The 144,179-nt window shown below is 41.2% G+C and overlaps 3 protein-coding genes across 4 annotated transcripts; 2 read left to right on the forward strand and 1 right to left on the reverse strand.

Annotated features, from left to right (window-relative positions):
• The first annotated feature begins 9,469 nt into the window (after positions 1-9,469).
• RHOQ (ras homolog family member Q) lies at positions 9,470-56,363 on the forward strand. The gene is made up of 5 exons (XM_003926747.4): positions 9,470-10,168; positions 10,733-10,791; positions 43,497-43,661; positions 43,966-44,061; positions 47,950-56,363. The coding sequence occupies exons 1-5, from the start codon at positions 10,027-10,029 to the stop codon at positions 48,103-48,105; spliced, it is 618 nt and encodes a 205-aa protein (XP_003926796.1). The 5' UTR covers positions 9,470-10,026; the 3' UTR covers positions 48,106-56,363.
• Positions 48,296-82,711, reverse strand: PIGF (phosphatidylinositol glycan anchor biosynthesis class F). Of its 2 annotated transcripts, none has more exons than XM_010337454.2 (6): positions 82,603-82,711; positions 81,371-81,619; positions 80,144-80,235; positions 78,758-78,874; positions 59,605-59,713; positions 48,296-48,602 (listed from the first exon to the last, which is right to left on the reverse strand). In XM_010337454.2, the coding sequence occupies exons 2-6, from the start codon at positions 81,596-81,598 to the stop codon at positions 48,489-48,491; spliced, it is 660 nt and encodes a 219-aa protein (XP_010335756.1). In that variant the 5' UTR covers positions 81,599-81,619; positions 82,603-82,711; the 3' UTR covers positions 48,296-48,488. The 2 variants fall into 2 exon arrangements, with proteins under 2 accessions (XP_010335756.1, XP_010335757.1); XM_010337455.2 differs by having other exon boundaries at positions 82,591-82,704.
• Positions 82,712-82,846: 135 nt separating this feature from the next.
• On the forward strand, positions 82,847-94,889 carry CRIPT (CXXC repeat containing interactor of PDZ3 domain). The gene is made up of 5 exons (XM_003926748.4): positions 82,847-82,971; positions 84,434-84,499; positions 85,251-85,305; positions 87,373-87,476; positions 87,822-94,889. The coding sequence occupies exons 1-5, from the start codon at positions 82,956-82,958 to the stop codon at positions 87,884-87,886; spliced, it is 306 nt and encodes a 101-aa protein (XP_003926797.1). The 5' UTR covers positions 82,847-82,955; the 3' UTR covers positions 87,887-94,889.
• The last annotated feature ends 49,290 nt before the right edge of the window (positions 94,890-144,179 follow it).

The following is a 144,179-nucleotide window of genomic DNA, read 5'->3' on the forward strand; positions in this document are numbered from 1 at the left end:
AAAGACATACCCAGGACTGGGTAATATATAAAGGAAAGAGGTTTAATTGACTCACAGTTCAGCATGGCTGGGGAGGCCTTACAATCATGGTGGAAAGCGGAGGGGAAGCAAGACACGTCTTAACACGGTAGCAGGCAAGAGAGAGTTCCTGCAGGGGAACTCCCGTTTGTAAAACCATCAGATCTCGTGAGACTTGTTCACGATCACAAGGCCAGCACAGGCAAGACCGGAGCCCGTGCTTCAATTACTTCCTACCAGGCCCCTCCCATGGCACGTGGAAATTACAGGGCCTACAATTTAAGATTAGATTTGGGTGGGGACACAGCCAAACAATATGACCTGGCTTTTTTTTTTTTTTTTCTTGGTTGGTGGATACATTATTTGAAATTGAGGTGAATATTTCAGTAGCGTTTACTACATTCACAAGGTTGCACAACCATTGTCTCTATCTAGTTTCAAAGCACTTTTATCACTCCAAAAAGAAACCTTGTATTCACTAAGCAGCTGTTCCTCTTTTTCCCTTCACACTCTACCACCCCCAGACTATAGCAATCACAAATCTACATTCTGTCTTTGACTTTACCTGTTTTGGATATTTCATGTAAATGGAAACATACAGCATATGACATTTTGTGTCTGGCTACTTTCACTTAGCACAACATTTTTGAGGTCCATCCACATTGTAGCATGTATCAGTAATTCATTACTTTGTATGGCTTAATAATATTCCACTGTATCAATATACCACAATTTATCCATTCATCCATTGATAGACATTTGAGCTGTCTTCATCGCTTGGCTACTGGGAATAGTGCCACTGTGAACATGGTATGCACATGTATTTATCTGAGTACCTGTTTTCAATTATTTTGGATATATACCTAGCAGTAGAATTGCTGGGTCAATTGTAATTCTATAATTAACTTTTTCAAGAACCTTCAAACTGTTTTCCAGAGGTTGAACCATTTTACATTCCCACCAGCCATGTACAGGGTTCCAATTTCTTCACATCTTCACCAACACTTGTTTTCCTTCCCCATCCCTAATTATAGCCTTCCTACTGGATGTGAAGGGCTACCTCACTGAGGTTTTTATTTACATTTACCCAATGATTAATTACTAATGATGTTGAATACCTTTTCATGTGCTTGTTGGTGATTTGTGTGTTGTTTGGAGAAATGTCTGTTAAAGTTTTCTGCCCATTTAAAAAAATTAACTACTTGTCATTTTATTGTTGAGTGGCAAGAGAACTTTATACATTCTGGATGCTAGAGTCTTATGAGCTATTTGATTTGTAAGTATTTTCTCTCATTCTGTATGCTGTCTTTTCACTTTCTTGATAATGTCCTCTGATGCAGAAAAGTTTTGTAATTTTCATGAAGTCCAGTTTTGTTTTTGTTTTTGTTGTTATGCTTTTGACATCATATCCAAGAAACTATTGATCTATCCCTATGTTTTCTTCTAAAAGTTTATGGTTTTAGCTCATATCTTTCCGTTGTCAATTCATTTTGAGTAAATGTTTGTATATGTTGAGAGGGAAGGATCCAGATTCATTCTTTTGCATGTGGATATCTAGTTTGTCTCATCACCATTTATTGAAGAGACTACTCTTTTCCTAAGACAACTGAATGGTCTTGGTACCCTCCTGACTTTCTTTTTGATTTTTTTTGGTGGGGGGGGGTATTCCATTTTATCTTTACTGTTGGCTTATTAGCAATACCTCTTTGCTTTATTTATGTATTTATTTAAAGTGATTGCTCTAGGTTTTACAACATGGAGGTTGCAGTGAGCTGAGATTGTCCCACTGTACTCCAGCCTGGGTGACAGAGGGAGACTCCATCTCAAAAAAGAAAAGAAAAGAGAAGAAGGGAGGGATGGAGTGAGGGAGAAAGGAAGAGAGAAAAAAAAAGGTGCGTCTAGTACCAGATACTTGGGTATGGTAGAGGTGGAAATCTCTACTCTGTACGTGAAGCACACCAATAAAGTGATCTCTTCTCCAACTCCTTCTCAGGAGCCTGGATTTCAAGCAACAGAAGCTGTTTGTGGCTGATTAAACAGAAAAGAAATCTTAAAAGGATCACAGGTAGGTCACAGGATTGTAGAAAGATTAGAGAAGCTGCGAAAGATAGAAACACACGACTCAGGAACTACTTGGATGAGAAAATCACTTTTGATACCATTGCTGTCACCAAACTCTAGACAACACATGTGTACAGTTGTCACATCTGAACCAGGAACTCAATTATACCACAGCCAACACCACTGCCTGCCCTGATGTGCCACTTCCTGGGTCAGGAACTGAATTGTGAACCCACCACTAAAGCTGCAGCCTCCAGACACAGTGTGCCCTGTATTTAACTCCAGCTGCACTAGCTTTTAAGTCTGACAAGGAAAGCAAGAATCTGTAATTTCCAGCTCCTAGAAGGAAGGGATATTCTTTTCTTCCCACCAAGGCTCACAAAGAAGAAGATTTTTCAAACTCAAAATGTGGTTCTGATGTCCAGTGGCCAAATCATCCACTGTGGAGGAACAACTCTTGGTACTGAAACATAAAATAAAATCATTAATTTCATGTTTGGAGGAGGGGTCTGTGATCTAGCCTCCTTTGGAGCCCATGAGAGGGGACCACTCCTAAATCATATGAGTATTCCATACCAGCAACCTCTAAGGAAGTGTCCTTTCCTATAGTTCAGCGATGAGTGGTGATGCCATCAGTCATAATGACCAGTCTCTTGACCTTAGGTTGTAGCAGAAAACATTCAGAAATGAAAATGGCAAAACATTTAAGGGTGCTTGAGCTGAATTTTCACAGGCTGATCCATTCTTCTGAGTTTCTGGCATGTAATGAACTAGAAAATGAGATCTCTATATATTCTAACTGGGAATGAAAACCAGGCAAGCCAATCCTATTGGATTTATTCATCAACCTGATCATTAGGAACCAGTGACCTTTAAGAAATTGCTGTGGTGTTTAAGTCATTAATACCTTAGCTCAGAATATTGTGCAGTGTACCTATACCCAAGCGCTAAGAGAAGAGGGTGCCAATAGGAGGTTTTAGTCACAGGGAGAAAAATAGGGATAGGGATAGGAATAGGTAGGGCATGTGGCAGGATGCTGTAGGGAAGGCCAGTAGGTGCCCAGGGGAGTGAAGAGGCTGCAGTTTGAGGATTCTGGGCCTTGTGGTGGGAAGAAGCATATTAGAATAGCAGGGCAGCACCTGTGTCAAAGAACGACCGTCATTTTCTCTCCTTACCAGTGACTTCTAAGAAGATGGTTCAGAGAGGGAGAAGAATGCACAGAAGCCAAGAAGTAGGGATTCAGAGTCAGCATGGACTCTGGTTGACAAGCCACCTGAAATTTGGAACAAATCACAGATTTGATTTGGAGCCTTCTCACCTTCCTCTCCTCTTAATATTTGCTTCATATTTGCTTGCTTTTGCTTCTCTCCTAAACTCCTTCTTTTTTTTTTTTTTTTTTTTTTTTTTGAGACAGAGTCTTGCTTTGGCACCAGGCTGGAGTGCAGTGACACCATCTCGGCTCACTGCAACCTCTACCTCCCGTGTTCAAGTGATTCTCCTGCCTCAGCCTCCTGAGTAGTAGAATTACAGGCACCTACCACCCTGCCTGGCTAATTTTGTATTTTTAGTGGAGACAGGGTTTCACCATGTTGGCCAGGCTGGTCTCGAACTCCTGACCTTATGTGATCCACCTGCCTCTGCCTCCCAAAGTGCTGGGATTACAGGTGTAAGCTGCTGTGCCTGGCCTCTCCTAAAATTCTTTATTTCAAGTGTAGCCAGGGGAAGGCCTAGGAACTGAGACCCATAAGCAACAATGCAGATGTGATGGATATTGCTGGTTGCCTCCCCAGCATGTATTCTCCCAAACTCCATTGTGCAGAAATGATAGAACCTGGGTAGGTGTGAAGCCCCAGCTCCTGTGGGGGCAGGGCTGATAGGCGCAATTATGATAGTCCCAACTCCTTGTCACAGGGATAGTTTTAGGGATGGACAGTAACCAGACCTAAGGCAACAGCCACCTGACAGTTTCCTACCCACCATGATTGGTTCAGGGATGAACTAAGTTGAGCTAATCAGAGTAAGTCCAAGACTTTGTTCAATGAGTGAATCAGGAGAAGCTCTTTCTCATTTTGGGAAACATGGTATATGTATAGTGATGCCTGGACTTGGTTCAACCATTTGCTTCCAGGAAAGAAGGTATGTTAAGTAGAAATTTGACCCATTGAGAAGAAGAAAAACTGAGAGATGTTCCGGAGGGGAAAAAAAAAAAAAGAGATCTGATCAATTCATGCCTGAAGTTTGGGCTAATTCTGGACTTTTCCATAACAGAAGTCCATACACTTCCCTCGCTGCTGAAGCTGGTTTGGGTCAACTTTTCTATGACTTGAAACCTAAAGCATCCTAGCCACAACACCAAATGATCCCCTGGAGTCCATTTTTCCGTTTCCTAAGCAGACATGAGGGAGCACACAAAATGATGCAAATGAATGTGTCTTAGAACATACTGTCCTCTGGAGTTCTAATCTAAGCTTGATTTAGGCAGTCAGTTGCGTGGTTAGGAAACCATCGGAGACGGAAAGGCTTAAAAAGTGAGGAAGAAGTCCAAAGAAGAAGTGGGAAGACAACAACAGAGGACATGAACAAGAAAAAAAGAGAGAAGGTACATGAAATCATAATGTAGATGCCTCAGAGTTATTGTAGAAACCTTGTTCTCTCCCACCTCCTCTGTCATCCCCACACTACTACCAAGCCCCATGGATGCCATCATCCAAATCTCTCTGAAACCCACTACTTCCTCTTCACGTTCACTGCCATGCTTGGGTCAGACTGTTGTGATCTGTCTCCTCCTGGCTCTTTCCACCTTCACCCTTATCCTTTCCAAATCCATTTTCTATGAGTCCCAGAGTGACCTTCTCAAAAATAGGTCCAAGCTTGTCATTTTTCTTCTCAAAAACTTTTGATACCTTGTCAAAGTGAAACATGGCAAATGCATGAGCTTTGAAGGCAGATGATTTTGAATCCTAACTCTGCCACTTAACCAGCCATGTGATTTGGGGCTAGCTTAATTTCGTCACCTATCTGAACTATAGTGATAATATTGTCATAGGATTCCTTTGGTTACCAGTTACAGAAAACTAACTCCTACTCACTGGACAAAAAAGGGGAAGATTTATTAACTTGACTGACCAACGGGAGAATAGTTGTGCAACAGGATCACCAGGATTATGCATGTCAGTAACACAGATGGCCCTTTTCTTTCTGCTCCTTTTTTTTTTTTTTTTTTTTGAGACTGAGTCTCTGTCACCCAGGCTGGAGTAGAGTGGTGTGACCTCAGCTTACTGCAACCTCCACCTCCTAGGTTCAAGCAATTCTCCTGCCTCAGCCTTCCGAGTAGCTGGGACTACAGGCATATGCCACCGTTCCCAGATAATTTTTGTGTTTTTAGTAGAGATGGGGTTTCACCATATTGGCCAGGCTGGTCTCAAACTCCTGACCTTGTGATTCACCTGCCTCAGCCTCCCAAAGTGCTGGGATTACAGGCATAAAGCCCTTTTGACAGGGGAGTAGTGGTAGTAGTGGTAGTGGTGTTCTCTCTCCATCTTTGCTTCTCTCTGCACTTCAGCAACATTTCCTTGGATTGGCTACCTTGTGAATGGCTGAAACATGAATGGCCTACAGCTTCCAGGCTCACATTGCCCAGTTCAATTAGCAAAGGAGGAGAAACTCCTGCTTTGAATCCCAAATTCCAGATTCTCAGGCAAGGCTTGGTGGCTCATACATATAATCCCAGCTTCTTGGGAGGCTGAGATGAGAGGATCACTTGAGCCTGGGAGGTTGAGGCTAAGTGAGCCAAGATTGCACCTCTGCATTCCAGCCTGGGCATGAATGAGACTCTGCCTCAGAAGAAAAAAAAAAAAGCTCAGCAGGAAACAGTTCTGATTGTCTCATCTTGAATCAGGTGTCCACCTAGGGCTAATCAACAGCTACTAGGAGCAGGATGTATAAGAAGATGGCCGCTTCCATTCAAACCACACTATTATAGAGATTACATTATAAAAATATTTAGCAGAAGCAAATGGCGCTGTTCTGGATAGACAAACTAATAGACACTCTCTACGAAGTTTACATGGTTATTTGGGGGATGAAATAAGATGTCCTGTATCAATGAGCATCAAATACCCGGGACCATAACTGGATACAGTATAGGGCAAAGGTTCTGCAAATTCATGTTTATTCCCTTTAATACATCCTCACTTCCAGTGCCACTGCTCGCCTTCATCTTTTGCTTCATAGAAAAAGCTTCCCCTCTGAGTGACTACACCCCTGTGGGCACAGGGTTTGACAAACAGAAGTCACATTTGTGATAAGAAAAAAGTGCCCCTTCTTGCAATGAACACAGCCTTGAGCTGGGGCCATGCCTTTGTAGTAGGCGTGTGGGCCGGATTTCTTCCTAGTGGCCCTGTTGGCCCTGGCCTTTGGCCTTTGTACAGTGCAGACTGCCCAGCCCATGCCAGACCCTGCATTCTTCTTCATATGGCTTTCAGAAGCCCATGGACTGCCTGCATTATATGGTTCCCAATTAAATACAAACCAGTTCCCCAGCACCACTAATCATGCACTCTGTCCACCTTACATGCCTCGCCATTCCCAGGAGGTTGTGTGCTGTTCCTTCTTGCTTTGATGCAGGGCTCTTGGCCTTTCCCAGGCATTCTCGCCTTACTCCTATTAGACTCTTAAGCTCCAGGCCAATGACATTGCTTCTGCAAATCCTTCCTCAGCACAGCCAGAGCTATGTACTAACTGCCTCCTCTGCACCTCCAGAAGCCTATTCTCTATTCTCTAGCACAGCATTGCTCACACTACAGAGTGCTTACCTGTTTGCTAAGTTCCTTGAATGCTTCAGCTACAAGTGACTGTGGCTTTCTTTGTCCCCTGCCCAGGAATAAATTCTGACATCTAATAGACCTCAATAAATGCTTTTAATTGAAATACGGAACAAAGTAAGTAGGGGAGGAAGGAGGGAGTAGAGGAAAAAGAGTATGAGAAGGTTAATTAGAAATTTCACAGTTCTCAGCCAGGTGCAGTGGCTCACGCCTGTACCTGTAAACCCAGCACTTTGAGAGGCTGAGGCAGGCGGATCACTTTGAGCTCAGAAGTTCGAGACTAGCCTGGGCAACATGGTGAAACCCTGATCCACAAAAAAACCCAAAAATTAGCCAGGCATGGTGGCACATCCCTGTAATCCCAGCTACTCAGAGGCTGAAGCTGGAGAATTGCTTGAACCAGGGAGGCGGAGGTTTCAGTGAGCCGAGATCACACCATTGCACTACAACCTGAGTGACAGAGTGAGACCCTGTCTCAAAAAAAAGAAAAAGAAAAAGAAAAAGAAAGAAAGAAATTGCACTGTTCTCACACTGACCAACATTTGCACGAACAGAAGGAGAGCCGCAGGCAGACAGCCTATGGGACACTTGGAAACAGAGTGCTTTCTGTCTCCAATCCCTGAAATTTGAAAGCTTTTTCTTTAAACTTTTTTTTTTTTAAACCCCTTGGACATTATCTTCTTTGCCCATGGGAAATTAAGATTTCTGCTGAGGTCTGATTGGTGCTTCCAGCTAAGGCATTCATGGTCTAACAGAGGGGCATTCTGGATAGTCCTCCTCCCCACCCCACATACACACCAAGAGGGATCAGCCCCAGAGCTCTAAGTATTCCTGGCAGTCAGTTTTGGCATCTCCATGGGCCAACAGAATGAGGTCACTGTCACCAATGAAGTCACCACTGCATGATTCATCGGACATCAGTTTCCCACTTGGAGTGCTATGACATTCCCAGAGCTTCTCCTACTCTTAGTTCTCACTTATAGATGAGAAAACGGAGGCCCAGAGAAGGGAAGTGACATGTTCAAGGTAACACTGCTAACCAGGGTCAGAGCAGGGACTAAACTCAGCCCTCCTGGCTGAGTGCTCTCTTGCTCAAGCTCCTCTGGTAGCCCCTCCTTTCAGAATACGAGTCCCTGTAAATGCTGCCTGAACAAATGGTCCTGCAAGCGAAGAATGGGACAGGTCCTGCTCTCTCTCCCTCTAAGAGGAAGTGGCAGAGACAGGTCTTGAACCAGAAATTGACCTTAAGGCACTGTACTGCCTTCTTCAAACTGTTATTTAGCACATACAACATATCTCCCAGATTCACTGCATCTAAAGCAGCTAGCAATGTGCATACCTTTTTGCTGACACACAGGGCCAAAGGGTGGGGCCCGGGAGATGCTCAGTGAGAATCTGCAAGGAACTTTCAGGGATTTGCGAAGCCTTCCTGGGAGAATGGAAATCAGATTCGGAGTTTGAGAGGTCAGACCTCTTGGAAAGTAACAAATGGGAATACAACAGTGAACATTTCCCCAAGTGTGCTCCAAGTCCTTGAGTACTGGGAACAGTGGAAGCCTTTGGGACAACCGCTTCTCCTTCCTAGGTCTCAGTTTTCTTCCCTACGACCTAAGGGTGATGGTCCAGTTGACCTCTGTTTTGCCTCTCAACGCTGCCTTTTTCTAATGCTGTGAATCGATGAAAGGAAGCGATTTATCTCTAGTCAGCAAGTAGAGGGGTGGGGTGGGCTGTCAGCGTAGAGTGCACCCCGCCCCAGTGCCCCATGTTCAATGCTGCACTCTTGGCCAGTGAACGGGATCTGGCCAGACTGGTGTTCAAGCCTTGCCACCCAAAAGGCAGGGGTTGCCGCCTCGAGCATAGGCCAAGTTTCAGAGCAGAAGGGTGTATCAACTCCCCGGATATATTACAACGGAATACCTTCGAGGGACACTGGGGACCGAAAGGGGACCTCGGAGAATGTCGCCTCCAGGGGGAGCCCAGGTACATTTGCCGGGTCCAGAGCCAACTAGGTATTCCTTTTCCGGTTGGGGTGTGTGTGTGTGTGTGTGTGTGTGGGCGGGTGGGGGGCGTGCTTCAGTGGCTCAACACGCTGTACCTCCCTTAGTCACCGGCTTCATAGTAAATGATTCAAGCTCGTGCTAAGGAAGGCGTGGGGTGGTGGTGAGGGGGAACTAGGCAATAAGCCAGGGTCCCTGCTTTCCAGCTCAGGGACTGCCACCACCCTGCGCGCCTTAAATTTTTTTTTTTTAATCCTTGTGATCTCTCTTTCTTCCTGATTTCTAGTTCCGTTGTGCACTTAGAGGCCAAGACGATGGCTCTGGCCTTCTGGGTGAAGGTGAAATACAGATATATAATTTGGCATGACTATTGCGTCATCGTGGAAGTCGTCGTGGTTCCCCGAGAGGCCTCCACGTCTTCTCCCAGCATCGGGGCCTTTGGACGCTTCTGGGCGCTGCGGGCACTTGCGCGAGGAGCCCTCGGCTCCCCCAGCGCGGCTGCCTCCTCCCCTCCTCGCCTCCTCCCCGCCTCTCCTCCTCTTCTCCTCCTCTCCGCGGTCCTCGACTCCTCCTCCTCCTGCGCGCCCTTCCGCGCGGCCCTTGCGCGGAGGCTCGGGTGCGCCGGCGGGGCTGCGCGGCGGCGGGCGGGGGCGCGGGGCGGGGGCCGCGCTAGGGGAGGTGCCTGGGCCCGCCCTCCTCCGGGGCGCCGCGGGAGGGGCCCGGGCCGGCGCGGGGCGGGGAGAGCCGCCTGGCCCCTCCCCTCCGCCGCCCTCCCCAAAGTTGCCGTCTCCCCCGGGGCCGGCCGGTCTTATGATCCGGCGGATCCTCCTGGGGAGGCCGGGCCGGGGAGAGGGCGCGGGCGCCGAGTGGCGGGGGCAGCGGGCGGGAGCGGCGACCGGGGCCGGGGCGGGGATCCGGGCGGCGACCGCGGCGGCGGCGGCAGCGCCCCGGGCCCGCCGCCCCCTCCCCTCCGGCGAGGGGAGCAGCCGCTGCATGGGGCCGGGGGGGCGGCCCTGCGGCGCGGAGCGGCGGCGACGGCGGCGGACCCCCCAGGCGGGCTGGGGCTGAGCCCGGGGCCGGGGCGGGGGCCCCGGGGGGACCATGCCGGGAGGCCGGCCGGCCGCAGCATGGCTCACGGGCCCGGCGCACTGATGCTGAAGTGCGTGGTGGTCGGCGACGGGGCGGTGGGCAAGACGTGCCTACTCATGAGCTATGCCAACGACGCCTTCCCGGAGGAGTACGTGCCCACCGTCTTCGACCACTACGCAGGTAAGCCGCGGAACTGCTGACTAAGGGGCCGCTCCCCGGGCCGGGAACTTTGGAGCAACTTTGGCGGAGCCCCCTCGCTGCCTCCCCCGAGCGCGCTCCTCTCCCCTCCCCCGCCGCGCCCTCTGCCAGGCAGCCGACCCCACCCCCAAGGCTTCGCTCCTGACACCCCCTCGCCCGCGGATCCACCCCCTCTCCCACTCGCCCACCACGCGGCCCCTGCTCCGCGCACTTCCCACCCCTTGGCGCCCCCGGCCGACCTCCTTGACCTTCCCACAGCCCCTTTCCTACTGCCCCACGGCCCCGGGGAAACATTCGAGGGGACCGGGCGAAACGTGGCTACTGGACTTGGGAGAAGGGGGCGGAGGGCTGGGGACCACTTTACAGCCCGGCCCCTTACCGCTTCACAGTGAGCGGGGCTCAATGGAAAAGGGGGTGACATCTCGCGGGGAGCACCCCCACTTCCCTAGCTGGGTTGGGAGAGGAGGGTCCGGGTGGGGAGCGAAATTACCCCGGAGCCCAGGTCATTGTGAGCTTCTCTCCCCGCCCCCACTTCTGTCCTTGCAGTCAGCGTCACCGTGGGGGGCAAGCAGTACCTCCTTGGACTCTACGACACAGCCGGACAGGTGAGTGTCTTGGCTTCTGGCCAACGCCCCCCTCCTATTCCCCACTTCTTTGTGGCTGCGAAGGGCCTCTGGAAACCGGGGTGTCTAGGTGGGAGGGTGTGTCTGCGGGGGGGCTGCCTTTGGATTAGGTCTTTATTTCTTGTATCAAGTAAGCAAATTAGGAAAACAAACAAAACAGACCCAGATCAGCCCACCCATGTGAACCCCTGGGCTGTGAAAGTTTTTGCCTGTGTGGGTCGTTCAGTGTGGCGCCTGGTGTGTGGGTCCCAACTCCTGTTGCAAAGTGGCAGCAACCAATCATGAAGCGCCCTTATTTTTAGTTGCAGATGACCAGGTCTCCCCCCCACAGCCTCTGTCTGGTCCCTCATTGGTGAGTGGTCTGCCTGCCCAAGGAGCCTGATTGGTGGGAAATGGCATCATCTAATATGATGGGAAGGCATTTGGTCCTGGTTATGTTTATTACAACATCATTGCACTCTGGGACTCCAGTCCCTGAAAACGTAATTTGTGGTATTACCAAAGGACCACAGGGAAAAAAAGAAAAGAAACAACAACCATCCAGCCACTCCCTGGGGTGGGGAGGAAGGGTTAGGAGTTCAGTGTGAATCTTGGAGGAGGAGGGGTTCCCCCCAGCCTCCCTTCAGAAGGGCCAGGTGACTCTGTCTGGATTTTCTTTGGGAGAGATTAATTGTGCAGAAGGAAAATGCACACTTCGGCCTGCAGCCTCTGGCCAGGGTTTGCAAATCAGAGGTGGTCAGGCTGTGCTTCTGAAGGACTAATGTCTTCTGTCTCCCTGTCCCAACCTCAGCTTCTTCCCAAACTCACTTTTGTTCTGAGGCTAAGATGATTGTGTGTGATGAATTTTGTAGAATTCAGCACTGTGATTAGAGTTGGAAGACTCTGGCCGAAGTTTCCACATGCCATACAGACTCAAGTCCTTGAGAACATAAGAGCAGCCGAAAGCCTTAGAGAGTATCTTTGGGGGAAGTCCAGCAGTAGAATTTCCTTATCTGCAACATGGGGTTTAAAAACATAAGATGATCCCCTTGTGCAGATATTGTATGCCAAATGTTTAGCATTGAACCTGGCACACGCTAGGTGCTCAATAAAGGGAGTGCTGTTCTGTAAAGCTTGTCTAGATTTGGGTTTCAGAATTGTGATTAGAGTTTGGGTTGGATTCTGAAACATGCCTTGCTGAGGGGAGTGCCTTGATGTGACCTCTGGTTCTAAACCGTTAGAGGAACGTCTGAAGATAGAGAACTGCTGGTATTTAAGGTGCCTGAGGCCACCCGCTTTCACCACAATGGGCCCAGTCAGTATGACCAGTTCTCAGCTCTCCCGGGCCCCCTTTGGTTGCCTGCCCTGTAGTCGTTATTCCTTCTTCCTTCATCAGAGGACGTGGAGGCAAGAGGCAGAGCTTGCTCAATCAACTAAGACTGACTTTTAAGTCCTATCATTGCTAAACAAGAGGTAGAGCTCATTGGATGGAAAGAGGAAGGTTTTAAAAAAGTGCCTCTAATTTGAACTTCTCACTACGTTCCTTTCTCTTATCTCCTTTACTTGTCATCATAATTTTTGACCACACTTTCTGTTCAACAGGATGTGTGTAGTCAGAGCTGTTCTGAGCACATTTAAACCCTACTAGTATTTACTGAGTTTTTTCGTACCTATCAGGCCACGTGCAAATATTAAATTATTTAGTCTATAAAACAAACCCATGAGATAGGTGGTATTCCATTTTTACAGTGAGGAAACAGGCTCAGAGAAGCTAAGCTGGTTGCCTAAGGTCACACAGCTACTGAGAGGTGTTGCTAGGATTGGGATGAGGGTCTGAAGCTGCTCCAATTTGAAGTAGTTAGACACACAGGACACCATGGGGATGCTGAGGTGCCGCAGGGCTTATTAGATTGTTTGCACGTCCATAGATGTGGTACCTGTAATCTTCACAGCCATTCTCTGAGTAGGTGTCGAATGGCACCTCTACAGAGGAGAGAACTTAGATCAAGAGAGTCACTTGAAATTGACCCCACTTACAAAACCAGGGCTTTCCATATATGGCCGTAATTACTCTTTCCAGTGGAGGATCATAAGATATAGGCCAAACAGGATAAACATATTAGTGAGACTCAAATACTACTGTTTTCACCCAGTGGTGAGACACCTACTCTGTTGGCCAAGATGTGTGTTAGCCCCCTTGGTGTTTCTCACAGTGTCTAGACTTTTGTTCCTGCATCAAAGTTAGTGATATTTCATCTCTCAGCATTTGAGGGTTTATTACTAATAAGCAACTTTAACAATGATGAGACCAAACGGCAAGTGCCTGCTGTGTACCTGGTGCTATGTTCCGGTCCTTTTGCACCTGGGGAGTGCAAAGGAATGAATTTGAAATGGGGATCTACCATGGCTGATGTTAGCATAGGTAGAAATGTCTGTCTCAGCTCTGTTCATATGTGTTATGTAGGAGATTTCTACATTGTACTTGGTCCTTAAGACCTCAGGCTTCTAGGACTCAGTATCAGATTCATCTTGCAGTAATGATAATAATAAATAAACATATAAATAAAAAATTAAGGATTTATAGATATATATATCCATCATACATACACACATATATGCAAGTCCTTAAGCCTAGTGGGCAACAGAAAATGGTCCATGGGCTTTGGAACAAAACAGGCTTGGGCTCAGATTTCCACCTTAGCTAATCATGTGATTCTAGCTGAATTATTTACCTTTGTGATCTAGTAAAAATGTGTATAATTAGAATCTTCATTGCAAGGTCATAGGTTGGCTTAAACTCTTTAGCATATTTAAAAGCAGCTGACCCTTTGTGCTTAGTGGGTGTGTGAAAAATAGCACAGGAAATTATTGTATTCCAGTGTGGGCAGTTTTGTAGGGAGAAGGGTTTACAGAATGGAAGAGAATAGTGTATTCCATTCTAGTGGAATTTTCTAGACAAAAATTCCACTAGAATGCCAGATCCTAGAACCTTTCCAACAGAGGTGTGGAGCAGCTTTGTGCTCTCTAATTTGCATAGTCCCCGTTATGGGATCCGTGGTTCCAAGCCCAGTGATCCCTGCCGTAAATGCCCTGTTGTATCAGATGGTTTTCAGTCTTAACTAGAGCCCGCATTCCCATTGATGGAAGAGAAGTAGCTTACAGTTCTGTGCAGAGTTTGAGAAACAAATAGGGTATGTAGGCTTCTGCTGGTTCTGCTTTCAGAGAGTTAAGATGGAATGAGGCAGCTGATGGCACTAGAGGTCAGTTGCCTTCTCTCCAAAATGTTCACTCATGCATATGGGCATTCATTGTGTTTGAATAACAGCCGAAGTGCCTCCGTCAGGTTGGAACCTCTAGTCTACTTGCTCACTTATGGTCCCTGCCTTAACCTCAGTCAAGTTCGAAGCCATGGGATCATTTGCCTGATTTACATATTAGGGAATCTACCAGTCAACGGGTGATTGTTGTAGATGACCTTTGACCTTTTAGAGCAGGGTGCTTTCCACTTGACCTCTGCTGCTATTAGCAGCCAGAGAGAATGAGGCGAGAGAGTGTATTGGACTTAAGTCCCAATCGTGTGCCCTGCCTGGGGATGTCCCAGCACACTCATAGCATCACTGCCAAAGGGAAGGCCTCCCCTCTGTTGGCCAAGCCTACGGGTGGTCCAGGAGCAGCTGTGACATTTTGACTGCCAAGCATTTTGGAGTGGAAGTTGACTGAGGCATCTTCCTTCTCACTAGGGGCCTTGTGTGTGTGTTGGGAGTGAGGGGTTGGCTTCCTGCCTGGGCCTCTGTGGAGCTTCTCCTTTCTTGCCTGGCCCTTGGGACTCAGTGTAGGCTCTGCAGCAACCCTGCTGTCTGCTCAGGGAGGGACTGGAGAGATGGGATTTTCCCTCCTGCCACTGCACTGTTTGGAGCGAGGGGAAGTGGGAAGAGCTCGCCCTCTCTGTCCAGACAGGCCAGTGGGGAGCTGCCTGGCAAGCTGCTCTCTAGCTGTAGGCTCCAGGCTGATCTCTTAATCCTTGGCAGGAAGGCAGAACTTGATACCCTGGAGAGGGAAGGACTAGAGCCCAGTTTATTCAGGTCCCAGAATATCCGCACTCAGAGGAGGATGTGTGTTAGGGGTGGGTTTGGGATCCCTAAAGTTCCAGATTTAGCCACTGTCTCAGTGTGGAAGTCCATTTATGTGCTTTGAGATGTATTGTTTCTGTGTCTATTAACTTCAACACACAACTTCAGAGATGCGTCCATGAGAGCTATAAATACCTTTTACTCTGGTGTCCCTGGTGTTGCTTTCTCAGTGACAAGTGAGATTTGTTTTACACTTGACATGACCCAGCAGCTGTGGCTGCCCTGCACGCCCTCTGCGTGTCCACAAGGCACTTCTCCTGCAGAAGGGAATCTCCACCAGCAGGCTTGGCATGCCCCACCTTCTGATTTCAGCAGAAGGGCCTGGCACAATGAGAAAGGGGAAGGAGAAAGGGCCATGGGATTTCCACTCACCAGGTTCCTCCTACTTCCCGGGAGGGCATCCTCACAACACCCTTCAAGGCAGACTTCTCCCAGATGAGGAAATTGGGAACAAGTGGGCTTCTGGGAACCAGACAGAGATGTGAGTAGGAAAAAGGTTTTCCTACTTTGGAGAAGGCCTGCAGGGCACATTAGTAGGGTTTAGGAAATGCCCACTCACAACACCAGGCTCTGGGTTCTGGCAGCTGGGTGAGCAGAGCCTGGGAGGAGCCCCAGGATTCCTTGCAGGCATCAGCTGCAACAGGTGAGATGCTGGCACTGAGCATCCTGGTTTCCCTTAGTAACCTACTGTAGATATGTCATCTGTGCATTTTGCTAACCTTTTTAGAAGCTATTTATATCTCCAGCCTGCACCGCATCACACGGGAATGCTGGTTTCCTCCTCTGCGTTGGGAAGGTGGATAGCCTTTGTTGACTCCAAAGCCTTTGCTGTTTCCGAATGGCCTGTGTTCCCCCTCTTGGGACTCTGATGTGGCTTTGAGTTATGCCAGCTTAGACTATGGGCTGGCAGGCAGGGACCTTAGGGTGGGGGCAGTCCCCCACCAGCTCTGATTTTCTCTGATTATGCCTCAGCTCTGCCCCATCCCTGTCCTGGACCTTTGATCTGTTTGGTGTCTCCACTTCCATCATGATTCTCCTGAGATTTGGTGACATTTCTGTGCTTTGAATGAAAACTTCCCCACAGGTATCCAAGGCATGAGTGTTACAGGTGTGCTGAGATGCCAAGCTCTCATCTCTGGGGGGCCGGGGGAGTGACAGCCTAAGGGGGCTGAGCTTATATTGTTAGTTGCTGTGGGTGCTGTGATGTGAAAAAGGTGGGAAGCATTGCTTTAAGCCCCTCAGCAGCACAGGCTTCATGGAGAATTGGGCTTTTGCGGTTTTGTTGTGGAATTTGGGGTTGCAAAGATGAGATCTAATGGTATCAGAAGAAAGCAAACAAAGCAGCTCTCCACGGGGGTGTCAGTTTCCAGTAAGGGCACATGTATTGGCAGCTGTGGGTGCTATAGAGGCCTCAGACAAAACAGCAGTGCACAGGAGGAGAGGGACGCGGTTACAAAGAAACAAGACGGAAGACCACACGTGGCTCTGAAAAATTAAAATTCCTGACTCTCAGCTGAATTTCCTTTCTCTCTGACAGGCTTGGCTTTGCCCTAATTTGGCACACTTGGGTCAGAGAGCAGCTTTCCTTCCCCTCAGCAATTTGCTGTTCCTCTTTTAGCTTCTGGCCACAGCTGCTTTGCGTGTGTGGAGGCCAAGCCGTCCGAGCTCTCAGGGGTCCCCTGGCTCCCTGGGTAGAACCCTCTCGGGCCCACTGCCTGCCAGGGGCTCTTGAATGCGTTCTTGCTCTCTTCAAAAACAGTGTCTTTCTCTCCTGTGTTGCAGTGCTCAGCCTGGTGCGTGGTGCCTGGTAGGCATGCAACAAATACTTCTTAAAATAAGGTGATTGTTGGCCACGCAGGGTGGCACATGTCTGTCTGTAATCTCAGTACTTTGGGAGGCCGAGGTGGGAGGATCGTTTGAGGTCGCGTGTTCAAGATCAGCCTAGACAACACAGCAAGGCCCCCACCTCTACTAAAATTTTTTTTAATAATTAGCCAGATATGGTGGTAGTCCTCTGTAGTCCCAGCTACTCAGGAGACTGAGGCAGGAGGATCACTTGAACACAGGAATTCAAAGCTGCAGTGAGCTATGATACAAGGCTCCATTGCACTCCAGCCCAGGTGACAGAGCGAGACTGTATTTATTTAACAAAAAAAAAGAATTGATTCTCATTTGACTATTAGCTTGCTTCTGCTAAAAGGTTAACTAATGACTAGTCACAGCTGCTAAATAATAGCATCAGCACAACCCACCCCTTTCCCAGGAAAGCTTCGATAATATGGTAGAAGTCTCCAAGATTCAAAGGAGAAAAAGGCATGTAGGTATGGGGCAGACCACCAATTTTGTCTTTACACAGGCTCAGGGTCCTCAGTGATCACCAGTGGGGCTGTCCCCCAACACTCTCAGACTCCAGCCTTTGCATATTTCCTGAGACCTCTTGTTCCCAGATCCCCTGAGGAGGAGACAAGTTGGCAGTGGAAAGTGTGGGTTTTGGAGTCTCCAGATGAACATTGAATCCTGGCTCTACCTCTCTGTAGCTGTGAGACCATCAGCCAGCGTGTTCCTCTCTTCTGTGTGAAATGTGGAGATAATTTATAGCCTGCAGCATAGCTGTAAGGAGTAGAGATGACCTATGTAGTTAGCCTGTAGGGCCTGGTGCTGAGAGTGCGGGCCCAGGCCAGCTTTGGGGGCTCCACACTGGCTCAATTCAGTTGGTGTTGATTCATTGCCTGATGTGTGTTCCCACCTTCCACGAGAGAAGGCGAGGCATCAGGCCACAGACAGGTCCACTGCACAACTGGGAAAGTTCATTATGTGAAATTGAGTGCTGCAGGGTCCCACACAGGAAGAGGTGGTGGGGAGGAGCTTTTTGGAAGATCTAGGCTTGCAGGAAGAGATGGGGACCAGTGGAGTACTGGTTGTCAGGGTGGACCCCCACATTGGACTGTCAGGGCCCAACTTCAGCTCTGCCACTTCGCAGCAAGGGGCTTGGCCTTTGGAAACCTGGAGATTGTGATAGTACCTGCTTGTGGGGTTGTTAGATAAGTTGCAGCTTCCCAGCTCCCAGATAAAGGATTTCCTCAGCCCTCAGGGCAGCTGGGCAGGACCTGGGACAAGCTGGGGCTCAGGTTGTCATAGCTTGAGCAGCGTCACCTCAGGCATGCAGCGGTGGCTCCCCCGCCCCACCCAATGTATGCTGAACACATCATCTCATTTTCTGTATGTGCCGTGAAGTGAAGATTTGGGAAGCATTGACTTAAATGAGTTCCAGCAGGCAGAGGGGTATGGAGAGCTCATATTCTGGGTGGGAAGAACAGTGGAGGGAGGAATGGCAGAGGGGGTGACCCCAATGCATCTTTTTATGGACCCCAGATCCCTGCTATCAGTGTCAACATGTGGAGCAGGGTTGATAACTGAATTACGGAGTATTTCACCTGGTGACTGACAAGTTGGTAATTAAAGAGCTATTAATCTGGTGCTGTGTTGCTTGTTGATTTTAATAGAAAGAAAAGAAAGTGGGGGAAGAGGTCTTTATTGCTGTCACTGTTCCTTTTTGAGTGAATGGTGGGAGCACTGAAGCAGCTGCTTCTCCAGATCCCTAGATTTTCCTGTTCTACCGAGGCTCAGGGTAGACTGAGGGAATTCAGAGTGGCACACTCATCACCAAATGACATTTTTACAGCACATAAAGCGTGCTGCATCTGGTGCCGCCTTGAGCTCTCTTACCTGCTCTGTGAATAGAGGAAGCCAGTCTTATTTTGCAGGTTTTGGGTGGTTAAATGACTCTCTCCAGGCCACACAGTTGGTAAAAGGCAAAGCCAAGATCGCCAGGCAGGCTGTCCAGCTTTAAGCCCTGGGTTTTTGATGTTAAGTTACTCTCCCTAATCATCTGGCCCATGTTCAATGCCTCCTTTCTATCATGTGCACTCCATTGTTCAGTGTTTCATGTAAAAGGTACATTGCAAGGGTATCGCTTTTCTAGATAGGAGTTGGTGGGACATCGTGTATAGATGGAACATGTAAGGGCCACTGCTAAAACGGCTCCTATAAAAACTTCTGCCCCGGCCAGGCGCGGTGGCTCACGCCTGTAATCCCAGCACTTTGGGAGGCCGAGGCGGGTGGATCACAAGGTCAAGAGACCGAGACCATCTTGGTCAACATGGTGAAACCCCGTCTCTACTAAAAATACAAAAAAAAATAGCTGGGCATGGTGGTGCGTGCCTGTAATCCCAGCTACTTAGGAGGCTGAGGCAGGAGAATTGCCTGAACCCAGGAGGCAGAGGTTGCAGTGAGCCGAGATTGCGCCATTGCACTCCAACCTGGGTAAAAGAGTGAAACTCCGTCTCAAAAAAAAAAAAAAAAAAACAAAAACTTCTGCCCCATGTGACGTTAAGGGTGTTTGTCAGTTTGTCCCTAAACTACCATGCTTCTCAAAAAGGAGCATGCCTGAGCTGGTGTTGGTGGCCCCATTGCTGATGCATGTGTGGAAGAAGCTCATGACATTTGCCTGAAGCTGTAGCCCTTTCCCAGGAGAGAGGAACAGGGAAATGCTGTCTGGGGGGCTGCCAGGCAGGCCAGCTTTAGCCTGCAAATGACAGGTGTCGTTTCTGTCCCATGGGGGCTACCTCAGGCCTTTCTTTTCTCTCTTCAAGGGTTTCTCTGTTCAGAGGAAGCGTACCTCTTCAAATCTGCCCCTCTTTCATCTGAATATTCTCTGAATATGGCACAAAAGTTTCTCTGCCACCTGCTGCTCAGATTGTTTGCTTTCTTGGGCCATCCCATTGCCACCACCTCTACATGGGCTTCCAAATCCTGCCCGGCTGCTTCCTGTGGTGGCTGGCAAGCCTAGAAGAGAGCGTTCATGGAGTCAGTCAGCATACATTTCCTGAGCACCAGATCTGGGCCAGGGGCAGATGTTGCAAGACCGTCAGGCACAGGCCTGGCCCCAGGAGGCACAGTGTTTTGAAGGGTGGGTCAATCATGAGTAATGGGAGGGAGCGGGGCCTGTTTTTTGGGAGCACAGAAGAGGAAGGCCTGTCCATCCAAGGAGGTGAAATGCTAGTAAGAGTTCAGTTGAGTCAGGTTTGCATGAAACTGTATTTTAGCTGGAGAAAGTGCTCAGTTTGGATTCTTACATGTAGTAGATGCTGAGATCGTGCCACTGCACTCTCAAAAAAAAAAAAAAGTTAGAAAAAACATGACACTATTTGATGGCACAACAAAGTGACTATAGTCAATAATAGTGCAATTATCTATTTAAAAATAACTGGTAAAGGTAAAGCTTTGAATGGTGGCACTGGTTCTCAAAGTGTGGTCCTCAAACCAACATGCATTGCCTGGGAACTTGTTAGACATCCAGATTCTTAGGCTCTACCCCAAATCTCCTGAATGAAAAACTCTAAGAAACCTGTTTTATAAAAGCCCTCAGATGATTCTGATGCAGGCTAAAATATCAGAGCCACTGAATTAATGCCTGTGCACTTCTGTACCTGCTCATAACAAGTCATCTCCACTCCCCCAACCCCCAGCCCTCCCTACCGCATGCACTCCTGTCTTAAACACTGTCCCTGGAGTGCAGGGAACATGAGTTATTTTATTTTTTATTTTTTCAATTTTTAAAAAAACATCGTGGGCATATAGTAGGTGCTTACATTTGTCAGGCACATGAGATGTTTTGATACAGGCATGCAATGTGAAATAAGCACAATGTGAAATAAGCTGGAGAATGGGGTATCCATCCCCTCAAGCAGTTATCCTTCGTGCTACAAACAATCCAGTTACACTCTTGGAATTATTTTTAAATGTACAATTGCATTATTATTGACTATAGTCACCCTATTGTGCCATCAAATAGTGTCATTTGTTTTAACTTTTTTTTTTTTTTTTTGAGATAGAGTCTCACTCTGACGCCCAGGCTGGAGTGCAATGGCGTGATCTCAGCTCACTGCAACCTCCGCCTCTTGGGTTCAAGTGATTCTCCTGCCTCAGCCTCCAGAGGAGCTGGGACTACAGGTTCCTGCTACCATACCCGGCTAATTTTTGTATTTTTTAGTAGAGATGGGGATTCACCATATTGGCCAGACTAGTCTCCAACTCCTGACCTTGTGATCTGCCTGCCTCAGCCTCCGAAAGAGCTGGGATTACAGGCATGAGCCACCACTCCTGGCTCTAACTATTTTTTTGTACCCATTAACCATCTCCACCTCCCCCCACCCCAGCCTCCCAGTACTCTTTCCAGCCTGTGGTACCATTCCTTCTCCTCCCTATGTCCACGAGTTCAATTGTTTTGATTTTTAAGATCCTACAAATAAGTGAGAACATGTGAGGTTTGTCTTTCTGTGCCTGGCTTGTTTCACTTAACATAATGATCTCCAGTTCTATCCATGTTGTTGCCAATGATGGAATCTCATTTTTTTTTTAAATTTATAAACCCCCAGCCCCACCAAACACACCCCATATACCCTCATTTCTAGTTCTTTGCACATGGTTGAGATTCTCCGTAGTTATTGGAATGAACTGAACGCTGCAGCCATGGGTGCTGCCTACCCAGGTCACCTGGTGGAGGTGAACCACAGTGCTAGCAGAAGACAAAAAAACAGAAGCAGAATTTTGTGGGCTACCTTGGCTCCATTAGTGTGCTGTGTGGCCCAGGACTGTGTGCTCAGTGGGCTCTGTGGGCATTCCTCGATGAGGCCTAAATGCCAAGCCATTTCTCTCCCACACATTAAGTGGCTCGATAGACGGGACTCCTGGACAGGGCTCTGTTCATTGTGGCTGAGGTTAGCACTCCTCTGGTTGGTGACAGACCCTGTCCCTGAGAAGGATGGCAGCTCGGTTTGTGCTAAATTCATTCCAAAGTATCAGATGGGGGATGACGTCCTTTTTGTGTTAACACTCCCCAAGCGGGTCACAAGGAGTGGCTGGAGGGAGAGGAAGGGCTGTATTACTCAAACACCCATCTTGCCAGTAATTACTTTTTTCTTGGCTGACCTCTACTTTCTCTGCAGGTGTCCTCTCCTTCCTTTTTTCTCCTGCCCCACTCTTTTACATTTTTTCTTTCTTTCTTTTTTTTCAATTTCATTCCAATCTAGAAAAAACATCCTCTTTCAAATGGCATAATGGTTGGGACTATAAATGAGTTGGCTCAAAGTGTGCCCCCTCTAGGAGCTGCCACTGAGAGAGCATTTAATCTGTAGCGTCCGGTTCAATTAAAGTTTCATTTAATCCAGCTTACTTTTCACAGGGTTGAATTCCCCAGTGAGCTGGTTCAGGGATCCTGCTGATTACCTGGAGGTGTTTCCAGTAGCCTCCTTGGCCCTGAAGGAACGGGGAAGGGACTGGATGTGAGGAGGGACAAAGCACGGAGATGGGGGCCCTGCTTCCTTCGGACAGGGACTTTGTTGAACAGGTGAGAGCTCTGGGGAAAGTGAGCAGTCCTTCTGAGGCTGAGACACTCTGTGACCTCCTCACCTCTGACTCGGGCCCTCTTGAGTTCAAGTTCCTCCTTAGAATTTCCGCTAAGTGAGTTGTCTCCAGGCTGCACTCTAGCATTTGGTTTTCTTCATGTGTAAATCTTTGCTCCCCATGCAGATTATAAACTCTTCCCTGTCCTGTCCCTGCTGGACTTCATGTAGCACATAGCACTTCGCACAAGTGTTGGGTGCCCCAGTAGGAACTAGGTGTGTGTTAAATTTAGGGGAGTCTGGTGGCAAGATTATTATGGAAAGAACCTTTCCCATGACTTTATATCATCTCCATATTTATCAACTTTCTTATCAGCTCATTTGAGAGGGGGTTTTATGAGTGGCTTTAAAGCAGGTTATAGGTGGTTATTTTAATGCATTGGCCATTTAAGCAAAGTGGGACTCATTTCTTGACTCACAGAGCTCGTTAGCAGACAGGCTGCCAGTTCTGTTTGGATGAAATATTGGCCATGAGCACGTACTGTTCTCCAGCAAGTCTAGACATGTAGGAGTCCTTCACTGGGCTTTATGTCATGTGTGCTTCTGGAGTGGCCTGTGGGTGGCCCTCTGTGACAAGGAGGGGGACATGGGGAAGATGCTAACCTGCTTACTTGAGTCTTGATCGGAAGGGAGACCCGAATGCCTCCTGTTGTCTGAACAAGGTAGCATGGAAGTATCAGCATCTAGGCAAGCTGGTGGTAAGAAGAAAGTAATTACTCAGAGAAATTACTGTTGTATCAAACTGCTTGATATGTATGTTTCCTTCTCTTTCCTTTTATTTTATGAGACATAATTCAGAGAGCATTTTCATCACCCCAGAAGGAAACCCCATACCCACCAGCAGTCACTCCCCATTCCTCCTTCCCCATCCCCTGACAACCACTAATCAGCTTTCTGTGTCTATGGACTTGTCTGTTCTGGACATTTCATACTAATGGAATCCTGCAATGTTTGCCCTTTTGTATCTGTCTTCTTTCACTTAGCATAACGTTTTCACGCATGTCATAGAACCTATCAATATTCCATTCCTTTTGATGGTTCAGTGATCCTTCTCTTTCCTTTTTATCTCTTTTTGTCAGTCGTTCTTTCATGGCCATTCTCTCCCAGGCTCTGGGAACTGTTTTCAGGGTTTCAAGGGAGAAAGTGAAGTTCTGCTGGTTGTGCACTTGTGGTGCTGGCTTCGCCCCTGCCTCAGGTAGAGGCAAGGGCTGATGTCTTCCCTACCCTTCCAATATTCTTTTTCTTAAAAAAAAATTATTTATTTTTTTGTTCCTCTTAATGCTTGGTTCTGGACCTTCCAATGTTCTTGTTTTCTCTATGCCTCTGTTAATAGTCTCTCCCACCCCAACCATACCCTAACAGCTTTATTTATCAAATATATGAGTATCCTTTAAACATAAGAGTGAGGTGAAGAACACAAAATTCCATCAGATTGTGTTCTTCCCCCATAGAAATTTACAGTCCAGTTGGAAGAGAAGATGAATAGAGCCTGCCAGAATGCAAGTAGAAAATGGAACATGCATATAAATCATGAAATGTGGGTGAGGAGTATTATAAAGGTGGCCAACTGCCTGGCTGTTTGACCTGAGCCTCCCAGATAGGCAAGGTTTCTATGGAGCTGTTTAGATTCAGAAACAATTTTATTGGGGCTTTCAAGGATCATCAGCTACATGGGTCTGATTTATGTTAACTCGTAAGAGATCAGAGTCTAAATGAGATTGCCAAAGAGTTAATCTACCATATACCCGCCATGGAAAAATGGACAAGACATAAACCAATAGCTCACAAGAGAAGAAAAACAAATAGCCAATGAAAACACACTCTGTTAAGACATGTGAATAAAACCTTTGTTTTTCCAACCTATTAAGTTGAAAAGGAGACAGAAAAGTAAATACTCTCTACCCCATTTTTGGGAATGAAAACTGAAACAACCAGTTTGGAGGTTAATTTCCAGACTTTTAAATTTGCAACGATCTGATTTTGTGAACTTATGCCTAGAAAACATTCAATGTACCCAGAGATTTACATAAAATGATATTCTTCACAGTGTTATTTATAATAGCGATAAATTATAAATACATCGATGCATAGTAAAAAGGGACTTGCTAACTCACAGAATGATTTATATTGGAATAATCACAGCCATTAAAAACTGCCTTCAACAAATATTTAAAGAAACGTGAAAAGGCTAATGATGTGTTAAGTGTGAAAAAACAGGAATCAAAACCATACATACATGTATGGTATGATTAAAACTTTAAAGAAAATGCACATGTATAATATGCAGAGGCAAAATCAGAACAAAATACTGAAAATGTTAAAGTGATTGGTTCTAGGTGGTGATAATGAATAATTTTAGAATTTTACTTCTTTATATTTTACTGTGCTTCACAATTAAAAAAAAGTCATTTTATTTTTATCAAAGTTATATATTCACATGATTTAAAGAGTTAGCAGTTCTAGATGGAGTTATTACGTAGAAATAAAATATTCTTCTCCTACAGAAAAGACATTTCCCACTACCCTGAGACAACCACTTTCAACTCTGCTGTTTATTTTGGTAACAAATATTCTCTATTGACTTTACACGATGACTAATGAGGCTTTAGCTCCCTTTTACACATATCTTCCACTTCCCATCCACCTTTCTCCAGGAGCTATATTGTAATTTAAGTTTGACCACTGATCAGTGTTTATATTTTAATGCCTAGTCACAGCTGAGCCATGTAGTGTACTATGATTATATTTTTTTTCTTCTATCACTTTTTGTTTCTCAAGTGAACAGTTTATCTTGTTTCTTCCCTTACTTGCTTTTCACTGTATATCTCGGCTATTTCATGTGAAACTCACCCTCCCATGCAATCAGACATACCAAGTATTCTGTCGGTTTCTTCTTTTGGAGCCATCCTTCCTGAGCCTTTTAACCTGTAGCTGGGCTGGTGCAGCTTCCCTGCTGCACAGCAGTTATCCTGGGATTTTCCTTTCTGTTTATTATGTTTACTATCTCTTGTATTGGATCTCTGTTTACAGGATCTCAGGTCTTACTGGTTTATTTCCTCATTTTGATGGAATGTATATTTTATTAGTTTTCTGAGAAAAGAGTCATTGTAGGCAACTTTTTTTTTGGATACCTAGTATGTTTGAAAATGTTTTTATTTCCTTCATACCTGATTGATACTTTGAAAATAGATTGTATTTTTTTTTCCCTTTGGAATTTTTAAGGCATTGTTCCATTGTCTTTCAGCTTCTATTTAAGTTGTTTAGAAGTCCCATGCCAACCTGATCCCTGATCCATTGTCAAGAACTCATTTTTCCTCTCTGAAACTTAGGATCTGCCATTTTAACCTCCTGGAATTTCGCAATCGTAGACTTTGAGATAGGGCCTGGCTGGCTCCTCACAATCTGGAAACTCGTATCTTTCAGTTCTAACAAACGTTTTTGGATTATTTCTTTCATTTCTTTAGTTTCAGTCAGTCTCTTCTGTTACCCTGGAACTTCCACTATTTAGATGCTGGAGTTGCTGGAATGATCCTCTAATTTTTTTGTATTTCCTTTCTCTCTGTCTTTTTTCTTTATTCAGGGAAGAAATAGAAACTTCCTCAAGTTTATCATCTACCCCTTCTATTCTGTTTTTGAAATGTGATTCTATTTTTAATTTTAAAGTGCCTTTTCCTGTTCTCCATATGTTCTTCTTTTTTTTTTTTTTCTACTTTTCCAAAGTGGTTTGGGATTTTTGTTTTTTTTTTTTGAGATGGAGTCTTGCTGTGTTGCCCAGACTGGAGTGCAGTGGCACGATCTTGGCTCACTGCAGCCTCCACCTCATGAGCAAGTGATTCTCTTGCCTCAGCCTCCCAAGTAGCTGGAACTACAGAAACATGCCACCATGCCTGACTAATTTTTGTATTTTTAGTAAAAACAGGGTTTCACTGTGATGGCCAGACTGGTCTTGAACTCCTGACCACGTGTTCTGCCCACCTCCACCTCCCAAACTGCTGGGATTATGGGCATGAGCCGTTGCGCCTGGCCTTGGTTTTTTGCTTTTTTTTTTTTTGAGGCAGGGTCTCACTCCATTGTCCAGGCTGGAGTGTAGTGGTATGATCTCAGCTCACTGCAACCTTCCAGGTTCAAGTGATTCTCCCACCTCAGCCTCCTTTAGTAGCTGGAACTACAGGCACATGCCACCACTTGTGGCTGATTTTTTTTTTTTTGTTGTTATAGAGGAAGTTTTGCCATGTTGTCCAAGTGGGTCTTGAACTCCTGTGCTCAAGTGATCCACCTGCCTTGGCCTCTCAAAGTGTTGGAATTATAGCCATGGTCCACTGCACCTGGCTAGTTTGTTTTTTGATGGGATATCATCTCTAATTTCTGAGGATATTAATGATAGTATTTCAAAGTTTTTGTCTCTCTGTACAGTCTCTCATTTTGATCTCCATCTTTCATGGTAGTTCCTCAAATGTCTAGTCATGTGTTTACAAGAGAGATAGTGAGCACGTGAGAAACCGTGTGTGGGCAGGGCTGGTTAATTCTGAGCTTCCCTGTAGGCCAGGGTTTCTCAGCTTCAGCACTGTTGACACTAGGGGCTGGATGTTTGTTGTGGGGAGCTGTCTTGTGCACTGTAGGGTGTTTAGCAGCATCCCCAGCCTCTTCCCACTAGATGCCAGCAGCCCTCCTCTGTTGATGGCAATCAATCAGAAATATCTCCAGATATTGCCAGATGTTCCCTTGGGGCAACACCTGTCCTCACTCACCACCCCCAGTTGAGAACCACAGTTGTAGGGTGATCTGTTGGGGCCTTTCCATTGGGGAACCTGTAGTGTTAGCAGGTGGTGGTCTTCCCTCTTGGGCTAGTCATATAAACCAGGAAAGAATCTTCTACTCTTCTGCCTGAGGGATTCATCCTGGGAGGCCAGTGAAAGAATCAGGGTGTTGGGGGAGGGTCTCAGTTTTCTTTTTTTTCTTTTTTTTTTTTTTTTTTTTTTGAGACGGAGTTTCGCTCTCGTTACCCAGGCTGGAGTGCAATGGCACGATCTCGGCTCACCGCAACCTCCGCCTCCTGGGCTCAGGCAATTCTCCTGCCTCAGCCTCCTGAGTAGCTGGGATTACAGGCACGTGCCACCATGCCCAGCTAGTTTTTTGTATTTTTAGTAGAGATGGGGTTTCACCATGTTGACCAGGATGGTCTCGATCTCTCGACCTCGTGATCCACCCGCCTCGGCCTCCCAAAGTGCTGGGATTACAGGCTTGAGCCACCGCGCCGGGCCCATGGGTCTCAGTTTTCTTTGTGGCCTTGTGTACTCCAACTGGGCCTTGTGTCTCCCATTTGGGGAGCCCTCTGCCTTTCACCAGGGTTGGGGAGCGTTTACCATGGTAGGGAAGGGGATACGGTATTAAAAAGCAAACTCGTTCCACTCTCTTTCTTGTGACTCCGCCTTCAGTCCAGCTCCAGAAGCAGGTGCTCCTCCAGTTCCCATACCGTAAGACCCTTAGGGAGTCCTGTTGTGCGTCAGGTGTTTCCTACCTGGCCCGTCATTGCTGGCTTGGAATTTGGCTCCCTAGGCCTGTTAAGTCAGTTCCACTTGTTTTTTCGCCTTTTAGCTTCTAAATCTTGTTGCTGTTATTTCTTTTCCTATTTTTTTTTTTTTGTCCTTGTGGCTTTATGTTTTTTAAAACAATTACTGAACATGTTAGGGGATTTTGGAGAGGTCAAAGATAAATGCATATGTTCACTTGGCTGGGATTTAACTGAAGTCTTCTCTTTTTTTATAGTTAGAAACATAAATATGCAGAACAAAGTTATAGTGGTGGATGTTCTGTTCAGTGCCAGCCTCCTGATGAATTCATAAAGGGGTCGCTTGGCATACAGGCTTTGGAGCAAATCAAGTTCGATTTCTGGGAGGTTTCTGTTTCATCTGGCTCCTGGGGCCACGTGATGGCGTTTTCCTTCCATATGAGAGCATGGCTTTTTAGTGGCCAGGGTCTGTTGTGTCCACCAGCTCCAGCAGCCAGTATCTTACTGTTGGACAGAGGTGGATGGACACGAATATTCTCATTATGCAATTTCTATTTTGCTAGACTCTATGTAGAGTCTGTATAGACCATGACTTTTCCGTTAACATATTTTTGAGATAGGCCAAAACATACTCTGTTAGATTACAGCTTTCTTTAGTTACATTGCAGTCACCTTGATTAGATTTGGGTGTTTTCAAGTGTCTCAGTCATCTGAATATAAACCATATTACAGATGACTAATAACTATTACAAATTGATTTTCATTACTTAATCCTCAAAACGTGGCCCTATCTCAAATGAGTAGAGTGTCCTACTGTATCTAATGTATTATTATAGATATATTAGATATATAGACGTATGTACAGGTATGTATGTGTGCATGTTTATATGTGTGTGTGTATATATATATGTATATACACATGTGTATATATACCTTTGATATATGTGTGTGTGTGTGTGTCTATATATGTGTGTATATATACATATGTTTACATACCTTTGATACAGGTATCAAAGACATTGGCCAGGCAGGAAAGAGCACTTCCAGCTCTGGGGACGCCTGGGGGATGGTCTGGACATGGGGGATGAGAATGTATGTGTGTGTGTGTGTGTATGTGTGTGTGTGTGTGTGTGTTGCTAGATTGTCTGAACTTCTTGGAACACAGAGGATGCTAGCATAGACACGTGCACAGTGAGTCTATGTACAGCGAGCCACTGCAACCTGCCTGCTGTGTGCAAAACGGGCGAGAGGACTCCATGGCCACATCAAAGCCCACGTGCGTCTCCACTCTTTTCCCTTCCCAGGTATCACTAGCCATTGGTTTTTTTGAAAAACACATTTGAGATATATTAGTTTGGCTATTTTCTCCATCTTTTAGCAAAATACCTGACTTTAGTCCTTGCCTGCCATGTAAACATATGCACTTATTTAAACCAGCAAAATTTCTCAGCGTGTGTGTTCTGAAGTTAATTTCACACTCAGTTCTCATTTTCTTCTTATTTATTACTTTGCCCCAAATCTGCTGAAATTGAATGGAAAAAGAATACTTGGATGTGGTTATAAATTAGTAGCCAGTACACGTGTTAAGTGTTTTCATGCCTTAGCTCATTTCTGTTCCCAGCATTTAAGAGGAGGCTCCATTAGTAGGCCATTTTACAGATAAAAGAAACGGAAAAGGTCCGAAACTTACCCAGGGCCACACAGCTAGAAAGCTTGACTCAGACTCAGGAGGTCTGTGTCTGAAACCCCATGATAGACTACCTTTGTTGAAACAAAGAGGGGGTGTGTGGGAGAGGGTCCTAAACTCGTTGTTAGGAGAATTGTGTTCCTGCTTCACTCCTACCCAACTCTCCGTGTGACTTTGGACAGGTGGTGAGCTTCTTGGAGCCTGTTTCCTTATCAGTGAGGTGGCAGCTGCCCTGTCTCGCAGGCTAATGGTGAAGGGCCAGAGGGTAGCCTGGCTGCTGTGAAAGCATGAGCAGGCACTCTTCTGGGCTGTGGAGTTACATAGGCTGTAGTGATGTGGTGAGGCTACTTGTTTTGTTATAGACCTGGAAAAGCCCCATGGGGAACTGTCTGTAGTATAAAAGGGCTAGAGCTGGTGGGAAGAAGAAAAAGGGAAGTAATACAGAATAGGCAGTGGGAGGGGAGGCCTCAAACCCACAGAAGGAGGATAAGCTCTGCTCAGTGGTGATGAATGCACACTGCGAAGAGTTGATGTGTTGGTCTCCTGGGACTTCTTGCAGGGTAATTCTGCAGCACTTCTCTGAATTTTCAAAAAAATCTAGGTGAGTGTGTATGTGTACATACGCATGCACTTGTGTGTGGGTACCTGCAAGGCAAGATCATACCTTTGCACACTTGTGGACCTGTGTGTATTTCTTCTCTTTTTTCTCTTTTTCTTTCTTTCTTTTTTTTTTTGGAGACAGAGTCTTGCTCTGTCATCCAGGCTGGAGTACAGTGGTACGATTTCGGCACACTGCAACCTCCGCCTCCCGGATTCCTGGGTGTGGGCATGCCACCATGCCCAGCTAATTTTTGTGTTTTTAGTAGAGATGGGGTTTCACCCTATTGGGCAGGCTGATCTCGAACTCCAGACCTCATGATTCCCCCGCCATCACCTCCCCAAGTGCTGGGATTACAGTCATGAGCCACCACACCCTGCCTTTTTTTCTCTTTCTCATAATAGAGACAGGGTCTCCTTATGTTGCCCAGGCTGGTCTCAAACTTTTGGGCTCAAAGGATCCTCCTACCTTGGCCTCCCAAAGTGCTAGTATAGGCGTGAGCCACCATGCCCAGCCCCTGTGTATATATATATTTTTTTAATTGAGGTGAAATTCATACAACATAAATTTAAGCATTTTTAAGTATATAATCAGGCTGGGTGCAGTAGCTCATGCCTATAATCCTAGCACTTTGAGAGGCCAAGGTGGGAAGATTAATTGAGCTCAGGAGTTCAAGACCAGCCTGGGCAACATAGTGAGACCCCTATCTCTACAAAAAATAAAACATTGGCCAGATGTGGTGATGTGTCATGTACCTGTAGTCCCAGCTACTTGGAAGACTGAGGCAGGAAGATTGCTTAAGCCCAGGAGTTTGAGGCTGTAGTGAGCTATGATCACACCACTGCACTCCAGTCTAGGTGACAGAGCAAGATCCTGTCTCCTGCCTCTAAAAGAAAATTCAAAAAACAAAGTATACAATCCAGTGGCATTTAGTATATTCACAGTGTTGTACAACCACCACCTCTGCCCGTTCCAAAACATTTTCGTCTCCCCCTCAGAAATCGTGTGTGTTTTTGAAAGGGCCTGTTCTGTGCAAGTGTGTTTGTGAGGACATCCTGATTTTATCTGCTAGCAAGCCGACCTCGTCCTCAGATGGCAGATTGCACCGTATGTGTTTGTTTGGCCAGCAGAGCGGGGCTCAAGTATTCACATTCCACATGGGTTTGTTGGGCATGGCTTAACTCCTGCATGCACTCTGGCTGCCTCATCTGGACATGGAGGAAAGCAGCACCGCAGCCTTCATCTGAGTGTAGTTACCGGGGTCTTCTCTTTGCTGCTTGGCTGCTTGTCGCCTTCATCTATTAAAAGGATGTGTGACTGTGTATGTCAACAGGAGATGTCAGCCTCTGTAGGCCAAGTGTTTAAAAGGGTGAGAGGGGTTCTCTGGTGGAAGTGTTGGACCTGGGATGTCTGTACACCTCCCTCTCCAGAGCTAGTCCTGGGGATAAGTAAGTGCAGGTTCTGGGACTGAGCTGTCACAGACTCTGGTGGTGATAACAGAAAGCACAGCAATGGCCTATGTAGAGGGGGCTCTGAATAATCTCCACGAGCTGCAGAGATAGGGCCAGTGAGTGACAGATCGTTTTACACTGTAGGGAAGAGGAGGTGGGGAGCAGCTGCAGGAGGAGAAGGTCGGGCAGGAGCTACCTTGGAAAAGCCAGTGAATACTTTGGTCTGATTGGACAACCCAGGTCATGTGCCCACCAAGACCCAGTGACTTAGTGGGAGGGGCAGGAATGGGGAATGAAACTCAGTGATTGGCTGAATCAAACCAGGGACTCTAGATTTAGCTAAGTATGGGGCCAGGGTCCCCAGGGGCATGTGTCGAGTGGAGAAGGGGTGGTGGGTCCTGAAGTGAATCAGGGTTTTGGAAAGAAGGAGGAAGAAGGAGAAGAATGCTGGATAGACAGTCAACTGCATCCTCTATACCTAGATAAAACAAATGTCAAGACAATGCAGAAAAAGTTGTGGTGAAAAGCAGCAGCAGAAATGCATAAAGCATCACTCAGTCTAAGATTCCCCTATTAAGAACTGACATTATTCAGAGAGGTGGGTTGGACCCATTGGTGTGTCACAGAAAAATGGCCCTGCTCACAGGAGACAGTTTGATTTCTGGCTGAAAGTGACGTCAGCAGCCTGAGAAATTAACCTGTTACTGGAGAGAATTCAGGTGTTTGATCCACAGGCTTTGTAGCTGGTGAAGGAGGTGCGGCTAGCACTGTGCAAGCTCTCTGCACCGTGACCGCAGCTGACCTTTCTCACTTCACTTTCCCATGAGCTACCCTCATTCATACAGCAGGAATGTAATAAGCTGCTACCACAAGCCAGGCCTTGAACAATAGTCCCCTGCCCTCAGGGAGTCCTGGGGAAGACGCACATCAGAAAAGAGGCAATTGTATTAACAGTGTAAAAAATCGGATGACAGGAGAAGCTCCTAGTGCTACAGAAGTGTGGAGCATGGAGTGCTTAAGCTGAATTGGGGGTTCAGAGAAGATCTGCTGGACGAAGTAATTCCCAGACTCAAGCCTAGAAGACTCGCAGGAGCTCCCAGGTGAAGAAATACGGAGAGAGAGAAGGAACAGTGAGACTGGCTGAGCAGGTGACTGCTTTGGTGTGTGTGTTTGTGTTAGGGGTTGATCCTGGTAGCCTAGTTGAGTGACGATACCTTTTAGTGAGATGGTGGAGACAGGAGGAGTTGCAGTTTTGACTGGGAAGAAATGAATTTAGTTCAGAAATGTCGAACTTGAGATGCTTTGGTTTAGCTAAAAGGAGGTATGTACTAATACAAGCTAGTTCTGAAACTCAGAGGCAGAGAGCTCCTCTGGCCACCTGCTTGACATCTCAAGCTTAACACGTCCCAAACTGTCCTCTCGAGTTCTCTCCCTATGGTGCTTTACCACCCTCAGTATTCCTCATCTCTCTAAAAGAAGCCTTTCATCCAACCTGCATAAGCCAGAAACGGAATCCTTTAGCTCCACGTCTAGCTTATCACCCCAGCCTGAGTCTACTTCCAGAATACATCTAGAGTCCACCATTTCTCTAGTTGTCAACTGCTACCCCTTAGTCTAAGCCTCCGTCTTCTCTCAGTTGAATTACTGTAATAACCTCTCCCCTTACACTCCTGCCTGCCTCCCATTCATTCTCCTTGAAGTAGCCTGAATTGTCTTTTTCAAATTTTGTGATTTTTGCAGGGAGGGGCTTACCTTTTAATGACTTTCCATTGCAGATGGGCTCTTGTGGTCCAAGCTGGCTCCCTCTCCAGCCCTGCCTGTCACCCTGGCCTTTCCTGTGGTCTTCAGTATGTCAGGGCTTTTCTGCCTTGGGACTTTTATGTATACTGTCTTGTGTCTGGTTCCCTAAGCAGCCCCTCAGGTCTCAGGTTCCATGTCACCCCTGCAGAGAGGTCTTTCTTGCCTACCTACACTGAAACTCGTCTTCCTGGTTATTCTCTCTCCCAGAACCTGGCTCTTTTCCTTCATAGCGCCTGCCCCAATTTGCATTTATAGTCATTTTTGTTCCAATTTGTTAAATGCCTGACTTGACACCTCAATTTTATTAGACCCATCTCCCATTTTTATAACAAATATTTCCTTTTTACTTATCCTCAAATGAAATCTATAGATAATATAACCTCCCTATACATGTAATTTTAAATCAGTATAACATCCTGGCAGTGATATAAAGGAGAAATAAAAGGAAAGTAATTAATCATAAAATTATTTATTTCAGTGTTAAATTCCTAAACTCCCAGGGCTGAATATTCCAGAAATCATAATGAAATAATCAGGCCTGCACTTATTAGGGTAAAATGACCATGAATGCAACAGCTGTAAATATTAGCTGACACACTTGTGTTTTATTGGTAATTTAGATACTAAGAGCAATATTGCTAGTGGCATGTGATTTTCTGTGATGATAAGTAACTCCTGTGATGTTTCTTTTTTTTCTTATTTATTTCTTTTTTTTTTTCTCTGAGACAGGATCTTACTCTATCACCCAGGCTGGAGTGCAGTGGTATGATCTCAGCCCACTGCAACTTCAGTCTCCCAGGCTCAAGTGATCCTCCCACCTCAGTCTCCCCAGTAGCTTAGGACTGTAGGCACACACCACCACACCTGGCTCATTTTTGTATTTTTGTATAGATGGGGTTTTGCCATATTACCCACACTGGTCTTGAACTCCTGGACTCAAGCAGTCCACCTGTCTCAGCCTCCCAGAGTGCTGTGGTTATAGGCATGAGCCACTGCGCCCAGCCTCCTGTGATGTTTCAAACAAGATAAAGTCTTTCTCCTTCAATGTGGACTGAAATTACCTTCTAGAAAATTCATTAAAGTCTGAGAGTCATGGTGCATGTCTGTAATCCCAAGATTTTAGGGGGCTGACGCAGGATAATTGCTTGAGCCCAGGAGTTTGATACTAGCCCAGGCAAAGAGCAAGACCCCTGTCTCTACAAAATAAAACAAAATAAATAAAAATTTTCTGACTAGCTTGGCATGGTGGCACACGCCTGTAGTATCAACTACTCGGGATGCTGAGGTGGAAGCTATAGCCCAGGAGGTCAAGGCTGTAGCAATCTTTGATCACACCCGTGCACTCCAGCCTGGGTGACAGCCTGAAACCCTGCTCAAAAAAAAAAAAAGAAAAAAAAATGTTTTAAAAATACATTGAAGTTATTCCCTAAAACTTTATTTTTTATATATGCAGTAGGGTCGGGTCCTAGATTCATGCAATTATAAAAGGTGCTTCATGGTGAGCAGTTCTATGTACCCTCAAAGGCCGAGAGAGCTGAGAGACTGAAGAAGGAGGCTGACAAATCCAGTTTCTCAGAAAGAAATATTTCACAGAGACTTAGAAACAGATGTTAGGAATGATGTGTAGGTAGGCCAAGAGATGGTGGAGTCTCACAACCAACCTCCAGAAAGTATCTTTTATATAGCAGGCCTTGAGGGTAAGACACAGGAAGTTCATCATGTCTCAGACTTCCTTTAGAAACTCATGACTACTGGGGAGGTTATGAGGGCTTCTCTATGCTCTGGAACACCTTGAATTGTAGGCGTCAAAGATTAGTCATCGTGGCATTTTTACTTAAAGATGGCATCACTCTTGCTATGCAACAGGCTGTTTTCCCACGAGAGTTTTTTTCAGATTTATGAATGTCTAGCAGTTCACTCACCAGTTATGCGGGGCCGGGGGCTGGTTTCCCTCACACAGGTCATGTAGCACCATGGCTCCCACCCTGGTGGCAGAGTTTCCCCACTTATTTTGACAATTGAAAGCACCTCCCAAATGTCTAAAATGCCCCCCAGACATAGGGTGGTACTGCCCTAGCTCACAGCCCTGTGCGCAGGCGGCTCCTCTGCTGTACTCTGCGCGGCAGGAGGGCAGAATCTGTGCTGTGTTTACTCCTCTCTACACAGTGCTCAGCATCTACTTGCCAGATATTTGTGGAGTGAAGGAGTGAATATTTTATCAGTATGAAGTTTGTGCCAAAAAGTTAGGAAAGGAGTATGCCACATGGAAATGTGGCCAGACATTTACCTTCTTTCTACATGCTTTAGCCCAGCTGACCTCTGTTTTAGTGAAAGAGACTTGTAATTATAGCTCCAGACAATATGGAATTTCAGCCCTAAATCCTTTACAACTGGGGAAGTCACCTCACCATGCACAGAAGAAATAGCACTGGCTCCAAAGTTGTGGTTTGTCTTTTTTTGGAAAGTCAGGCTTGTCTGCCGAAGAGCTCAAAACACTTGACCAACTCTCTCATTTATCTTAACATGTGTATGCTATATTTACTCTCCCTTCACAGATGGGGAAATGAAGCTTGCCTGAGGACCATATTTAGCTACGTCTTGATCCTCTGCCGTGGGGTGGTCAGCTTAGATAACATGGAATCCTAAAACTTGATTTTTATCCAGTAGTGTGAACCTCCTCCCACATTAAATCTGCTACTAGGGCTGCTCACAAGGATAAAGAGTGTTAGTTTGAGCGTTTTTCATCATGTGACGTGGCGATCTCCTAGTTCAGTGCCCTGCTTTTGGAGATGAGAAAGCGCCAGTTCATCACAACAGTGAGATAATGACAAGGCCAGTGCTCTAGCTGGTTTCTTTCTGCTCCACCAGATGTCAATTTTTCTCTCCTTTTCCTCCAGCTCACCTAAACAGGAGTTACGATCAGTCAGGTGGCCAAAAGGAAGGCAGCAATGGAAAAGAAGCCCAAGCTCTGGTTCCCTAGCTCCTAAATAAGTGGTAAATTAATTAGGAGGCTAACTTCTTATAAAGCAAAATATACCAAGATGACAGTATCTAAAAGTAAGAAGCTAAACCTTTAATTTCAAGAATTCTTTTACTAAGTGCTAATTCTTTTACTAAGGCCAGTGACATGTAAATATCATTTCACAACTGAACTGAAAATTTAAAAAGAAAAGAAAACACCACATTTGCAAAGTTTTTGAAAAACAGTGACCTCTTAGAAGTTTATAGCACCTAAAAGAAACTTTTTTCTTTCTCAAGTTTTCTTTAGTCCAAGAGTGCTGGAAGGTCGTAGGAGGTGGTAGGCAAATTCAGTAAACTCATCAGTGATGAGTTTGGAACCAAACTTACCAAAATGTTTTCAAAAGGGACCCAACCCAGCTTCCTTGAAAAACAGAGTTATTTTTAAGGAGGTAAAAACCGATGCTTTCATTTCACAAAGTTAAATATAAAACGAACTCAAAAGTGACAAAATGACAACACAACAGAAATGAGATTTCGTGGACTGCGGTGGCCAAGCATCACCAGAGATACATTGTGACATAGAAGTTAGATGATGACCAAACAGCGTTCATTCTCGGAAGCTGGCTTCATGACACGTGTCCCCTGGGCTTCTGTGTAGCACCCATTGTAGGGTGGAGGGTTTGGAGAACCACGCCTGATGCCTGTGTGGGCTTTTCACTAGAAACAGATGTTGTGGATGAAGATTACCACCCTGTGCCTTGGGAGTGACAGAGAGTTGCTACCACATGTATCACAAAGCTGCCACTTTTCAGGGATATTCTTACTTAGTTGTCATAGCTTTCTCTCTCTTCAAGTAGTCAGAAGCTGTTTTAGATTTTGGAAGGCTGGGGCTTATCTGTTACCCCTCATTCTAGCTGGTTTCTCATTCTAGGAGAACTCTAGTTTTTGGTAAATGATTATTTCCTACATCAAAGTGCTATCCTGCATTATTTGGGATTGTAATATATTCCTATAGTTTTTATGGTCTTCAAAGCATTTGTCACTGACAGTCTCCCATTTACAGACAGAGAAACTAAGACCTTAAGGAATGCGGGACTGGACCAAAGTCCCATTGCTAGCACGTTGGCCGTGTTTAAGTTCTCGCCACTCTGTAAGGACCAACTCAAGTGCCTCTTCTGAGAAGTCGTCTTAGTGTCCCCTCATTACTACTTTTTATATTTACCACATTCTAACTTGAAATACCACATTCACATACAGCTTGTCTGCCTTACTGTGAACTTCCTAAGAGCGAAACTCATTATGCGTTTGTGTGTATCTCCTCACCTATCAGAATTGTTCTTCTTGGGCGCTAACCCTATGCATGTTCCCACACCCGCCTGCAGTTTCCTCTTTGAGGCTGTGGCTTTGGGACCTGCAAGGCACTCGAGGGCTGCACAGGCACCCTGCGGGTACTACTGCTCATTTGAAGGCATTGCCTTATTTTTAACATACAGATACTTAATGAGAGAGCTTTGTAAATGTTTACAAGGTGTTTTACAAATAGATGTTATCTGAATTTCATCCTTCCGTCCTTTCTTAATTGCAGTTAGCACTGTTCAGCTCTAAATCCTTTGCAAAAGTATAAGCTTCAGCTTATACTTTTGTCCCTCCCATTGTTGTGTATGACTGTCTTTTTATATGTTTATATCTTGAATTTTCAACTTGCTTGAATTCGGCAAGCTCCAGAGGGCTGTAGTCTTAATAACTTTGCTGATTGCTTTTAAATAACACAGGATAGCATACCAGCTAACAAAGCATGACACAGGATAAATTGTCCAATGTGGGTGGTTTTATTGAAAATGTGCTTTAGATATGTGTTTAAAAATAGACGTACATATCCTAAAAACATGTGTTTTTAAACAGAGACCACTAAGGTAGGAGGGAACACCCAGGTCCCCATGAAGGGGACAAGGAACGGTACAGAGGGGCTCATGGGCACTCCTGGCTGAGCTGCACACAAAGGGATCTTCAGCTGATGGCCACTGGCTATGTTTCTCTGTGGCATCAGAAGATCTTTTGTTTCCTCTCAGAGCACATTTCTTCAGTTTTTTGTTGCAGATTTTTGTCGGATGGTGGTGTGTGATTTTTCTTTCTTTCTTTCTTTTTTTTTTTTTTTTTGAGACAGAGTCTCACTCTGTCACCCAGGCATGTTCATGGCTCACTGCAGGCTCAGCCTCTTCACCTGCAGATCCTCCCACTTCAGACTTCTGAGTAGCTGGGACGACAGGCTCATGCCACCATGCTCAGCTAATTTTTGTATTTTTAGTAGAGACAGGGTTTCACCACATTGGCAAGGCTGGTCTTGAACTCCTGGACTCAAGCAATCTGCCTACCTTGGCCTCCCAAAATGCTGGGATTGCAGGTGTGAGCCACTGCACCTGGCCGCGTGTGGTATTTTTAAAGGTTAAGTTTGTCATTATCTCTTATCAAGGACTCTTCAATAAGGGAGAGCCTTATCACTAAGCTACCAGAACACACTTAAAAACTTGATGCTTCTGGTACTTAGCCAAGTGGTAAAAAGCTAGAGTCTGCCCTGCAGACTCCAAGAGCCATATTGACTGAACTCACCAGCTTTTTTATTGTTTTGATGTTGAGCAATTGTCTTTAATACACTTTTCTCTACTCCTGAGAATGTTCTAGTTACCATGCTGAAATGTTTAAATACCTACATTTTAAAATTAGAACTAAAATATAATTGGTTTGTTAATTAGGAGGACACTGGAGAGTTGGTGGTGAGAAGTTCTGACTTTGATAAGTTGATCTTTTAAAAGTAAGAGCAGTTGCTCTACATTTGATTTTGTATTCTCAAATTTAAAATACATAGCTCAAGATGAAAGATTCTGCACACTTCGACTCATTCACTCCCAAAGCCCACATTTCATATTAAAATCACTCAGGATACTGTGTGGTAGATATAAACCATTTTAGATAGTGCAGGGTACAGTATGCACAGGGGATAATTTATTTTCTAAATTTGCCATCTATTATTAGACTTCTAATTACTCAGCTGGCTAGAGGCAGAAAGGTCTCATTCTTGTACTAACTGCCAATTTTGTTTTTTTTTTTTTTTTTTTTGAGACAAAGTCTAGCTCTGTCGCCCAGGCTGGAGTATAGTGACACAATCTCTACTCACAGCAACCACCACCTCCTGGGTTCAAGTGATTCTCCTGCCTTAGCCTCCCGAATAGCTGGGATTACAGGCACGTGCCACCATGCCCAGCTAATTTTGTATTTTCAGTAGAGATGGGGTTTCACCGTACTGGCCAGGCTGGTCTTGAACTCCTGACCTCAGGTGATCCACCCGCCTCAGCTTCCCAAAGTACTGGAATTACAGGCGTGAACCACTGCGCCTGGCCACTAACTGCCAGTTATTTAGCTCGAAATGACAGGCAGAAGGAGTTCATTTTAGATAGTTTGGACTTAAGAAGTAACATTTCTTTTCAAGAAGGTCTAAACATACGTGTTTTGTTTTTTTTTTTAATAACCCCAGTTCTTCTCATTTTAATTATTCAAACAAAATCTGCAATTTAAGAACTATTTAGAAATGATTGGTCTAATTGCCCTCCTTTGTGCCCACATGTCTCTCCCAAAGGAAAGTCAGGATTCACTGTGGTTATAAAAGGAATCTGTACAATATATTTACCTTCTGTAAAATATTTGGATTAATACTGTCAAGCATCTCTAGAGAACACAGCATTCAATTAGTTTTATTTCTTGTCATCTCCCACTAGAGAAAGAGCACACACTTCTGTTTCCCTGAGGAGGTAAACTTGCTTGAAAAGTAAAACTTCCATGAAAATCTCTCATTTGGCTTTCTTAAATATAAATCTTTGTTGCATTTTAAATGTCTTAAGGCTAAGTGACTAATTAGCAGTAATAATGTATCATTCTCTATTACTCATCTGAAAATTGTACTGTCTCAAGATACCTGAGTTTTGTGTGTTTTGATGCCAGTCGTAGAAAATTTTATTTCTTACTAAAAGAGTTTCTTCGCTGTGGTTGGAGGGAGCTGCAAAGCTAGGGCGAGTGTGGGCCTCATGGGACCCTGCGTGGATTTGCAGAGTAAGAGAATCAGTTTCCCGCGGGATAAAGGATTTATGTTTAAGCATTGAGAGAGTTCTTTGATGTGCCAGGTGCTATGTGGAGTGCTTTAGTTGCATTATTTCATTTATTCTTCATAATCCTGTGGGACAGTATCCCCATTCCTATTTCTGTGAAAATTGGAAATCTAAATATGGATGAGGAGTGCTTTTTAATGAGAACACCCCATTTCCCGGCCATGCCAACTGCAGGTTGGCTCAGAAGTGTGGAGTTGCTGGGTGGGATGCTAAGATGAAATACTGTTTCTTTTTTTTTCATTTATGGACTTGCAGTTTGAAACAGGCAGTAGGGCACAGAAAGTACATATAAGGCACCCGATTGTACTGTTTAACATAAGCTGATTTTAAAAACGTTGTGTTTCCAAGAGTAGTCTTCCTCTAGTAACTGTCTGGGGTGTGACGTGTTTCATAACCACCCTACTTGATTTCTTCATTATGAATTTCTTAACACCAGAGCACTACTTTAGTTAAAGCCATTTAGAGGCTTCCACTTAAAAAAATAGAAGTTGCTAAAGATTGAGGGTGGCATTTCCCCTTGTGTCCTATGATAGCCAACACCTGAGAAAGCTTTTAATGCCCGCAGCTGCAGATTATAGGTGTGCCCTTCAAAGGCATCACAGAAAAACAAAAGGGTCACCCACCGGTCAAGTGTTTGAGTCAAGCGGGCTTGAGCTGAAAATTTTATTAAGAAAAATGTCAGAAAATTGCACGAAAGGAAAATTGTTCCATGAGGGAAATACGACTGCTGAAACTCCCAAGTGGAAGATGATGTTTTTAATATTCCCTTAGTTCCACATTTGTGTAGTTCTGTAGTGAAGTGAGTCGTTTAAGAGGGGAGGTGGCCCAGGCTAAAAATAGTTTCTTTGAAACCAGATGAGAGTCTAGCTGTGCCAAAAATGGAATCTGGACTCTGTTCACTCTCGAGAATGTAAATAAGTAGAATTTTGTGTCACATAAAATAGTCTATGCAAAAAAGGATACTCACTGCCTTTTGTGATAGACTAAAATAACCATCAGGAGTGTAGCCGCTCTGTGGACTTGAAGCCACAGCGTAAGATGATACGGGAGTCGAACGTATTCTGATTTAGAAAGATGTCCAAGACCAAGGAAGCGCAGAACAGCAAGTGCTGCATGATGAATTCACTGTATGTGCAGAGGGAGGAATGTGTACAGTGACTGGTGTATTCATGCAGAGAAAAAGAACTGGAAGAATCAATACGAAAATATTAGGTAGAGGGAATGGAAATTGGAGCGTCAAGGAGGATTTTAGTGGGTTTACTATATATGTTTCTCTTTAAATTTTTATACACACACACAATTACTAAAACGATAGAAACAAGGAAAGCAAAGCTTGAAGGTGTCAGTGAAACTGTATAGTGATCAAGAGTATAGACTCTGGAGTAAAACTGCCAGGACTAGAATCTCAGCTCCTTAACTTACTGGCCTTACATTGTTATACAAGTAATTTAACTTCTGTGCTTCAGTTTACTCAAATGAAAGTCAGGATTAAGGGTACTTGTGTCCTATTGTTGTTACAAGGATTAAATAAGTAATCCATGAGAAAGCATATAGACTACTGCCTGACACGTAATATTCAGTGTGTATTAGTTGTTATAAATTATAATACTTAGGTAACATCTAGCTATATTCAATTCTTTGTGCACGGCAAAAGAAACAGTCATTAGAGTGAATCGGCAACCAACAGAATGGGAAAAATTTTTTGCAGTCTACCCATCTGACAAAGGGCTGATATCCAGAATTTACAAAGAACTAAAACAGATTTACAGGAAAAAAACAAACAAGCCCATTCAAAAGTGGGTGAAGGATATGAACAGACACTTTACTGAAGAAGACATACATGAGGCCAACAAACATATGAAAAAATGCTCATCATCACTGGTCATTAGAGAAATGCAAATCAAAACTACATTGAGATACCATCTCACGCCAGTCAGAATGGATCATTAAAAAATCTGGAGACAGATGCTGGAGAGGATGTGGAGAAACAGGAACACTTTTACACTGTTGGTGGGAGTGTAAATTAGTTCAACCATTGTGGAAGACAGTGTGGTGATTCCTCAAGGACCTAGAAATAGAAATTCCATTTGACCCAGCCATCCCGTTACTGGGTATATATCCAAAGGATTATAAATCGTTCTACTATAAGGACACATGCACACGAATGTTCATTGCAGCACTGTTTACAATAGCAAAGACCTAGAACCAACCCAAATGCCCATCGATGATAGACTGGACAGGGAAAATGTGGCACATATACCCCATGGAATATTATGCAGCCATCAAAAACAATGAGTTTGTGTCCTTTGTAGGGAAATGGATGAACCTGGAAACCATCATTCTCAGCAAACTGACACAAGAACAGAAAATGAAACACCACATGTTCTCACTCATAGGCGGGTGTTGAACAATGAGAACACATGGACACAGGGAGGGGAACATCACACTCTGGGGTCTGTTGCGGGGGAAATAGGGAAGGGACAGCGAGGGTTGGGGAGTTAGGGAGAGAGAGGATGGAGAGAAATGCCAGACATAGGTGAAGTGGAGGAAGGCAGCAAATCACGCTGCCATGTGTGTACATATGCAACGATCTTGCATGTTCTTCACATGTACCCCCAAACCTAAAATGCAATAAAAAAAAAGAAAAAAAATGTTTTTAGTGACAGCGTCAGTGATCACAATGTATTTTTCTGAAGTTTTCATTGTCATTGCTAATGATATTTTCATTGTTAACAATATCGTCATTTTTTTTTTTTTTTTACCTCTCGGGTATTCAGAACTTCACAAGGAAGAAGAACAAAAACAGAGTTATCTGATTTTATGTAGAGTGCCATACATTCCACTAGTGGAGTACTCCTGAATTTGCCTCTTTGTTCGCGTAATCTAATGTACATATTATTAGTTAAACTATAGAAATGTCAACACATAATGAGGCTTTTCTTCATTCTTTAGGAAGACTATGACCGTCTGAGGCCTTTATCTTACCCAATGACCGACGTCTTCCTTATATGCTTCTCGGTGGTAAATCCAGCCTCATTTCAAAATGTGAAAGAGGAGTGGGTACCAGAACTTAAGGAATACGCACCAAATGTACCCTTTTTATTAATAGGAACTCAGGTATGTCTGATTTGATTTTCTGCATTTTACAGTAAGCTCTTTGCCTATATTAAGGATTGCTCTCAAACGGCCCCAAGGTTGAGCAAATGATGTAAGTGTTTAATCTGAGCTGCTAGTTAATGAGTTCTATCATATTTTTGGAAAAAATTGTTCCAAAAGAAAACAATTGTATTCCTGGTTTTTAAAAATTAAGTTCTTTTGTTTAATCTTTTTTTAGTATGTGGGGATTAAGTGGGATTACATGCTTTGATTTTTCTTTAAAGATTTGTAATATTTTGGGACATTATTGACCTTTCTTAATTAGATTGATCTCCGAGATGACCCCAAAACTTTAGCAAGACTGAATGATATGAAAGAAAAACCTATATGTGTGGAACAAGGACAGAAACTAGCAAAAGAGGTAATGGAACACTTAGAGAATTTAAGCATGAACGTAAAAGAAGCTAAGATAACAATAGAAGCTAACATTTATTGTGCATTTACTGTATGCCAGGCACTGTGCTGAGTGCTTTACATGCATTATCTCATTTAATCCTTGCATGAACTCAGTGAGGTAGGTCTGTTTCCCCGTTACACACAAGAGAGAGTGGAGTCTTGGAGATGTCAGATAATTAGCCCAAGACCCTGCAGGTAGTAAATGGCAGAGCTGGGTTTCAATCCAAAGCCTGACTCCAGGGTACAGGCTCTTACACCTGTGCTGCATTGCCAACGATATTTTCCTAAAAAGTCACATATAGAAGAAAGCATCAGAAATACGTGTCACTACTGTCAGCCCTTCTTCGTTACTTACCCATGTGCAGTGTGCCAAATCGGCTGTCTTGACTCACTGAATTAGGTCGTGGAGCCACATAGGATGGCAGTTTAAATTTGTGGTTAAAACCAAAAAATGATGACTAGGTTTTAAAAGAAATGTATTGAAATTTCTCCAATTTTTTTTTATGAAAAAAGAATAGAAAGTATTAAAATTCTAAAAAGACATATGACTGTGGTAGCTTATCTTCCTTCTTGCCCCAATGCTAGGTTTACTTTTATCCCTTTTTTCCCATTTGGCCTTAACATTATTGGATTCTGTTTTTTAAATGTTGTGATTGCAGTATGACTTTTGTGGAAACAGAAACTATATATGGTCTTTTAAAATGTACTATCAGGAAGCAAAAGAAAGCAAGAAGACTTTCTGGAGGACAGTTTTTCTTAAAGCAAAAGATAAATGGCTTCATGCATTCAATTTTGTGATCTTAGGGACAGAAGGAATTTCTAAATGTCATAAAGACAAAAGTCATAAATGAAAATAATTAATGATTTAATTGCATAAAAACTTAATACCACATCAGATGGCAGAAATAAAATGAAAGTCATATAACCTGAGATGGATGACAGAAAAATGGGTTAACATCCTTAGTATACAGGAACCCCTTGCATACGAATTAATCAGAAGACACAGATCCCAATAGAAAAATGGACTAACAATGAAAAATTCACCCCAAAGTGCAGATTGCCATTGAAGATAGGAAATATGTTCATACTTTATTAGTAGTCAAATATAAGCTCAATTTGAACCTATAAAATTGGCAAAAAATGAGAAATTAATTATAATACCCCCTGTTCCAAGGGTATAGTAAATCGGACACTCTGTTGTACTATTGGTCATTGAATCAAAATATTCTTGACAATATGCAAAATCCTTAAAATCAGGGATAGTTTTGATCAAGCAATTCCATATGTAAGAATTTATCCTAAGCAAATCATTAGGATGTTGGTCAAAGGGTACAGTGTTTAGTTAGACAGGATGAATATGTTTTTTTGAGATATACTGCATAGCATGGTAACTACAGTTAATGATGGTGGTGCTGGGTACAGTGGCTCACACCTGTAATCCCAGCATTGGAAGGCCAAGGTGGGAGGATCATTTGAGCCCAGGAATTTGAGACCAGCCTGGGCAACATGGTGAAACTCCATCTCTACTCTACTAAAAAAAAAAAAAAAAAAATTAGCTGGTCATGGTGGCAAGAGGATCACTTGAGCCCAGGAGGTGGAGGTTCCAGTGAGCCAAGATAGTGTCATTGCACTCCAGCCTGGATGATAGAGTGAGATCCTGTCTCAAGAAAAAAAAAAAAAAAAAAAAGAGAAAGGAAAAAAAAGTAATGGGGGACTGCATATTTCAAAATTGCTAAAAAAATAAAATTTAAATGTTCTCACCATACAAAATGATAAATATTTGAGATGATAGATGTTAATCAGGTTGATATAATCATTTCACTTGTGTATGTATATAGAAAACATTGCCTTGTACCTCATAAATATATACAATTATACTTTGTCCATTTATAATGTTTAATAAATTATTAGGGATGTGCTTAAAGAGATAGCTACAAAGATGCTGACTTGTTTATAATGGCAAAAATTCCCTGCATCTAGTAAACTTCACACTAAAATATCTGTTCACATTTATTATGTAGTTAAAGGGAATAAAGTAGTTGCAAAACAGTATGATCCTGTTTCTAGACCCATCGGCATTTGGCACAGTTGCATCTTTCTTGAGTCTTTATCTTCCCTTGGCCTCTCTTGGTTTTTCTCCCCTCTCACTGGCCTCTGCTCCATCTCTTCATCTCCTTGGTCCCTGGTTGGAGGGCCCCACGGATAAGCACTGAGCTTTATGGATGTGGCTGCTTCTACAGCCACACTCCCTAGGCCTAAATGATCTTCTCTCAGTTGTGCGGCTTCAACAGTCTGCAACCATAGATTCCTAGATTTCCATCTCTAGCCTGGACCTCTTTCCTCAATTCTCAATTTGGTTATTCAGCTGTTTACTCAACAAGTCCATCTAGGTGGCTGAGTATGTCAAAATTAACATGTGATTAACATATGATTCCTAATTTTACCCTCCAAGCCTGTCCTCCCTTTTGACCAGCTACTCAGGTCAAAAGCCTTCAGCTGGACGCAGTGACTCACACCTGTAATCCCAAAACTTCGGGAGGCCAAGGCGATGGATAACTTAGGTCAGGAGTTTGAGACCAGCCTGACCAACATGGAGAAACCCCATCTCTACTAAAAATACAAAATTAGCCAGGCGTGGTGGTGCATGCCTGTAATCCCAGCTACTCGGGAGGCTGAGGCAGGAGAATCGCTTGAACCCAGGAGACAGAGGTTGCAGTGAGCCAGGATCTTGCCATTGCACTCCAGCCTGGGCAACAAGAGTGAAACTCTGTCCAAAAAAAAAAAAAAAAACCCTGAAGTCATACTTGACCTTGCTCTTTCTTGCATACCACACGTCTAGCTCTTCAGCACAATATACCTTCAGAACATATCCAGAATCCAGACCCTTTTTTCTACCTCTTCCTCGGTCACCTGATTCAGGCCTCCTCCATCTCTGGCCTGCTTTACTGGAATAGCTTCCAACTCACCTTTCTGCTTCTGTCTGTGCCCCATGATCACCTGTTCTCAACACAGCAGCCAGGGTTAAGTCTTAAAAATGTAGGCCCAATCATGTCACTGCTCTGCTCAGAATCCTCCAGTGAGTCCCCAGCTCAGACTAAAGGCTAGAGTCCACACTGTGGCCTACAAGTCCCTATTCCCTCTCTGCCTTACTCATTGTTCCCCAGGCCTGCTGGTCTCCTTGCTGTTCCAAGTTCTACTTGAGAACCTCTGTATTTTTGCTGCTCCCTCTGCTTGGAATGTTCTTCCCTATAGCCATCATTCATTCTTTCACTCTTTTCAGGTATCTGCTCAAATTATCATGTCCTCAGTGTGATACTGTTCTGACTTCTCCAGGCATGCTTCTGCATCAGGATCTACCTGCCTGGAGCTCTTCCCCTGGGTATCCCTCACTGCTCAAACTTCCCCATGAGAGGCTTCCCTCAACCACCACTACCACTGTCCTCAGCACTCCCCGCCTCCCTCATTCTGCTTCTCCCCACAGCATTTGCCGCCATCTGCTCTGTCTTCCCTCTGGCATGCCTCTCACCCAGATGTCAGCACATGTGGGCGCCACACAGCAGGGACTCTGCTCTTTTGTTCAGTTCACTGACATATCCCCAGGACCTAAACAGTGCTTGGCATATAGTAGATACCCAGGAAGTAAGTGATGAATGAAATACTTTTTAATAGAAAGTCTGGAAGGACATATACTAGTATTTTAAAATCCCCTCTGGGGATCATGAACGTATTACATGATGAATATATTCTTTTTGCATAGCTGTATTTTATACTTTTCTTTACAATGATGTATTTGTCATGCCAATTATCTAAACATAATTTTATATATTTGTGATTTTTTTTTTCTCCCTCCCAGATAGGAGCATGCTGCTATGTGGAATGTTCAGCTTTAACCCAGAAGGGATTGAAGACTGTTTTTGATGAGGCTATCATAGCCATTTTAACTCCAAAGAAACACACTGTAAAAAAAAGAATAGGATCAAGATGTATAAACTGTTGTTTAATTACGTGAGAAACATCTTCAGTGGCCAAGGAAACTATTTCTCTCAGAAAGCATATGACATGCTACCCAGACCTTTTATAGCTAATGGAAGCAGTTCAAAACTTGAAAGAAAACAAAACCTGTCCTTAGAATTCTATAAAGTTTATTAAGAATGTTCCTTAAAGGTCTAAGAAGCAGTAAACAGCATCTGAAGCCACAATCTATTATAAATACTTTATTTCAACTAGAAGGTACAATCTCTCAGGGGTTTCATAGTTTAAAAAGCTACAATCACATCATGTTGTAACTACATAAAAAACAGTGCTGTAAATGGAACTGCTTGGCTTTGACCATACACATTTCTGCACAGCCCTTACGGAATCTGCACAAAGAAATATCTCCCTTTGCTCCAGTTAATTGTTCTTGTATGTAAGTTGCTTTCTATTCCAGTATATCCAGAGTGGTGAAATAACAAGGCCAGCCACGTAGCCAAAGGTCGCTCCAAGCGTACAGGAGATGGGCCATACCTGAGGAGAGAGTGTATGAGATCAAAAAAGAACAAATGTTTTATTATTACTTGAGCACAAGTGTAACCTAAATATTTCTATATTAAAGCTTAATGTGCTTTCTTAAAGAATACCAAGAGTGTAATAACGTCATAATTGCATTTATCATGAACACTAAAAATGTACACATTTTAGTTAATGTGCATTAAACTGTAACAAGGCTTCTGGCAATTGTAGATTTAGTTTGATGCTCCCCCAAAGTGCATGAGACACATGCTAAAATTACAAATTAAAATTTTGGGTCAGACTTTGCCATAATGCTGGACTCAATTTAGCTCTCTTAACTAGTTGGTAATTTTTTTTTTTTTTTAAATTCCCACATTGGCTGTGTACATCAAATGAAATGAGAAGTGTGTATGCTGACCAAACCACAAGAAACTTTAAGTTGCGTTAAGGAGGAAAGACCTAGAATCCAAGCATGTTACATGAAAATTATAACAGAGCAGCTGTTTCCACCTTTGAGCTATAAATGTTGGAACCACAGCAGAACGTATAGAATGACAACTTACATACACACCTAGAATGTAAGTTAAACACAATACCAGCTTCCAGAGACCCATTTTCTCCAGCCTCACTCTGCTTAAGTGAGGTAATTAATGTTGATTTATTTCATCTAAAAGCAGTGCATGTGTTAGTCCCTAAGTGAAAGGCTCTGCTTAAAAAAAAAAAGCTGGAGAGAAATTTCCATGTTCTTCTGTGAAGCTTATTTGGTACACTGGAGCCATTTCTAATCTTTCTCTGGGGGAACAGGCCACAGAACTGTGTTAGAGGTGAACCGTCTTAATTGCTAGTTCTATTACCTAATTCAGCTTCCTTGTTTGGTCTGCTGTGGATCTGCCTTATTGAAAATGCCATGCATAAGATAATGGTGTTAGACAAAGCTTCATTGTGAACAACCTAGCAGTTTAGAGAAACAATCTCATCTATACATTTTTTTCTAGCCTTTCCTACATTTAAACTTGCTGTTGCCTAAATTAATGATTTTTTAAATGTCTTTGGTGGACTTCTGTTAATTCACATGACTTGAGCTTACAGCTATGTCTACCGCACAGATTGGGTAATGGAACACTAAACTTTTATACTTGAAAATGACAGCCTTAAATGCTCATATCAGTCACAAATCTAGGATGTACTGTCTTGTTGTATGTGAGCTTTGTAGAGATTTTTAAAAATATAAGCATCACCTTCCCATTGAAGAGTGGAGAGAGTCTACTGGATGACTGGTCAGGAACTTTCTCTCAGAATCGGACATTTGGATGTCTTCTTTCTTCCAAGAAATGGTGGTTCACATTAAGTATCATGGCCTTATGTATGCTCAAATGGAATCTTATGTAACTTTCTTATTTAATTTTGGTCTGCTATTTTTAGATAAAATTGAAAGGAATTGTATAAATCAATTAACATATTAGCTAAGTTGTCCAACACATGGTATAAAAGAATTACAACAGTAAACTATTATACATTTCCAACTTGCCTTTGGGGATTTATGAGGATTTTTTTGGGGGGAGGGGGTCAAATTCATCGCTCTGAAACCCTTCACACTTGGTTTACTAGCCATTCAAAGTTAAAGTCTAGCATTTGTCCTGCTCTAACAGAAATGGATTGGGAATTTGTCAACACAAACTGGTGTCACCTGTTTCTTGACTGGGCGTTTGTTTCTTCATTATAAATGTGGGAGGTAGAACAGAGATTCCAGCGTCTCTCCCATTTATCAGCTCTTAGGATTCTCTTCTTCTTCACAATAATCATAGTTGGACATTACCTTTTCAGTTTCACAGTCTCAAGATGGTAAAAATCATGTATATAGATTATCAGAACTCTAAGCAAAGATGACTGTCTCATCTGAACCTGAGGTGCCTTAAGTACTCTACTGACCTCGATGGGGTTTGGAGTTCTCCATTGCTTATCAAGAGCTTTTTAATTGCTTTGCTGCTTTAGTATTTCTTTTTGCAAAGATCCTTCCTGCCACTTTAACTAAAAACCAAAGATTTGTTTCTATTCATAAGCAACCTATAGAAAAACTGCCTTATTTTCAGAAGCATGTCTTCATTAAAAGCTTAGGTTTCAATAGAAATTCAGACTAATCACTGAAGTGACTATTTCAAACTAGTGAAATATGTGGGAAATAAAATGCTTCAAAAATACTTTATTGACATAAATTTTGCTAGTGAATACAAATACATTGCCTCAAATAAGGCCATGTATGAATGAACTTACAAGAAATTTGTAGTTAATCACTTTTTGCATATAGAAAATTAGTTCTAAAATTCTTAAAAACAAATTTAGGGGCTACCTGAAATCTTATTTAATACTTTGCTTACACCCTTTTTTTTAACTCCACAGGTACATTTTAGGTTAGCTCATGGTGAATTCTATTTACAGTAAGTAGAGTTTGGATTCATGAGTTTTGTTATGAATTATCTTAGTTACTTTAGACACTGTTTCCATTTGATTTTTAAGTATTTAAAATACCAAATTAAATACCAGTTTGTTGGTTGTTCCTTTTAAATGACTGTTACTTTAACAGTGTCCCTTCCTAACACATGGGGTTACAAATAAAATACGATGCATAGTTTACTATCTACGGAAAGCACTGAACTTTTGACCTTAGTAGTTTTCATTTAATACCCTATGTAAACATTTGGGATAATACTCTTTCCTTTGTTTCTTTAGGCTGAGAGTCTACTAATCATTGGCAAAGTATGAGTCCCTATACTCTGTTAAAAAAAGCTTAAAGTATAGGGAGAATAGTAATCCCTGATGAATCCCAGCTAGATTCCAATTTTGGTTACTAAATTGTATTTTAATCATTTTGTAATTTCAGTATGGCTCTTTATTCTCAGACACATACATACCACCACACACATTCTTTAAACAGCTGCCAAACCTCGCCTCCAACACAATGCCAAAAATGAAATGTTTAAAAAATTTTGTCTAATGAAGGGTTACAGCTTGGAATACTTGGCTATTCATGTTACGTAAATCAAGAAGTCCATGCCATCAGCAAATTAAAATGTTGGACTGGCTTTCAGGACTGTTAATGATGGGTCACGCTTTGTACTTAAGAGAGTATCTGCTTGGCTTTCCTGAGATAAGCATTTGTTAATTTTAACACTGTCATTTTTTAAAACTGAATTTCTTTATCTAAGGGCAGTTTTCATGATTTTTTAAGATCAAAATAGGGAACAACAAAAGGAGGGAGGCTGCCCACTAAGAACTATTCCTCAAGCAATTGCCTATTAAATTTCTTCTGATTTTTATAAAAATTTTAAAACTACACCATGGCAACAGAATTCACTTGTCAATCCTGGCTTAATCATGTATTTTCATAATTAGATCCTAAGGTTTTCCTTTAAAACTATTTCCTTATCTCACATACAGAAATGTTTCTATTCAAAATTCTTTGTGCCACAAATAGAATTTTTTAAAAATGGTATAAACAGATAATTCAGCTGCATCACTATAAAGATTTCTCCAAATTACGGTAATCTGGGATGGCTTTATATAATTATCTTATTTTGTTGAAAGAAAATAGAAAACTTAGAACAAACACATTCATGTAAAGGAAGTCATTCACATGTGTTTGCCACCAAAATGACAATCAAGTTTTTTTATAAATTTAAATTTTTTTTAGCCATTAAATAGAAGAAACAACCTATGCTGTATAATCAAATATATTACAACTCAATTACCAATAAGAAAAAAAATCTAGTGGTACATCAGATGTTAAGTGACCTTGACCAGCTCATTTTAACATATGAGCCTCAGTTTCCCAATCTGCAAACCAGGGACAGAAGTACCTATTATACTTAAAATGCAGGGCTAAAGTAATCTCTTAAAATTGGTCATAAAAGCTATAAAGTACATGGTATCGGTATTCTGTATATTAAATGTTGTAACTTGAAAAAATTAAACTTACATGAACACTAAGTATTTCTCCAGTCATAGACCAAGTAATAAGTAGAACTAATAACTGTAATATGTAGAAAGGTAGTAAGTAGAACGGGCAGTTTAGAACAAATAGTTCATGAGTAATGTTATACTGTGTGGTAGGAACTATTCCCTTACCCTTGCAAAGCAATCATCTTTAATACATGCTGTTCTTCACATGGAATCTCTATTACAAGAGCAAATTCAAGAGCTGTACAACATACTGGCATTACGTTAGCCATCTGTAGCCTCACCTCAGAAGGAGGAATGATTCCCTGCTGCTAGCTGTCATTTTTCATAAATTTTAAGAAGCAAAATAAGTACACATAGTGGTTTTAAACTAATCATTTGTAGGCATTTGTGTTAATTTTTAAAGCCTCATATGAATTACTCCATTCGTTGAAAACTATTTATTGAGCCCCTACCTTAACCCAGCAGTTAAAGGTGCAAAATAGATTATTTAATTTTGGGTACATTTTAATATAAATTCTTAAAAATATGTGTTCCTAAAAAAATAAAATAAATATGTATTCCAAATTAAAAAAAGTTACTTATACTTTTGGGGGAGATTTACTGTCACAGATAATAGGGAGAAACTGACCTATCTGCAAGTCAGAACACCTAGAGACACTTAGAACAACTCAACCATTATGACTACTGTCTCTCTCTCCAGATAAAAAGGAAAATAAAACCCAGGCAGCTCATTCTCAATCTCATGAGCTACTTTTCAGTATGTCTGTTTTGTTGATTGTGCTTATCACATATTTGCATTTGCATAACTGAGAGAGTTCATCTTTCAAAGCCTGCTGACCTTACTGGTTATAAATAATCATTTATATTCTCAAAATTGGCCTTGAACAGTACGTTTTTCCAGATATTCCCAAAGTAAATGCTATTGTCTGATACAGGAATATATGCACAAATGAACGTAGTGATTGGGATACATTTCTGTAGTTAAAAACTGCACTGATCCATGTATACACTCTTCTGTGATTAAGAATACTATTTTAGTAAGAGTTATTTGTGGAGGTGTGTATAGTTTCTGGTCTGGAATTCTTGTCAGAATGACACTAAAAGGTCCTGGTCACAACTCATGCAAACGAGTTAACTTGGCCAGCATTATTCTCTCTCATGTGGAAGTCCTATAAGCAGAGCATTATCAACATCATTACCCTACAACGAACACACCGTTTAAATCCAAAATTATTTCATGCCAGTTAAGTGTTAACACATTTTTCTCATGCTTGAAACATATAAACCATATTCACATAAGTGAATATTTTATTTTGGCCTAAAACACAGTATAATCCCTTTGGTAATGGAAATACCAATTAACATCAAGACATGCAGCTCTTCAATCAATCAAATCCATAATCTTAGTTTTAATCTCCCTTCAGCATTTTGGAATAATCCATGTAGTTATAATCCTTTGATTTCTAGTTTCAACTTACAATTATCTATGGCATCTGTGACTTCAGGAAATGAATACACATATTTCGCAAGTATTAAGTTTTTAACCTGGTAAAACTGAAAAAAACAAAACAAAACAAACAAACAAAAACACCCAGATTTTTAAATACAACAATGCCTCATTTATCTGGTGTCTGATGGGAGTAAGTACAAATATTTTAAAACAATTTTAAATGGTTTCAAAGACAATCTCAGGTGTCTAAAATTCAAAACTCCAAATTCAGTTATTTAAAATACTTTGATTCAGTTTTGCTTTTTACCTTTGTAAGAAATAAGTATCCTAGAAGAGCCTTGATTATTTGGTTCAAATCTTTTTAAAGATTGTAGCACTGAAGTCCATAGATTGAAGGTACGTGTGGATTCATTAGGGACAAAAGCATTGCATATTAGCTTTAAATAGTCTCCTACAAATAAATTATGGCCTAAAATACAGATACCACCAGAGTGGTCAAGGCATTTAATGGAAACAATGTGGGGAAAGAAATGCAATATAATAACTACTTAAGCTATTCCAAAGAGACCTAAGCTATGACCATTTTTTTAAAAAAGAAAAGCTATGTTGTAATCTCCAGCAATGAAAAGAATCATGGTGCATTGGGGCTGTCATGTGAATCTTAAGTCTTACTCTTCCCCGCTGAGTAATGCTAAGCAAGATGTGTACTCCTCCCCTCTCACACTTTGACTTTCTAGAGTATAAAATGGGAATGAAACCTACCTTGCACTACGGTTGTCAGGATTAAGTTATTCATATGACAGTGCCAAGCCCCATGCAGGGTACATGGAGAGAATCTACAAATGCTATGCTTTCTTTCTACTGTCATCTGAAATGTCGGACAGGATTTAAAATTATGTGAAATCCAAATACCCTAAATCGGTATAACTAAATACCAGAGAAATAGATAAATTAACAGTCCACTTTACCAACTGAAAGACTGCTGGGCAGAAAAAATAACTGAGACAATTAACATATTCTCTAATATATGAGAACTCAAATAATGGAATTTGCATTTTTTGGAAGGCTAAAAACATAGTCATGAAACTATTTCTTTCTCAGTCACAAATGCCTGTAACATTAATTAAGCAATAACCGCCTGTCAGGCACTAAGTATTTTAGAAGGATTTTATTATTTCATCCTCACTAGCAAGTGACAGAGCCGGGATCTGAACCCAGAAATCTGATGCCAGAACTCCTAATCATCATGTTATCTGCCTACCCATTAGTAAAACATGTGAGTTTAAAAATCTTATGGTCAATTTCCTGTGCTCATAATAACCAACCTTTCTTAACCTTCCAGTAACTTTTTATAACATGCAATACTAGCCATATTTTGATAGGACATTTTCCAGATGAAAACCTCATAAGTACATGTTCTATGAAATACTTACAGCATATTAAATCTAAATCACAGTCCAAATCTAAATTATTAAATAATTAAATTCCAGTCCTGGGTGTATTTAAATATGTTATATTTACTTACACAGAACATATGCTTTGCATGCAGTAACAACAACAAATACTTGATTAGCTATTTAGTTACAGCAGATAAAGAATCAAGTTATAAGGTTTTCTGTGTCTAAATATTTATTTTGTCAGTAACTATAAGCTTTCTCTAGAAGTGAAAAAGGCTATCTGGATTATGGTAAATTCAAATATTTGTTTTCTTGCTGAGATTTTAAGGCAAATAATTAACAGAGAAGAGAGAAGTAAGATGACTTTCAAATATTAACAACAATGATGACCAACAGTATAATGGGTAGCTGCCCTACCATAATCTCTTTAACCACATTCCCTTTCTGTCTTCTACAAAAGAAAGGCTTCCTCCAACTATAAAGACGCCTAATCTTTCATCACTTGCCGTTACTTAAAATCACTTAAGATTTATATTAAGTTAAAAAACTTTTTCATTGAGATCACATATTTTCAATGGGCCTTTCCAGTCATTTAATGAAGAAATTATTTTAAACATAAAAATACGCTTGAAATAGCTCATTACAGAATCCTTATCAGTTTAATCTTATGCTTGGCCTCAGGAATGTTATACAGTGATTTGAGTTCAAAGTAAAGAAAACTGCATTAAAACACGGAATAGATTTTGTGGGGGTTTTGCGTTTGTGTGCATGTGTGTGATTTTAAAGGTATAATGGCTTAACCAGATATTCCTGTTTCTCTGACTGGAGTGTAAATAATACCAGAACACAATCCAGAAAAGCTTGCTTTACCACAGACAGATCAAATCGGTATTGGGCCACAAGGAACACAGAACAAGAATCTCTTCTTAATACATGTTCTATTTAAGATAATAAAGTGTATACTGTACCGTCTTCTCATGATATTTTGCTCTAGCAAACTCTCCATTTTTAGGAAATGCCATATTCCCTTATCTGATTTACTGCTTCTCTGGGAGATTCTGTTCTGTGTAGTTAGAATTATTAAAAAATAACAATAACAAAAAACTTTATTTGATGAAAATAAAAAGTGAAAAAAATCTCATTTCTTTAGTAAATAACTGCAAAAAGGGCAAGGGGCAGATAGGTGCTATATGAATAAAAGATTTTTAATTATACATCAATTCTATCATTCCCTCAACAATACATTTCATAATTTAAAAGGATTACAGTGACTACGTGGGTCATTAACTTGGAATACTCTAAAAACAACCCAATAGTAAAGATAATTATATGGCCAGTAATATTCTAGCTGAATGAAACATTCTTAATGGAAACCAGCAGTTGCCATGTATTTAAATTAGATTTAAAATTAAATTAGATTTCCAGCTAGCTAGAAAATCTTTTTTAAAAGTCAGTAATTCAAATGCAAACTTTACATTAATTTAAAAAGTAATACCATCAATTTGGATCCAGTTCACCCTTATTTTTGTTAACAAGCACTGAGGTAGAAAAATGAGTCATCAGCTAAAAGCCTGAACAATCTCAGAATGGATAACTGAATTGTAAATAATTAAGATATATATTTTCTTAGCAAACAAACACATTTTATAAAGCACATATATTCCCCTTAATTCAGTTTCTACTTCTGCACTGTCTCGTAAACAAAAAACTGAAATTATGTGTAATATATCAAACTTTTACACTCTAAAATATTCCATCTATATACAAAATGATACGTTTGTTATATATCATTTTTCCAACTCATTAAAGCTGATGTCCCACAGTGCTTTATCAATATTTTGTATTGAGATTTAATTGCATTACTTGAAAGTAATGAATCTGCACAGTTGAAAACAATTTTCTGTGTATGCTTTTCAATGATTTTGATTGTCCTCCAATTTAGAAATCACTGACAGTCTGCTGAATGGCATTAAGTATGAATGACTTCTATAAGATGTCAACTTAAGCACAGATGAATCCCTATCTCCCAGTGATCACTGAGATGGCCAGAGAAATATATAGGAAAACTTCACTAGTACCAAAAACTTGGGATGGGTATTGGTGACGCTACACACCCCAAACCTCCAAGGATTTCTCTAACATAGTGTATGAAGAGTTAAAACAGGGAAGGGCAAACCCATCAGAATTACTAAACATGAAAGAACAATTTGACTTTCGGGAAGACACACTAACTGAAAGCACAAAGAATGGACCTAGAAGTAAGCAGTTATGTGCAAGGCACAGAGTCTGGATCCCACATTCGACAAATGAGGTATGTATCAAGGACTTAATTCAGCAATTCATCACCTAGGACTTTACCCTACAGAGAAAATTGGACAAATATGCAAAGATGTATGTTTAAGTATGACAACAACTGTATTTGATAATAAAATATTACGATTAGTGAAATGGGAAATGACCTAAACATTCTTTAATAAAAAACCGGCACAATATTTTACACAAATAATGAAATATTACATATATGTAAGTTTCACTGACATAGAATGAGCTCCATAATATACTGCTGAGGGGAAAAAAGATTAAAAAGAACATGAATATTATAGTTACATACATGGAGAAAGACAGCTGCAAAAATTATCACCAAAAGCAAATGGAGGTTGCCTCTGGGTGGCTGGCGAGGAAAGTAACTAAGATTGCTTAAATTTTCTAAATAAATACATCTTTGTGATCAGAAAACAATTCTGTTAATGTTGGAAAAAGAAAGCACATTTATTTTTTCATGCCGTTAATTCTTTTGGGGAGTTATTACCTTAGGAAAATAATTAGAAAAATTCATGAAGCTATAGATTCAAAGATTTTATCACAGCAGTGTTTACTATTGTAAAATATTGGCAACAATTACATGATAAATACTGAATTTGTTAAATAGTATGTAACTGCATACTACAGAGTCATTAAGATACAGTCATCACCATAAATTCAGTGACCTTGAGAATGTTACATACCCTCTAGGTGTCAGTTTCCTCACCTGTAAAATGCATATAAAAAGAGCACTTATCTCACAGTGCTTTACCAAGCATATCAGCTTTATCTTATTGTGAGAGGAGAGGAAAAATCTGATGTTTGTGAGCTTTCTTGATAACACAGGCCTCTGCTTCATAAATTTACCTTGCTATCTGCTTCTAAAAATTTCAAGATGAACATTCAATTTGACCACCCATCAAGTTCAGAAAATTTGCATCTAAGACCACAAGGGCAATAAAAATCACACTTGAAAACAGGACATTTCTGCAACTATTAGCCTAATTTTTAAAAGATTCCTATATACTGGCTGGGCTCACAGCAAGTGGGACTACAGGCACACACCTGTTGAAGTCCCAGTCACTTGGAAGGCTGAGGCAGGAGGATCACTTGGGCCCAAGCATTGGAGGCAGCCCGGGCAAGATAGTGAGAACCTGTCTTTTTCTTTTTTTGAGATGGAGTCTTGCTCTGTTGCCCAGGCTGGAGTGCTCTGGCACAATCTCGGCTCACTGCAACCTCTGCCTCCCAGGTTCAAGTGATTCTCCTGCCTCAGCCTCCCAAGTAGCTGGGACTGCAGGTGTGTACGACCTCGCCAGGTTCATTTTTTTGTATTTTTAGTACAGACAGGGTTTCACCTTGTTAGCCACAATGGTCTCAATCTCCTGACCTCCATTTTGGCTTCCCAAAGTGCTGGGATTACAGGCATGAGCCACCGTGCTTGGCCTTAACCTTTTTTTTTTCTTTAAATAAACAAATCACCGGGCGCTGTGGCTCACGCCTGTAATCCCAGCTCTTAGGGAGGCAGAGGCGGGAGGATAGCTTGAGCCCAGGAGTTTGAGACCTGCCTGGGCAATATAGCGAGACCCCATTCTCCACAAAAAGGAAAAAAACAAAAAGACAAAAAAAAAAAAAAAAAAGGATACCACCTATATATAATCACAAAATAAGCTTGTTTATTCATCTGTACATGTGCAAAAAATAGTGCTAGAAGATAAAACCAGGCCTACCTGGATGCCTGTGGCACTGGGACAGTCCCCAATAAGAAGCTGCCTAGGTTACAGTGACTGAGAGAATTGGCATCCCTACTTAATTGAACAACAAAACGATTTACATATACATACTAGTTTGCTTCATCAGTTTTACTGTCATTGTACAAACATTGATTTTGTTGCTTTAAGTAACTGAAACCAACCTGCCATGGTCTTTCCCAATCCAGTGGAATAGGAAGTGCTCCAAGCCATGCTCCTACAAAACTAGAAATTGTAGTGATCTGGAGACTGTTCTCCCATATGGATGTAACTCTGTGAAACACAAATTGGTAAATCATTGGTGGTATATATATTAGCTGCTGGAGAAGCCTACAAGCAGTAGCACACATTATCAGTATACATGTATTTTCTGCTAATTTAAAATGAAAATCTCAAAATGACGTATAAATATTTACCATGAACGATTAACAGTTAATTAGTAAGAAGATATAAATGTTTTCCATTGGAAAAGTAATATACACATGTAGTAAGGGTCAAACCATGCTAAAGAGCATTTGTAGAAACAGTTAAGTCTTCCACCCCTGTCATCAACTCCTGGTTCCTTTCCCCTCAGGCAACTGCTATTACCGAATTATTACATATTCTTTCAGAAATATTTTATACATGAGCAAATATACACAAAATTTTGTTTTGGAGGGCATATGTATATTTGCATAAAATACATATATACATATTATTTCTTCAAAACAAAACTCAGATGCATCAATGTTATAAACCCAGTTTTGCTTGTTTTTCCTTAGTAACAGCTGTGACAGTATTCCACTGTATGGATGGTACATCATTTATTCAACTAGTCTTTTTCTTTTTTTTTTTTTTTTTAAAGACAAAGTCTCGCTCTGTCACCAGGCTGGAATGCAATGGTGTGATCTCAGCTCACTGCAACCTCTGCCTCCCGGGTTCAAGCAATTCTCCTGAGTAGCTGGGCTTGCAGGCACACGCCACCACACCCGGCTAATTTTTGTATTTTTAGTAGAAACGGGGTTTCGCCATGTTGGCCAGGATAGTCTCGAACTCCTAACCTCATGATCCGCCCACCTTGGCCTCCCAAAGTGCTGCGATTACAGGCGTGAGCCACCATGCCTGGCCTCAACTAGTCTTTCGTACAGCACATTTCATTTATACAAACCAATTCAATTTACTTGGCAAGAAACAGAGAACAAGAACAAAGTATTTCAAAAGATCTGGTGATTTTGCCTACCATTCCTATTTACTAAGTGCACATCTGAGAGTGTAAAGGTGGAAAGACTTGATTCCGCCATTGTCTTAGTAGGTGTTAGTTTCAGCCTGGCCCTGATAGTGTGAACACTTCATGGTGTAAAACAGGAGTCTGGTTACTGTCAGGGAAAAGCCCACTGCAGTGCAGTAAGTGGGGTCCAAATATTCAATTGTTTAAATTGCAAGGTGAAGTTACTGGAAGTTAATGAAAAGTAGCCTATTCTAGATAATATGGGGGGAAATGGGGAAAACATTTACTTTATTAGATGATATCTTTCATTAGAAACAGGTTAATTATTACACACAAAATGTATATTGAATTTTAGAAGTCCCAAATGATGACTAGTCAGTTCATAAATCAATCCTTCTATCATCCATCCGTCTCACTCCCAACTACACAAGATAAGAGCCTTAGCTTCTTTCCATTGAGAAGTAGGGCTAAGAACTGGCTAAAGCCAATTACATATATCCAAATTTGTACTATTTGTAGGGTTGTTTTGTTGTACTTTTTTTTATTTCATGTAACACCTATAAATGCAAGTCAGCTTTTTCAACTTGCATTCAACCGAAGAGGGATCTGTTCCAATCTTGGAAGGAAAACTGGCCAAGTTCGATGTAAAGAGGATTGTACTGTTCAAGCAATTTAAAAGATTTTCTAGGGTAATTTTTGAGTACATGTGGCTGACAAATGTTGACTAAGCTTCAACTTACACATCTCCTCTATACCATAATATGTAAAGTGATGTGCCTGGAGACATAAGGTGTAGTAGAGGTTGGGAGCAGAAATTACTTTCTGTTGGGAAGAATTCACTTTTTCTATTTTATGGAATAAGAGGAAGTTCAGCTGGATTGGAAACGATGAGTAGCAGTAGGTCTTAAACTGGAGGACTGGAGAAAGAGCTGCACTTGCTTGAGGCCAAGTGGAAGAATGAGAAATAAGTCTGGAAAAGTAGGGCAGAGTTAGGATTTTTAAAAATAGCTTTATAGAGTGGAATGAAAAATTACCCTAGAAAGTCCTTTCTAGCCATACAATTCACTAATTTCAAGCACACAAATCAATGGTTTTTAGTATATTCACAGAGTCGTGCAGCCATCACCACTCCTAAGTTTTAGAACATTTTCATCACCCACAGACTCTTTACACAACTCCAATCACTCCCCATTTCTCCTTCCTCCCAGCCCTAGGCAACCACTAAGCTACCTTTTTCTTTATAATTTGTCTATGCTGGACATTTGATATAAACGGAATAATAAAACATGTGCAACTGGCTTCTTTTCCCTAGCATAATGTTTTCAACGTCATCCATGTTGTAGCACGTATCAGTATTTCATTCCTTTTTATGGCTCAATTATATTCCCTTCTATGGATATTCCACATTTTATTTATCCATTCAACAGCTGATGGACATTTGGGTTGTTTCTGCTTTTTGGCTATTATGAATAACTTTGCTATGAATACTTATGCACAAGTTTTTGTGTGAACATGTTTTCATCTCTCTTGGGATTACACCCCAGAGCAGAACTGTTGGGTTGAATGGAAACTCTATGTTTGAACACTTGAGAAACTGCCAGCCTCTTCCAAAGTGGCTGAACCACTTTTATATTCCCACCAGCAGTGTATGAGGATTCCAATTTTTCCACACCCTCCTGACACTTGTCATTATCTTTTTTTATTATAGTCATTGTAATTGGTGTGAAATGGTATCTCACTGTGGTAGATTTCGGGCTAGAATTTTAGAAAATTCTTAAATGTCAAACTAAGAATTTAGTTTGGAACCATGAAGGTTTTTAGTCAAGGCAACTATATGATCAGAGATGTTTCAATAAGATTTATGTATATACCTTTCTAACCTCTAAGCTCTCAATTCCTTGGGCTAAGAGGCAAGATCCATGACTTCACATTCGTCATGGCTCCAGCACACTTGTGGTCATCTTATGTTTATTAAAATAAAAAGTACAATCATCCAAGAGGTTGCCCTCTATTTTGTTGTAGCCAAGTGTTTATGATCCTACATATAATAAATGTAGAAAAAAGGGAACCAAGACCTATTTTTAAAAATAGAAAAACTCAGCCAGGCACAGTGGCTCACACCTGTAATCCCAGCACTTTGGGAGGCCAAGGCAGGCAGATCATGAGGTCAAGAAATCAAGACCATCCTGGCCAACATGGTGAAACCCCATCTCTACTAAAAGTACAAAAATTAGCTGGGCGTGGTGACCCATGCCTGTAGTCTCAGCTACTCGGGAGGCTGAGGCAGGAGAATCCCTTGAACCCGGGAGGCAGAGGTTGCAGTGAGCCGAGATCGTGCCACTGCACTCCAGCCTGGCAACAGAGCAAGACTGTCTCAAAAAAGAAAGAAAGAAAGAAAAAACTCTGTAGCCTATCTTTTTAAAGTAAAAACGTTACATTTGTCAAAATAATGTATGTGACATCTTTAAAGGACTACGATTAGACTAATAATAAAAATAGCAGTCTCCTCTTCCATCCCTCCCCACTCCTGATGTCTGCTCCAAGGCAGATATTTTCAACTCCTTTTGCTGTTTCTTCTGTTTACCTCAAATTAAAAAATAGTGATTTTTCAAGATTAACTTACTTTCTGCCTTCTACTATGAGAGAAGAGGACTTAGCACCTTTTACCTACAAGCTGCCTACCTCCACATACACCTTTCTCTCTGACTCACGCCCCTTCTTCAATGGTAACAGCTCCTCCTTTCAACTGAATCAATAGCACAGTGTCTACATTATGATGATTATAAAACTGCTAATCACAGTGAACCACACAGTAAACCACAATTAAACATTGCTTTTCTCATGGTAAACATAATCTTTAATTGTCCATGGATGTTAACAACGGCTCTTTTTCCCCCTTTGTTTGCTTATGTAACTGTCAGTAAATCATCAAATATTCAAAGCTAAGTATCGCCTCTAAATGCTTGATCTCTTCTCCCAACTCCTTCCATCCTTTTGGAGGCACCTAGGACCGCTAGGTCCCTTCACAAGCATCTTGTGAATTCTCTGTCCCTCTTTCAGTTCTTTTGGATCTGCTATTTCTAAATTCCAAGACTTCTTCCATCTATGTTCCTTCTTTCCTTTTGCTTATTTTCTTTTTAAGCACCTCCTTCAATAGATTCCTGAGAAAGGGTATATGGAAAATAGATTCTTAGAGAGTTTTAAGTCTGCAAATGAGTTTAGTGTAATTGTTGGAAATCATTCTGCCTCAGAATTTGTTTTTGTTGCTGTTGTTTTTGAGATGGAGTCTCACTCTGCTCAAGGCTGGAAGGCAGTGGCACAATCTCAGCTTACTACAACATCCACCTCCTGGGCTCAGGAGATTCTCCTGCCTCAGCCTGCCGAGTCGCTGGGATTAGAGACACCCACCACCACGCCCAGCTAATTTTTGTATTTTTAGTAGAGACAGGGTTTCACCTTGTTAGCCAGGCTGATCTCAAACTCCTGACCTCTAGTGATCCGCCCACCTCGGCCTCCCAAAATGCTGGGATTACAGGTGTGAGCCAGAGCGCCTGGCCTTGCTTCAGAATTTGGGAGCACTGCTTTATCGTTTTCTGATTCACACTTGAGAAGTTCAGTGCCATTCTGGTTTCTGGTCCTCTGTAGGTATCATGTTTCTCTTTCTCTGGAAACTTTTAGAATAATCCCTTTATTCTCGGTTATCAAAACTTTCATCAAAATGTGTTTTAAAGTGTTTTTTCATCCACTATGCTGAAAATATATGGGCCTCCTTAATCTATAATCTCGGGTCTTCTGGTTCTTAAAATTCTTTTATTGAAAGACCTTTTTTGATCAGGTCTCTTAAGGATTTCTTCCTTACTCTTTTTGCTAGGAATACTACTATTTTGAGCTATTTTCTGCTTTTCTTACCTTTTAACTCATTTTGCAATTTTTGACTTTTTGTTTGACTAGGGAATTTTTTCAACTTTTGTCTCTACTTCTGTTGTGTTTAATAGTATATTTATTTCCCAAAAGTTTTCTTGTTCTCTGTATATTCATTTTAACTGCTTCCTGCTCACCTTTTAAGGTAAAGTTTGAAAAAAAAAAAGTTTTTAAGTTATCTTCTGTCTTTATTTATTGCCTCTATTTCCCCTGAGTTTCTTTTCTGTTGTTTTCATTTCTGGATTTTATTTGAGGTATTCCTCAAATATCTGGTGATTCTTTACTTCTCATTCTACTTAAAATGTCACGTATGAAATGTCCACACTAGGCAAATCTACAGAGATAGGAAACATATGAGCGTAAGCTTGTCTAACCCATGGCCTGCGGGCCACATGCAGCCCAGGAGGGCTTTGAATGTGGCCCAACACAAATTCATAAACTTTCTTAAATCATTATGAGATTTTTTTTTAAAGCCCATCAGCTATCTTGAGTGTTAATGTATTGCATGTGTGGCTCAAGACAATTCTTACTCTTCCAATGTGGCCCAGAGAAGCCAAAAGATTGGTCACTCCTGTAGTGGTTGTGTGGGCCGTGGAGAGAAGGCTGGAAATAGGGGATGACTGCTAGTAGTTTCTTTTTGATGTGGTGAAATGTCTCAAAATTAGATTGTGGCAATGGCGGCACGACTGTGCCTATACTAAAAACCACTGAATTATACACTTCATGAGTTACTTTTATGGTATGCAGTTATATCTCAATAACATTATTTTTAAACAACAGCAACAACAAAGTAAAACTTTTAAACAGTCAACTGGATGCTTACCATGCATAGGTACGATAATTCAACCTGTGGGATGCACAGAACTAGGGACTCGGTAGGAATCCTGACTCTCCCTTAGAGAATCCCAAATGTCAGTATCTCTAAGTTTTTCTTTTGTACCATTTTCCCTCAAAAGAAATATTTCAATATTCTGCCTAGATGGTGTAAGCCTGGCTCCCAGTACTTTGGGCCAAGCGGGGGAAAGAGGCTAGGTGTAAGGAAGGGACTCGTGGTTTGAAATGTAGAATTTCATTTAAAACTGATTCCCTGAAGAGGTTGTACCAAACAGTCTCAGTATCTGAGGACAGTCAGAATAGCTGGGAATATAAGGGGTACAATTACATTTTTTTCACTCCTCCTTCTCGCACTGTACAACTTCCATTGCTTGTATTAGTTTTTTATTTACATTGTTCTGTAACTCTAATTCATTCAATTATTTTCTTGATATAGTGAGTCCCTTTAACGTACAAATTGGAGAATCCCCTCATTGTGGAAACTGTCTTCTATCATATCTTTGTATCATTTTTTGTTGGGTATTTTAGAGGCACTAACCAGTCTTAGGTTTGCATCTCTTTTGTTTCTCCCCTGTATAATCACATCTTCTCTAAATGTTTTATTCTTCCCAACCCCCTAACTACCCCTCATTCATTTTGATTAGCTCAAACCTTTCTTTCATGCTAAAACCTGACTTTCTAATTTGTCTGCTTCTTGATATTTTTCATGACCTGTGTATTCTCAATTTATTTCACCAATTCTGCAATCATCTTCTCCACGTCATTTTGTTTCATGCTCTCATCTTTGCTCTTAATTTACTCAATTCATATCCTTGGTACTATTTTTCATGGTAAACCGTGTGGAGGTTTTTTCCATTTGCTTTTGCTTCTAGGGTCAGGCCAGATTCTTCCTCTTCTGCACGTCCTTTTTTCTTCTTCTAGAGTACATTTTTAGGGTTGTTGTGTCATTTCTTTTCTCTTGCTCACACTTCATATGGGAACATTTCCTATCTTAACTAACATCAATTTTCCCTGTCTTGAAGCTGCCTTTTGAGGACTGGATGTTATTTTCTACTGAGTTTTCTATAACATGAGGCAGAAAAGAGAATGGAGGCCAGGAAGGCTGGGTAAGATAAACGCTACGTCTGTGATTAAATCAGTAATAGTCCACTGAAATTTACTAAACGGTGGCTCTATAAATCAGACTTTTAAAAATTCATGGCCAGGGCTTATGCCTCCTTTTAGAAATCAGATGAAGCTACTATAGCGCATAGTCTGCTCTCTTGGCAGATCCCTGTAGGCAGCAGCCCCGATAGAATGATCAGAGGTAAAGAGGCCTGGTGGGGAGTCTGGGAAATCTATACTCTATTAGTAAGGATATGTATGTGGATATATACATATTCTTCAAATTGGAACTTTAGTTTGACAGTGTCTATCAACTTCCTTTGACCTAGGAATGTTACTCCAGTAATCTAGTCTACAAAAACCTATGCACAAGTATACAAATTATACTTTATAATCATGAAAATTTGATAATAAACTTTAATAGGAAATTAGTTAAATAAATCACAGTACATGGAATACTTGTAATGATGATTAATTGCTCAACATTCATCTCAACCCTGATGATTAGACTAATTAATTAAATACTGATGATCCCACTGTCTTTCCCAACAATTAGGAAAACTCAAGAAGAGAAGCTGCTGCCATCTCACTACCAGCCTGAGGATAATAACAAGGAGAATCAGTAAGAAGCATACCCATACCCTAACTATCTGTATCTAGAACCATCCAACCTCCGTTACGTGACATAATCAGTTTCCTTATTATTCAAACTAATACATACTGAAATTTTGTGTTACTTATAGAGATATACCGGCTAAGGATATTATGCAAGAAGAGGCTGATTATACACACACAGAGAAGGATGTTCATAATACATTAGTGGGGGGAAAAAGTTATAAACCCATGACTAGTTTAACTATTTTGTTTTAAAATTATATATAAATTACAAAATTGGAAGAACATATATAATCAGCTAGTAATCGTTCATTGCCTCTATGATAGCAGTGCTAGAATCTTTAACTTTCTCTATTTTTCTATTTGAATTTTTATTACAAACATATATGTACATTCTTTTGTAACAGACAAGATAGAATGAAATAGATAAATTCCTTTCTATTAACTAATTTCTAGCACCACCGACATTGATTTACTCTCATTTTATAAGTTTCCATAATAAAGTTATTTGAATTCCACTGTTATTGACTAATTTTTTCAAAGTTAAGGAATATATGCAAAGTCAAGAGGGCTGAGAATAAATAAATGGTTCTCTGTGAACAAACTTAAAAAGTGCCTAAAGCAATGCTACAGATCAATCTTCATGACAATGTGCTCCAAGTACCCGTCCAAATTATTTGACTCCACTGGAATTCATTACATGAAATATTAATTGAAGTAAACAGACCATTCTGAGTGCCTACTGACACTGTATCATGCACCTGAGGGTTGTTCAGAGTACTCATGGCTCAAACAGGCTGTCATCAAAATAGTGTTTGTTTAAACAGACTTAATTTTTTAACTACTAATCTCTTCATCTAAAAAAGAGACACTGTACAACTCCTCCTAGTGGCTAAAGATATTTTACAAAATTCTAATATAAACATTTTCCTTCCCCATTGAGTTTTTTTTTTTTTTTTTTTTTTTGGAGACGGAGTTTCGCTCGTTACCCAGGCTGGAGTGCAATGGCGCGATCTCGGCTCACTGCAACCTCCGCCTCCTGGGTTCAGGCAACTCTCCTGCCTCGGCCTCCTGAGTAGCTGGGATTACAGGCATGCACCACCATGCCCAGCTAATTTTTTTTTGTATTTTTAGTAGTGACGGGGTTTCACCATGTTGACCAGGATGGTCTCGATCTCTTGACCTTGTGATCCACCCGCCTCGGTCTCCCAAAGTGCTGGGACTACAGGCGTGAGCCACCGTGCCAGGCCCTTCCCCACTGAATATTAAAACAAATGCCTCTTTGCCACTAAATATTTTTTGCCCACATTCATGCTAAATTACCTACTTTTTATATGAATAAATCTCTGGTCATTCACTATATTTTCACTCTTAGTGTCCACAGTGGTTGTTTCAATATAAAATCTATTTCAGTACAAAGATGACTTTAAAAAGAGGCCTGTTGTCTTTTCTTACTGAATGTTTTCACCTTGGCAAGATCACCACTCTTGGCAAGATTTGTGTTTAGTACTATTCAGGAATCTATTTAGTTCACCAAAAGTGATCTGGTTCTAACTTAAACATTCGGCATAAAATAATTCAAGCTTCAATGAAATACACGTGTGTAGTCAGATTATTATTTTCCTTTATAAGAAAGTCTGCAAATGAAAAAAAATTTTTTTTTGTTGCCAATGCAACAACTGAATTAAATTAGTACAAACTGAGTATGTTCTTTAATAAGTATACCAATAAGAAGTTGGCAGAATATTTTTTTTTTTTTTTGAGACGGAGTTTCGCTCTTGTTACGCAGGCTGGAGTGCAATGGAGCGATCTCGGCTCACCGCAACCTCCGCCTCCTGGGTTCAGCCAATTCTCCTGCCTCAGCCTCCTGAGTAGCTGGGATTACAGGCACGCGCCACCATGCCCAGCTAATTTTGTGTATTTTTAGTAGAGACAGGGTTTCACCATGTTGACCAGGTTGGTATCGATCTCTCGACCTTGTGATCCACCCGCCTCGGCCTCCCAAAGTGCTGGGATTACAGGCTTGAGCCACCGCGCCCGGCCTAGTTGGCAGAATATTTTAAGAAACCAAATGACTTTTCTACTTTCAAGTTTCTTTATAATAGCATTCTTTTATTTTGTTTTCCTGGAGTAACTTAAAATCTACTGTAAAGAGAAATCCTGTTAAAGTAGTGTCTTTTAATTATGTGTAAAATCTCAATAGCATCAGAATTGATCCTTAACTGGTAGGATGTAATTCCTACACAGTTCACAAGCTCAAAGCTTTAGTGTTCTCAGTCTTCATATGATTATCATCTGTTCAACATAAGTTTTCTATAAACATGTAAATAAATACATTAAAAACTAGCATATAAAGTTATTTCACTTAAAAGTATTATAAAACATTTGTATTGATTCAACACTAATTGAGATGAAATGCCAGCTCAACTTAGCCTGTTCACACTGAACATCTGAGTTAGTCATATTTCAATACTAAAAGGGCTATCTTTAACTTAAAAAAAAAATACACACAAAACTCTACTGTTTTACATATTACACAGGATGAATGATAACAATATTTAAAGCTCTAAAATTTTCAGTTGATACTTCAAGGTATTTTAAAAACTTTTTATTAATTAGAACTACAGTATAAGAACTTCAAATTAAAACTTTAATTTCTGTTCTAAATTATTACTGAGTTAAAAAAAAAAACAACCAAGTACTATTCATGTACTTTGTACAACCTCCTCAAATAGTAATAGAATTATCTGAAATTAAAGTTGTGACCCAGGAAGTCCTAGCTAGAGCAATCAGATGAGAGGGAAAAATAAAGGGCATACGAATTGGAAGGGAAGAAGTCAAATTATCCTTGTTTGTAGATGACATGATCTTATATTTGGAAAAACCTAATGACTACCAAAACCTATTAGAACTGATAAACAAATTGAGTAAACCTGCAGGAGACAAAATCAACATACAAAAATCAGTAGCATTTCTGTATGCCAACAGTAAATAATCTGAAAAAGAAATTTTTAAAAATCCCATTTACGCCGGGTGCGGTGGCTCAAGCCTGTAATCCCAGCACTTTGGGAGGCCGAGGCGGGTGGATCACGAGGTCAAGAGATCGAGACCATCCTGGTCAACATGGTGAAACCCTGTCTCTATTAAAAATACAAAAAATTAGCTGGGCGTGGTGGTGCGTGCCTGTAATCCCAGCTACTCAGGAAGCTGAGGCAGGAGAATTGCCTGAACCCAGGAGGCGGAGGTTGCAGTGAGCTGAGATCACGCCATTGCACTCCAGCCTGGGTAACAAGAGTGAAACACCGTCTCAAAAAAAAAAAAAAAAAAAAAATCCCATTTACAATAGCTACAAATAAAATTAAATACCTAGGAATTAACTTCACCAAATAAGTAAAAGATCTCTACAATGAAAACTATAAAACACTGATGAAAGAAATTAAAGAAGACACACAAAAAATGGAACGATACTTCACGTTCATGAATTGGAAGAATCAATATTGTTAAAATGTTCATACTACCCAAAGGAATCCATTGATTCAATGCCATCCCTATCAAAATACCAATAATATTCTTCATATAAATAGAAGAAACAATCCTAAAATTTATATGGAACTGCAAAAAAACCAGAATAGCCAAAGGTATCCTGAGCAAAAAGAACAAAACTGAAGGAATCACATTACTTGACTTAAATTACACTACAGAGCTATTATAACCAAACCAGCATGGTACTGGCATAAAAACAGACATATAGACCAATGAAACAAATAGAGAACCCAGAAGTAAACTCATACATCTACAGCAAACTCACTTCATCAGAGCTGCCAAGAGCATACCCTGGGGAAAGACCCTGGGGAAAGAGCAGTCTCTTCCATAAGCAGTGGTGGAAAAACTGGATATCCATATGCAGAAGAATGAAAACTAGACCCCCAACTCTCACCATATACAAAAATCAAACCAAAATGGATTAAAGACTTAAATCTAAGACCACAAACTATGAAACTACTAAAAGAAAACATTGGGGAAACTTTCCAGGACACTGGATTGGGTTAAGATTTCTTGAATAATGCCCCACAAGCACAGGCAACCAAAGCAAAAATAGACAAATGGAATCACATCAAGTTAAAAAGCTTCTGCACAGCAAAAGAAACAATGAAGAAAGTGAAGAGAAAACCCATGGGAGAAAATATCTGCAAACTATCTATCTGACAAAGGGTTAATAACCAGACTACATATAGGGGGAAAAAAAATCTAACAATTCGATTAAAAAATGGGCAAAAGGTCTGAATAGACATTTCTCAAAAAAAGACATACAAGTGGTAAGTAAACAGGTATATGAAAAGGTGCCCAATATCACTGGTCATCAGAGGAAATGCAAATCAATACTATACAATGAGATATCATCTCACCCTAGTTAAAATGGCTTTTATCCAAAAGGCAGGTAATAACAAATGCTGGCAAGGATGTGGAGAAAGGGAACTCTCATATACTGTTGCTGGGAATGTAAATTAGTACAACGCTATGGAGATCAGTTCTCAAAAAAAACAAAAACAGACCTACCATATGATCCAGCAATTCCATTGCTAGTTATATACCCAAAAGAAACAAATTAGTATATTGAAGAGATAGCTGGACTCCCATGTTTATTGCATCACTAATCACAATAGCCAAGATTTGAAAGCAACCTAAGCGTCCATCAACAGACAAATGGATAAAGAAAATGTGGTACATACATGCAATGGAGTAATGGAGTACTACTAGGCCATTAAAAAATGAGATCCTGACATTTGCAACAATGTGAACAGAACTGGAGGTCATTATGTTAAATGAAGTAAGCCAGACACAGAAAGGCAAACTTTGCATGTTCTCACTTATTTGTGGGAGCTAAAAATTAAAACAATTGAACTCTTGGAGACAGAGAGTAGAAGGATGGTTACCACAGGCTGGGAAGCATAGTAGTGGAAGTAGGGGTGCAGAGAATGTGATTAATGGGCACAAAAAAGTTAGAACGAATAAGATCTAGTATTTGAAGGCAAAACAGGGTGACTATAGTCAATAATTTAACTGTGCATTTAAAAATAACTGAGTATAATTGGATTGCTTGTACAAGCATACTACAAAAGATAAATGCTTGAATACCCTGATGTGATTATTATGCATTGTGTCTGTATCAAAATATCTCATGTACCCGAGAAATGCATATATCCACTATGTACACACACAAAAGTAAAAATTAAAAAATAAAGTTGTGATTCAATGAGTAATGCTAACTACATATTGAGGCAATTTCAGTCTAACTAGTAATTTTTTGTGAATATTTTATATTATCACTATCAATCTTTGAATTTTTAAATATTTTTGCTTTAAAGTGAACATTTAAGAAGGCCAACTCTCATGTTCAACAAATTAATCTAATTATTTCCTAGCTTATTCAAAATCTGACATGCTTTCTATAGGACATTTTGGAAGTATCATAAAAGTACTAAGAAGAAAGTGAACTAACTCTAATGTATGATAGAAACACAAAGACTTAAATTCTTCTTTTATAGCAAAGTTCAAATTAACTTCACATTAAATTAAATGAAAAAACCAGCCCTCCTCCATAGTTATCTATGCACTGCACTCCTTGGTGTCACCTAAACTAGGAAGAAATGCTGAGACAAACTGCAATAAGGATTGGAAGTATGATATATAAAAATGCTCCCTGACATTTTTTAATCCATTCAACAAACATTTCTTATGTACTATTTGATTTCACTCAGTTCTAATATAGTCCTGCAAAGTACATATTAGTTTTATTCTAATCATATTACATATAAGGATACGTGAAGTTAAGTAGCTTGTCTAAGATCACTTGGCCACTAAGTAGTGAAGACAGGGCAAGAACCTGTTTTCTGACCCTCAATTACTGGAGTTGTCTAACTTCTACACCATCTAATGATCTGGTCCAATCCCAGCTCTACTACTTCCTGGCTACAGAATTGGGCAAATCACTTAACCTGCCAGCTTTCTAGGTTCTTAATCTAGAAAATGGTGAAAATAAGTATCTCACTAGATTACTCTGAGAAACACTATAACAAAAATGCTTTAAAAGTTATTAAAACATTTTTGCTTTATTGCTATTTCATGTCATGTGCTATGTGTATTATATAAAATGTTTTATATTACAAACTGATAATTTTTAGCCATTGTCCTCTGGCAACTAAGCTGTTCCCCAGTATGCTGGAAATTTTAGAAGGACAACTTTTGTAGTCTACCGAAGTCTAGGTGACATCAGAGAAATCTAGCAACTTCCTGATATAGGCCTACTTTCCATAACCAAGAAGTACTGGCAAAATCTAATTCACTGTAACTTTCATTTTGACTACGTAGTACATTAATGTGGTTCAAATTTCAAAAGATAGCAAAAGATATTCAGTGGAAAGTCTCCTCACCTTGTCCTCTACCTCCTCAGATTCCCTTGCAAGAGACAACTGGTTTTCTCAGTTCCTTCCAGAATATACAGGTATGTAAAGACAACTCTTTACATAAATGGCATCGTGTACACATTTTTTCGCCTTGCTTTTTTCCACTAACATATCAGTAAATAAAGAATTTTGTTTTGGCGGGGGAGGTTCTGTTTTCATGTGTTTAGTTTTTAAAAATGCATAGTCCTTCACAGGGTGGGTTAAATTCATCCTAACCCTATCCCTTACTAAAGGATATGCAGGTTGTTTTCAATGTTGAAATAAGTGATCTTATATATTCAACAATTTGTTAGTGTGCAAGTATAATATCTACTGGATAAAATCCAAGAAGTAGAATTGCTGGGTCAAAGAAGTATATTTGTAATTTTTACAGATGCTACCAAACTGCGCTTTATAGAGTTTAAAAACTGGTGCTTGCTTCTCAAACCCTTAACACTACCGTGTGACCCAGGAATCCCACTCTATTAGGCATACTCAAGAGAAATAAACATGTATGTCCATACGAAAACCTGTACAGAGATGTTTGATGCAGCTTACTCACAACAGCCAAAATGGGGAAAGAACCCAGATGTCCATCAACTGATAAATGGGTAAACAAAATTTGGTATATATCCATACAATGGAATATTATTCAGCCACAAAAAAGAACAAAATACTGAAGCATGCTACAACAGAGGTGAACCTTGAAAACATTACGCTAAGTAAAAGAAGACAGTCACAAAAAATCACATATTACAAGACCCCATTTATATTTCCAGGATAGGCAAATCTATAGAAATAGTAAGTAGATTAGTGGTTATAAAAAAACCACTGAATTATATATTTTAAATAGGTGATGTATAGGGTATGTGAATTATATCTCGATACTGTTTTTAAAAATACCCATCTCCCAGCTATCTGTTTACTACGTGTCATGAGCCACACACACTCACATCTGGTGATCGTTTTCCCTCAGATTTCCAACAACCATCTCACCACTTCACAATAACTCACAACAGGCAACCCTTCTCATGTCTACTTCCAGAAGCAAACCTTTGCCAAGGAAACCTTTTCCGAGGAAAAGTGCCATGATTACTGTAATATCTGGGTGCAGGTATACCTTGTAGATATTGCAGATTTGGTTCCAGATCACCAGAATAAAGCAAATTGTAAAATAAAGTGAGTCATATAAATTTTCTGGTTTCCCAGTGCATATAAAAGTTATTTATATTATATAGTAGTCTATTAAGTGGGCAATAGCATTATTTTTTTTTTCATTTTTAGCATTATGTTTTTTAAAATGTACGTAATTTAAAAATACTTTATTGCTAAAAAGTGTTAATGATTATCTGAGCCTTCAGCAAGTTGTAATCTTTTTGCTGGTGAAAGGTGCTGCCTTGATGTTGATAGCTGCTGACTGATCAGGGTGGGTGGTCGGGGAGGCTGTGGCAATTTCTTTTTAGACTGAGTCTCACTCTGTCACTCAGGCTGCAGTACACTGAAGTGATCTTGGCTCACTGCAACACCCGCCTCCTGGATTCAAGCAATTCTCATGCCTCAGCCTCCCAAGTAGCTGGGATTATAGGCGCCTATCACCACGCCCAGCTAATTTTTCTTGCATTTTTAATAGAGACAGAGTTTCACCATGTTGGGCAGGCTGGTCTCCAACTCCTGACCTCAAGTGATCTGCCTGCCTCAGCCTCCCAAAACACAGGGATTACAAGAGCCACCTGCGCCCAGCCAGCAATTTCTTAAAATGAAATTTTAACCATGAGGTCAGTTGCATCAATTGACTCTTCCTTCTACAAAAAGATTTCTCTGTAGCATGCCAGGCTGTTTGATAGCATTTTAACCATAGCAGACCTTCTTTCAAAACTGGAGTCAACTCTCTCAAACCCTGCCATTGCTTTGCTTTATTAACTAAGTTTATGTAACATCTTAAATCCTTTGTTATCATTTCAACAATATTCATGGTATCTTCAGTAGATTCCATCTCAGAAGACCATTTTATCTCTCATCCAAAAGAAGTAATTCCTCATCTGTTAAAGTTTTATCATAATGTTGCAGCAATTCAGTCACATCTTCAGGCTCCAGTTCTAATTCTAGTTCTCTGGTTATTTCCACCACATCTGCAGTGGTTTCCTCCACTGAAGTCCTGAACCTCTCAACGTCATTCACAAGGACTGGAATCAGCTTCTCGTTAATGTTGATATTATGATCTCCTCCCATGAATCACACATGTCCTTAATGGCATACATCTAGAATGGTGAATCCTTTTCAGAAGGTTTTCAATTTACTTTTCCCAAATCCATCAGAGGAATCACTATCTATGGCAGCTATAGCCTTACCAAATGTGTTTCTTGAATAATAAGACTTGAAAAATCAAAATTACTCCTTGACCCATGGGCTGCAGAATGGATCTTGTGTTGTAGTCATAAAAAAAAAACCCATAAATATCCTTGTACATCAGAGCTCTTGGGTGATGAGGTACATTGTCAATAAGCAGCAATATTTTGAAAGGTTGTTTTTTTATTTTTTTTCTGAGCAGTAGGTCTCAACAGCAAGCTTAAAATATTCAGTAAACCATGTTATAAACAGATGTGCTGTCATCCAGACTTTGTTGTTCCATTAACAGTATATAGGCAAAGTAGATTTAGCATAACTCTAAATGTGTAAATTCTTACCATTTACAAAATGGCAAATTAGCGTTTTCAACTTAAAAGTCTCTAGCTGCACAAGTCCCTAACAAGAAGGTCAGCCTGTCAAGCATTAAAGCTGGCCACTGATTTCTCCTAACTATAAAAGTCCTAGATGGCATCTTCTTTCAATAGAAGGCTGTTTTGTCTACATTAAAAATCTGTTGTTTAGCCACCTTCGCCAATGGTCTTAGCTTGATCTTCTAGACAACTTACTGCAGCTTCTACTTCAGCACTTGTTGTTTCACCTTGCATTTTTATGTGATGAAGATGGCTTCTTTCCTTAAACCTCATGAATCAACCACTGCTAGCTTCAAGCTTTTCTGTAACTTTCTTACCTCTCTCAGCCTTCAGAGAATTGGAGAGAGTTAGAGCCCTACTCTGGATTAGGATTTGGCTTAGAATGTAGTACCTGGTTTGATCTTCTGTCTGGACCACTAAAACTTTCTCCCCATAAGCAATAAGGCTGTTCCACTTTCTTGTCACTCATGTGTTCACTGGAGTAGACTTTAAATTTCCTTTAAGAACTTTTCCTTTGCATTCATAACTTGACTATTTGGCACAGGGGCTTCACTTTTAGTCTATCTCAGTTTTTGAAAGCCTAATCTCTTCACTAAGCTTAATCAATTCTAGTTTTTGATTTCAAGTGAGAGACATACTTTTTCCTTTCACTTGAACACTTAAGGGGCCATAGTAGGGTTATTAACTGGCCTAAATTTGATATTTTTGTATCTCAGGGAGACCAGAGAGAGAGAGAGAGAGAGAGAGAGAGAGAGAGAGAAGAAAGAGAGTGTGAGAGAATGTCAGTAGGTGGAGCAGTCAGAACACATACAACATTTACATTTATTGATCAAGATCACCATCTTATATGGGCATGATCCATGGTGCCCCAAAACAATTATAGTAAGTAACAGTAAAGATAACAGATCACCATAATAGATATAATAATAATGAAAAAGCTTGAACTATTGTGAGAGTTTCCAACGAAGAGAACACATGCTATTGGAAAAATGACAGATTTGCTTGATGCAGGGTTGCCACAAACCTTCGATTCATAAAAAACACTATCTGAGCAATATCTGAGCAGTACAATAAAATGAGAAGCAATAAAATGAGGTATGCCTGTTATTTCTTAACATTTAACATGTGTAAAACTGTGCTACCATTTTTATTAAGTTCCCATCTTCTCTTTACCTGTCACTAATGAATTGTTTCAGTGTTATGCTCTAACCCCATCTTTCCCATAAGCTCTGTGGTTTTCATTGCCCTTTTGTACAGTGTAGTGATCTTTAGGAATATACATGCCACATTATAATAGAAGTAATTGTAAAATCACATGACAGTATCCCTCAAATACACCATTAGATGTAGAATTGAAAGCTCGAGAAATCACTAATCTAAACTAATATGATTTCGATCTAATTTCACTGTTGAAAAATTTCAAACTAAAAGTTTAAAAGAAATTAATTTCCATTTGGGATATTATGGTAACAATGTAGAAAATGCTTTCAGTTGTTAAACTTTTGTTTTCTACAGACTTTATGAATATTAGAAGATCTTTCCAAGAGAGAACAAACAGTACTAATTCCTTTTTTTCCTTTTTGAGACACAGTCTCACTACGTTACCCAGGCTGGAGTACAGTGGTGTGATCTCGGCTTACTGCAACCTCTGCCTCGCGGGTTCACGCAATTCTCTCACCTCTGAGTTCCTACAGCACTTATTGCTGAATTTACACAATTGTAATCTTATATTATTTGCTCATTTCATTTTTGTCCCTGAACACCTAAGCTCCTCAGCAAAAGAATCCTCCTTATACTTCAGAATCCACATAGCTTAGCGTAACACAGAGCACAGAGTAAGCGCTGAAGAAGTTTTTGCTGCTGGGTGATAAATAGGACAGAATCAGATAACCTGGCTTTCTTAGCTAGATCGCCACTGTTTCTGGTGCATATCATTTTAATGACTTTCAAGACGTTTAAGTTTTAACTTAACCATGCTGAAAACATATACAGACACCAAGGAAATGAAATCCCATAAAACTTGCTCTCTCTTACCACGAAAAAGGCTAAACAAGAAATTATCATTGTTACACAACACATTTTTAGATTGTGGACCCCACTTCTACATTATAAAATGTAAGAAATTTTATTCATAGCAATTTTATCACAGTGCCAAATTATCCCAGAACCATGGTTTTCAAAGCTTTCTTTTGGTAGCAGAAATTTTTTAAATTTCCTTTTTTTTTTTTAACAAAAAAAACAAACAAAAGGCTAAGTGCAATTCTACTATACAGAAAAAAGCAGAGCAGATCTTGTTAACCTGGAGGGAGGGCCTGCCCTGTCCCCAGTCCAACTGCAGTGACCCCTTAAGGCATGTCTGAGCACCATCAGCACTGAGAAACACTGAGAATAATCAGCAAACTGACATGAATAGAAAAATACTTCATTAATTTTTTTAAAATTTCAAATATCATTATAATATAAAATTAAAACTTACCCATTTCTACTGAAAACTCTTAGCCATGCTTTGAGGTTTGGTCCTAACAAACATAAGCAAGGTACAGTAGTAAAAGTAGACAAAATAACTGCAAATAAAAATGTTTCCAATGCCAACCTAGAAAAAAAAAAAGATGTGTTAATTTTTTAAGTGTTAACGGTAAACATACACATACATAATCTTTATTACATAAATAAAATGTAAAATCTCTTCTTATGCTCTACCTTTGAAATGTAACATGAGTGCCACCAAAATGATGACTATAAATAATTTTACTACCAACATGCAGCTTTAAAAAACAATCTAGCAAATGTTTGGCTTTAATCATAGATTTCAGAAGTGTTCAAGACCCTAGGATCCATGCTGAGACTTCCATTGCAAAAAGAAACAAAATCCATTTCTAGACAGTTAGCTTTCTCCTCAATAGTCTCTGGAACTTTCTCTACAACTAGTGGTTCAATATTAACATATATTGGAACCACCTGGAGAGCTGGATAAACTAAAGATGGAGGGAGTCTACCCCTAGAGTTTCTGATTGAAGCTTGAATATTTGCATTTTGATAAAATGCTGATGCTGCTAGCTTGAAAACCACATTTTGAGAACTACTGTGCCAGATACATTCATTCTACTTTAAAATGGATTAGACAGAAACCACCCTTTTCCATTACAAAGGTCTTGTTCCCTCCCATCTGAAAAACAAAAACCTGTTAGTTTAGTGTATATATATAAAACTATGCGTGTGTGCGTGTGTGTGTGTATATATATATAAAACGGTATACTTAGCAACACGTATATGTGTATATATGTATATATATCTCTTCACTGATTTCACCATGATTATTTATTAATCACTGCTAAACTGAAGCTTCTCAAACTATGATAAACATTATGTAAGAAACATGAATTTGGTTTCTACTAATTTAAAATTAGTCAGTTCAGAAAAAGCGTTAACTTTTACCTTTAAACACTGGCTTATTAGGTATTTGAATACAGGAATCTATTGACTTTTGTTAAGAAAAACGCCATTCAAGTACTTCAGAATCACATTTATAAGAACTTGATATGCTAATTATAACTAACTTACACATATGATCATAGTAAGTTCTCTCAGAGGTTCTAAGGGCCAAATATTATTGGTACAATATAGTTTCTCATCTACTCTCCCTTCTCCCAACATGGATAATAGAAAGCTAGGTAACGAGTACCAAATAAATTAAGGTATTCTGCTGTCTTTAAAAAGAATAACATTGCTAATGATGTTGGTGTCCTTACTTGATCCCTTAATGATACACATCATGGATTTTCTTTAGTTGCTAAGAATTAGCATACAGTTTGGTAAATGAATGTTTTAAAATATAAATTTAAGGTAAAAATTTCAAACTTACTCTATTAGTGGTGCTCCATATAGAACAAAAATTACATGAAAGGAGAAACAAGACATAAGAAAGTAGGTACAGCACTTCAAAAATCTGGTTACCTAAAAGAGAAATGAATAACCTGAAGACTCAAGATAATTCCTAAAGGACAATAAATTATTCCATTTTATCTACAAACACAACTTGTTGCAATAATGCGTAAAACAGTTCGAATATTCTTGAGTATATTCAAGTCAGGTCACATGTCCTGTACTCAGTCACATACACAGCCCTCAACACAGACTAAAAAGTCTAAAAGGCAAATATCAACCCCCCGCAATATTCCACCCATCATGAGTCTACATGAGTCAAAAAAAGGTTCTGTTTCCATGTTAATGTATGGACCTGTTGTTAAATGTTGACTGATATCAGAGAGCTAGGATACAAAAAATACAGTACTATGCAACGATAAAGGAAATATCTGCAGAAAATAACAATTTTTTCATTTTAAAACAAAATTCCTGGGAAAACTGCACTAAAAAAGCAAGACTAAATAATTCTCGAAATCACACTCATATTACCTGACCTATATGAAAAAAGACCTGAACATCTACAACTAAACGTGAGACCTTCTTGATTTGGAGCTTAAGAATATAGGAACATAACACATACATTCAGCTTTTCCAATCATAGGCAGTAAATGACCTAACAGAGCTAACACACAGTAGAAAATAATGTTAAGTGTGGACTTTATTAGTAATAGCCAAGTGAATATCTACTGCAGTGAATATTCTGGAAAATTCATTCTAATATCTGAAAACTGTTTAGTCAAGGAAGGCCATGTGGGAAACAAGCAATACCACAGGCTTATATTGCAATTTCTGAAAAACCCATTAAGTGGCTTTCAGAACTGCAAAAATAAATAAACTGCAGTGTCTTATTGAATAAGGTTTAAAGATAAGACTGTCATGTGTATTTATTTTCAATGGTGACATAAAACAATGATTAATCAGGCTCATAATATTACAATATGCACTGAAGAAGTCATAATTCCACAATTAATGCAAGGCAAGGATTAATCAAACATTGTGGGCAGCCTTCTAGCAAGTAACAGGCTACCAATTCTGGGGGCGGGAAAAATCAGGTTCCCTTTACTCACCATAAATAACCTAATGAAGATTTGACGAATACTTTATTCTTTTATTAAAAGAAACACTAGCTCCATCAAAAAATCATTTATCTAGAAATAGGCCTTACCTTGTGTGATAATGAACTTCTTTTGGAGGATGCATTTGGTTTCACTACTAAATATAGTACTAGATTGACAGCAATTACAAAACCAGAACAGGTGCACAACCATGTCAAGTGTGTTTCCAATATTGAGAAGTTCTCCAAGCAGAGTGATGGAATGAAGACACTTAGGATAATTGAGAATATGCATAAAAGGTGGGTATACAGTAGTCTTCTGATATCGGTATCTTTCATGGTGTTTTCCTGGGTGGCTAGCTAATGAAAAACAAGAAGAGCATATGCATTAACGACTTTTTCCATTGTCCAAAATGTTTCACCCCCTACAAATAAGTCATAAAGTCAATTTCCTATAGGCAATTTATTTGTTTCAAAACACCTGGGCCCTATAATAGCTCTCACTTAATTCACCCAATGCTTTTCAAAAGCAGATACTTTACTGATAAGGTAACAGGACAAACAGGTGAGAAGGCCCAAGGTCCCAAGAGCTACAGCCCTCTCTCTGGTATTAACGAAATACAGGGATGGAGAAGGAAACGGATGGCAAGAAGGGACAAAGAGAAAGTTTGCCATATCTTAAGCTGATTGAGGGAGGGCAGTCATCAGGAACCCATCCTCGCAACAGACCCTTCATCCATTTTTCTGAGCCACCCCCGGAATCGCAGCTGCCAACAGCAGATGCTGAATGTAATACAGTGAGCAAGAACCCAACTCAAATGTTTGCTGAACGAATGAAAGAACCAGAGTAGGTAAAGTGGGAAACTAACTCTCCAGGGAAACCGGCACCGTATTAGGCCCTGGCGTACCCCCAGGACGCCTACAGGGGTGCCATGGGCATGTCCCGGCCCACCTCGCCAGGCACCGCAGCAGAGAAGGCGCTTCCGAGCCCCCAGAGGAGCCCTCGCGGGCATCGCCGCACCTTCACTGGCAACCCCACCCCAATCTGGGTCGCTCGGGATTCTGCCCAAGCCTAGGCCGGCGCGAGCGTGGGCAACGAGGAACCAGCTGAGAGGCAGGATCAAAGAACACGGGAGTTGGAGACAAGGGAAAACTGGGGGACAGAGGCAGAAACTCGGATCCGAAAGGGGGTCTGTCCGTGGGGCACGCCGGAAGAGTGGCGCTCGAGCGGAAGGCGAGCGCGGGCGGGCCGGGACGCCAAGGCTCACGGCTGCTACGGCAGTTCGCGGGGGTGGCTTGCATCCCGGGAGGCGAGAGCGCCGGGGGCGTACCTTGGGGCTTACCTAACTCGCCCGCCCGCGGAAGGGAAGCGGGAAACTACTGCCTCCTACCATCAGGTACAACGCGCTACCCCGGCCCACGCGCAAGCGCAGGGTTAAGGGGCGGAGACCCACGGCCGCACAGCCAGTAGCAGAAAGAGAGGGGCGGGCAAATGGGGCAGCCCCGCCTTGACGCTCCCGTTCTTTCCTCCCGCGGCTTTCCGAGTTTGGGCTAGACGGCAGCGGCGTGCTTAGAAGCCGGAAGTGGGTTGACGTAGCCCGGAAGGGGAAGCCTTCCCGGTTTTAGTTTTGCTGTTTTCAGGCCGCTGTCGCTGCTGCTGCTGCAGTTGCGGCTAGGGGAACCATCGTGGGGGAGGATGGTCTGCGAAAAATGTGAGTTAAGGGGCCCCTCCTGTGGGAGGAAGAGACTGGGAGAACCTAAATGAACTCTCCCGGGAACTTTGCCTTCTCTTTTGTTTTTTCTTCGCCCACATCTTTGATTCTAGTCGCTGTCCTTCTGCTCTACCCTTTGACCATTTTGCACCACCCCAAAGACCATATAGTCCTATTGTATATTTTGTATTCAGAATGGTCTTAGTTCTGCATCTCTTTGTCTATTTCCATTGCCTTCCCCCAGCCACAGATCTCATCAGGCCCCCTCCCGTATAAAAATGTTCAATTAAACCCCGACGACACCTTTCCCTCTTGAAATTCCTGACCTTTCCTTTTTATTCATGTAACAAGTATTGTACTCCTGCCAAATGCTAGACGCTAGAATCAAAGACCAAGGACCTCGTCTTATTCATTCTCGTTAGTCATTATGCCAGAATATGGCTTAGAGTAAGCCCAGAAGATGTTTGAATTGAACATCAACGTAAGTGCAAGTTACTATTTCCCTAATTTAACACCTTTAATAAATTCTCAGTGTGCAGAGAATAATGTGGGGATTCTGTATTTGGAGCCTGGCGTTCAGGACCCTCCACAATAAGGCCCCAACTTACTTTTCCAGCTTCATCTTCACTGACCCTTACCCTCTTCACACTTTGACCAAACAAAACTACTCTGTGAGCTTTCCATGCCTTTCCTCAGAATGTGTCTTTTATCGAGTCTGCCTTTATTCTCTTTACTCCTTTTTGTTCACAGTCCTATCGTCACATATTCGAATCCTCTCTCTTGCCTTCTCCCCAAACTTTCTTGGATTTCCTTAGCCCAGGGTTATTTCTTCCTGCGTGGAATTTCTCCTAGTACTTTAGCTCTCAATTATTATTCCGTTTATTTTTTAGCTTATATTTTGGTTGAATGAGTCTTTTTTGGTTGAATGATCCTCAGGTTCTCTCTGAGAATCCGAAGAAAGCTGTAGACTCTTACCAGTAAAAAAAAAAAAAAAGGGGGGGGCATATAAAAGGTTTGTGTACAACTCTGCCTTGTTCACATATCTCTTAAGATCGACCTGTGGAACACAGATTAAAGATTGCTGTTAAAGAAATTGGTGTACCATAATCTCTTTAAAATTTCGTCTGATTCATCACTTTATTTTTTCAGCACTTTGTATCGTTTATACATCATAGATGCTTAGTAAATATATATGGAACAAATAGACTTACCAGATTTGTTTAAAGTATAAACAAACAGAGAAAGCTTATTATAAGCCATCTTACTATCCTACGGATTTTACTGTGGATCAGTCATTCATTGTCCACAGTTAATACAAGTCTCAGTTCACGGACTGCTCTCGCAGCATTAACAGGCTCCTAAAGTAATAGGACTGTTGATACCATTGTGAACCTTAGGCACAATGTAATGCACTTATGAAATAGTAAATTTTAATTTGCTTTTTATTATCTTGTTCTAACAGGTGAAAAGAAACTTGGTACTGTTATCACTCCAGACACGTGGAAAGATGGTGCTAGGAATACCACAGGTATTTCTTCTTTTAGAAAATAGGTATTTAACCAGATACTCGTGTGAATATTTTATCTTTTATGTTATTTGTAAAATGAAATGTGTTGAAAGTATTGTATCTATTGAACATGAACGAATACTGGGTCCCCAAGTTATTTAATATCTTCTACTTAGTTCTCAGTTACTTGTACAGGTTCCTAATATCAGGAGATAGCGAAATTATTAAATGATTGTCAAGTGGTGACAGTATCATAATATTTGATTTGATTCAGCTTATTTAGAGAGTGCATTTAATTTCTCCACTCTTCTGAGGAGAAATTTTTTAAAATCTTCTGGTTTTTATATTCTTGAATAAATCCTTTAACCCATTTTACCTTCATTATCATTAATTACTTACAGTGAAGTATTTACCTTCATTATCATTAAATACATAAAATATGTTTTATAAGGGAAAGAAAAGAAACATTTTCATTATATTCAAGGTCTATGACACTGAAGTAGTGGGTTCTAGGTTTTATACTATATAAAGTAAATATAGACCCATTCCTAAAGTACTATCTTGAGTCTGAGAAATAAAATTATTGTATTTTATACAAATTTTGATTGTTTCTCTAATAAATGTTTTCTTTTTAAGCAGTGTCTTAATAACCTGACTGTTAAAAATTAGATATAGGCTACTAGTTTAACAGAAAGTCAGAGAACGAACTTCTTAATATTATATGTTAAATGTATAGGAATAACCCACTAAAATAACTTTTATTTTGATACAGAAAGTGGTGGAAGAAAGCTGAATGAAAATAAAGCTTTGACTTCAAAAAAAGCAAGGTGGGTAAGAGGATCCATAGACAAGCAGTATAAATTTTTCACTTTTTAATATTAAGCCTACTGGAGTGAATTTGATTTGCATCATTCCATTTGTAATAAAACATAGAGTTAGGTGGTTCCTGGCACTCAGAACCAGGCTATCTGTTATAACCTGCTGGTTTTACCTTATTCCTCCTCACTGCATCTCCCCCTCTGACTTCATATTGTACCATACTCCTCCTCATTCAGCATATGCCATCCTCATTAGTTCTGCCAAGCCCCCTCCTATCCAAAGAGATTTGTCCTTGCTGCTGTCTCCTAGAAGTCTTCACTGAGAGCTTACGAATCTGGCTCCTTCTTGGTGTTTGCGTCTCAGCTGAAGGGTCACTTCTCAGAGAAGTTTCCCTAGTCAGCCTCTAAACTAATCTCTTCATTCCTTTTCCTCATCTCTGCCTTCATATCCTGTTAGAATTGTCTCTATAATGCTACTATTTGAAAAGCTTGCTTGTTTTATTAGATTGTCTGTATCCTTATTGTTTACCTCTTCTTTCTAGAATGCCATCTGATGAGGGCAAGGGCTTTGTCTATCATGTTGATCTTTGGTATTTAGAACAGTAATTGGTACATAGTAAGCACTCAGTATATATTTGCTGAATGAATGAGTACCTGTTTTATGATGTCATCCTGAGGATTAGAAATAACAGCAATAAAGCCTTAACTATATACAGTGCTGGGCACATAATAGGATCTTTAATGCAGAATCACACTATATGTTGTTGACTTACTGATATCTTGGAGGACCATTCAATTTTATTGACTGAGCTAATATTTGTATAGATTTTATGGTTTTATATACTTCCAGTTCCTTTATGCTCTCAAAGTTACTCTGATACCATTAAAAAGTAGCTGTTACTCTTGGGTGCTCTCTTACTTTGGAAAATGTACTACAGTATTGCTTTGAATCTATGGTACCGTTATTTATAAGATGCATTGTTACTTTAGGAAAAAACTCTGCCAGTTTTAAGATTTCCAAGGTTAAAATGTGTATCTTTGGATAATATTATTTTAAGAAAAAATAACCTCTAGAAATACTTGTCCAAACAAATTGAATTTACTGAAAGGAAGAAGAGTACCTGTCCTCTCTTGTGGGGAGTAAAGTGATATTCTTTGTGGTTTGGAAAAATTAACCTTTGTAAATGGGCTGCTGTTGTGCAAGAGAAGACACCAGGTCTAGGACAGTGTTTATTATCTAGTATGTGAGGATCATTACAAAAACTCATTTTGTGATTAGGGAAGCACATTTAAATCAGAGTAATATTGCCATTTTAGGGGGAACTATTTCTTTTTTTCATTCCAGTCACTGTAAGATGGCATTTTTATATAGTAGAAGTCCTTTTATCCAAAAGGATTGAGTCGGTTAATTAAAAATGTCGGCTAATATAGGCAGTCATTAAAAGCTACACATACCTTTTTTTATTTTACATTAAAGTACATAACTGTAGATGTATTAATTATTTGGTATTGAAACAAAGCCTTTTGATAAGCACCTACTGATAAGTGCTCTACATGATTGTCGTCTAAAAAAATCACAACAAGAATATGTTCAGTATCTTTAAAGTAGAGCAAAAACTGATGCTTGAAGTGTGGAGTTCCTTTCCTAGTGACTTTCCCCCAATTTTTTTCAACAGTTGTTTTACCCATACCTAATTCAATAGCAATTCTAATGATTCCTACTCATCCTAAAGTAGTCACTTAGATTTTATGGAATCAGTCACCCTTTTGCTCTGACATTTCATCAGTTTCCATGATTTTTATGTCACACAAATAGAATGACAGATAGAATGGACATGAACAGGTTGGGAATAAATCCTGTACAATTGACTCTTTATACATCTCACATGGATGCAGCAGAGCGGAGATGTACAGGCATATCAGACAGTAGCCATTTGAAACAGGCTATACCCATCAATTGTAGAGGTTGATGGAGGGATGGAGAGCATGGATTAATCCTGTGTGTTGAGTAAGTGGGGTTATTTAAGTGTTTCTAGTGTAATATACAATTCTCTCTCTTTAAAAACAAATTTTTAGATTTGATCCCTATGGAAAGAATAAGTTCTCCACTTGTAGAATTTGTAAAAGTTCTGTGCACCAACCAGGTTCTCATTACTGCCAGGGCTGTGCCTACAAAAAAGGTAAGTTTCTTTTAATATCATTTTTCTATTCATAAAACCTACTTCATTTGCTGCTGATTTGGATAACAGAAAAGATGTAGCCTGCCATAAATTCTGTTAGCCAAACACCACTCTCTTTATCCTAAGGCAAAATAGAACCCAAAACCTGTTTATAGTCAAAAGTATATGTGTATATATATATATATAAAAAACCCATATATATATATATATATATATATATATATATATATATGGGTTTTTTTTTCTTTTCTGATGCTGTTAAATTATGTTTTAAGCTTCAGGATTGACTTAAACCAAACAGTTGGTATTATGATTTGATTGATTACATATCTTCTTTTGTTTCAGGCATCTGTGCGATGTGTGGAAAAAAGGTTTTGGATACCAAAAACTACAAGCAAACATCTGTCTAGATGTATTGATGGAATTTCTGACTTTCTAAATGATTTTACTTTCTGCCTTGAATTTTTAAGGCATGGATGTAAACTTACAGAATAACATGTTTTAAGACAATTAAGTTTACACCAGAGAATTTGATTGGTATTCGTTTTGCTCTCAAGTTCTGAACAGCAACAGTATAACTAGTCTTTTGCCTTAAGTGATTATTTTCCTTATGAGCATTTTATTGAACTAAGTGGCAGATTCCATGAAAAACATTTCTCAGTTCTGTATGCACTTTTATTTAACATTACTCATATAATTCTTATCCCCTCCCTCTACTTTATTTATAGATACTGCAAAAGTGAGACGGAGATAATAGACATTTTGCTCTGAATTTGGCATGCAGTGTTAACAGTTCTTCCTCAGTCCCTTACTAGTATCATAGTTCTTACAATAAGTAGTCTCTTAACTAATTGCAGTTTCGTAGGATATATAAATGTTTTAAGCAGTTCTTTGCTGTATGGTTCTTTAGTTATTAGCCTAGACCCAAATTAAAAAAAAACAAGTTGGATTTATGTTTCTTATTTGTTCTTGCAGCCAAAGTGCTAGTTCCTTTTAATATGTGAACAAAAACATAAAGAGCATCCATATGTCCAAATAAATACACGGAATTTTAGAAAAACATATTACTTGAATTCAAATTGTCATAAAAACAGGTGTTTGTCTATGTTGCATGTAATGAAAAAAGTCCCTACTCTTTGAGAAAAGCTCTTTGAAGCAAAACCCAGACTTTGTTTTACCTCCTGCCTTGTACCCTAAAAGAAATAAATAAACATCTTGACTCTCCCTTTAAAAAAAATTTTTTTTTTTTTTGATACAGGATCTCACTTTGCTGCCTAGGCTGCTGTGCAGAAGTATGATCAAGCTCTCTGCAGCCTCCCTCTGCTGGGTTCAAGCAATTCTCCCACCTCAGCCTCCTAAGTAGCTGGGGACTACAAGTGTGTGCCACTGTGCTCAGCTAGTTTTATTTTTAGTAGAGACAGGGACTCACTATGTTGCCCAAGCTGTTCTTGAACTCTTGATCTCAAGCAATCCTCTCGCCTCAGCCTTCCAAAATGTTGGGATACGTGTGAGCCACAGCACTTGGCCTCTTTTTTTTTTTTTTCTTATTATAATACAGATTTCAAATGAATATTTTTCCTATGTTACCTTCAGAGGTTCAGGACTTCTGCTTTTAAAACCTGCAGCCTACCATGGAAGACCAAAAAAGTATTCCCTATTTCCCAACTGCAGTATGTATAAATACATATCACTATAAAATGTGTAGAATAGATAGTGTGATAATATACATGAATGACATTTTTGTTGGTCATAAAATTTTGATGAAAAGTATTTAAGGTTTTAATTTTATAAGGTTTTTCAAAATTTTTTCTGAGATACGCGGTTATTTATTCATATCCAGAAAAATTACTGGATATGAATTTATTCATATCCAGGAAAAAAAAGGATAATGTACAATAGAAATAATGTCTCTGAGAGCAGGAAGTATCCTCTCATGCTTGATCAGTTTGAGGTTTTTAATTAAAATGAGAGCACAGGGAACGCCTAACAGGACCTGGTTAGAGTATCCCAGATCCATTAAATATTGGATTCATTGACTTTGAGAAAAGTACATTTCTCAGGGATCAACTGGAATCTGGACTTGCCTAACTCACATTTCTTTTTTTTCTTTTTAAATAATTTCAACGTTTATTTTAGACATAGGCGGCACACGTGCTGCTTATTTGTATGGTTACGTTTTGTGAGCTGAGGTTTGGGGTACGAATGATCTTGTCACCCAGGTAGTGAGCATAGTGCCAACAGGTAGTTTTTCACCCTTTCTCTCCCCTCTTCCCTCCAGAAGTGCCAAGTGTCGTTCTTATCTTTATGTCCATGTGTACCCATTGCCTAGTTCCCCCTGATAAGTGAGAACATGTGGTCTTCGGTTTTCTGTTCCTGACAATAATGACCTCCAGCTGCATCCGTGTTGCTGCAAAGGACATGATTTTATTCTTTTTTATGGCTGTGTAGGATGTACATTTTCTTTATCCAGTCCACCATTGATGGGCATCTAGGTTGATTGTATGTCTTTGCTATTGTGAATAGTGCTGTGATGAACGTGTGAGTGTGTGTGTCTTTTTGGTAGAACAATTTATTTTCAATTGTATGTACACCCAGTCGTGGGATTGCTTGACTTCTTTGAGAAATCTCCAAACCGCTTTCAGAGTGGCTGAACTAATTCGCATTTCCATCAGTGTAGGCACTTTCTACATTGCACTAGCTTCTGCAATGTAAAAGCATTCCCTGTTTTCCACAGCCTCACTAGCGTCTGTTATTTTTTTGACTTTTTGATAATAGCCATTCTGACTGATGTGAGATGGTAACTCATTGTGGTTTTGATTTTCATTTATCTGATTCAATGATGTTGAACATTTTTTCATGTTAGTCACTTGTATGTCTTCTTTTGAGAAGTGTCTGTTAATGTCTTTTGGCACTTTTTAATGGTTGTTTCTGTGTTTTGTTTTTTATGGTTTTTTTTTTTTTTTTTGAGGTGGAGTTTCCCTCTTGTTGCCCAGGCTAGAGTGCGATGGCACCATCTCGACTCACTGCACCCTCCACCTCCCAGGTTCAAGCAGTTCTCCTGCCCCAGCCTCCTGAGTAGCTGGGATTACAGGTACCCGCCACCATTCGTGGCTAATTTTTGTACTTTGAATAGAGACTGGGTTTCACGAGGTTGGCCAGACTGGTCTCAAATTCCTGACCCTAGGTGATCCAACCAGCTCGGCCTTCCAGAGTTCTGGGAATAGAAGTGTGAGCCACCACCGCACCTGGCCATGAGTTATTTGGTTTTTGTTTTCTGAATTGTTTTAGTTGCTTATAGCTTCTGACATTAGACCTTTTTCAAATGCATAGTTTGTGAATATTTTCTCCCATTCTGTAAGTTTTCTGTTTACTGTATTGATAGCTCCTTTTGCTATGTAGAAGCTCTAGTTTAATTAGGTTCCACTTGTCAATTTTTGTTTTTTGTTGCAATTGCTTTTGAGGACTTAGCCATAAATTCTTTCCCGTAGCTGATGTCCAGATGTTGTTTCCTATGTTTTCTTCTAGGACTCTTACAGTTTGAAGTCTTACATTTAAATCCCTTTTTTTTTTTTTTTAAGACAGCATCTTCCCTGTTACCCAAGCTGGAGTATAGTGGTGCATTATTGGCTCACCACAACCTCCATCTCCTGGGCTCAAGCGATTCTCATGCCTCAGCCTCCTGAGTAGCTGGGATTTCAGGCACACACCACCACACCTGGCTAATTTTTGTATTTTTAGTAGAGACGGGGTTTCATCATGTTAGCCAGGTTGGTCTCAAACTCCTAGCCTCAAGTGATCCACCTGCCTCAGTTTCCCAAAGTGCTAGGATTACAGGTATGAGCCACTGCACCTAGCCCCTTACATTTAAATCTTTAATCTGTTTTAAGGTAATTTTTGTATATGCTGAAAGATAGGGGTCCAGTTTGATTCTTCTGCATATGGCTGGACAGCTATTCCAGCACTATTTATTGAATTAGGGAATCCTTTCTCTGTTGCTTTTTTTTGTTAACTTTGCCAAAGGTCAAATGGCTGTAGGTGTGTGTTTTTATTTTTGTCTATTACGCTCTGTTGGTCTATGTGTCTGTTTTTGTATCTGTACCATGTTGTTTTGGTTACTGTAGCCTCCTTATAGTTTAAGTCAGATAGTGTGATGCCTCAGCTTTGTTATTTTTGCTTAGGATTGCTTTTTTGGTTCTTTGTGAATTTTAGAATGGATTTTTCTTTCTTTCTTTCTTTCTTTTTTTTTTTTTAAGATGGAGCCTTGCTCTGTTGCGCAGGCTCTGAGTGCAGTGGCATGATCTCGGCTAACTGCGACCTCCGCCTCCTGAATTCAAGCAATTCTCCTGCCTCTGCCTGCCAGGTAGCTGGGATTACAGGCGCCCCCCACAATGCCCAGCTCATTTTGTATTTTTAGTAGAGATGAAGTTTCACTGTCTTGGCCAGGCTGGTCTTGAACTCCTGACCTCGTGATCCACTCACCTCAGCCTCCCAAAGTGCTGGGATTACAAGTGTGAGCCACCGTGCCTGGCCAGATTTTTCTAATTCTGTGAAAAATGATGTTTGTAGTTTGATACAAATAGCATTGAATCTGTAGATGGCTTTAGGCTGTATGGCCATTTTAATGATATTGATTCTTTCAGCTCATGGGGTCGGAATGTTTTTTTCCATTTGTTTATGTCATCTCTGATTTCTTTCAGCTTATTTTGTAGTTCTTGTCCAGCTCACATTTTATCTTCATACTTTGAGTGCTGGGATTACAGGTGTAAGCCACCATGCCCAGCCATATATCTAACACTTGAAATAAATTCACAGTTTTGTGAATTTACTGATAATGCGGAGTGCCAGGGTTTTCACTGTAGAAGACGATAAAAGTAAGAAATAGGGAAAGGCAAGGAAGAACCCTGCAGAGTTGGACTGGAACTGGAGATATCAGTAAAACTTATGATTTCTAATATATATATTTCCTAGCTCTTTCTGTCAAAGGGGCCTAAAAGCAATGACAATCCAGGAAGCTCAGATCATAGTTTCTAAAAACCATTCTCCACTAAAAGAAACTAAGGATCTTTGGAGAAATGTCTGATTCCAAGGCTTTAGTAGAAGATTTTCCTTACAGTAGAATGCCACAGAATAAACACAGAAATAATAATAAAATGGGAAGAATCTCCACTTGGCAACACCAGAGTAACAATTAATTCCACCAAGAAGTATCATTGGATGTTAATATTAGCACACTCCACCCCAGCCTGCATGACAAAGTGAGACCTGTTTTCTTTCGAGGGGAAAAAAATTGGGAAGAAGGAGACCAGTTCAAAAGCAATGATTTTAGGAAAAAATAAGAAGAAAGAAACTGGACTAAGGTACTGGGAGAATAGAAATCAAGGGACAGATCTGAAAGACCTAATAATTAAAGATTTGACAGGACTCGGTTACTAACTGTGGGAAGAATGAGAAGGCCGTGCATGACTCATTGGGTCTCATTTAGATTGGTAATAGTATGTCTCTCCACCAGATGGCATTGATGCTCTTTCTTAGTTTTTAATTTGCCATGCTAAAAGATTTGCAATTACAGCAATTTAAAGATCAAATAGATAGACTTAAGTGTCTAACAACTGCCAGAGACACTTGCTATACAATAAAAAGCCAGAAAAAGACTATAGGCATATAGATACACATGTACATATACATATGGAAATATATATATATATATATTTTTAAAATATGAGTATGATTAAATTATCAAGAAGTAATGATTATCTTCAGAGGCTAGGAAAAAAGGGAAAGTACAAATTCAGAAAAAGCACTAATGTTTGTTCTAGGAATATCTGCCATTCCCTCAGGGTCTAAAGCGTACCTTTAAAGGGCATCATATGCATGGAAGACAAAGCCAAGGACTCTAGCAAGGTGAGGAGGTTAGATCAGAGATATGTGCGTAAAGCCTGGAGCCCTGAAAAGCAGCAGTTTTAATGTGTTTACTAGAATATTCCCTCACATATGCAGAGAAAGACGGGGAATGCTTTATTTTGGCCTTTGCCCTGGGAAGAGTGGGACAGAAAAATATTGGAAACCTCTCCAAAAGCTTCAGCACAAAGATCTGATAGAAAATATGACAAATAGACCAGGCGTGGTGGTTCATGCCAGTAATCCTAGCACTTTGGGAGGCCCAAGCAGGAGGATTATTTCAGCCCAGGAGTTCTAGACCAGCCTGGGCAACATGAGGCCCTGTCTCTGCAAAAAAAAAATTGTTTTAATTAGCCAGATGTAGTGGTGTGCACCTGTAGTCCCAGCTAAGGTTCAGTGGCTCATGTCTATAATTCCAACACTTTGGAAGGCTGAGGTGGGCAGATCTCTTGAGTTCAGGAGTTCAAGACCAGCCTGGTCAACATGGTGAAACCCTGTCTCTACGAAGAGTACAAAAATTAGCCAGGCATAGTGGCACACACCTGTAGTGCCAGCTACATGGTGGCTGAGGTGGGAGGGTTGCTTGAGCCCAGGGGGTGGAGGTTGCAGTGAGCCATGATTATGGCACTGCACTCCAGCCTGGGCAACAGAGTTAACCCTGTCTCAAAAAATATTTATATGGGCATAAGATAGCTCATAATAATCTCTTTATGATCTTTGCTGCGTCCATATTTGAAAAAAATAGATGAAATCGTTTCTTAAAAAAAAAAAAAAAAAACAATTGAAGCACCAGATTGAAGTGGTTTTATAGGCAAGTTACACCAAAATTCTAATAATAGCTAATTCCAAACTTGCACAACTTTTTCAAACAATGGAAAAATGAGAAAACTCACTTAAAAGTCTAGCTACCAAAACCAAGCAAGTATTATAAAGAAAGGAAAATGACAGACTGGGCACAGTGGCTCATGCCTGTAATCTCAGCATTTTGGGAGGCTGAAGCAGGTGGATCACCTGAGATCAAGAGTTGGAGACCAGCCTGGCTAACATGGTGAAACCCCATCTCTACTAAAAATACAAAAATTAGCTGGGTGTAGTGGTGGGTGCCTATAATCCCAGCTACTCAGGAGGCTGAGGCAGGAGAATTGCTTGAACCTGGGGGGATGGAGGTTGCAGTGAGCCAAAATTGTGCCACTGCACTCCAGCCTGGGTGAAAGAGTGAAACTCCATCTCAAAAGAAAAGAAAATGACAAGTAATCGCCACTCTGTGCCACTGCACTCCGGCCTGGGCGAAAGAGCAAAACTCCATCTTAAAAAAAAAAAAAATGACAAGTAATTTTCACTCTGCACCACTGCACTCCAGCCTGGGCAAAAGAGCGAAACTGTATCTCAAAAAAAAAAAAAAAAGAAAAAATGACAAGTAATCGTCACTCTGTGCCACTGCACTCCAGCCTGGGTGAAAGAGCAAAACTCCATCTCAAAAAAAAAAAAAAAAAAAAAAAAAAAAAGAAAAGAAAATGACAAGTAATTGTCACTCTGCGCCACTGCACTCCAACCTGGGCGAAAGTAAAACTCCATCTCAAAAAAAAAAAAAAAAGAAAATGACAAGTAATCATCACTCTTGAGTAAGGACATTAGAAAAGAAAATATGAAATAGAAATTGAGACATGAACAACAGAAGGAAAAGGTCTGGCATATACCCAAAGTTCCAGAAGAAGCTATTCTCTCTACTTTTATATATATTTAAAACTTTTTCATAACATACCTGCTCTACCACATGTCAAAGCTTATTTTAAAGCTGAAATAATGAAACAACGTGCAGCAACACAAAAACAGACTAGGAGTAGATAACTACATATATGTAGAAGTGATACATGACACAGGTAGTATCGTAGATCACTGGGGAAATTCGTCTGCAAATTCAAACTGGATTCCTATCTCTTAACCATATATGCACACAAAAAGAATTCAACCCAGGACTTAGATGTGAAAGACAAAACGTTTAGAGAACAAATATGAATGAGGTTCCACGTTTCAAAATTAATATACCTTCTTTGTGGTTTTCAACTTTGTTTTTGCTTCCACATGATTCACTTGAAAAACTAGCTTCCTTCAGTAATATTGATTCAACAGCATTTTTGATGAGATGAATATTTGCCAGATATTTTGAAACACCAAGGATACGGTGGTCAGCAAGACAAACTCTCTGACCTCATGGAGCTTACACTGAGGGGTGACTATGGAAAGGTACACAGTAACTAAGTAAATAAGATGCTTACAGGGTGTGAAAGCTGACAGTTACTGAGTGAGGAGTGTGGTCAGAGTAGCCCTTGCTAAAGCAGACACATTAGAGCTGACACTTAAAAGATCAGACAGAATCGGACATTTCAAGAGGCAGGAGTGTACATAAGAATGAAGTAAGAAATGCCTTTATGGGGAGATGTGAAGTGTGTGTTGAACACTACCTTGAACACTTCCTTGGGTCTTGTAACACCCCCTGCATTTTTCAAGTCCTTTCTTTTTACTACCTGCTCCCATCTCTGCTGAGATAACTGACGTAGCTTATTTCATATTAGTGTTTTTTACTATCACCAAATCTATCAATCATATATTGAATATTTTCTGCAATTTTTATATATAAATTAGCATGAAAGTTTTAACATAAAAGTTTAGGAGCAAGCACAAACCTATCTGTGCAAAAAGAGGGCAAAACAAAATAAAAGTTCCTAAAAGATAAGCTACACAAAGTCATAGTTTTGGCTTCAGCATTTTGGAAAATAATACAAGAATACCTTCCTAGAAAGCAGGCAAAGTAATGAATGAGTATTGGGAAGCGTAGCACTTGCTATGTTCTAGGCATGTGGCTAGCCTGTACTCTGGCCATGTACTGACCATGGACCATGTACTGTGGACCATGTACAGCAGCAGGAATTTGGCTTCTAAAATCAATCTTAACTACCCTCAGCTCTCAGGAATGGGTCAGAGAAAACATGTCTATAGGATGAAATGAGCATCTTCAGCTGATCCAAAACAGTAAGGTGGGGAGGAAAGCCCATAAATTTTACCAGGATGTGATCTAGGTAAGCCAAATACAGACAATCTTGGTCAGGTTCAGATTTAAAAAACGAATAAGGATAATGGTAGCAAGCATGTTGGTGATGATAGCCCCCAGGGTACCTGTCTCTTAAGACTCACTCTAGTATGAACTGATTGTGTGTACACCTGGTGCACAGCTATCACCTTTGAATTTCCCTACGCCTCTCTTCTGTGTTGAATGTCTTGTTTCTTTATCACTGTGTCTTTCTTTTTCTTAGTTTACTTATGTTTGCTTGTTTTGAGTCAGGGTCTTACTCTGTCATCCAGGCTGGAGTGCAGTGGCGTGATTGGGGCTCACTGCAGCCTTGACTTCCCTGGGCTCAAGCATTCCTCCTGCCTCAGCCTCCAAAGTAGCTGGAATAACAGGCATGTGCCACTACACTTGACTAATCTTTTTATTCTTTTGTTTTGTAGAGACAGGGTCTCACTATGTTGCCCAGTACAGTCTTGAACTCCCGGCTCATGTGATCCTCTTGCCTCGGCTTCCCAAACACTCCATTGTTTTCCTGGGGCACATCCTCCAGTAAGTTCCTTATCAAGGATACATGGAAGGTAAAATTTTGAGACCTTGCATTTCTAGAATTTGTCTTTATTCTACCCTCATGTTTGATTGATAGTTTGGTAAGGTATCAAATTCAGATTACAAAGTACCTTCCTTCAGAATCTTGAAGGCATTGCTCTATTACCTTTTTTTTTTTTTTTTTTTTTTTTTTTGAGACAGAGTGTCGCTCTTGTTACCCAGGCTGGAGTGCAATGGCACAATCTCAGCTCACTGCAACCTGCGCCCCCTGGGTTCAAGCAATTCTCCTGCCTCAGCCTCCTGAGTAGCTGGGACTACAGGCACGCGCCACCATGCCCAGCTAATTTTTTGTATTTTTAGTAGAGACGGGGTTTCACCACGTTGACCAGGATGGTCTTGATCTCTCGACCTCGTGATCCACCCGCCTCGGCCTCCCAAGCTCTATTACCTTTTAAATTCCAGTGTTGCTGTTGAAAGAAGCCATTGTGATTTCAGATCCTTTATTCCTCCCACCCCCCTGGAAACTTGTTGCATCTTTCATTCATCCTCAGTGTTTCATGATGGCTTGCTTTAGTGTGAGTCTATATTTGTGCAATATACTGGATACTCAACAGGCCCTTTTAATCTAGACACTAATGTCCTTTAAGAAAATTTTCCTGAAGTAGTATGTGACCATTTTCTCCCCTTCAAATTTTCTGTTCTCTTTCCAAAGCACCTTTTATTCAGATGTCACACAGTTTTCATCTTTTCTCGTTTGTATGCAGGTGTGTTTGCAGTTTGCTTTGTTTCATGGGAGATTTCCTCACTTTAACTTCTCAAACGTCTATAGTTTTTCATTCCTTCTATCTTGTGTATTTATAATTTCTAAGGTTTTGCTGTTATTGTTCTATGATTTTTTTTAGAGTATTCTTGTTCCATGGATATACTAGTTTCTCTTCTATGAGTATGTTGACAGTTTTTTTTTTTAAATTGAGCTTTACGGCCCAGCATATGATTATCTTGGTGAATGGTCCATATGCTTGAAAAAAATACCAGTCTTGCTGTTGTTGGATCAGTCTTCTAAAAATGTCAGTTGGGTCAAATTAGTCAGTGGTGTTATTTAGTTCTATGGCTTTACTGATTTTTCTTCCCACTTGTTCTATCAATTACTGACAGAGGCAGACTAAGTCTTCAACTATAGTAGATTTTTGTATTTCCCTTTGCAGTTCTGTCAGTTTTCATTTCATGTATTTTGAGGGTCATTTAAAAAATGCATACAAATTTAAGATTTTTATGCCCTTTATGAATTAATCCTTTATTGCTATTAAATATCCCTCATTATACCTGGTAATATTTTTTGTACTGAAGTCTACTTTGATAGTAATATAACCATTCTGGCTTTCTTACAATTAGTGTTTTTATGATGTATCTTTTTACATGATTTTACTTTTTTTTTTGAGACAAAGTCTCACTTAGCCAGGCTGGAGTGCAGTGGCTCGATCTCAGCTCACTGCAACCACCGTCTCCTGGGTTCAAGCAATTCTCCCATCTCAGCCTCCCCAGTAGCTGGGATTACAGGCACCCGCCATCATGTCTGGCTGTTTTTTGTATTTTAGTAGAGGTGGGGTTTCACCATGTTGGCCAGGCTGGGCTTGAACTCCTGACCTCAGGTGATCACCTGCCTTGGCCTCCCAAAGTGCTGGGATTACAGGCATGAGCCACCGCATCAAGCCTCATGATTTTACTTTTAATCTATATATGCCTTTATGTTTAAAGTGGGTTTCTTGTATACAGCATATATTTGGGTATTATTTTTTTCCAGTCTATTTTTTCCGTATTATTTTTTATCCAGTCTGACTTTTTAAAAAATTCAGCCTGTCTGTGAAGTGTTTATTTGCATTTAGTGTAACTATTGAATGGTTAGGTTGAAATCTAATGACCTGCTACTTGTTTATTTGTCCTACCTGTTTTCTGTGACTATTTTCCTCTTTTTGTGCTTTCTTTTGTGTTGTTTTTTTTTTTCTCTGAGATGGAGTCTCACTCTGTTGCCCAGACAATGGCAACAATGCAATGGCATGATCTTGGCTCACTGCAACCTCCACCTCTCGGGTTCAAGTGATTCTCTTGCCTCAGCCTCCTGAGTAGCTGGGATTAGAGGTATGTGCCACCACACCCAGCTGGGTTTTTTTTTTTGTTTTGTTTTTTGGGGTTTTTTGGTTTTTTTTTGTATTTTTAGTTAAGATGGAGTTTCACCATGTTGGCCAGGCTGGTCTCGAACTCCTGACCTCAAGCAATTCGCCTCCACCCCAACCTCCCAAAGTGCTGGAATTACAGGCGTGAGCCACTATGCACAGCCTGGTTGAGTACATTTTTGAAGAATTTTATTTGATCTCTGCTATACTTTTAAAATATTTTTAGAGGTTATAATATGCATATTTAACTTGCATATTCTACCTTGCCCAGTCTACCTTCAAATGATAATATACCTCTTAAAATATAGTGAACGTATAACTACATTCTATTGGTTCTATTTTTATACAGAAGCTTAATATGGTGATCAATTATCTTTTAAAGAATTTTTTTAATAAGAGAAAAGTCTTTTGTGTTAATCTACATATTTACTGTTTCTTGTGCGCTTCATTCTATTGTTAGATTAACATTTCCATCTAGAATCATTTATCTTCTGCATGAATTTCTGTAACATTTGTTGTACAGTAGCCGCCTCTTGTCTGCTGTTTTGCTTTTCATGGTTTCAGTTACCAGACGAGTGTAGTCTGAAAATATTAACTGGAAAATTCTAGAAATAAACAATTCATAAGCTTTAAATTGCATGCCATTCCGACAGCCTGATGAAGCTTTTCACCGTCCTGGTCCATCCCACCCAGAATGTGAAGCCTTCTTGTGTCCAGTGTGCCTGCTCTGTGCCTGCTGCCTGCCTACGCCACTTCCCGGTTATCAGATCCAAAAAACACAGCGTATATGTGGTTCTGTACGATCTGAGTTTTCAGACAGCCGCTGGTGATCTTGGAATGTATCCCTTACAAATAAGGAGGGCTTCTGTAGTATAAAATTTCTGGGTACAAGTCCTCTCCTTTTTTGTTTTCATCAAAATTTGGCCATTATTTTTCAAATACTTTTTTCTCCCCACTCTTTCACTACCTTCTGAACTCCAGTTAAATGTATGTTCGATTTTTGATATTGCTACTCATATCACTGAGACTTTGGTAACTTTTTATCAGTATTTTTCCCTACTGTGCTCCATTGAAAATAGTTTCCATTGCGATGTTTTAAAATTCCCTCATCTTTTTTCTGCAATGCCTGTCTGCTGTTAATCCCATCTAATGAACTTACGTTTTCAAATGTTGTATTTTTCATCTGTAGAACCTTCATTTGATTTGCTATGCCTTCTAGTGTTTTCTTCACTAATATGCATGTTTTTCTTTAAATATGAGTTTTCATATTTAAAACTCATATTTAAAGTGAGTTTTAGTGAAACTCGTATTTAAAGTGAAAACTGTTTAAACATTCTTGTCTGTGTATTCCATAATGTGTATCATTCCAGGGTGTGAAACTTGTATTAGTTCTATTGCCTGATCATTCTCCTGGTTATGAATCACATTTTTCTATTTATTGGCATGTCTAGTAAATCTTAATTGAATGCTCAACTTTGTGAATAGCATGTTGTTGAGTATCCATTTTCTTGTCATTTTTCCAAGTGTTGGGTTTTGTTCTTCTGGGCAATTGTTTGGTTAAGTTTGTTCTTACTCGCCCTGTTTTGAACTCCTTTAGGGAGGACGTGGAGTAGCCTGTTCCCCAAGGGTGGTTTAGCCCCACTATTAAGGCATGGCCCTTTTCGGATCTGTACTCAATGTCCTGAATAATCAGTTAGGACTCTCCTTCACTCCATAAGCATTTTGAACAGTTATCCGCCCTGTGTGAGATCTGGGAACTGTCCAGCTCACAGCTTTCCATTTTTGCTTTCTCAATCTTGTGTGCTTTTACTGCACACATGTGTATCCTAGTATCCAGCAAAGACATAGGAGGATTCCTATGAAAGATTTCTGGAGCTCTCTTTCCGTGCACTTGCATTGTCTCCAGAACTCTGCCCTATTATCTTCTAACTAATCCAGACTGCCTTAATTTTAATGTTTTATTGACTCAGTAAGATTAATAAATAACATCTGCTTGGGTATGGAACGTGTCTTCAGGACTCACCCCTCTCAGGAGTCACAGTCCTGGGCAGCCTGCTGTTCAGTATCAGAAAATACTTTCTAAAATGCCCAGTTTTCTAGTGGCTTAGGGCAAGAAGGTAAATCTGATCCTTCATAGGCTGTCATGGCTATAAGTGGAAATTGATTATAGTTTTTTAAAGTTTTCATCTTCCTGTAGCGTCTCTGTTACTCCAAGTTGCTGTTTTCTATTTGTTTAGATCTGTTTGTCGTTAGAGGTTTTCCTCATACATCTGGTCATTTCTTGTTGTCTGCTAACTCTTTTTCCTTCTTTTTTAAACAGGGATTACTCTCTCGTCCAGGCTGGAGTGCAGTGGCACACTCACAACTCACTGCAGCCTCAACTTCCCCAGCTCAGGTGATCCTCTCACCTCAGCCTCCCAAGTAGCTGGGATTACAGATGCATGTCACCATACCCAGCTAATTTTTGTATTTTTTTGTAGAGATGGGATTTTGCCGTGTTGCCCAGGCTGGTCTCGAACTCCTGGGCTCAAGCAGTCTGCCCACCTTGGCCTCCCAAAGTACAGGGATTACAGATGTGAGCCACTGCACCTGGCAGCTTGCTCACTCTTCATAGAGTGGGAAGACCATTGGGTTGTTTGTAAACTCTGCTTGTATTGGTGGTCCAGTTGACCATGAGTTTAATGTAAGGCGGAGTTTATCAACAGGGACACGAATGACATTTTGAACTGGATAATGCTTGGTTGTGGGAGGTGTTTGTTGTGCATTATAGGATGTCTAGCAGCATCCTAGGACTCTATTGACTGGATGCCAGTAGTGCACCTCCACCTCCTACCCCCAGTTCTGCGGCAATCAAGAATGTCTTCAGACATCGCCATATGCCTCCAGTGGAGAGTCACTAATGTAAGAGTATCTCTCTAGGATGTCTGTGAGGAGACTCTTAAAGTGGATGTGTTTAGGTGTTTCATATTGAGATGTCATATTTTCCAGAAAATAGCCCTCTCATTTCCCTTGCCTGAAGGATAAAGTGCAGGAAGAGAGCAGGGAGCCTGAGTTATCAATATACATACATCACTTATTCTTCCTCCTTTAAGTACTTCTTGCCCGCCCTCCACTGTGCCTGGTGTTCCTTCACCCAGAAACCATCTGTTTTCCACTCTTTGGAACCGAAACCTGTAGACATTGGCCAGAGTGTGGGAGGAGCGACTGGTGGTATAGAGTGGGGGAAAGGAGAAATCCAGGAATTCACCTGACTCTCAACCCTCATTCAACCAGTCTTCCTTAACTCAGCATCCCAGTTCACCCCACTTCTAGAGGTGTCATCAACTCGGGCATTTTGACAATTCTGGAGTGCATATTGAATTTGTTCTTATATTTACTTAATGCCAATTTACAACTTGGTTTTTCAAGCCTGCCAAGTATATTACCACTTATCTCTCTGCTTTCCAACTTTCAAAATTTGGCTCCTTTGATATCTTTTTTCACTATATTATCTTGAGGGTTTATGCTAGCCCTACCCCCAATACCTTTTATATAGTTTTAGTGGGAACAGTTGGGAAAGATCAAAATTAAATGTGTTTTGGCTGAGCGCGGTGGCTCATGCCAGCACTTTGGGAGGCTGAAGCAGGCAGATCACTTGAGGTGAGGAGTTCAAGAGCAACCTGGCCAACATGGCGAAACCCCATCCCTACTAAAAATACAAAAATTAATAGGGCATGATGGTGCACATCTGTAGTCCCAGCTACTTGGGAGGCTGAGGCAGGAGAATTCCTTGAACTTGGGACACAGAGGTTGCAGTGAGCTGAGATCGTGCCACTGCACTCCAGCCTGAGCAACAGAGTGACTCTGTCTGAAAATAAAAAATGAAAAACAGGCCAGGTGCGGTGGCTTATGCCTGCAATCCCTGAACTTTGGGAGGCTGAGGCAGGCGAATCACCTGAGGTCAGGAGTTTGAGACCAGCCTGGCCAACTTGGTGAAACCCTGTCTCTACTAAAAATACAAAAAATAGCTGGGTGTGGTGACGTATGCCTATAATGCCAAATACCAGGGAAGCTCAGGCAGAAGAATTGCTTGAATCCGGGACGCGGAGATTGTAGTGAGCTGAGGTTGCACCATTGCATTCTAACCTGGGAGAAAAGAGCAAAACTCCATCTCAAAAAAAAAAAAAAAAAAAAAAAGAAAGCTGGCACAGCAGCTCATGCCTGTAATCCCAGCACTTTGGGAGGCCAAGGCAGGCAGATCACGTGGTCAGGAGTTCAAGACCAGCCTGACTAACATAGTGAAACCCCATCTCTCCTAAAAATACAAAAATTAGCCAGGCAGGGTGGCACATGCCTGTCATCCCAGCTACTCAGGAGGCTGAGGCAGGAGAATCACTTGAACATGGTTGCAATGAGGTGAAATTGTGCCACTGTACTCCAGCCTGGGTGACAGAGTGAGACTCTGTCTCAAAATAAATAAAGAATAAAATAAAGGATAGGCATATATCAATGCTTAAAAACAATTAAATATGTTTTTTTCTCTTTCTAGAAGTGTCAGTTTCATATACTTTTGAGACTTGTCACATTTCTAATGGTTTGCAGATATTGACCATTACTTTAGAATGTGGGTTGTCAGGTGGAAGATGACAGATGTAACCTTCATTTTCTTCCCATCCTTCCTCATGTGTGGCCTATAGATAATATTACAATTAGATTTTGACACAGAAAGGAGATACTCTAATTAGTAGAAGAAGTAGTGGGGACAAAACACAAGCAAAGGTGTGGAGCTGGGAAAAAAGAGTGAGATACAACAGAGGATATGGGAGATTAACCTGGTTGAAGTTAAAGTTCATGTTGAAGGGTCATGGGAGATATGAATACAATAAATACATTAGGTGGAACCGATTACAACACCTAAAATACCGAATGCAAGAACTCAGATTGGTTCCAGGAAATAATGGGAAAGTACTATGGACTGTTCATCTGAGAAATAATCTGATGAAAGTGGATTTAAGCTAATAGCTCTGACAACAGATGGACAAGAATAGGGAGAGAGTAGAGTCAAAGGAATTTTGCAGGAGCGTGTGGGTGAAATCCAGATAGGAGTGATAAGGTACTAGGCCATAGCGGAAGAGATGGGCATAGAAAGGACAGATCAAAAAGTCATTGATGGCAGGTGCAGTGTTTTGGGCCTGTAATTCCAGCACTTTGGGAGGCTGAGGCAGGAGGATTGCTTGAGCCCAGGAGTTTGAGACCACCCTGGGCAATGTAGGGAGACCCCATTTATACAAAAAAAAAATTAAAAATTATCCTAGCATGGTGGCATGCTCTTGTTGTCCCAGCTACTCATGAGGCTGAGGTGGGAGGATTGCTTGAGCCCAGGAGGTTAAGGCTGCAGTGAGCCATAATTGCGCCATTACATTCCAGCCTAGGTGACACTGCAAGACCCTGTCTCAAAAAAAGAAAAGAAAAAGAAAACATCACTGATAGCCAGCCATAGTGGCACGTGCCTATTAATCCCAGCACATTGGGAAGCCAAGGTGGGAAGATCACTTGAACTTAGGAATTCAAGACCAGGCTGGCCACCATAATGAGACTACATCTTACCTCCCTCCCTCTCTCCCTCTCTCCCCTCCTTCCTTCCTTCCTTCCTTCCTCCCTCCCTCTCTTCTCTCTTCTCTCTCTCTCTCTCTCTTTCTTTTCTTTCTTCTTCTCTCTCTCTTTCTTTCTTTCACATTGACAAGGAAATTTTTATTGGATTTATTACCTCTAGCCAATATAGAAGTTAAATAATTGTCAGCCAACCCTATGGAAGCTTGCGTTCCTGGATGACAAATCCAAAAAAACATGAAATAAATGTTTCGTGGCACATTTCAATGGCAACCAACCAATGTTGGATGTGGCAAGAATTGTGCCTAGTAGAGCATCACATGATTCTAGAGCGCATATTGGAAAATCAGTTATTCGTTACTGAGAGAGGCCCACTCAAGGCAACTCAGAAAAAGAGAAAGAGAAGCTTTTCTAAATCCACAGAGTGATCTTTCTGGACTGTAAGGATTCCTGAATAGGAATAACCGGCCTTCTTGGATTATAGAATTGGGAACACTTGCATTATTTTGCTTGTGCTTTTTCATTGAACTTCTTGTGCAAGGCCCCCTAGAGGCTATTCCAGGCCTCGAGGCCACAGGACCCTTCTGGCTGCCTCTCTGCCCACATCTTCCCTCTTGCTTTCAGTTCAGATGACTGAAGGAGAACTAGGGCCCAGCTCCACTTTTCAAGACAGGGTGCAAGTTACACGTAACTGAGTGGGCAACTATGGCAGGGGGTAGGTTGGGGGGAGTGGCAGGTTGGGGGCCTTACAAAGCAGTGTCCATTCTGCAGGGACCATGCATATGGCAGGAAAATGGACCTACCCAGCCCCATATGAAACATTTGCTGAGTTAGAAAGGAAACTGGAACTTTCTGGTGTACAACCTTAACTTTTGAAAATGGTATCAGTTACAGAATCCCCATGTTACCTCACAAAGCCACAGTCAAGGTGAAAGTGTGAAAGACTGTGGGATTGGCTGACTGTGGTTATTCCTGTGGTCTGTACCTCAGACTAACAATTCTCCCTGAGTCCCTCATCAAGTCTGCTGCCTGCTGAGTCATCTGGCCTCTTTGACAGCACCAGTCAGTCTTTACGCAGGCCTCCTTATGTAATGCTTATAAAGCAAGAGCACAGTTTTCAGGATGCTGGACTAATGCACACTCACCAGATAGCCCCACAGAAATTGGTCTGCCGTAGAGCTTTAAAGAACTCACAGTTTCTCCAAAAGGACCATCTTTCTGCACCTATGCAGCTGTTCAAGATCAAGGGTCAGCAAACTGTGGTCCACAAGCCAGTTGCAAATTTTTGCACATAAAGTTTTATTGGAACATAGCCATTAGCCATTTATTCACATAGTATGTATGGCTGCTTTTGTGTACAATGGCAGAGTTACAAAGCATAAAATATTTACTAGTTGGCCCTTTAAGAAAAACTGCTGCTGCCCCCTGTTTTAGATAGTTCTGGAATGATCAACATGTGTGGAAAATCCTCAGGTTGATACAGAAATTTAGAGGCTGCACAGTGGTGGTACATTGTCTTCCCAGGGTATTTTATTGTTTCTTAATTCCTGAATCACTTTGTGGATTAAATTCAGGGCCAGAAGTCACTCAGACATCTCTAAGGATTGCCTTATTGGCATAAGCTAAAGCACATATTATTCTACATGCATGGATTGAAATATTAAGTAATGATTGTTTAGAGTTTAACACAAATGCACGTAATCTGTTCTGATTATTTACTCAAGGATTATCTGTTCTTACCACAGTCACTCAAGAATAATAGTATGTAATCATTTCCTGTGGGATCTGCAGTGTTGGGGCCTGCCTTCAAACTCAGTTCTCTGATTCGTGACCATGACATGGAGTTGGCCTTTGGGTTATGTGATTGAGGTTCTTCAAACAGGATGTTAATTTTCCACTCCTCATGGCAGGATAAATATAGTCTAATCTCAGGACTTAGTGAGCCAAAGAGCCTTCTCCCTTTTCACATTATCCTTTTTTTATAACATAAATGTTAATTTTGTTTCTTTGTGCATCTTTTGGAACAAACTTGTGTTTTCCCCATACTCAGGTGAGCATACTCTCTAAAGCAGCCCATTTGGAACAAATGAGCTTTAGCCAAGAGTTTAATGACAGAAATACATTGCTTGCAAAAGCTCTAATTTAGCACTCTGGTGCCTCCTACATGGTTTTGCCAACAAACTCGTCTTTGCCTGAAATATAGGCTCTTCAAAGGCAGCTGCCACTCTCTCTTCAAGAGGCGAGGGAAAAGAGCGTTTGAGGCTTTTGCATGGTGAAGGACCGCCCACCCCCATGTTCCTCCCACAGGCTCCTGATTCACACAGAATAAGTTGAGAAACGGTGAAATGGAATCTTCTTGCCGAGGCATGCAGCAGCTAGCTCCTTTGAATCAGAAAAATGTGTGTTCATAATCACCAAGTTTGAAATGCAGAGCCATCACTGCTGCTGGAAATTTGGGGCTGATTCCGAGCCAGACCAGCTGTTCCCGGTGCCCTCTTCTACTGAAGAGGCAGTCTAGCCTGTGGCCTAGCCTGTTCATGGTTGCTGTGTCCCCAGAGTGCTGGCATTCCCTCTGTCAAGTTTCCACTTACTCCTCCAGGAACCCTCCTCTGAGTTCTCAAGGATTGGCTAAATGTCCTGCCCCAGAGTCACCTACAAGCTGCATTTCCCCCATCATAACATTGAAATTGCTACTTCGCCTGTCTTTGCATGGGCTCTTCCTTCCTCCAACTACACTGTGAGATCCTTAAATCCAGAAACCGTGTCTTTTTTTAAAAGAGACTCTTAGATGAATTTGCCAGGACTAAAATAGGGTTCCTTGTTTTCCATATATAGCCCACTATAGAAATTCAGTGGTTTTGAATGAAAGGATAAATGAATGAATGAATGAAGGGACTTTGGATCTGGCTAGGGCAGAGACTATGGAGTTAGAAACTTAAGTTGCTTTTCCTTACTTCCCCTCCCATCCCTCCTCTCCTAGTACCCAAGTCTGGCAGGCTGTGATGCACCTCTATATACAACTGATGGAGCTTTAATTGTTCACCCAATCTTTAGAATAAAGATCCTTTTAGGCTGGGCATGGTGGCTCACACCTGTAATCCCAGCACTTTGGGAGACTGAGGCAGGCAGATCACGAGGTGAGGAGTTTGAGATCACCCTTGCCAATGTGGTGAAACCCCATCTCTACTAAAAATACAAAAATTCGCTGGGCGTGGTGGTGCCCACCTGTAATCCCAGATACCCAGGAGGCTGAGGCAGGAGAATCACTTGAACCTGGGAGGCAGATGTTGCAGTGAGCCGAGATCCTGCCACTGCACTCCAGCCTGGGCAACATAGTGAGACTCCCATCTCCAAAAAAAAAAAAAAGAAAGAAAGAAAGAAAAAAGAAATGATTCTTTTAATTTAGCATTGTGCCCAAAGTCCAGGCACTCTGGGTGCCAGACTCTAGAAAATGCCAAGAGCCAGTAGAAAAACTGCCCCAGTGCTGGGGGGTCCTATTTTAATTATTTTATGAAAACTCACTTTTTGCTCAGTGTTTCATTTCATTTGGGGCTGACCTCCTTTTTTGGAGGCCCTAGATTCATGAAGTCTATATTAATCGGCAGAATAATATTAGCCAATTCCTTACCTTCCTTTTTCCTTCCCCTCATTTGGACAGCTAGCCTGGTTTGTACTCCTTATCTCAGAGATGAGATGTGATAATAAGAGGCAGAGAAATAAAAGTATGTTCCTGGCTTTTGGATTCAGATGCTGCCCTTATGGGAAGGAAAAAAAACAAAACAAATGTGGCATAGAAAAGATATTTGGAAGAAAAGATCATGAGGGCAGAAGGGAGTTTTCTATTCTTAGAGGGAGGAAGTGAATGCGTGGGAAGGTACAGAGGGCAGAGATGTTTCTGAGTCCTGTGTGCACCTCCCCAGGCCCACCCAGGGAAGGTGACACAATTGCAGATGTTTTTGTGACACTTGGGTGCAGAAAAGTCACATTCTTTTCATCCTCAGTGGAGCCCCAGAGAAGAAATGGGTGCATAGTGGGTCCGCACTGAAGGGAACATAGGCAGATGTGCAGTTTCCCATGCCCCAGTGAGAAAGAAGCATGTCTCTCCATGCCCAAAAGCACATCAGAGTGGCGGGTGCTTCTGAATCCGAAAGGGTCAGACAGTCAGAATGAAGAATGCCGCAATAAATGTCAATGTGGAAGGACAATCTTGCGGATCACATTCTTCAGTCTCTCCTTCCCCTCCCCTTTCTGCACATCTTGCATCTCGGAAGCCCCTCCCGGAAACTAGATACAACCCCAGGGAAAGGCGAGGTTGAAATCCCCAAGTTTACTGAGATAAATTTTCTAACAATGCAAAGAAAGGGAGGCTTGAGATCAAAATTGGGTTCTATTTCTTATATAAATGTCCGGACTAGAATTGCATCCACTGCTCACATCTTACTTATGTTCAGGGATGACATATCTCATGGAAGAACAGTGCTCAACTAGTCACTTAAATGTCTTCCTAACAAATGTTGAGGTTCTAGAAACCAAATGGTGGGTATCTATCCAACGTATGCCATGAAAGCAGAGCCAGTCCTGGGGGAAAGCTTCTCTCCTAATGGTAAGGTGTCCATACTGTCTGCCCCAAGAACCAAGACAAGTGATCTGAAAAGTGTGAACACCGCATTTCCACATCACAAAAGTTTTTTTCTTAAATGCAAGTACAATATTAGCTCTACTTTTAATATCAGTTAAGAAAATTCATAACAAAAAAGCTGCTGAGGTATCTTCACTAACATTGCAAATTAATTTCTTGCATTCATCACAATGACATTTATGCCTATTTGAAAAGTAATCCATATGGATGAGCATATTTTTCATTCAATCTACAGACGGAACATGCACATGGGTTTGCAGCTCCTTGCAGTAACTCCACAGCTCCCACGAATCTGAGGTTCACAAGGTGAAACCTACCAGGCCAAACAATTTAAAATTGATTTTGTTTTGAAAGTCCAATAAGGATGATGGCAATGTCTTGCAGAAATTCCTCTGTGGGCTCTGGCAGAAGTCATAGTCTGCTGCAAACAGATCACTCTTTTTTGTTTGCGAAGTCTTCATACCAGCTGAATCACAGCTTGCTTTTCACTTTTCGTAACACCTTGCAACATCGCAAAATATTTGCTGGAGTTTGTGAAGGGCGGCTGCAGAATTAGTAAACTGAAAGGAGGCCTTCCTTCACTCCCACCCCTGTCAGCACCTTCTGTTCTAGCAGACCGAAAGGCAGCTTGAGAACTCTGATTGCTTCTCCAGATTATGACAATTCTTGGCACCACAGCCCGGGGCAAGAATGGAAGCAAAGGAAACATGGAGCATTGCAGGTGCCAGTATGTAATATTGTCACTTTACAAAATTGAATTTATAAATGACTCCAGGAAGGTAAGTTGCTATGGTAACCAGCCTTCTCAACTTTTATATCTGGAAGTAAGGATCATATGGCCACTTCTGTTTGGGACTGTATAGTCTGGATTTAATGACTAAGTACCCATGCTCTAACTTCTAGTTAACTCAGTTCATGGAATGCTAGACGAGGAAGCAGCACTAGCAACCATCTCATTCTGCCTCCTTCATTTATAGATGGGAACTGAGACTCAGAGAAGTGATGTTGTACAGCTAACATGTGTCAGTCCTGAACCTCTGTTTTCTCAGCTTTCTTTTGTCCAAAACGAGTGATTTTTTGCAAGCCAGTTTACTTATACATTGTTATTTTAAAACATTTTAGATTGAGAGGGCACATATACCTATTTGCTACATCATGTGCTGATGGGGATTGGGCTTTGTATTAGGCAGGGTTCTCAGAGGAATGTTTTCTCACTTAGTTTTCTACTGCTCTTTTCTTTATATCACACTGCCTTTCTGAAGGGATGCACCCAGCTTCCACGAATGGATAAGAGGCATGAAACCACAGTTAGGCGTGGGGCCACCCTCACTTCTTACTGAGATGTTACGAGTCCTGTCCATGTACTAGTGTGTGAAGTGTCTTTCTGTATCACAGCTATTACAAGTTCCACACGACAGCAACTTTCATTGATTCAAAGTGTTGTATAGGGGGACAGTGTGGAGAGCAGGGAATGATCTGAGGAAACGTGATGTAGTATTTTGGTTCCATGGTCTACCATACATAGATTAGCAATCTGCAAAAAATTCGAATGTATCCGAATTATAGTGAACATAGTGTAGTAAACTTCCTTTAGCCTTTAGTGATTCAAAAAAAATATCCTTTCAGTTTTTTTAAAGCCTAGTTTCTTGAACAATAAACTCTTTTCCTGTTGCATAAATACATGAAAAGGCGCTTCGGATAAGAGCTTTCCTTCAGTTACTAAATCACTAGGCCATAGAAGATTTAGCTGTTAGAATTTTCCATAGATTCTTGTAGTGAAGAATGGCAGAAGCTTAGAGTATTTAGTACATTCTTCTAAAATCAAATCAAAATGCAAAATTAAAACTGAACAGTGAAGTTAGAGTGTTCATTCATTTTAAAGAGATATGAATACAAACACTGGATCCTCAACAGTCTTTAAACATCACAGATCAGCTGGATATCTTGTTAAAAGGCAGATTCCGGTTCAGGAGGTCGAGGAAGAGACCCAAGATTCTGTACTTCTAACAGGCTCTCGGGTGGTATCAATGCTGCTTGTCCTTGGTCTACACGTTGAGCAGAAAGGGACTCGTTAACTTGCTGTCTCCTTGAATGTGTTTTCTACGAATGTCAGCCCTGACCACCCCCATCACAGGAATCTTAGTGCTCGTATTGTGTATATCGCCTACAGGTACCCAGGTGCTGCTGTATATTGGTAGGTCCCATATGTGCATGCCTTCTGTCCCCAGCCAGATTGTAAGCCCATCTGTGTTTGCTCAGCCCTGTGTGTGCAACACAGGGGCTGAATGAAGAACTATCGATGACTGATTGCTACATTAAAGTTTATTTCCTCCTTCCTCAGAATGCTATACTTTGCTCATCCATGGAGCTCAAGACTTAAAAGTCTGGTTTAAGAGACATTGAATCTGTTCTGCCTTTTATTTTCCCTTTCTTGTAAATTGACTTTTCAGAAATCAGTTGACTGTGTGGAGAGTTCTAATAGAGTATGTAATAAAATAACAACCAACTGTGGAGGTGGGAGGGGGGGCCCTGCCGCACCAGGAAGCGTGTTTGTTGGCTACATTAGACCACTAAAGTGGAAGCCCTGGGATATTCTGGACAGAACACAAGCCCGGGTTCAGAGCCTTACTCCATCACCTACAGGTTGTGCCTCTTTAGAAAAGTGACTTAAAGTTACTGGGAATTTATTTTATCATCTGTACAATGGTCTACTTTTTTCTGTTATTGTTGTAAGAACTATAGTAACTGGTAAATTGCCTAGCATAGTGCTCAGTACAAGATGTTACACTCTCAGCAGAATCACTTCCAAGTCAAATTGGAAATTGAGTGTTAGCCACCCATCTCTGGTTCAACAAAAAAGCTGGTGGGATAGTTTACTTGCAGGGCATTAGCGCCATCTAGTGGTCTACTACTGCCTCCGCTTCCTTACAGAATTCTGTCTTCTTCCAGTACCTTTGAATAGCCATTTGGTTTATTCATTTCATTCAGCAAGCGTTTATTGAATGCCTACTGTGTGCCAGGCACTGATTCGGCAGCTGAAGCTACAACAGTGAACAACATGGACATGGTCCCTGACTTTAGGGGGGTTTGCATTCAGGTGGGAAGATAGAAATAAAATAATTACCAAAATAAAATTTGAACCCAACTTTTGAAAAGCACTATGAAAGAGTAGGGGAGTAGAGTATCCTGTGAGTTTATAATAAGGCTTCCCTAGGGAAGTGATATTAAAGGTAAGAAGCATAGAATCCAGCCAAGAGACCATATCAGGCAAGTATCAGCCACCCAGCAGCTCCTCCCTGGACACATTTACCCCATTGAGGATCAGGATCCTGCCAGTTGGTCAGAAGCTCCCGTCTTGAACTGTGGCCTGTTTCATCAATCATCTAATGTCTCTCACATCCAGCTCTGTGCAAGTCACTTTACCTACACAGCTGCTGACCTCGTGTTATGCTTTTGCAGGCCATGTGCAATGAGGTTAACTAACTTGTACAAAGACATAAAATGACATGTCAGAGTCAAGATTCACACCCAGATCTTTCTGCTCGCAGCATCCATGCTCTTTCCTCTACTGAAGCTGTCTCCCTGATGCCAAGCCCAGATCTTTTTATTCTGCATTATGCTGCTTGCCTTGGCGGAAAGGAAACCATTAGGAGAAGTGCTTGGGGAAAACGAAAATGCAAAGGGAGGGAGGGAAAATTAAATAACCGCTCGGTGGGTCATGTGTGAAGGGCAGAGAGGAGACTGCTGACTTGGCTAGGTATGTTCCTCTGTGTGAGTTTAGGAAAGTAAGCCCAAGAGATCTCTTCCAACAGGAAAAAAAGTATCCCTAATAATGTTGCCTATACTCTTATGGTTTAAAATGTGTTGCAGCTGCTGCTAGATTAAAATGATTTGAGGAATCATTTGGGGAAGAGAGGGTATCCTCTGGAAATCTGTAGAAAGTTGCAAGGATTACTAAGCACTGAGGAGCAAAACATTGCTGGGTCAGAAAATCACTGCAGGACTTAGAGGTTTTCTGCAACACAGGACTTTCAGCTTTAAAGCTGGGACATTCCCATGGCAAATTATGATGGTTGGTCGCCTGGCAGTGAGCCAGACTAGGAGGATCTGATGTACCTGTTAGGCCGAAACAGTTACTGAAATCTAAGGTCCATTTGGGGGCTTGGCCACAGACCCATGCAGAAAAGGTGGATAAAGGGTGATACAGATTCCTCAGTATGGAGTACCTTGGAACTCAGTCCCTAGATTACCAACCCAGAGCACCTGCTCCAGGCCTTGCATGCAGAATTAGTTAGGCCCAGTCTTGAAGGAGGGCTCAGACAGAGGACAAGTATGACTGCAGAATCAGGCCATTCTATGCTTCAGCTTCCTCATCTCCAAAATGGGATAAATAGCAGTACCCCCCACCTAAAACTGCATGTAAGCTCTGTTAGTTAACATGTACAAAGTGCTCAGAATGGTGCCTGGTCCATATGGATGTAGTGGATGTAGGAATTATCACCATGAAATTCCCAGGAAGAGAAACAGTGCGTGGCCCTGGCTGGATCACGTCTGTGATAGCTCAGTTTTCCCATCTGTAAAATAATAAAGCCCCTGCCAAAGCTTTCAGAAGAAGCAGAACGAGACCGTCAGCAAGGTGAGAAGTCACAGAGAGTAAGTAGGAACTTGTGCTCTGAGATTAAAACCCCTGGATTACATCCAGCTCTACCTTTTAGATGTTCATTTATTTATCTGCCACATCCCAGCCGCAACCCCAAGACCCAAGAAACCAGGGTTGAAATGCCAGGCAGCAAGGCTGCTGCAGCCATCTTCCAAACCCTCCACACAGACCAGGGGCCACAGTCACTGGCCCAAGGCAGGGTGTAGCATCCAGACAAGGCAGGTGGGGCAGGGTGGAATTTGCCAGATAATGAATGCCAATGATTTGAGGAAGGCAGCAGCAAGGGAGAAACAGAAATGCAAACCAGGTACAAACACCCATGGGCCAGGTGCTGTCCTGAGCACTTTGCGCATTTGTTTATTTAATTCCCCTAGCAATCTTATGAAGTAGGCACTGTTGTTCACCCCATTTTACAGATGAAGAGACTGAGGCGTACAGTGACCATAACTTGCTCAACTCACACAGCAAGCCAGAACTTTGGGCAAGTTTATTCATATTCCTATTCCCTAGTTCTTCTCAGCAGAATGAGGATAATAAATTATGACATCTACCTCATAGATTCATTATGCAAATTAGACGAGATAATTTATAGCACTTAGCAAAGGGTTAAAAACATTGTAAGCACTCATACTTAAACCCAAAGTAACTCACTAGGTAATTGGCATAAGATATATAGGCTATAATTATCAAAAATATAACTGGTAGTTTAAGCAAATGGCCAGATGCACGAGGTAGTTAAAGTCTGGGGTAGGGCAGGGGACATAAAATACCATAGGAACTGAGGAACACCAGGGCAGGGCTGGAGAATCCGATCTGCACAAGACATTTTGTAGGCCTTGGGAGACAAATGGTGAAGACGACTTGAAGGATGGACAGTTGGCCCCAAACTCCAGGCTTTCATTCCCTGAACTAAGAGGGACTGTGAGCCAGCCCTCACCTCTGGGAAGAAGCCTTCAGCAGCCCAGATAGGAGAGCTGAGGTGTCTGGAAAAGCCCACACCGAGGCCCAGGGCTGGGTCAGCTGTGGAGGGCCATCGTACGGCCCCTTCTTGACTCCTGCTGCAGAGAGCCTGGGCAGGGCCACAGCTTCAGCTCACGCACCAGAGTTCTGCTATGATCACCCTTCTGCTTGCCAGCTTAAAACTACTGTTTGCTGACATGATCTCTCTGACTTCATCCGTTTAGACCATCTTTGGCTCAATGACCTCAACCCACTCTCTTCACCTGCTCTATTTTTTTTTATTGTGCCCCCGATTCCAGGCAAGACATTCCATTCACTCCATCAGCCCCAATCTGAGAACCCTGTCAGCAAAGAGTATTGGCCAGGGATGAGGAATTTTGTGAGGTGAGAGGAATATCTCTGATAAGAGGTGTGGCCCTGCTACTCACTAAAAGCTCTAGATTCTTGGCAGAGTCCTAAGAACTCACTCCATGTCTTCATCAGCAGGTGTATTGGCTGATATTGGAAACCTAGTAAGGGGTTGTAATTAGCAGCAGGGAGAGAACAAGAATTCTTCTCCAGGGCAAGTGATAAGAGCAGTATGCATTGAGTGGACAGTGGTCATCCAGCCAAATCATGATCCCTTTCCTCCTCTTCCATCTCTTAAAAAGAGACTGGAACTGTGCTCTCGGGCTCAGGGAATTCCACCTGACTGTACTGCTTTGCCTCCAAAAATAGATTCTCTATCTCTCCCGATCCCTTTCAGGTAGATAGTTGCGTTGGATGGTACCTGGTTTGCATTTCCATTTCTCCCTTGGCTGTTGCCTTCCTCAAATCACTGGCATCCATTATCTGGCAAATTCCATTCCCTGCTTGTCTGGATGCTACACCCTGCCTTGGGCCAGTGCCTGGAGGCCCCTGGTCCATGTGGAGGGTTTGGATGATGGCTGCAGCAGCCTTGGTGCCTGGCATTTCAACCCTGGTTTCTTGGGTCTTGAGATTGTGGCTGAGATGTAGCAGGTGGAACCCAACAAGGAGATTTAACTCCAATTGTAAGGAGGGGTTTCTGTGTGAGGAAATGAGCATCTGGGACCCCAGGTGGTCAAAGGTGATGGGATTGTTCCGCACAGACTGGGTTACCCCTCAGAGCTGATGTGACCTAGACACTGGGCACTCAGGTCTGCATTTCTGCTCCAAGTGGTTCCTTAGTCCAGTTTGACACAGCAACAACACACTCTTCCATTCCTGTTCTGTTTCGTTCTGCAGATCCTATAGGGGAACATCATGGTAATGGAATTTTGTGTTTTCCATTGCTGCTACAAAAAGACCAGATTAAAAATTTTATGACACTTTTGTTTTTGTTTTTATGTATGTTGCACGTGAAAATATCTATTACACAAATCAAGTACTCTGCTTTCCATTGCCAAGCATCTTTGGCACGAGAGCTGTAATAAGAAGTGTAATGAAAATAATGGTTTTTAGAATCACTAATTTGGTAACTGGTATATGAAGCTGACAAGGGTCCCTCTGCCAAAACTGCAGAAGGTCAGGCACAGCCTTCCCTTAGCTCATATGGCTGCAGAGGAAGGGGGTGTCTTTCTTTGGACTTCATCCCCAGGCAGCCCACTGACTTTTATGATGCTCACCTGTCTGCCTTGGGGAACTGGAGTTGAATGGCTGCTTGTTTCCCTCCTGGGATCCATGGGCTCCACAGTCGTCCCAGGCCTCCTTGCCTGATCAGACTCCCCACCCCATGCCATCTGAGTAGTCCCTCTTCTGGTCCTGTCACTATCATCTCCCCTTCTCTCTCTCAGGCCGTGTCCTTCTGTAGTACATCTTTTTAATAACTGGGAAGAGTCTCCTCCAATCTTCCCGTTGGAGGCCTTTTTCTCTTCAGTTAATCTCTGCCCCACCCAATTCCACCCCTTGTTCCCGTGTCCTGCTCACAATCTCTTTCACAATGCCACTGACTTACCCAGGCTGGCTAGGACATTTCCATTTTCATTGCATTGTATTGCAATATGGACTGAAGTGAGCCTGCCTATGAAATCACGTGTGAACTTGCTTTATTTTTGTTTACTGTGACTTTAAAGGGCAGGGAGGAGAAAATGAATAGTGAGGGAAGGAAAGGAAACCTAACATTTATTGAGATAGATGCCTCATACATGTTCACTTACACATCCTCACAATGATCTTGGGAGGTGTTATTTATTCCATTTTCCAGAGGAGGAAATGGAGGTTAAATCACTTGCACAGGCCAGGCATGGTGACTCATGCCCATAATCCCAGCACTCAGGGAAGCCAAGGTGGGAGGATTGCTTGAGCCCAGGAGTTTGAGACCAGCCTGTCACTACAAAAAAATAATAATTTTTTAAAAATCACTTGCACAAAGTTCCAAAGCTAGTCAACAACAACAACAACAAAAAAAAAACAATTACAAATTTGCTCTTCATTTCATGTAAAAAATCAATTAAACTTTTCTGAATGTTTCAGTCCTTAAAAAAAAAAATATCCATGAAGCATACCATCCAATGAGCTGTGTGACCTGGGGCAAGTCAGTGGACCTCTCTGGGCTATAGTTTGAACATCTTTAATGCCAGGAGCCTGTCCTAGAAGTTTCTAGCACCTACAAGCTTTTAACGCAGGCTTTAATTTTCCTTGTTCTCAAAAAGGACTTCTTCCCATCCAATCCAAATCTTTCAAGAACCCAAGTCATTCTAACAAGAAATAAATGACTAACACTTCTGGAGTGCTCATCAGCAGCACATCAGGAATTCCCTTCCTTTTTCCTACCAGGCAGCAGTTTCACAGCTGTGCCTCAGTTCTCCTAAATCTGGATCTGTGGGTAGACAAGAGAATGAGAAACACAGTGCTAAAGGGGCCTGGGTTTCTATGTCACCACCACCACCCACCCTCTGCCCCAGCCACTGTAGCCAGCATGCCTCCACCTGGCTGTCCTTCCCTACACAGTCCGCATGCCCCCCATAGCTGGCTGCACTATGGTAAGGACTGATGCCCACCAGACAGGCTCAACCTTCCTGGCCTCCCTTGCACCCTGGGAGATCCTTGTCCATGTGTGGAAAATAAAATGATGTTTATAAAAAACAATACAATCGGCCGGCACTGTGGCTCACGTCTGTAATCCCAGCACTTTAGGAGGCCGAGGCAGGAGGATTGCCTGAGCTCAGGAGTTCAAGACCAGCCTGGCCACCTTGGCGAAATCCCGTCTCTACTAAAAATACAAAATATTAGCCAGGCATGATGGCATGCACCTGTAGTCCCAGATATTTGGGAGGCTGAGGCAGGAGAATCACTTGAACCCAGAAGGCGGAGGTTGCAGTGAGCCAAGATGACGTCACTGCACTCCAGCCTGGGTGACAGAGCAAGACTCCATTTCAGGAAAAAAAAAAAAAAAGGCAATACAATCTATAGCAGCCCGCATGCCCCCCATAGCTGAAATTCTTGAACACCTTGAAATTCTAGGGGCCATAAACTGGAAGGGCATTTCTTTAGTCCCTACAAATGGGACTAAAAGCTTTTACTCACCTGGCTTAGGTGGGGGGAATAATTACACACACACACACACACACACACATTCACACATATGTATATACACATGTGTTCACTGATTGTCTCCTTGGGATTTGCTAAGCCTCTCACATGAAGCCTCAACAGCCCTAAGAAACTGTGCACAGGATTCCACTGGAGTTTGCCAGCATTCCAGGGCCAAGCCAAGACTTTTGTAAAAATTGCCAAGAACTGGATTCTGACCTGGGAGCATAGAGTGGACAAAGAATGGCACGGAAATGCCAAGGAAGCTGAGTTCAGGAGGGAAGGTGAAGCCTGCCCCACTCAACATCCTTGTCCTTCTCTTCTTCTCAGCCTCTGAAACCCCAGCCCCTACACACACACCCAAAAAGAGGATTTAGCAACTGAATATGAGAGACAAACCTGGTCGAATGCTTTGGTACCTGTGAAACTGCACCTGATTATTGATCTAGAGAATAACCACCAGAGGCAGTATTATCATTTAAGATGAGTTTCCTTTGGCACATCTTAACAGCGCCTCCTATTTGTTCTCATCCTAACCCTCTTCCTGCCTCCATGCAAGAGGCTCTGTGCAATTCAACTAAATTCATAGGACATTACTCTAGTTAGCACTGTGCTTAGGAATACAAAGTCATTCCGGTACCAGGTCTGTTCCAAGCACTTCTCAAGGTCACAGACTTGAGAAGAACACTTGACTATGTTCTTGCTCCAACTTATAGAACCTGGAATGATGCAAGAAAAATGATGACAAGCTCATACTCAAATAAAACGCCTGGGTCTTGCATCGAAACAGTGTCAAAGAAGCACGTATCTGTACATTTTAAGTTAAAATAAGATGTTGAAGGCTGGTGTGTTTCATTGTCTTAGCGAGTATCCTGTTCTAACTACTTTTTTCAGTCAACTGGCCAACAACAGTCTCAATTGCATTTTTCTTTCTTTTTTTTTTTTTTTTTTTTTTTTTTTTTTGAGACAGAGTATCACTCTTGTTGCCCAGGCTGGAGTGCAATGGCATGATCTTGGCTCACTGCAACCTCCGCCTCCTGGGTTCAAGTGATTCTTCTGCCTCAGCCTCCTAGTAACTGGAATTACAGCCATGCACCACCATGCCCGACTAATTTTTGTATTTTTAGTAGAGACCAGGTTTCACCATGTTGGTCAGGCTAGTCTCGAACTCCTGACCTTGGGTGATCCACCCATCTTCGGCCTCCCAAAGTGCTGGGATTACCCGTGTGAGCCACTGCACCTGGCCCCAATTGCCTTGGATGAAAGCTTGTGTGATGATACTTTAATTCCTATTTTTATTAACATCTAGTTTGTAAAGGACTATGGAGCTACTGCACTGAGTGCCCTGGGAGGGCGGGGGGTGGGGGGGCGGGGGCTTGAGCCGGGCCGATGGACATATGGGAGGACCAGGCTGGGGAAAGGCTTGAAGCGTGGACTTGTTTCTGGATGCAGCACCAAGTGGAATAGGGTTGGGGGTTAGGGAGATCAGATTGGCCAGAGCACAGGAACTTGCAAAGAAATACGTAACAGGACACACGTAGGATAGAGAAGGGGCAAAAATAGGTAGTAGTTACCGGTTAGGGTAGTGCATGGTTTAATGTACTGTATATAATTTAATCGTAACAACCGTGTGAGAAGAGTACTATATCTTGAATTTCAGTTGAGGATTACGCCCCCAAAAAGCTGCTGATAGAACAGTACTTAACTTGAGGTGGGGCAAGGGACAGTGGTTCACCAGCCTCTGACAGGGTTCATCAAAGATTATTTATTTGCTTAATCTCAGCTACTTAGCAGTAAAGCCTAGATTCCAATCCACCTTTTGTCTCCAGGCCTAGTGAATGCGCTCTTCATTTTACCTCGCCTACCTAGTTGCTACGATATTAACTTTCTAAAAACATTCTATGAAATGGATTATATCTGCAAATAAATGTAAATCATATGTGTCTTGCTGAAGAAGAATAAAATGGAACCCCGCCACCCAATTCAAGGCATAGAATATTACCACTACTATCAAAGCCCTTCAGAGGTGACCACGATGCTGAAATGTCTGCTGAGGACTCCTTTACCCTTTACAACGTTGCCACATATGTCTGCTGTGTGATTTCCATTTGCCCCTCCGGATCTGCTCCGGGCTTCTTCATACTGCTGTGTGTCCTGTGAGGCTGGCCTATCTGGACTGCACCAGGGAGCTCCCTTGATCCTTGGCTTCCGGGTGGGTTTGGCCAAAGTGAAACACTGACCGGAGAGCAGAGGATGAGAAGGACGTCAGGGTGCTTGCTCCCCTGATCCCTCTCTGCCGGGGAACCCACCAGGAATCAGTTGCATTCATCTACCAGGGTCACTCTTGGCTCTGGTGAGATAGCCCTCTCCACCCTACATCCCTTTCCCTGCCTCCTCGGCTCCTTCAGGTCTAGTGATGGTAAAGCTTCCTACTGCTCTGCCAGCCCTAGGCTGCTGAACCATTCCCTGTTGGTGTGTCAAATCTAGTGTTTCTTAATCATGTTTAAAATCATGACTCCCCTAAATACCTTTTTAGACTTTTTTCCCCCAATCATCTCCCTGACATGAAATTTTAATACTACACATATGCTGTTAATCTATTTATGTGCTGTAGATATCTTTGCATTTTATATATATAACAATAATACTATTTTTTGCTCAACCAAGAAACAATTTTCACCCTTTGAGGGTGATATTGCCCTTATCGGGAATGTATACCCTAACCCAACTCCTACTTTTGTAGCTCCCTCTAATACATTGTCTTTAGTCACTCATTTCGAGTGTGCTATCTCTTTCTTGCCAAGACACTAACATATATAACAATATGTTATGCAAAATAACATATGTATAGTATGCATATTAGTTAAATACATAATGAAGAATATAACAATATACTATATTTATAAACAATATTTCAGTTCTGTCAGGTTTTAATCTTTAAGTGAAGGAATATAGCGTATTTTTCTTTTTCTTGGCTTTTGTCAGTATTTGTGAGATTCACCCATATTGATGTGTGTAGTTATTGTTCATTTTTACTGCCACATGGTATTGCACTGAATGAACATATACAAGTTTATAAGTTCGTTTAGTGCTGGTGATGGCTATTTGGGTTGGTTATTTTAAACACACTGCACAAAACATTCTTTTACATATCTTTTGGTAAAGACATAGATATACATAAACATAATATACACATACATATACAGAGACTCTCAGGTAGATACTGGGAGTAAAACTGCTCTATTGTAGAGTGTGCCTACTTTTCTCCTTACTAGGAAATGCCAAATTGTTTTTCTTTAATAATATCAATTTATTCTCATACCAATAGGATTTGAAAGTTCTGGTCGCTCCATATTCTTTTCAGCATTTGTTATTGCTAGACTTTTTTAAAAGTTTTGTCTGTCTGGTAGGTATGAAAAGGAAGGTCTTTCATTGTAAATTTGATTTTTGTTTTGTTTATTACTGATCAGCTGAGCATCTTTCTACTTCCTCACTGGCTATCTGGTTTCCTTTCCTGTGAATGCCAGTTTATGCCTTTTATCTACTTTACTATTGGAGTGTTTCACTTTTTCTTATTGATTCATCAGTTTCCTTCACATATTCTAGATGCTAATCCTTTGCCAGTTACATAAACTACAAATATTTTTTCCCAGATTGTGGCATGTCTTTTCACTCTTTGAATAATGAATTGTGATGAATATATATTTAAAATTCCAATGGAGAAAAATGTATTAACCATTTCCTTTCTGGTTTGTGTCTTTTGTGACTTATCAGAGACATTCTTTTTTTTTTTTTTTTTTTTTTTTTTGAGATGGAGTTTCGCTCTTGTTACCCAGGCTGGAGTGCAATGGCGCGATCTCAGCTCACCGCAACCTCCGCCTCCTGGGTTCAGGCAATTCTCCTGCCGCAGCCTCCTGAGTAGCTGGGATTACAGGCACGCACCACCATGCCCAGCTAATTTTTTGTATTTTTAGTAGAGACGTGGTTTCACCGTGTTGACCAGGATGGTCTCGATCTCTTGACCTCGTGATCCACCCGCCTCGGCCTCCCAAAGTGCTGGGATTACAGGCTTGAGCCACTGCGCCCGGCAGAGACATTCTTTCTATGTTGAATTCATAAAGTTTTTCTGTGGTTTCTTTTCAAAGATATTTAAAATTGTGCCTTTTACATTTGTTTCATTTTTTTTTTTTGTATATGGCAGAGATTCCTTTTTTTTTTTTTTCATATTCATGGAAACCAAGTTTCCAGTGCCATTCGTTGAATAGACTATCAGCCCCTTGCCCATCTTTCTTTTCTTTTCTTTTTCTTTTTTTTCCTTTTTTTTTTTTTTTTTTTTTGAGACAGAGTCTTACTCTGTTACCCAGGCTTGAGCACAGTAGCATGAACATGGCTCACTGCAGCCTCAACCTTCCCAGGCTCAGGTGATCCTCCCACCTCAGCCTCCCAAGTAGCTGGAACTACTGGCACCCACCACCACACCTAGCAAATTTTTGTATTTTTGGATAGAGAGCAGGTTTCACCATGCTGCCCAGGCTGGTCTCAAAACTCCTGGGCTCAAGCCATCCACTCCCACCTCAGCCTCACAAAGTGCTGGGATTACAGGTGTGAGCCACCATGCCCAGCCCTGCTTGCCCATCTTTACTGCCTCCTCTGCCACATGTTTATACATATGTGGGTCTGTTTCTAGACTCTTTCTTCTATTCTACTGGTGTATTAATATGTCCCTGCACCAGTAACACAGTTCCCATTTCTATAGCTTAGTAATAAGTCTTGATATCTGTCAGGATACATCCTTTTGTCTTATTTAGGAGTATCTTATCTATTCTTTGCTCTTGACTCATACCTATGAAATTTGTTTAATGGTTTATCAGATTCCAAAAAGAGCCTGAGCAGTCAGTGCCATGGATAAATAGCAAGGGCGGGGAAGACCATCTATGTGCAGATCAATATTGCCAGTGCAGCGGTGCTGAGGCAGAGTAGGGGCCAGACTACATGCAGCAGTGTCAGAGACCAGGGCAAATCTGCAGTCCAGGGCAAGGCCACCCCATGTAGGGAGGCTCAGCCAATGTCAAAACATTATGGATGGCTATCTCTGCTTACTCTATTATCCCAGTGGCCCAGGGACATCACGAAGGTACTAAACCTTTATCATAAGCTTCCTTTGGAAGGTTTATTAAGGAAATGGAATCATTTATTCTGAAAGAGGAAAAAAAGCTAGGAAGGACTTAATTGTTGAATATTACTCTAGGCTAAGAAGGTAAGTGACAATGGAAAAGAGGCCAGAGTTGGGATTCAGACTCACAGGGATCAATTAGTATCACAAAGAGACAAATCTACCTGAATCCATAGCTCCAGCCTGCTTTTTCCCAAAGGGAATTTAGATGATTTCAGTACAAATCCATGTTCATTACTGGGGTTTATTTTAGTTGTTTGGTTTTTTGTTATTGTTGTTGTTTGTTTAAGATAATGCTTATTGAGCATTTACTATGGGCCAGGCTTTCTTCTAAGCATTTAATATGCATTAACTATTTCCATGACCCCTGCCAACCCAAATCAACTCAGCGTATGTATCACAGATGATTGATTGGTTGGCATATTTCCCATCAGGAATAAATCACTGAGGAAAGGTGAAGAATTCCCTTTATGTATAGACCTTTGACAACCACTCCTCAAACTGGGCTTTTGAACATTTTCCTAGCGGATCTTGTTTATTTGGCCTGAATGGAAAAATGTAAAACCAGGAGCCAGGTTATATCATTTAAAAAAAAAACAAAAACCCAAACAGGATCATGGTGACTATATCTTCTCTGAGAGGAGGCAGGCAGAAGGAAGGGATGAGCAGGAAGATGAATATTCTAGAACAAACTGGGAGGAGTAGCCATTCTATCCTCCACAGAGGTTTCTTGAACAAGGAAGACTTGGCCTCTCTCTGTGGGCCAGGAAGTCCATGGTATCAGATGCCAAGTATTGGCATCAAGGATTTTCCAACAAGAAGGCAGCCGCCTCAAATCCTTTGTGGAGCAAGACAGGTTATAAATAGATCTATAAATTTTTTTAACCAGAAGGCAACAGGCTTAGCACAGCTCTTCTTCCCTTTTGGTTCCCCTCCCTGCATTGCTTTGCCTATTAAATCCCTGCTACCAGGCAGAGCCATCTGCGTGTCAGCCAATCCGCTGCTGCAGCCTCAGGAGAGCCAGGATGGAAACTGGCTTCTATTATGACTTCAGGTTGTGACCTTGCTTGTGGAAAAAAAGTAAATCTTCCTATCTTACCTCTGGCTAATTGGGCAGGAGGTAGAGAGACAATAATTTATTGCACAATTTGCCTCCTGCTGGCTAGAACGCTAATGTAGCCCTTGCAGAGGCAGGCTCTGGTTTTAGGGACAGGCTGAGGAGAGAGAAGCTGTGGGCTGGGTCTCTGGTACAGGCAGCCAAGACCTGCTCATGGGGCTTTTAACTGAAAGATTTTAGAAGATGGGTTGTTTTACTGGCCAAGTTATATGTGGCTTGTGGGGTGTGTGTGTGCGTGTGCGTGTATGTGTTTGTGTGTGTGTGTCTGTGTGTGTGTGTGTGTGTGTGAGAGAGAGAGAGAGAGAGAGAGACAGACAGACAGACAGACAGACAGAGACAGAGACAGAGACAGAGAAACAGAGAGATTGATTTCATCTCTCCTAACAGATGGTGACTTAGAAATTATTTAGCTCATTGAGTCTCCAACTTTGTTGTAGATCAGAACCCCCGGGGGCGTGTTAAAGCACAGGGTGCTGGGTTCCACCCCCAGAGTTTCTGATTCCGTTGGTCTGGGGCAGGACCTGAGCATTTGTATTTCCCATACACTCCCTGGTGTCACTGGTGCTGCCAGTCTGAGGATCAGTGATTTGGTCTAACCTTCTGATTTCACAAATGAGGAAACTGAAGCCCGAAAGCCCAACAGTTCATGAAAATACATGCACAGGCACCCACAACTGGTTATTGGCTAAGTCCAGACTAGAATAGGGACTCCTGGACTCCTAATCTGGTACTTTCTCCACTATGTCAGGCTGGTACATGGCCAGGCTGCCCGGGAGTTGCTATTCTAATAATAAACATGTTATCCTTTATGGTTGAAGATTACCAGTCCGCACATTGTTTCTTCTTCCTCTGCCTTCCCCAGTCCAACAGAACCTGCCCTGCTGGCTCAGTACAGAAATAGCCCAGCCCAGCCCACTCACCCACCAGCCAGTGGGACTTAGAATCAGGTCATGCCCCACAGCCAGATGCCTCTCCTAAGCACCTGGTGTCTATGTTACTGTCCTAGGGTTCCTGCCGGTAAATGAAATGGAGATCTGAGGCCTCTGCAGTGACTACTGGGTGTGCATATTGGCCCTGAGTTATATGTACCTCTTTCTACATTCTCCATGTCCTCCTGAGGCTTTGACCTTGATGTCTGACATTTCAGCTCATTATTCTGCCTAGCACCTAAATCCTCTGCTGAGGCTAGAGCTCCACTCTGAATGATGATCCCATGATGGGAAACTATACTTCTGTTGGTTCTGATTCCTGAACTGGAGTGTTGGTCTATACCCAAACTTGGTTGCTGAGTACTGCAGCCCACAGGTCAACCGCCCACGTGGTATCTGCCCACCCAGAGGCTTTCTGAGCTCTGACTGCCTCTTGAATTCCCTGGGCTATGCTCTGCCTTCCAGATTAGAAACCTCAGGCTCAACCTGGTATGAAATCAAAGCTGAGATTGACTTTGAGATGCTTGTCTACCTGTCACTGGCACTTCTAGGGCCAGCTTCTGCACTGGATCAGTTCCCCAGCCCCATCTCAACCTGGCCATATTCCTTCATTTGCCAGTGAGATCTAGCACAAAGATGTCCTACAGAGGACAAGTGCTTCAAGTGATTTTTTTTTTTTCCCAGCATGGGGCAGGAATACAGTAACCTGTCTATAGTAATACCTTGAAAGTCTCTTTTGATATAGGAGGTGGTCATAAGAAAGGAGACAGAGTTGGCTCAATTATTCTGCATAAAGAATTGGTAGATACTGGAGGTAATGGAGAAAATACAACAGAGAATCCTGGAGAACACTGGAGCAGTCTGAGTGATGCAGGAGGCTGGAATATAGACAGGGAAAGCAGGCAAAAAGAAATTCCCTATGTGGAGTAGCCAGAGGACTTTCACCATTCAATTTTAATTTGTCTACTGTAGGACAATATGTCCACCCTCTTACTCCAAATCTTGATGCAATTGTATAGCTTTTGTGGTGGTGGCATGGGTTGCAGGGAAGGGGAAAGAGCAGGGCCATATACAAGAAGTGTGGCCTGCTCCACTCACCTCTGCTGAGACCTACGTGTAGCTAGCAGCATTGTAACCTGGTTCTAGGTTGCGCTCTACTAGTTCTAGGTGGTGAACCTGAAGGAGGGAGCGGTGGCTGGAAATGGGGCTGAAAGAAGAAGCAAGGAGAGCTTAATGCAACTGCCAGATGGGTGACTTGAGTACAGGCATGAAACCTACACCTAGTTTTTGTTTGCCAAACATACTAGAGGCTTCAAAGACAACTCTTAGATGATGGTACTGGATAATTCTGGAATTTACTATCAGCATACTCTAGCCGTTTGAGAGAAGTAGCCTGATGTGAGACACGGTAGATTCTCTTTCTGTTTTTTGTTTGTTTGTTTGTTTGTTTTTGTTTTTGTTTTTAGATGTAGTCTCGCTCTGTTACTCAGGCTGGAGTGTGCAATTCACCTGCCTCAGCCTCCTGAGTAGCTGGGATTATAAGCATACACCACCATGCTCGGCTAATTTTTGTGTTTTTAGTAGAGACAGGTTTTCACCATGTTGGCCAGGCTGGTCTCAAACTCCTGACCTCAACTGATCTGCCTACCTCAGCCTGCCAAAGTACTGGGATTAAAGGCATGAGCCACTGTGCTGGCCAGTGGATTCTCTTTCATTTAGATTCAGTTAACTTGGAATCTGTCCTTCCTTGGTCAGAAGTTTGGGGGAAATATTTTTTTGTCTTGTCTATGAAGAAATAAATCAGAAGTAGAAACAAAGTGATAGTAAGAAGGCTTAGATTTTGTAAAGGAACAAGTCAGTACTTTCTGCATACTAACAAAGTGTTTACTGCCCTAGAAAAATAATTTGCAATAGATCCAACAGTAGTTTACAGGAATTTATGGCTTTAAATTTTAAATTTTAAACCTGCAATCCTTTTTTGCAATGTGGTTTGAGGACAGTTCTAAACTTCTTCCTAACCCCTTCCTCTCCCATAATCTTCATCCCTTTACTTCTCTCAAGCAGGCCTTCCATAGTGTGGAAATGATACGAAAGCCAGGCTGCCACTTGTCGTAAGGCTCCCCATAGTACCCTGGACAAACTTTCTTTCTCCTCTCCAAATAGGTGTCGATCATTGGACTGAAGTGGATGGTCGAAATGTTGCAGTGGGAATAAAAGGAGGTGGCGAAAAGGTTCTTGCCTCAACCACTCCCCTTCCTTCGTTTGTTCCCGGTCCAAGGGCTGCTGGACAGTGTCTCTGAGTACACCTTGGTCCTTTTCCTCAGAAAGCCAAACTTGGAAGTGACTAGCAGGTCTAATTGTGCCTCTGTGGAATCCAAATTCTGGAAGGAGACAAAGAGAAGTCTGGAGGCCTCCGACTGGAGAGAGAGCCTGATGGATTAAATCCAAGCTTCACACAGTCCCAAAAGCTGTCAGGGTGCCTGGGCAGCATGGAGCCGATCTGGACGATATATTCCAGATGGCCTGCCTTCCTTCTTTGGGTTTGGGGCCAGTTGGAGCTCCCGGGCGGTCTCCCAACGTAGCCCCCAAGAGAGCTCAGGGCAGCTGTCCAGATGAAAGGAACCAAAGTAAGGATCACTGTGGCGGGCTTGGAGTTGGAGGAAAGGCCCCCCAACCCCTACTTTGTGTTGAACATCTGGATGTCATTTTTCAGACTTTTAAAAACACGAACTCTACTCTGCCAAATACAGCCAATTCATTTCTTTTAAAAAAAAAAAAAAAAAGCACTTGAGGGACATTCAAGGCCAAGCAGTTGCCCCAAAGTGGATCCAAATAATTTTGGGCTATATGATATGATATAGTGGAGATCAGAGAAGGGGCTCCAAAACTAACAGGCATCTGATCATCACCCACCTCCCAAATTCACCAGCTGGCAATGATGCCACCTGCTACAGGGACTCCAGGGCTATGCTAGGGATTTGCAATGTAGTTTACTTTTTGATTTGATTTGATTTTAGCTTATGCAAAATGTACAAGTCACATGTGGAAGATTGTCTCTTATGTTCAAGGATTTCAGGCTAAGTTACGGAAAATAAGCATGAGACAGAGAGGAGGGACAGAAAGAGTATGTGAGAGAGACAGGGGAGAAAGAACAGACACATGAGCCACTTGAAAATTCTACGGTGTGTGAACCTGCTCTGGCCATGATAGAATTCTTTATTGTGAAGACAGGTCTATTGGCCTGGAGGTCCCTTGCAACCACGCAGCTGAATGGTAACCTAAGTTGAGTCAGCCACCACAGCCCCTTCTCCCAAGGACCTGAAGGAAGAGCAGAGGCAGGAGCCTCTACCCCAAGAGTGCCCATGGTCAAAAGGGAGAGAAACCATTCCTGCTCTTAGGAAATCCTAACTTATAAGGCATAGGTAGGTCCTAATGCTGGCGAGCTTTTGGCTTACCAGAAAAGAGTAGTCACAAAGCAGCATGTGCTAGACAATTCCAAGTGAAAGGAGTCTCAAATTGTTGAGGAACACAGTGAAGGAGTGAACAGAATAGGTTGGAGTTATTTGGAAGGAAAAAGGTTGCTGAAAGAGAAACCCTTTCCAATCCAATTATCACACACAAAGGAAGCCCAGGTACAGATCTTGCCCAGCCATTCCAATTCCAATTCTGTTGCTACTAGAATTGTACTTCAGTGAAGCTATGTGGGCACATATCTAGAAAGCGTGTGTCAAAAAATGAAAATCTGACACATCCAGTCAATTCTCCAAGTGCACCTTGGTTGAAAAGTGGAAAATCTTTAGCCTAGTCCACATTGGTATGAAATAATAACATCCAATACACAAATATCTACTGTAACTATATATCATTATTCAAAAACAAGCCATGAATAATCACACCCGTAAGTCTATAGACTGCAAACACAGGTGATACATCCTTATGCAGCATATCCACACATCCCCAACTGCCTAATCTCACTATGTCCTCAGGAGTCACAAGAGCATCATTATCCCTATCACTCAGATAGAATTCGACCCTGGTCCCCCTGGATGCTTCAGCATGCAGATCTACAGCCTTAAGCCTTAGACCTTTGCCTGTCTTTACAAGGACTTTTCTGAGCTGCCAAACAATTCCCTGCTGTATGCCAAGGTATTATTAATTAATGTTGATCCCGCTCATGGCAGCTCTGCTGTGAAATGTCAGCCCTGTTAATAGCTCAACGTTGGGCTCATGTCGACTTGGAGTTATAACTCAGACCTAACCTTCATCTCCTTTTACTATAATAAAACACTGAAAGACTCTCAAATGCCATAAACAATACTCTTCTGAAACTCATCCACCTTGTGGTAGCAGAAGCACATCATGAGCACCAGCCAATCTTCCTGAAATTATGTTGGAAATGACAGGGACGCAAGGAAATGACAGGTATCTTCTACTTCCAGATAGAAAGGAGAGTTTTTGGTATTTTCATCCAGACCAGGAAACTTACATGGTGGAGAATTTCTCTGGACTGGATGTTTTACTCACTTGAATTTTAAGAGAAACTTTCCCAAGGGGTCCAGACAAGTGCTGTTTTGCTCTAAGTATCTGTATGCACCAACATTGGTCGTTCTCTTCATACCTATACCTGGTAAGTGGCAGCACCGCTCTTCTGCATGATATTAGTACTTTCCCACTGTGGTTGGACTGCTCCCCTGGTGACTCCTGCTTCTCCAATGATATGACCCAGGCTGAATGAAGGAGCATGGGTTCTCCCAATCAGAGACACCTGAGATTGGCCCCAAATTACCTTGCCCAGGGAACAGAAGAAGCAGATGCCTATGGTGTGGAGAGATGCCCCATATCTCTGCCCAATCCCAAATTCCATGGCCACCCAGTCTTCATTTCCTTTCCCGGAACTGCCTGGGAGTTCTAAGTAAGATGGAGACTCCAAATTTGAAGCAGATGCCTGGGGACCTACTCTGTGCAGAAACTGGAGTCCCTGAGACTTTGCCTTCTAGAGGTTTGGCCTGGATTTTCTAGGACAATTCACTGCACTAGGGAAAATGAGTTCATCTAGTCACTGATCAGACAGATGGCAGTGACTGATCAGGAGTGTCAAGGTCCCCAGAAAATGGCTGCTCCTTCTTGTGGCTTTGGTGGCAGTGCTACACAGATGGGTCAGTCTACCTGGTAGCCTTCTCAAATCTACAGAATGTAAACACCAAAAGAAGCCACAGTCCCTGGGACCTGCACAGGAATGTCTCAGCAGGCATCTGACCTGATTGGAGTCAGCAGGGGAGAATCTGTCAGAACAAATCATGTTTTAGAAATTCAGGGCTGTTCTAGTAGGGTCCATCCTGGGACCTAATTGCTGAGGAAAATTAGCTAAAAAGAGCAAGACTCACCCAGGAAGCTGCAATGGAGGCACACCCGTGCTGCTTGATGGCTGGCTGTAGATGAGCACCAGATCAGTTAATGGCAAAGAAAAGAGCACTTCTTCCCACCCTGCATCGGCAACCTGTGCCTAGGTTATGAACTGCTGGAGCAAGGGTAGACTGGAAGGACACCAGGAGGTTTCTGCTGTCTGATGACATTCCTGGGGCTCAAGGCATTCTTGCATCCTATCTCCTACCTACTTCCAGGAGGCTTCTTCCCCTGGCTTTTCCCCAGGTGCTATATCATGGGCCTTTCATTTGATACTGAGCAGCTATCTCCACACGGTCTCTGTCCATGCCTCCATCTGTGAGATTTTGTTGTATTTTTGGTTGACCTGGGTGATCACAATCGCCTGTTACTGACAGATTACCATGCAATAAGAACTCTAGGAAGAAGGTACCTATGTTTGTTGTTAACAAGAGTGTCTAACTTAACTTTAATCCACAGCAATTCATGTTAGGGGAAATGGCACACCAGATTTCCTTTTCAGAGAGTTTTCCTTATCATGGTTCATTTTGTCCTTGTAACTCTTTGGACCATGTAGAGATTAGGGGAATTTCCTGCATTTGACAACCAAAAACAATGCAGCCCTATAGTGACTTTGCTGAGGAAGCCCAGAGAATTGGTGACAAAGCTGACATCTGCTCTCCTGATTTCCATTCTGGGATTCTTTCTACTCATCTTTCTTATTTCATTTATCCAATGTACCAACTCAAATAAAAACGTGCCTACTACATGGCATGGAAGAAACAGGCTTCTTGTCTTATCTCTCACAGTCCACCCACACAAACCATCTGTCCAGCCAAACCAAAATAGCACTGTGCTTCCAGCCTCTGCACCCTGGCTCCTGCCCTGTCACTTGCTTGAAACACCCTCCCCCAACTCTCTGCTTAATGAAACTTAATCATCCTTTAATCCCAAGCTTAACTGCCCTGACTTCTATATTGCCTTCCTGATTATTACAGCAGGAAGTAATTTCTCTTGCTCAAAATGCAGTTACTTTTTAAAAATAGGCAACTTTAGTGCCATCATACTCTGTGTTGGATTATGGTGTTTTGTTGGTGATTTTATCTCCCCAAGTAAACTGTGGGCCTGAAGAAGGCAGCAACCACATTTCACACATCTTAGTATTCCTCACAGTCTTGTGTATGATATAAGCTAAATATTTATTGAATGAGTAAATGAGAGTGATTTTCAGTGTTGAGAGCTGAATTTAGAACCCCAGAATCTGATCTCCATGTTTCTTCTACCAAGTCATTCTGAAAGCAATGCAGTTTCTACTATGAGTTGTCTCTTTGTAGGCCAATCACGGTTGAAAATAGACTGTTTCATATGGTGCAGTCTAACCCAATGCATATTGAACTGTTTGGACAGAATAAAATAGTTTACATAGTTGAGCTTGAAAACTGAACTTCCTGTGTTGTTGTTGGCTAGCCATTAAATGAGTAGCCCCTCCCAAGAATGCCTCCTTTTTTCATAAACTTGTATTAGTTCTCACCATGAGTAGTGTGAGAATAAAGTATAGTGGTCATTAGGGTATCTTCATTGACCGAATAAAGAGGAGAATGCAGGAGTGACATAGTGTTGTGTCTTCCTTCATTCATCCATTCACTATTTCCATAAGCATTGACTAAGCATGTTCTGTCACTGGCCTAGATGATGCAAATACAGAAATAACACAAATCTCTACCCTCATAAAGTCCCGATCTACTGATCATCTGTGGCCGCTGCAAACAATTTAAGTAAAATTCTCAAATTTACTGGATAATCACTCTTACTCTTCTTTTTGCTTTAGCTGAAGAGCTGAATTAAAGGTGGAACTCCAGGCACTATTCTGTAAATGAAATGTATATTGAAAATGGAAACAGTACACTGACTCAATCTGTATACTAAAATGTATTAAAACAGATAATATACTTACTAGGAGTGTCCTGAGAAGCTGTTTGGGGTAGCAATGGAAGGCTGAGACTTCCAAGGGGCTGCTCAAGTAATAACAGACATTCCCTTCACCTACCTGCCTTCAAAGAAGGCTGGAGGTGTTGGTTACTGTTATTGTCTCATTCTGTTGAGCAGAGGGTACAGGTTTGAGTCAGAGCTGAATTGTTCAAGCCAGTGGAGAAGAGACTCATCCTATTCTCTTTCCTCTGTGCTTGTTCAGGCTGACTTTAAATAAATAATAAGCACATATTTAAGGAATATGGGCTTGAAGCAATACTAAATTGGCCTACACAGACAGCTGTCTGTCTTGGTCTAGCCTTGCTTATCTGTATCCATTTACTTCAAAGGGAATGAACCATTCCCTGGGCAGTAGCAGAAGCCACAGAGAAACTCAGGAGTCTTAACCCAGTCTGGCATCCTATGCATTAATTTCCCATTGCTAACAGTAATTCGTCCCATTTGTTTATTTATTAACAACAGTTATATGCATTGCTCAAATAACTTCCTCATCCAAATTAAATATTAGCATATTAGGTCAACAATATCAGTCTTCTGAAGGTGATATCTCTCTGAAGTATAAAAGGGATTCAACAAATCAAGCAAAGACCTGTAGCCTACTTCCTACCAGGCATTGTCCTGAATGAATGTCTGAATGAACACTTAGTTCATTCAGAAGACTACTCTGATAGACCAGCCAAGAAATGTCTTTGTGGAAGAACAAAAATAATCTTCAGTGCATCATCTTTACAAAAGTATAGACATATCCTAAACAGCTCCGTCACTCTTTAACAACTCATTGTGAGCACTTTATCCATGCAGTTATCCAAATCCCTTCAGCACGTATTCTGTTCATGTCTCTAGCACTTCTTGGTATGATGAATTTATAACTCAAAGAGTACAGCAGAAGTTCCTTCTGCCGGGCGCGGTGGCTCAAGCCTGTAATCCCAGCACTTTGGGAGGCCGAGGCGAGTGGATCACGAGGTCGAGAGATCGAGACCATCCTGGTCAACATGGTGAAACCCCGTCTCTACTAAAAGTGCAAAAAACTAGCTGGGCATGGTGGCACGTGCCTGTAATCCCAGCTACTCAGGAAGCTGAGGCAGGAGAATTGCCTGAGCCCAGGAGGAGGAGGTTGCGGTGAGCCGAGATTGCACCATTGCACTCCAGCCTGGGTAACAAGAGCGAAACTCCGTCTCAAAAAAAAAAAAAAAAAAAAGTTCCTTCTATATGTTCTAAAATTACTTCTTTCAACATGCAAGCGCTCCTTTTCCCCTTCAGTTTCAGTGCTGCATAATCTGGTGAGCCATTCCTGATTACACAGTATATAAACTTCATATTTTCATGAAATGTAATCATATTTTACATCATTCCTATTCAGTCTTCCTTCCAAAACGTTTCACCCTCTGCAGTAAGCCATCAGTCCTTAAATAATTTCTGGGGTCATCCTGAAAATTTTCTAGATCTTCATTATTTTATTGATGTGTGTGGTTGACATAAGAGTAGGCAATAAACACACAAATGTAGACAGTGTGATTCTGTATACATTTAGGTTGATGTCTACATGATTACTTAATAATACGTAGGTCAGTATGTTATACAATCATTTATCATTAATTCATGTTTCTGATTCAGATGCATTTTTGCTATGGACTTCCTTACTGCAAAAAAAAACAAACAAAACAGCCCTACTATAACAGACACCTGTTTAGCACATTTCTTTAAAACTCCCTGTCAGCTGTTGCATTCTCTTCCCTGATTTTGATTTTCTATATATACTTACACACTCATCTATATACTTAAAACAAAAAAGCAAAACAGAGCGAAACACAACATATCCCTCCTTTCCTCCTGCAAGACACCAAACAGCACACCTTCTCCTTATTCCTTACATGTCCCTTATTTTCTCCTTATTTCTATGCCCTCCCTAAACTTTTATTAAAAACATAACAAAAAGGAAAGACTGCTTATTCCCCAGCTAATGTATAGCTAATGCAGTGAGGAGTAAATAGGTCTCTTAAGCCAAATAAATTTTAGCAATCAGTACCTTCTGTCCATAGAACTTAAAAATATAACTTTTGACATTTCATATTTTACAAATGCCAATTGCAAAAGTGTGTTTAGGTAATAATTAACTGCTTTAAAACTAGACTCTACAACATTGGATATGATTTATGATGCTCCCTTGGGTGTAGGAAATATACATTAAGTACTTGATTGGTCTTCATTCTGGTGACTACATGAAAAATACCCCACTATCTTGTAGGTCGTACTTTTTAATGCAGATGTCTGGTGGAAGTTTAGTCAGCTCTGTGAATGTTTTTGATGAATGGATGGAAATCATGGGGTAGACTGGTGAAGAATGGGATGGAGTGTATAGGTTTTCTGTTTTTAGGAGGTAATAGTCTTTTGGTACCATCTAGATGGTCTGTGGGCTAGTATTCTGTAGAATTCATGCAAATATGAGAGCAATATGCATTTAAATAAATTAATGAGTTCTAGAAACTGATGCTTTTCAATGTTTCATTGGTATGTCCTCAAAAAGGATTCATTCACTGTGGTACCCATTCACTGGAGAAACTTTAAAAAAGTACATGAAACGTGGCAGTAATGGGACTCCAGCAGTCTTAAACCTTTTATTAAACTGGTACACGCTAAGTACTTTTAGTCTAGTCTGCATAACCATCATTGGCCTAGAACTCCCCCAAAAAGCCAATGCTGAGTTTTCTTCCTGAATTTTCCATTGGCAGGTTCAATGCCACAGGGCTGCATGGAGATTTAGGTGGGATCCTCACCTCTACATAATCAGGCCACTGAGTAAGTAGGTGGCATTATAGTTCAGTGAATTGGAACTAAACATGAAATTCACAGGTTTATGTTGACCCAAGCAAAGGGAAGAAGATTGTTGAATCTAATATTCTAGAATATATAATTTGTCAGCAACTAAGAACCCATCCACATATCAGTCTGGAAAGATAAATCACATACAGAATGCTTTCTTTTTGTAACTTAAATATCTGCACTAGTTGACTAGATGATACTATCAGTTCCTAATTTTAGAGGTCTTGGACTCATTTTTATAATACAGGCATAAACTAAATATGAGGTTCAAAACAGCTAGTTTTTTTGAGAACATAACTAAAAGTCCTTGTCAGAAGCTGATTGTTATTAATGAAAAGCCTGTTGAAATAGAAGAATATAATAAAAACCAACTGTCCTTCTCAGCTGACTTAATTTTTGAAGAAAGCTGAAGAAACATTGACATGTGACCTGTGGTTTGAGAGATTCCCAAACAAACTCAAATGTATTTAGATACAAACTTGGCCCTATGGAGATTGGCAATTTGTTTCATAGATGCTATGGCTTATGGAAGGATTCATATACATTTTCCTCTGACTGGGACTCTGGAAGTCAGCACGTTCCCCTGTCCTCCAGCTGCATTAATCATCTCAGAGTAGCCCAAAAAGATTCTGTAAAGATTCCACAGAATTTACAATCCTACCGGCCCTTTTTTGCAAAGCTCCTTGGTATTATTCACAGGCTTTGGGTTCAGAATGAGAAAGCATAGGACATATGGCTTCTTCCTGGAATGTTCATCGTTTTCCTTTTGCCGTTTAGGAATAGAAAGCCTTTATTAATTTAAAACAAATGTCCACAAGAAGAATATCATCCTCTAAGAAGTTTGGTAATATCTATCAATTTTTTTTTTTTTTGAGACAGAGTCTCCTTCTGTTGCCAGGCTGGAGTGCAATGGCACGATCTCAGCTCACTGCAACCTCTGCCTCCTGGGTTCAAGCAATTCTCCTGCCTCAGCCTCCTGAGTAGCTGGGACTACAGGCGCGCACCACCATGGCTAGCTAACTTTTTTATTTTTAGTAGAGATTGGGTTTCACCATGTTGGCCAGGATAGTCTTGATCTCTTGACCTTATGATCTGCTCACCTAAGCCTCCCAAAGTGCTGGGATTACGGGCATGAGCCACCGCACCTAACCCAAATTTTTTAATAAGGAGAGGATTCTTGGAAGTGGTAGGGGAGGAAACATCAGTGTAAATTTCCCCACACGATACTTGATGGCACGTCAGACTCTGATTTATTATATTATGCACTTGTTACTGATTTTCTATACTCCTCTGCTTTTCTCTATTGTTCGCATTCTTCTACCTTGCTTTAGAGCTTTTCTTAATTCTTCCAGCATTTGGTTGGAGTATAAGGATCTACTTGAGTAAGATCTCACGTTGTTTCCATTTTCAACATTTTTTTTTTGACCAGAACTACATTTTTTAAATATTATAGTCATTGATCTGAAAGGTTGTACATGACTTCCTTTATTTCTCATTTAATAAAGAAAGAAGTAATACAATCTACTTTGAGAGGTAGGCCATGTGACTATTTTAGTAGTTTCTATTGAGAGAAGACTATTTGCATTTTTTTGGTAGAAATTTTAGATTACTTAGTTCCTTGAGCAACATAAAAAAATCTAGATTTAGAAGGCCTTAAATTAGAGGGAGGCTTCCTCCCACCCCCAGGAATGGCAGTTCCTTGGCTATATCAGAGAATTTCGAGGATAAGAGGAAAGGGAAGATTTGGGGTACCATTGTACTTTGTTTTCCAAGTTCTGAGAAAGCCTATTTGGTAAGAAATACAAATTGATTCAAAGATTATTTTCACTGACTCAACAACATAGGCTCTCTAAATTACAAAAAGAGAAAACGAATAATAACAAAACAAACAAAAAACACACTACTTTTCCTTCTGAAAATATTTCAAGAGAGAAGCAAGGAACAGTAGGAAGTGGTCTTAGAAGAACATGGCAATTTATGTCTTCTACCAAGAAAAAGATACAAGAGATAATGTCAAATAAGTGCTTTCAGGGATCAAAAAAGCTGGCAGCCCGGGACCTGGGTTTTCACTTCTGCTAGGTATTTTGTCACCCTTTCCAACTGCAACAGAGTCTTGAAACTACAAAAATACTTTTCTCTCTCTCTCTTTTTATTTTTGAGACAGAGTCTCATTCTGTCACCCAGGCTGGAGTGCAATGGCACAATCTTAGCTCACTGCAACCTCTGCCTCCCAGGTTCAAGTGATTCTCCTGCCTCAGCCTCTTGAGTAGCTGGGATTACAGGCATGCGCCACCACGCCCAGCTAATGTTTGTATTTTTAGTAGAAACAGAGTTTTACCATGTTGGCCAGGTTGGTCTCGAACTCCTGACATCAGGTGATCTGCCCACCTTGGCCTCCCAAAGTGCAGGGATTACAGCTATAAGCCACCATGACCATCCTAAAAAATACTTTTCACCAATCAAACCATAACAGCAACAACAAAAACAACTGTATACGAGAGTTTTTAAGCTTGTATTTTGCTTTACATTGTTTGTTTTATTAGCAACTCCAAAAACACACATGGCCCCAGAGAATAAAAGGACCAAAGACCTGAATTGCTTTTCAGACATCAGAGAGCTGTCCTCGTGGATAAAAGAAACTCCTTTCCAACTTGGAAGAAAATCTTCAGGGATTTGGGAGTGGGCACATGATGTTCTTCAAGGTGCCACCAGCCTTTCTCCGTAAAACATCTCCAATGGTAAAACACAGAACCCAGAAAGGGCTAGTGTGAGAAAAATATGACAAGGATGGCTGGCAAAGTAAACCCGTGGTGAATTCAACCCCGAGAAAGCAGATTTCCTATAGTGTGCAAGCTTTGCTTAGGCTTAGTTTTAATAAATAAGAAACAGATACAAATTAAACAAAGTAAAGGTGATCTTGCCACGGATGGCTCCTTAGGATCTTTAGAATGTGATAATTCAGTTTAAACTTGGAGCCCCTACCCTGCTGGACTGACAGGAAATTGAACTCTCCAGATCATGACTCCAGTATATGAAGTGCAACTGTCCAGGTCACTCCTGGAACATGTTTCACACACTTGCTGAGGGCCCTGGTAGGAACCAGGCATCTTCAGAAGCACATCTGGAGGCCCTTCCTATCATTAGTTCACATGAGCATGTCCCAATCTGCATGGTCTCCTTGGGGTTACCCCTCTGCTATTAAATATTTTCTAGAAAAGAAAAAAAAAAAGACTCTTTAGCAAAGACCCAGGCTCCCAGAGGCACATACAGCAATGGGGTACCGCCAAGAAGCAGGATAACACCCTTGATGCTTCTGGATTCAACAATTTTTTTTTTTTTTTTTTTTTTTTTTTTTTTTTTTTGAGGTGGAGTCTCCCTCTGTTGCCAGGCTGGAGTTCAGTGGCGCAATCTCGACTCACTGCAACCTCCACCTCCTTGGTTCAAGCGATTCTCCTGCCCCAGCCTCCTAAGAAGCTGCGATTACAGACGTGCACCACCACGCCCAGGTAATTTTTATATTTTTAGTAGAGATGGGGTTTCACCATGTTGGCCAGGATGGTCTCAATCTCTTGACCTCATGATCCGCCCACCTCGGCCTCCCAAAGTGCTGGGATTACAGGCATGAGCCACCGTGCCTGGCTCACAGATCTTTTTAGTTTAGGAAAATACAGCCCTCCTCAAACCCTATTGTCTTCAGGAGGTTTATTTGGAATAAAAGCCTGGAAGTCCAGCCACAAGTCTCTCCGGAGGCTCAGACACACCGAACCAGCCAGAGTGAAAAAGGGAAACGGGAAAGAAAACACACAGAGAGAAATTAAATCAGCATCTCAAAGGCCTTTCTCTTAAGTTTTTTAAAAAATAAAATTCCTTTAATTTTATTGTTTATTTTAGAGTTGAGACAATTGAGACATGGGCAGAATGACCAGAGGCACACAACCAGTTACTTACAGTGACACAACTAGTTACTGACAGATACTAACAGCCAACAATAGCTGGATCTTTTTATTATATCATGGCGCCTCTTGGTTTTTTTCTAATTTCCAACCTGTTTTACTCTAAATATGCCCTTGTTAATAGGCACTTAAGTCTCTGCACCTAGAGTCTTAAGACATATTTGGAAACTTCTCCTAAGCGTGTTGATCCATCCAGGGCTGAATTATTTGTGATGTCCAGAATTACTCCACCCTGGGGCATATCCAACAGGATGAAAGATTCAGAAATAAATCACATTGTGCTCCATTCTTCCTGGCTCTCAATATCTTCCCACATGAGAAATCAGTTTCCCGAGAGGCTCCTAAAGGCCATTCTAAGGAAAGAAGGCAAACCCATGGGTCCGGCTACCCACCACAGACATCTCTAGGATGACTTTTGGGGACCTGATTATTCCTGTGGTAATGATGCATGTGGCCTGGGAGTTTTGGGAATGGCAGATTCGTGAGCTATTTGTGTGTAGTTAAGTGTTTGGTCTCTCTCAGCATTAGCTGGCAAGGCCATGTGCTCTTCCCACTCCTCCGAAAGTCACTGCTTAGCTGTCTCTAAGCAAGGAGGGGAAGAGGGAGTGGTACTGTGTCTAACCTAGAGAGTAATCGTTACTGTGTCAGTGTGGAAATGACAAGTTGCAGTGGGTAGTGTAGGAGGTTTTCTAGTTATCTTGTCTACTGTGGGCATGGTCTAATACTTTCTCTTACTTTCTTCTAATAAAGGACTTCGAGAGAACAGGATGTACTGTTATGCTATAATTCGGGCAGACAATACAGGTATTGGCTAACTTGATTTGCCATGATCAGCTGCTTTTTTTTTTTTTTTTTTTTTAAGCCAATCTGGCAGGAAAGAGTTGGACTATTCTGAGAGTTGCATCACTCCCTCCAATGCTTTTTTGTCTAATCCATTCATCAGCAGCAGAATAGTCAAGGGACCACATTACTTTGCTGTAGCACAGAGAGGTCTGTGGCGGTGAGCAGGTTGACTGCAAACAAAGTTCTATCATTCCAATTCTGATTCTGGATTCTGAGGTCATTGCTAAGTTATTACCAGTCCCCATCTCCACAAATCACTCGGTGGACAATTAGAACTAAGTTAAACAAAATTGAAGCTTCTGAACACAATTTTTTCTTGCAGTCAGGGGCAGAGGTATGGTGGGGAAAGGAGACCAAAACTAGACCCGACCAGATAAGTGAAGAGCAAACAGCCACAGTGCAGGTTCTCATGGTGGCTCGGGTACCTCCTCACCTCCTGCCTTTGCACCTGCCGTCTCTCTGTAACCAGAGTCCCTCTGAATGCTACCACCATATAGCCACTCTCTTCCTTCACCTGTGGCTCCCCCCTCACAGACTCCCAGGACTCGCCAGACTGAGTTATTGCCTTCTCAAATGATTTAAACCTCCTCTCTCTGGAGGCTTTCCTCCCCAAATTCTCCACCTCGTCTCAATTCCTCTCACTCCCTTATACATTTCATATCGTCTCTTTGTCTCTTTCTTTCTGTTTCTTTTTTACCACTCCCATGTCCAGGTATACTGGTACATGAAGAGACAATATTCTACCTAGTTTAGTAAACTTTTCAAAAATGTGGAGTATATTTCCATGAATCTCAGACACAGAGTAGGTAAGATATTAGAGTTGCAAGAATGTTTGGACAGTAGCAAATTACATATTGGTTTTCTGTTGTGGTTCTTTGAGACATATCCAAACAACTAATGGAAACAAAAATTTTTTTCTAAGTTTTAAGTAAACACTGGTTGCTTTGGTGTCAGCAGCCTCTACTGCTGCCTCTTGCTAGATTTCTGCTTGGTAGAAGATGCTTCCCAAAGGTGCGTTTTTGTGAAGTCTCTGCGGAACCAGCATAGACCAAGCCAAATCATGATGAAAATTCTTGCTGTCCGCTCCTTCTGCCAGTGCAGTTCTGTGTTGCCACTTGTTGGAAATACATGTGCCTGTCAATGTTAGAGAATGTCAGCACCTTTTTGATGTTACAAACTCACAGTGCTCCTCTTCCAGAGTGCCAGTATTCACAATTTTTAAGCCTCAAACTTTCAAGAAATGGAAGTAACTGAATTTCACTGCATTTAAAAGTAGAAATGGTACTATTACATAGCTAGAAATTTCTAGCAGGTGTGTATAGAAATTTATATAATATATAATAATGCAGTAACATTTATGATTTTTAAAAAAATGAATCCTTCTAAATTTACATTTGTGTGCCAGTCACAAGTTATGTTTCTAGCACGTTCTTTAATGTCAAACAACTTCGTTTATGTCCCAGAAATTCTGATTGCTCTGACACAGAAATTTACAGAAGTTTGAATTGAAACAAAAAGTTTCAAAACTCAGCTGGACATAAATTATATTATTACTGTGAGGAAAGCACTTAGTTGTAACATCTCTTACAGGAAAGTTTTGAATTTTTTAGATATGACTAATAAAGATTTATGAGGTACAACTTCACAAGGAGAAAAAGGATTTGAATGAAAACTTTTTTTGAGGTAAAATACAAAATCACAAGTGTAACTCTAGAGGAACTCCTATAGAAATCATCTACGAACTTAACTGAGCAAATGAAATGCATTAAACTTTAGAAAATCAAACATGCATGATTTAGTTTCTGGTATTGAGTTTTTTCATTTACCTGCTGAGTTGTTTGTGGAATCTATTATTTTCAAAGCATGCTATCATAACATGGGTTGTCAATAACTTGATTCTAGTAATATGCTAGAAAGGGCACTGAATTAGGAACTAGATGTCCTGGGTTTTATTCTCACCCTGCTGTTTACCAGGTTTGTAACTATGGTCATATCGCTTTAATACTTTGGATCTCTGCCTTCTCATCTGTTCAACAGAAATAGTAAATACCCTAACCCCCTTGCCTCTTAATGTTGTTGTGAGGATCGAATAAGGTCCTAATTGTTAAATCACTTTGAAACTATAGAGTGCTATACAATATAACACATTCTGCTCATTATTACCTCAGAATTCCTCTCAGATTACATTGCCTCAAATACATTATTTAGGAAAAGCACAAACTTGAATGCCATATGGAGTCCTTGTTGACACTGCAGATGTTGGTTAATTTTAGATTCTAAAAGAACAAAAGAACAGAAGCACTACCAGGCAAATTAGCCTCTCTTTAGCTTTTTCTTCGAAATCTCATATTATACAAATACCAAACTAAAAATGGCAGGCTAAATATTATAGACAATTACATCATTTGAAGCATTGAAATTCTGTATATCCAAGCCCTTTTGCAGAACATGAGTTTATTTTCTCTAAAGCAGATTGCCAATGAATTTAATGCTATAAGATTAATTATGGTTATTCTTTTGAGGGCCAAGTAAAAGAATTTAAATCTTAATCTTTAACAGTAAATAATACAAAACCCCAAGGAAAATATAAGAATCTTAGAACCACAAAAAGACATGCAATCCACTTTGGTAGCCATAGCCTCTCTTGAACTAATGGAAAACTGAACTAAGCTTAGCTAACCTTGGGCCCCTCTGAAAATCTGGTCATAGGTACAAGAGAGCATTTCTTTGCAGAAGAACAGGTGTGACAGATGTCCACATATTCATGACAACTGCTTTGATGGCTCCATCAGTTTAGGAAGACCTGTCCTGCTCACATGTACCATCTGTAAGACATCTTTTTGCATCTTGTCAAATCCAACTTCTGCTTACATATGCATAAGCAAGAGGTGTTTTTGTAAAATATATAGATGGCATCTGTCATTCTATCTTTTGTTTGCATAGCACCCACTCACAAAATATATGCTGGAACAAGCTGAGCATTTTGTAAGTGTCTTGAAAATTTTTTTTTAATTATGGAAGCAATGGAACAAATGATACTTCATATGAGCATATTCAACAGATTACCTGAAGTAGTTTAAAATGGTCTATTTGGTATTCTGAGCCTATGTTTTTAATGACATTTTCCAGAGAATAATTCTGGCCTAAGACTGGTCACTAGGTCTTCAGGCCTTAAGACATTGATGAAATATCACTCTAACTAGAAATAATTTTCAAGTTCAGGCTATAAATGTTTCACCAATAAAATCTTGTTCCTCTAAAAGAGGCAAAAATGACAAAAGATGTTTTAATCTATATTTTACTAACTTAGTGGCTACAATAGGATATATTTCAAAGTATGCTCTCATGTGGATTAGAAATATTAAAAGTAAATCCAAAGGGTAGGCTTTATGACACTGCTTATTTTGGATGCAATCTAGACTCACTTTTTAAAGTA

This window comes from Saimiri boliviensis, chromosome 1 (genome assembly GCF_048565385.1).
Source record: "Saimiri boliviensis isolate mSaiBol1 chromosome 1, mSaiBol1.pri, whole genome shotgun sequence".
Classification (NCBI taxonomy): domain Eukaryota; kingdom Metazoa; phylum Chordata; class Mammalia; order Primates; family Cebidae; genus Saimiri; species Saimiri boliviensis.

Bases quoted from the DNA above. Each gene is read 5' to 3' on its own strand.
- PIGF (XM_010337454.2), bottom strand. From the start codon at position 81,598: ATGAAAGATACCGATATCAGAAGACTACTGTATACCCACCTTTTATGC. The intron at 78,875-80,143 runs GTAAGTTTGAAA...TTTTTTTTCTAG, and splicing joins TATGGAGCACCACTAATAGA to GTTGGCATTGGAAACATTTT. The intron at 48,603-59,604 runs GTTGGTTTCAGT...CTCTCTCCTCAG, and splicing joins ATTGGGAAAGACCATGGCAG to GTATGGCCCATCTCCTGTAC.
- CRIPT (XM_003926748.4), top strand. The intron at 84,500-85,250 runs GTATTTCTTCTT...ATTTTGATACAG, and splicing joins TGGTGCTAGGAATACCACAG to AAAGTGGTGGAAGAAAGCTG. The intron at 85,306-87,372 runs GTGGGTAAGAGG...ACAAATTTTTAG, and splicing joins TTGACTTCAAAAAAAGCAAG to ATTTGATCCCTATGGAAAGA.
- RHOQ (XM_003926747.4), top strand. From the start codon at position 10,027: ATGGCTCACGGGCCCGGCGCACTGATGCTGAAGTGCGTGGTGGTCGGC. The intron at 10,169-10,732 runs GTAAGCCGCGGA...CTGTCCTTGCAG, and splicing joins CGTCTTCGACCACTACGCAG to TCAGCGTCACCGTGGGGGGC. The intron at 10,792-43,496 runs GTGAGTGTCTTG...TTCATTCTTTAG, and splicing joins TCTACGACACAGCCGGACAG to GAAGACTATGACCGTCTGAG.